Source organism: Macaca mulatta, chromosome 20 (assembly GCF_049350105.2).
Source record: "Macaca mulatta isolate MMU2019108-1 chromosome 20, T2T-MMU8v2.0, whole genome shotgun sequence".
NCBI classification, from domain to species: Eukaryota; Metazoa; Chordata; class Mammalia; order Primates; family Cercopithecidae; genus Macaca; species Macaca mulatta.
Genome location: NC_133425.1, coordinates 59,348,187 through 59,492,365, shown reverse-complemented (window position 1 = coordinate 59,492,365; position 144,179 = coordinate 59,348,187). Strand labels below are relative to the sequence as shown.

General features: G+C 36.0%; 1 long non-coding RNA gene across 1 annotated transcript; it reads right to left on the bottom strand.

The window, feature by feature from the left end:
* Positions 1 to 31,118: 31,118 nt before the first annotated feature.
* Positions 31,119 to 94,936, bottom strand: LOC144338420 (uncharacterized). Its single transcript, XR_013412503.1, has 3 exons — positions 94,892 to 94,936; positions 54,926 to 54,988; positions 31,119 to 31,153 (listed from the first exon to the last, which is right to left on the bottom strand). It is a non-coding gene; the product is annotated as an uncharacterized LOC144338420 (long non-coding RNA).
* Positions 94,937 to 144,179: the final 49,243 nt, after the last annotated feature.

The following is a 144,179-nucleotide window of genomic DNA, read 5'->3' as shown; positions in this document are numbered from 1 at the left end:
CACTGACGTATGTAATACATACAATATAATTGTAATTATGATATACAATATCATATACATCTTCATACACTATAAATTCAGAAAAATCTACATATTCTTATAATTAGGAACTTATTAAGTTCCTACTGTGTGCCAAATTGTAAGGACAGTTGATATCATTTAGTGGAACAAGCACTGTTGGGAGCCAGATGATCTGATTTTGTCTGTTTTACTGTTCACTATATTTTAGTTCTTGGAGAAGTTCCTTTAGGTGTTTGTACCACACTTTAGTTTCCCTCTCATGTGAAATGGGGCTAATAAGCCCTACCTCAAGGGTGTTTTCATAAGGATTAAATGAAATGGTATCTTGTTAACGTTTTGCAGAGTAAATGGCACATTGTAAGAACTCAACAAATGTAAGCTTACTCCACTCAAGAGTTACAGGGCAATCAATACTATATACAAGACATGGCTTCTGGCTCAAAGAAATATACTGACTACTGATAACAAAAGTCAAGGGAGAATCATAGAAGAAAATGAAAAGCCACTCAGAAGGGAAAAAAAAATCTTATGCCATTGTCAACTTAGGAGTAAAAGCTTCCTTCTGTATTAGGAATTAAGGGGAGGAAGAAATGGTTTTCTAGAATAGCTTGGGGTGGCTCACTGGTGGAAGAATTTAGTAAATGGGTAAGATTTGGGTAGGTAAAAATAAGCAACAACTGAAGTCACACATAGGAAAATTAGGCCTCCATTTTTGTTTATAGTCATAATTGTCTAGTAACTTTTACCTATTGAGAAGTAAAAGTTAAAAAATTTTTGCAAAATAAGTTGGAAGAAGCTGTTTCTTTTGAAAACGTAATACTGGAGAAGTCCTTGGCAAATATTACATTCATAGCCACATTCAATAAGGAAGAAAGAGAGCAAGTAGGAAAAAGTCAGTGGAGATTGTTTGCTGATAACATAATCTGTGGATAACTCCTGATTAGACCTGGTATCCTCCCTTAGCCACACGTTATCTAATGACAATGATAATGAGCTTTCTCCATCTGTAAGGTACAGATTCAGTCATCTGTAGAATGATGTGGTTGCAATTCAGAATATTTGAATCCCTTGCAGTTCCAGTACACTTTCAGAACAAGCCCAACTCTTATTGCCAGAAACTCTTGGCTATCCAGTGAGTTGTGGAAAGGAAACCTATTAGAAATTAGAACACAGGAGAGAGGGTGAGATAATTAGATGAGCAAGTATAACAGGGAAGAGTTAATAAGAAACGCTGTGCGTCAGAAAGCTGGAATTTAAAACCATGAAATCAGTTCCGAATTAGATAGATAGATAGCCTTTAAAACAGGAAGTAAAAAGATGTGTCTGTTTCTAAGTTTACCATTAAAATAAAGACTCACTACCTCTTTTCAGGATTCTTTTTTTCTTTTCTAGGACACTTTCTCTTAGTTAATAGATTGGCATGATTAGATTTGGCCTCTGGAGAATGACTTAGAGGTTGCTATCACTGCGAGGGAAAGGAGGACTCCCCCCATCTCTTCCCCATTTCTCACCCTCTTAGGAACAACCTTGAGACTATTTTCAAAACCACACAAACTACTAACATTCTAGGGAAGTCTACTTAATAACCACAGTTAACTATCCCCCATATAATAAGAATTTATGTTTTATGAGCTATTCAAATGCTTTCACTTAACTCTTCTCCTTCAACTGTCCTGTAAAACTTACAAATTGCATTTATCTTGGTCACACTGTAGATACAATTAAGTGAAAAGAAAAGGGTAAAACTCACTTAATGACGATTATTCTAAATAAGGTTTCAGTGGCAGCATGGTGGTTCTGAATGTCATTAGACAAGCTTATAGCTCAGGTCATTATATTCTCTTTTTAATATTCTTAGATTTTAATATTCATAAGTATTGATGTTTCATATCAAGACAAAGACAATGCTCCTATATATGGTTTTCGTCATGGTAGAAATGGTTTTACTGGTCTTTCATTTTGTTATCCCCCTCAATTTGGGAGGATTTAGTAGGAAAAAGTTTTGCGTTCAGATTCCATTAATTGGAAGATGTCTATTTGACATTTTGTTTTGGGTTTCAGTTAATGTGAAAATACTGAACTTACTATGCTTCATCTTCACGTGAGCTACTATAAAGGTTCTTGCTGGATTTGTTCTCCACTTGGTTTGTTTCGGAGTAGGGTGAGCCTCAAAACAGCAGCTTGAAGAACAAGGGGTTATTTATGTTTTTCTCACGTACTTGGACAGTTGAACAGGCCAGGTCAGTGGCTTAATTGCAATCCTCACAATCATTCAAGGACCCAGGCTCCTTTTAGTTATTGATAAACCACACATAGTTCCAATAGGATTATTGACGTATTTGAAGCAGAGTCATTACCATGTCCAATTTTCAGCAGCTGAGAAAAGGAAATCATGGGGAAAATGGTGCAGTGGTTCATGCCTATAATCACAGCAATTTGGAAGGCCAAGGCAGTAGGATTGCTTTGGCCCAGTAGTTCAAGACAAACCTGGGCAACACAGCAAGACCCATCTCTCCAAAAAATAAAAACCTTAGCCAGGCAGGGTGGTGCACAACTGTAGTCTCAGCTACTTAAGAGGCTAAGATGGAAGAATGGCTTGAGTCCAGGAGTTTGAGGCTGCAGTGAGCTGTGATTGTGCCACTGCACACTGTACTCCTGGGTGACAGAGTAAGACCCTGTCTCAACCAAAAAAAAAAAAGGAAGGAAAGAGAGAAATAAAGAAGGAAAGAGAGAAAGAAGGAAAGAGAGAAGGAAGGAAGGAAGGAAAAGAAAAAATGGAACGGAACAGAAAAAAGAAAAGAACAGAAAGGAGAAAGAAAGAGAAAGAAAAATCAAATCATGGGAAATTTAGTCTCATTGTCATAAAGTAGAAGTTTAAAACTGGCACACATTACTTCACACCAAATCCCATTGTGAAAGATCACCACCTGTGATCATATGAAGATCCCTGGACTGGGACTATTGAATGTTGAGAGACCACATGGACACAGGCAACAGAGAAAGTTGCTCTGACAATTGCAAATACCGACAGCCAGACCTATTACTAAGGTCAACTTGGATCTTGTGGCCACAGGAGAACCTCCAGAAAATTTCATCCACATCACTGATCTCAGATGATACCAGCAGACATCAACCTAAATTTCAGAAAGGAGATTGGGGAATAATGCTGATGGATCTAGCTAAAATTCTCTGTGAAAGATGTGGATTTTTATAGATGATTAATAGTCTCTACCTCACATTCCATAACCGGGTAAGTTGGTAGTAAAAGTGGTTCTGGCTTTAGGCTGCAAGGGAAGGGATTGGGGAATATTTTCTGATTTACTAAGCTGATGAGCTCTCTCTTGTAAATCCTAGTTTCCAGAGAATGTTACATTCCATTTGATCTACTAGACAAGACTTAGCATTGAATCTATGCATTAAAAAGCAAAGTAGGAAAAATTTGGCATAAATTGGCTAATATGACCACAGAGGGAATTTGTATGAAAATAGAAAGGATATACACAGAATTTAGTCTTTAGGAAACTAGTTGGCTCCTGCGTGGGATGATCATGGCCAAAAATTATCTGTCATAGGACTATGGGTCAGGGTTTGAGCATATCTGGTAGGAAAATGCAAAACACACAAGCAAAAGTGGGGCTGATACGTTCTTGGACAGAAACTCAAAATATGCATCACTTGTGAGTAAAGAGTGGAGATGACATATAAGAGAGGAGGGATTTAGGGTCAATAATGAGTGTTGAAATTGTCCTGTTGGGAACTTTGTGGATATTATTGGTCCGTGTTGGTACCAGAACACAACATCCTTGGCTAAAGTGTGGGTGTGTACATCTATGTATTATGTGAGTGGCCTGTGGATCTGTTGAAGTGTATGTATCCTTTCTTATGTGGACAGAGAGAAAGGAAAGGGCAAATGGACCTTCCATTTTTATTAACTACTACTCTGGCCTTAGCACCATGCTCAATTATTTTTATAGAAATCTCATTTAATTCATACAAATGAAAAAGTAGTATACATTTCTTTATTTCCCAAATGAAGTTATGTGGCCGAGGTCACTCAGAAGTCAATAATGGCCCTCTGATGCCAAAGCTTATGCTTCTTCAGTTCTAGGACACAGGCCCATGCTTGTATCGTTCAGTCCAATAATCTAGCCTGAAGAAGAGATGTCTAGAGATGCTAATATACAAATAGCATGGACACTAGAATTAAGGACAACAAAATAGAGTGCAGAGAACAAAAGCAGAAGAGCCATATTTGAAAACAAAAACGAAAAATATTACTAAGGATTTAAGAAAGCTGGCTGGATGCAGTGGCTCATGTCTGTAATTCCAACACTTTGGGAAGCTAAGGCAGGAGGATCACTTGAAACCAGGAGTTCAAGATGAGTCTGGACAACAAAGCAAGACCCCATTTCTACAAAAAAATTAGATTTTAATTTGAGCCCAGAGATCGAGGGCACCACTGCACTCCAGCATGGATGACGCAGAGAGACCTTGTCTCTACAAAAAATAAAAATAAAAATTAGCTGAGCATGGTAGCTTGTGCCTGTAGTCTCAGCTGCCCAGGAAGCTGATGGGGGAGGATTGCTTGAGCCCAGGATGTCTAGCTGCAGTAAATAATAATTGTGCCACTTCACTTCAGCTTGAGTGACAAAGTGAGACTGTCTCTTAAAAAAAAAAAAAAAAAAAAAAAAAAGAAAGCATCCTATTTGAGATAGCATTTTAACCAGTCTCTTACGATTGATATCTGCATTTGACGGATCTAACACCTTGTTCCATGTTCCATGTTCCTTGCCCAAGGCCATACTTGACTGAACACCGAGGCAAAGATTCAAGTACTAACACCCGAAGTAGCTGACTCAAAAACTTCATTGTTAGTAAGTCGTATGATCTAAATCGGATGAAAATATGCTTTATACTTCAAGCACAGGAGCCTCTTGAAAGAGTTAATTTACCGTAGTGCCAAGAAGGAAGCAGGGCTTCCAAGCCAACCTTTATAGGAGACATATGTGAGGTGAAGTCTGACCTGACTTTGGGGCAAGTTTAATTGATCTGGGCATTTGTCTTTTAATTGAGAAAATGGGGATGATAGCACCTTATATAAATGCCTGTGAGGATTGTCAAACATATATACGCTGGCTTTAAAAACTGCAAATATATAGAAGGCATGAAAAATAGTATAATTCATATCCATTTGATTAATGTTGCTATTTCAAGTACAAAATCAGCTCAACTTAGCGTTTTCTAGAATCTCTCTAATAGTCAGGAATAATGAGGAATGTGAACTCTTGATTCAAATTAGCTGACTTCAAATACTGACTCTTCCCTATCTCTCTGACATAGGGCAAGAAGACACTTTGTCTCCCATGCTTCACTTTACTAGGCATAAAATGGGGATAATCAATATTTATCATATCATGTGGCTATGAGAAGGGTAAAGTTCATAGCATCATGTTTATCACATAGTAAGATCTATAACATTGGTATACTATGCCATTTCTTTCCAGTGTTAGTTTAATTAAAGGTTCAAGGTCACCATCCAGGCTGCACATTTAATCATCTGGAATGTCTTCTTCTGATGCCCAGGTATCACTTCCAGAGCAGGGCTATCTAATAAAAATATAATGCAGGTCGCATATGTAACTAAACTTTCTAATAACTACCTTAGGAAAAAAGTAAAAAGAAACAGGTGATTAATAATACGTTTTATTTAATCCAGTATATTCCAAATATCATATAAAAATATTGATTTTTTAAAAATATTCTTTCATATTGTTAGAGAAATTCTTCACTGGAAACTTGTTAAAAAGAGAAAGATATTATTCAAAAATATTGCAATAAAGAAGGAAATGAGCTCAACTCTGAATACAACCTAGACAGCTGATGCGTTATAGCCAATGAGCAGAAATCGAGGGGTCAGTAGATAAAAAATGTTGAAGAGGCAAAGTCAAGTATAGAGGGATTCTTGCTAAACTGGTTCAACAGGATCCTTTCTAAAGACAGGCCAAAGACATTAAGGGTAGAAGGTGAGAAACTTGATCAGAAATCAAGGGTGATTAGCTACCGTCGTCGGAGAGATTCTTGCTAAATTAAATTAGTAGGATTTTTGTTAAAACTGGGCCTGGCAGATTGATTAAGGATAGGGCTCAAGAACAAGACCCAGTTGAAAAGATTGCTCAGAAGAGCCTGTGTAAAGGTTGGTGAAAGTCTTTATCAGTATAGAGTCTCTGTTAGTATATCGGTTGGTTTCAGAGTAAATATTTGAAATCTAATGTGAATTTTACACTTACAGTGCATCTTAATTCAGGCTAGTTACCTTTCACCTGTTCAGCAGTTGTCATGGGCTAGTGGCAACTGTATGGAACAATGCAGTCCCAGAGAATCCAATTCATGTTTATGTAAAGTAGGTCCCAGACATTCTTATTCATTTATTTTTTATTTATGTATATTTTTAAGTTATTGAAGTGATACATTATGCAGACATATTGAAGAAGAAGGATTTGCTCCAGGTTGCATTCTTCACTGTTGCTTTTATGAACTTTTGGGTTTTGCTAGACCCAAAACATCACCAAGAATTTCGTAACCCAGTTTGGCACTCCGTCCTGTTTAAAACCTTCCTGGCCTGTTTAATGACAGGTGAATTACATGGGAAAGTTCTATTATAAATGCAGTACACAGGTTATTTCAGGAAATCAGCATGTCCTGAACTTTTTGAGCTCTGGCAATGAATCCTGTTGATATTTAAAACCAAGCCTGTGTTCTCAGAAAATAAACTAAAACTGCAGCTTTGAGAAAGCTGATAACTTCGAGTAAATCCACTGTTATTTATCAAAGATGAAACTCATCACTACATTTTACATATCTAAAATACCCTTTTAAATGAATCTCGATAGTGTTAAATTGAGTTTAGCCTAAAGTTGCCTCTTTACATATTTTATGTTCAGCCTAAAGGTTTCTCTTTACCTAGTGTACTGTAACCAAACTGGATGTGTCAACAGATTGTAACCTACCCCTCTTTTTTTCTTTTTTTCCAGAGATAGAGTCTTCCTCTGTTGCCCAAGCTGCTGCAGAGCAGTGAGCAGGTCATAGTTAATTGCAGCCCCAACTCCCTGAGTGATCCTCACACCTCAAATTGTAACAAGTAGCTTAGTTTCAGCCAATCACAGCAGCCGATTTTTGGTTAATCACAGGGTTCCACTGTTCAAACCATATTCAAATAAGGCAAACTCCAAGCCGTAACCAATCCAGCCGTTTCTGCTCCTCACTTCCCTTTTCGGTGTGTAGCTTTCCTTTTCCTATCCATAAATGTTATTCAGTCATGTAGCGGCTCCTGAGTTGTTCTGAACCTATTCTGGTTCTGGGGGCTGCCTGATTCACGAATCATTCTTTGCTCAATTAAACTATTACATTTAATTTGTCTAAAAGTTTTTCTTCTAACAATAGAAACCTGAGTTGCAACCCAAGTCATGTGCTGCACGACCCATGAATGAGAGTTTCAGTATGTACTACTTTTCAGACTTTCTAAGTTTCTGTTAATTATTCTGGTGTAAATTGGGCTATGTCATAACCACCCCTGGAAAGCTCCCTTTTTCTCCCAGAGCTGGAGTTGCGTTTCTCAATCACAAGCCCAAAGGCTGTTTTATACACAGGCTACTCCTCAACTATTGTGTAACTGTACACAAAAGCCATTAGTATTCCAGAGGGAGGATTTGTGTTTTGTGTTCGAGGAAGCTCACATTAGACTCAAGGTCTTACTACTCGTTTGAGGCATCTGAGGCCCCCATGGTGACTCGTGAAAAGGCTTTTATTTCTTCAACATATGTAAATTGCAAAGGGTGAAGTCAATGTGATTTAAAGCTAACATCTCCTTAAGAGTTCAGAGGAGACAAAGGCTTTATGAAATGAAATAGTAGAGAAAATTGAAGTTCCAACATTTCAATATAATGTGATCATGAAGATGGAAAATATTTAGTGAAATTAAAAGTTCAAGCTCAGAATGCACATCGCTCTTAATCTACATCTGTTCCTTCCATTTAATTTATCTGACATGCTTCGATTCTTTCAAGAGAATTCTCAAACAAGATATATTGGATAAAGGGATATTAGTGAGATGACCTTGGGGGTCATATTGCAATTTATGCAACACTTTTTAAAGAATGTTTGTCAGGCTTAGATGAGAGCATATTTTAAAGGTTTATTAAATAAAGGTTTATTTAACACACTTAAACCTTGACCAAAGCTTTGCATTGTCATTTGGCGTAATATAATCATTTATAGTGATAATCCTCACTTTGTTATTTTAAATTTCCTCAAATAGAAGAATCGCTTTTCTTCTTAAAGATTTAGGTGGTAGATAGATAGATAGATAGATAGATAGATAGATAGATAGATGGATAAATATATCATAGCTGTGAACTACTCATTTGAGAAAGTAATTGTGCTTAACATTCAGTGAGAAAACAGCAAAATGTGTTTTCTTTAGGTTAAAATGTGTTTTCTTTAGGCTTAATGAGATGCTAGTGTTGATGTATCATCTGTACTTAGGCAGTGTGTCACAGGTCTGCATTGCACTGTATTCTTAAATAGAAATCCAAAACTAGCAGCAGTGTGTTTGCATTGCTGTGTTGTGTGTTAAAGAGGAATGCAAGCCCTTTCCTTTGTTCCGATTGTATAAAAACAAAGCAAACAAGGAAAAAAATGGATCTGCTTATATAGAAATGCCCTTCTCACTCAAATGGCCTACAAATAAAAAGACAAACTGTACAGAGCACCCTCGACATAACTAGCTCATCTTAGAAAAACACTCCATTTTATATTTCATAGGGCATTTTGCCAACAAGAATAAGACTTTCTGCATAATAAACAAAAAAGATTGCATCCAACCAGATAAGGCCACAAACAAGCACACTCTTATCACCAGTTCTCTGAGAGGACTCCGTGACTGTAAAAGAGCCAGGTCTTCAGCAGCTAAAAATGGTCATCTTAACTGACACCATCTTGTAGTCACTTGTGATAAGAGTGTGGCATCTGCCACCAAAGGCTCTGCCACTTCAAACACTCTTCCCTGAAGACCAACGGATCCCCTGGCCCAGACCAGGACTCCTTTTGTCTTCTTAGCTTCCCCTGGACTGGTTTATTAACCCTTTCTCCTATCTCCTTTTCTCTTGACTTTAAATGTTGCCTTGCTTATTGTGGAATGTCTATAATATTTATACATGAGTTAAGTATACTCTTACGTGTGGTTTGCAATATTGACTAACTTTTGGAGTGTCTTGGACGTTCCTGTGGCTCTGACTCCTGAATGAATGGGAAGTACTAAGGAGAATTTTGCCTTCTTGGAAATTCCATGTTGCTCATGGCTTTTGTGATTGGAGTAGCGTTAATAAGAGCCTGACGTGGCAAGTGGCAAACAGGCATACACCTGGTTATCTCTAACTTTGCACCTCTCATGACACAAACACTTCCAAAAAGTGGGGAGGGGTGCACAATAGAATCAGTGATGTGTTTAGAAAACTAGAAGTTTTATAAACATACCTGACTAAATTCAATACTGTAATTTTTAACCCACATTTACTACATATGAAGATGTTACACTGGTTCCAGTATGATTTATTTACTTATTCTTTCATTCTAAGAAATATTTCATGTATACCTACTATGGGTCAGACCCAGGACCAAGTTCCAGAGATTGAATTAAATGCCCACCAGAATAAAGAAAATGTGGCACCTAAACACCATGGAATACTATGCACCCATCAAAAAGAATGAGTCCATGTCCTTTGTAAGGATATGGATGCAGCTGGAAACCATCCTTCTCAGCAAACTAGCACAGGAACAGAAAACCAAACATCTCATGTTCTCGCTCATAAGTGGGAGTTGAACAGTGAGAACATATGGACACAGGGAAGGGAATATCTATCACACATTGAGTCCTGTTGGAGGGTTGGGGGAAAGGGGAGGAGGAGAGCATTAAGACATATACCTAATGCATGCAGGGCTTAAAGCCTAAACCTAAATGATGGGTTGATAGGTGCAGCAAACCACCATGGCACATGTATACCTATGTGACAAACCTGCACGTTCTGCACATGTATTCCATAACTTAAAGTAAAATTTAAATTGTAAGTCCACCGGACAAAATCCCTGTCTTCATGGAGCTTAAAGCCTAAAGCAGGAAAGAGCCATAAGAAATATGTAATTTAAAAAATAAATAAGACTGGGGTGGTGGCTCATGCCTGTAATCCCAGCACTTTGAGAGGCTGAGGTGGGCAGATCATCTGAGGTTGGGAGTTTGAGACCAGCCTTGTCAACATGGTAAAACCTTATCTCTACTAAAAATATAAAAATTATCTGGGTATGGTGGCATGCACCTGTAATCCCAGTAACTCTGGAGGCTGAGGCATGAGAATCGCTTGAACCTGGGAGGCAGAGGTTGCACTGAGCCAAGATTGCACCACTGCACTCCAGCCTGGGCAACAGAGTGAGACTCTGCCTCAAAAAAAGAAAAAATTAATAAATATAAGCACCTGAGACTACAGGTATAAAAGATATAGGCTACAAGTATAAAAGGGCTTAGCTTACCCTGGGGAAATCAGACAAGTCTTCCTTGAGGTAGTGTCTTCTAAAGTAAGTGCAAAAACTTGAGTAGGAGCTTTCAAACAGCTACTTATGAAGATATATTTTTCAAGGCCCAAGGTTCAAGGCTGATGTTAACAAAAAAAGCCAAACTGTAAAATATTTAGAGGTTTGTTCTGAGCCAATGAGTGACCATAACCCAGGGAATAATCTCCAGAGGTCCTGAGAAAGTGTCTCTTAGAGAGTCAGGTTCCAGTTAGGTTTAATACATTTCAGTGTGAGAGAAGATATAGGCAGACACATAAATCAATACATGTAAGATATGCATTGGTTTGACTTGAAAAGGTGGACATCTTGAAGAAGGGGCTTACAGGTCATAGAGGAATGCAAAGATTCTCTGGCAATTGTTGAAAGAGTTAAGCTTTGTCTAAAGAGTTAAGGTAAATGTTTGAATGAAGGTAAGGGGGTTTGTGGAAGCCAAGGTTCTTGTTATGTAGATGAAACCACCAGGTAGCAGTCTTAGAAAGAATATGGTAAATGTCTGTTTTCAGACCTTAAAGTGTCAAACTCTTCTTTAATCTCTCCTAGATCAATGAAAGACCTAGAAAGGGAAGAAGATTATAGATTCAAATTTATCATACAAAAGATGGCTTTGCAGGGTTATTTCAAATGTGTCAAGAAATATGCTTTGGGGTAAAATGTTTTTATTTCCTTTAGGGTTGGCTTTCTTTCCCGTGATGCCACACCAGAGTTAGATTGGAATTTGGTACCAAACTCATTGCTACAAAGAGGCTGTTTTTATCAATTTTATGACCCCTATGTCATAGTAATGCCTTAACATAGAGATCATAAGAGTGATGAAACAGACTCGCTTAGGTTACTTGGGCCTAAGCCCAAAAAGGGAGAGGGTATAGTGAGGTGTGTCCACCTCCCTTCCCATCATAGTTGGGAATTCAATTTTTCAGATTTTACTTGGCCCAGACTGGGTCCATTCAGTCAGTTCAGGGATCTTAACATTTTATTTTTGGTTTACACTAAGACCTGAAATCTACATAAGAAACATACATGTGCACAAATAATTACACTGCAATAAAAGGAATATTATAATTTAGGCATGAAACAAAATGCAATAAAGATGATGACTTTTTTATTTAAAGACTAAAAAAATTTTAGAAACCCAGCATTTCTTACTGCTTTAAACACATGATGTTGAAAATCTTCCCTAAAAATATACTTTCATAGCTGTGTTAATTTGGGTATTTCTATCAGAGCCATCTAGTTGACATTGTGTCCCTTGCCCAGATTTCCCTATAATGCAAAATTATTTAATTTGTCCCATTTACATAGACCTCTCTTCCTCTTTACAAAGTCATTAATAACTTAACCAACTAGGACAATATCTCAAAGCTTGTGGAGGAAATTAAATGGTTCATAGAGGCATAGATATTATTTTAATATTACACATGCTAAATTTTCTTGAAGAAATCTTTAATAAAATGCTACTGTTTATTAGGGAGTTTTCTAAAGGATTGTTTGCACATATTCAATAAACTGATACACTAAACTTAAGATCCCTGAACCAAGTCTGCTAGATATTAGGTTTTAAAATCTTTATATGAAAGACTCGTTCTTCAGCCTAAATGTGCAGTTCTAATAACATTGTCCATGATATGTCACTGCTATTAAGAAGGAAGATACAGAGTACTGTGAAAAGTGAACACATGGTTTATTAAAGTTTAAAGTAACTTCTCTTTGGAAAAAATTGACATTTTAAACGTTTACAGAAATAATTTCATGATTTTCATTGGTGAGACATGAAAAAGATATGAGCACCGAGAGCTGTATATTTATTCAAATTTTATTCAAACAAAATGAAATTTATTTTCAAATAATGTGTTCAATGATTTAAAATAGAAAATATTTTAGAGATCATCTGTTATAAAGTCTAACTTCCTCATTTTGTACACAAGCGCTTGGCACAGATAGGTTTATGGCAGGTTTGAGATTATTCAGCTGATGAATAGTGGAATCAGGAAGAGAATTCTCTTTTTCTGTCAGTTTGATGCTCTTTCCACCTCACAGCACAACTGTCTTCTCTTTATTACTTGGTCCATATTTCTAGGAGAATAACAATTGCTTAGAAAGAGGAAGGGTAAATTATTGATCTATTTGTGCATATTCAACACAGTAAAATCAAGCAATAGTGTCTCTAAATAAAACAGAAAGTAAATGTTCGTGTCGCATTAAAAAAGAAACTAAAGATTTGTGTACTTCTTTAAGAATCCTCTAAAATACTCAAAAGAATTGACAGTATTCTCTTCTTTTTAGTCTTTCGATCCTGTCAGGAAACTCAGACAATTTAGATAAACATTATGGTTCTAGAAGATTGCAAATCTGTATTGCAGGGCATTTTCGCAACAGGAGGTTTAGTGTTGCTCAGAATTTAACATGTAATTGGATGAATATGTTTAAACTGTCAAAGGCAGTCCTGTCTTCTTTACCAAAGAAGAGGATAAATGGAGCTATGTCAAGACTATGTTCAGGTAAAAGGCAGATCCAAACTAAAATCTCCTTCATTTGACCTAATCCTATATGACTCAGAGAAATAAGCATTTACTTTACTGACCATAACCCGGTGCCTCTCTAGCTCTCTTCCCTCCACTCCCATTCAGATGTTGTCTGGTATTTTTTTGTTTTTTGTTTTTTTCATTTTTTACATTTTTTACATTTATAACATAAATCTTCACTCTGACCTCCATGTCCCCCTCTACCTTCAAATATGCACACGTGTATCTCCATGAACTTTACAACTTGGTCTTTTGCAGGCAGCCCCTGCCTCCCTGTGCATGGACAAGTACTTCCAGAAGTTGGCTCTCTTAGTGCTGCCTAACTCTCGCTTTAATACCTTGTCCAGAGGACAGTCTAAGCCAGTGATGAAGTGTGAGATCTAGAGCTGGGCCATGCTGTTCTGAATGTCCACTCTACCTGCAGTGATGAGCTCCTCAGCAAGAGGGTTAAATAACAAAAAGCTAGGTTTACTCACCTGTGAAACGCACACTTGAAGTTCCGGGAATGGATGACAGGATGACCACTAATTGAATGAGATTACAGCAGCATAATACAATGACAGTAAATATCGGTTATTTGTTATAATCTTGATATAATCCCAATCATTTATCAACTCCTTTCTATGCATCACATTTTATAGAACTCAGATCTACCCAACCCTCTTCACACAAATCTAAATTTTGAATCTTGGACTTTATTATAAAGCTTCTTACTTAAGCACATATTTCACGCCCTCAGTTGAGACCTACAATAGACCATAGTCTTTCTTTTATAGGTCTATGTAAAATATTTTAATGATGTTGGCTTGGGGAAAAAAATGCTTGTTGTGATTCAGACTTTCTCAGGTTGTGGTCAGATCCTTAAGGTGTAGTACCATTGAAGAGGACACTGGTTGGTATAGAGAAGCAAACATATTATTTCTCATTCATCCTAGATGTATGGCTGAGGCCCCTCTGGCAAAAGACGTATTACCAAGAGAAAAGCATACACATTTATTTAGTATAGGTTTTGCATAGCACAGCAACCTTTGCCATGAAATGAATACTCAGAGAAATGGTAAACCTGTGTGTTTTTTTTACATTTGGTTTTGTGAAAAAGTAGGTAGTCCTGTGATCACATAAAATAGTGTAACGTAATGGTAATAAACTGGGGTGAGGAATTTGGCAAGGCTTGTTTGTTCAAATTCTTCTTTGTGTCGCTGTATCTTCAGATACATAAATGTGCTTTTCCTATGGGTATGGGGAGGGCACCATTCACATGAGGGTCTTACGATATCCTTCACAGGAAGGTAAGAAAATTGCTCCTAGGTTTCATGACTGCTTCATGAGACACACGTGGAAAAAGGCCAAAGAAGAACCCTCTGGCTGGCTTCAGCTGCTTTCTCAAATGTCAAGGTGTCACATTTTGGGGGTAGTAGTATTTTGGTGCATGAGTAATTGAGGTTTTGCCATTACTTTTAACTGCAATTACCAACCTAGTATGTTTTGAACCAACCTAATATGTTTTGGACCCCATCATTAGAGACCATCCTACGTCAGAAGTGATAACCTGATGTCACTTAAATGTAAAGAAAGGAGTGGATATGTGATTCCATAAAAGGAAGTTTTGTTTTGCCTTTTTAGAATACAAGGCCACCCCTGAGCACAATAAATAGGAGGGATCAATAGTGGAGTCAAGCCTCTGAACTCAAACAGGAGGGCCAGTGGTATAAAAATATAAAATCTAATTATAAGATTTCTCAACCAGATTAGCTGTATGCATAAAGTGCTGTTTCATTTTCTTTGTGTTTTGTTTTTAATTTGTTGTTGTTGTTAGTGGTGGTTTTTTGTTTTTTTTTTTTCTTTCTTTCTTTCTTTTTTTCTGGTTGCTAGCAACAGAAACTGACTGCGGCTAATTCAAAAGGGAACAAGAAAAGTAAACTAAAGAAAAGGAAAAGAGATGAAAGAAACAAACATAAAAAGAAAACAGTTCACCTAAGTTTATGGGAAAGTTCAGCAAGTCAAAGCAAAGCTAAAGAATCAGATCTGAGAAAGGACAGCAGTCAGGAGCTAGGACAGGTTGGGGATTTAGGGTGAGTACACCAGGGACAGCCTTCTTAGGGACCACCTGGGATGGAGCAGCTGCAACACACGTGGTCCTTAATACCACTGCTTAAGGTTTACATTTCTGGGAGAATGAATCAAATGTTCTAGTTATAAGTCACATTGCATAAGTTTGACCGAGGAAAGTCTAAGCATTTTGACTGCCTTTTTCACAAAGAAAGTCAAGCAAGTCAAGTCTTAAGCAAGTCAAGAAGAGAAGCAATTCTCCAATGGAGAATTGAGCTGCTGATATCAGAAGAGAATAAACATAACCTAAACCAGCCAAATCAACAAATTAATGCAATGACCTTTCACATAGGGATCTGTACATTCTGAGAAAATTCACATGAGATAATTCTGCTGGAAAAATCAGTGAAACATTACACTGGCAAAGCTGTAAAATTATTGTTGAAGGGTGGGACCACCATTAAAAATCACATTAAAGCAGATCAAACCATATAAAGACACTGTAGAAAACATTTATATCGCCTCATTATCTCAAAATTAATATGCTCCTTTAGGTTGTAGTTTTAACACACCCAATGAACACAAAACATCACGAACATCTCTTGAATATTTATGGGGTGCCAAACTTGTGATCTGCAGGGACTGTCACCACTGGCATGTCACAGTTATTGTCCAGGAGCCTGTACCAGCTACCTGCCTCTCTACACACACACACACACACACACACACACACACACACACACACACACACACACACATTCTCTTTCAGATTAATATACATAAGATTTTCCTACTTTGATCATTTAAGCAATTTGAACAAAATGATTCAATTGTTGCACTGTCCTAGTGCTTAGACACTTCTGATGATGAGACTAAATTCATAACATTAATCTTCAGTTTGACATGCTTAATCCTGAATCATAAAATCACCCATATGTTATTTTTATGTGTTATTAAGGTGTGTGGGGCTGGATTACACACCATCTACATTATTTTATTTTTATTTGTCAATTTTTTGTCATTTCCATTATTGAGTTTGTTTTATAATTTATGTATTTTATTATGGACTTTTATTTTCCTTGTATTCTCCAGAATAGTTACTGGAGTCTACAACGTGTGTAAAATTGGGGTGGAGGGAAATGTAATATTTGACAATTTTTTGTCATATTGCCATTACACTGGTAGAATAGTAAGAACCCACAAATAATTATGTAGGGACTCATAAGACTAGGAGATAGAATAGTGACTTTTGTTACACACATACACACACACACACACAGTCTATGTTATTCGGGCAGATAGAACTCTCAGTTTGCATTTTCAGACACAAACTAGATCTGATATTCTAGCTATGCAAATTTAAACTTTATGATTGAGATGTTATTTTTCCTATGTGTAACATAATCATAAGTAAACATTTTCTAGCTACATGAGCTAACAACCGAGGATTCAACAATCTCACAAAAAGGGACATGTTTTTGTAAAGTTCTGGTCACATATTAATTTTAGTACTACTGGACTTCTTTTGACATTTTGTAAATGAGTGCCAGACTAAGAAGATAGAATTTTACTTGAATACATTGTTCAGGTTTCAAATTCAAAGGTTTAATTTGTAAATGATTTTTCCCTATGTGCATAACACCTTTCCTTCCTCCAGTCTAATTCCTACTCAATTACTGAAGTTTCACTAAAATCCAACTTGTATACAGTCTTCTCTATTTCCTTCATGTTAAAGTGATGGCTCCATGAGCTTGCTTTGCACATATTGTTAGGGCTTTCAAGTGATAATTTTATGACAGGTAGTCTAAGGACTGAGGTAATCTGTGATTTCAATACTTTGAACAGACATAGAGCATGGAAAAATTCAGGACCCAACACAATGGAAATCTAAAAAAAATGATTTTATTTTGGAGACCGGACCAACTTCCATCATTCAGAGAGACATTGCCCAAAATTTAAATCTGGCTGGAGTATTATTGTTCAGGGAAATGTTGATGTCATGAGTTCTCATATAACAGCAGCCAGACAATCAGTATTTGCTTGGACAGTACCCATAGTTCCAGGAGACATGCCTTTATGGAAGGCAGATGGGTAGATTAGCAGAAACATGGATGCTAAATTGAGACACCACCAAGTTTAAATCCATTGACCATTCTTGAGAAGTTGTGGATGACTTGACCTCTCTTAGCATTATCAGTATTAGCTATAAAATTGGGATAATTCCTACTGAATATGCCTTAAAATTAATGGAATAATGTATAAATAGATAATACATTAAAAAATATTGATCCCATATCTTCTTTGTATACTACAAAGACATAGAGACCTGGGTGATATCGAAGGATGCATCTCCAGGCGTAGAAGATGAAATGGAGAGTGCACCTGAAGAACCAGTGCCCCATATTAAGTGGGCTTTTTCTAGGGCTACTGTCAAATTGTTCCTTTATTTAGCGTTGCAATAATTTATGTCTTGTCTTCTCATGTAAACTCTAACACACTCTAAAATGATCTTTCCCAGTAATCAACCTTCATTTTTTTATGAGTTGTTGTTTATATAGTAATTCTGTCTTCAGAATCTACCTACATTATGCCAACATTGTGTTCAATGTTACAGAAAATTTGAAGATAGTCTGTACTCTTTTATAAGCCACTTTTATTCTCACCGCAAAGTGAACAATGATGCATATCAACTAGCAGAAATATATTTAAATGTTAACTGTTTCTTTAATTTGGAAGAGATGAATTTTTAAATAAATTTTTAATATAAGCAAAGGTGGTATCCAAATAGGTAAACAAGTATCCTCAAGATGACAGGGTAAGTAGTTTGAGCTCTTGAAATATTGCGTGTAGATAAATATGTTCACTTAATATTATTTGGACAATTAATATACATATAAACCCTTTTGGAAAGCATTGTGAAGGTCTAAAACATGAAAGATTGAAACATATTTTATATATTTTGATCGACGATAGATGCAAAAGACATGTATGTTCTTATTTAACATATAAAATTGATTAAAGTTATATATCTTTCAATCATATATTCACTGCTCAGAATACTATGCAGCTGCTAAAATGGTAATTGCAGGTTTGAAGCAACTAGGAAATAATGTACGATAAAAATTTGCATATTTTTTTCTTGAACTTGATGTTCTATTTCTGCCTGTAATTAAATTGTGTGCTGTAGTAGTTTTTAAATAATTGCCAGACATTCTTTAGAAAACAATCAGAAAATAGATTTAAAAATTAAATAGATAGTGTCATTTTGTATCAAGGCTGTTTGTATTTAGCTTTATACTTAATATTATAAATGTGTTTTCTAGTTTATCTGCAGAGCACTTAAAGTATAGAGAGTTATATCAAGGATTATACAAATGATATTCTTTCATTAGCTCGGCATCAAATGGTAAAGAGATGAGCTTCTTCTAAGATGTGTTATAACTAAAATTCAGAGAGAAATTAAATAAGTCTTATAAGGTTCACAGCAGAGCCCAACTTTTTGCCTATAATCAAACGCTTTGAATGCAGACACATCAACCAAAATTTGCTCTTCAAATTGCAGTTTTTTCCTAAGTCCCAGAATGCAGAAATTTGTGGCAGAAAATGCGGGTTTTCATGTAAGATAAACCTTGCAAATCATGAAAGGCAGCAATGAAATCATTAGTCGATTTGCATTCTAAGGCATTAGACATTTTCCTATGAAGATAACTTACACAATGTTGTGATATAGGAGTTGAAGTGTTTATTAATAATGATGAAATGAATAATCCCTTACATTAATACAGCACTTTACAGATTACAAGGCACTCTCATATTTTGTCTTTCATTTAATTCTCTTAAACACCTTATAAAGGAGGCAGGATGAATTTTTATTATCCCTATTTCATCTGGGTGCAAATTCAGGGTCAGTGAGGTTAAGCTGATGCCAAAGCTTTCAGAGAAACTGGAGGGGTTGGCACTTACTCTTGACCTTTGAGTTTAAGAACAGTAACTCTTCTTCCTACTACAATAATATTTCTCAAACTGGGAATGTTTCTAAGAGCAAAAATAAAATAATGATCTATAATTGTTTCTATATTATTAAAATATATTCTCACATAAACTACTTTAAACATCTTAGGCTTTAGCCTAAATAAAATTATGTATAAAATACTAAAACAATTAAAAGATTCTCACACGTCCAATGTACCCCAAAGTATATATATATTAAAAAAAGGGTCATAATTTACTGGAATTAAATTATTACCTGGAATGCAAAACTAACACCAACTGCTAACAATAAAGTTTCTTTGAATTGCATAGTATGTATTATTATGGGTGTCACATAAAGATTTATTTCTTCCTGATATTGTCTCTTTGGAAATGTTGAGAAAACTTCTTTGGTTGAATTCATTCTGTTCTGGTTCTGGCTTGACTGCATATGATTGTAACACCTTTGCATTAAGTTTACTTCAGCTTTTTGTGCATTAACAAAATAGTACTATTTGATATAAATACTTTCACAAATCCAAATGCAAATTTACGCACTGAATTCTGAGGACAATATTCAGTTATATGGTGGGTGATTCATAGAATTAGGATATGTTTATATAGTTTATCTGATTACAATTAAAGTGAGTAAAACAAAATCAATTTACAGTGAATATTTATACTTTGAAAAACATTTGTGGAAATCTTCTGAAATTAATATATGTTTTTAGGAATGTTTTATATGCAGTATCTCCTTAGGGTAGAACAAATATTCACTAGCTACAGTGAATTTTCCCACCAGCTATCGTAACTTGTGTCTGAGTTCTCACACCCCTTAGTGGAATAAATATTATCTGAATCTTACCAGTAGATGGAATGAGATTGAGAAAAGATAAAGCACATGCTGAAACCAGGGTGTTAAGCTAGATTTATGTGTGCCCCAACTACTTTCCTTCATCCATGTGCCTCTAAGTCTGGGAATGATCTCTGTTTAATTGACCAAGAACAGTTTTGATTTTAGCCAACATCCAACAAAACATTCTTAACATACAGCAAAGAATATCAAATATTGATTCCTTACTATTAGATACTACTTCAGTAAATTATAGTGCATATAGACCTCAAGGCAACTTTCAGCATGAGATATAGTTTTTAAGTAAAGTCAAGGTCAGTACTTATTAATGCTTTGGGACTATGTTTCTTTGAAACACAAGTAATATGTCTTGATGTTGCTTGCTGAAATGTTCGTTTCTATATTGAAGGAGAATATGACGTTCTCAAAATGTTAAAAAGCGTGCCCTGTAGGTTTGCCAGAAATCTATGGATGTTAACAACATAAAACTTCCAAATTCAAGGTAATAAATATTCCAATACAGTAACACACAAGATAGGACAATGCCCCCATTGGGGACTTATAATTTTTGGTTAGAATTTTAAAATCACATGGGATGTCTATATTAAAAGGATACAAGATACTTACGAAAATATTTATATCTAATATTTATGCTAAATGAACATAAGAAACTTGGGCTACTAAAATCTAGCTTTTTTGTGCATAAATCGTCATTAAGTCAGTCTTTCAGATAATTTTCATTTAAAGTCCCTTTATTTAAAGCCCCTTCATTAGTATAAACTTCAATTATAAAATTATATATATATAATATCCTTTTATGTATATATACAATATATATTGCATATGTTGTATAATTATAAAATTGCATATATGTATGATTGTGTATATATATACATATATATATTTGCCTGTCTTCTTTATTTCACATACAGATTACAAGGCATTTGGTGTTTTTTTTTTTTTTCTTTTTGTTCTGGTCTAGTCCTATTTCCATATGGCTGATTTCTTACTGATTTTATAACTCATAACACTGATTCTTACTAAGCAGGTCTTGGCATGACCCTAGAGACACAGGAAAATGTGATACCCACTCTTACTATAGATTAAGAGAGTTTTTTTTTTATCCTTTCTCCAGCAATCAAATATTTTAGCCTTGCTTATCTCATTCCTGGATAACTTTTCATAAGCACATGCCGTTAACATTGTTTACATACATTTTAGCTTTTTCTCCTCAAAATTCATTTGATTTTTTCTCAAATCACATTGCCAGTGTGTTTACTCTAAATCTGTTATACTGTATACTCAGTTTTCCAGTTCTCAATTTCAACTTCTCTTTTGCTAATTATTCCAAGTAATTGGTGTGCCATTTTCTCTTAATAACATCAAAAGTCTATTCATACAAATGGGAATTTGGATTTGATGCTACTGAATATTGGAAAGTTATTTTTCTTATAGATAGGAAGATATTCAGTTGGACTGCAGATTTTACGTCCCACTGGTGCTGATTCGTTAATGGGCATTTTGTCTCACTTTATTGTGAAATTAACAGAAGCAGGTACTATGCCTATAGTGTTGGAGGCACAATATTGAGTCATACTCAGTATTCTGTAAAAACTATTTTTATATAAACAAATGACTGCTATTTATTAACCTATTCATTTGTTCAAGCTATTAATCAAAGCTTCATTTATGTTGTTAATGTCTTTCAATTGATAATTCAGTCTAGCTTAGGTTCTTCGTTTTGAAACTCTGTGAAGTTTGTTCTATTCTGGAGTAACTCTGGCAATAAGAGTCTTGTTTTTTCTTTGCCAAAATCTGGCATGCAGTTTCTGCTGATTAATAGTATTTCTAAAATTAAATAATATTTCTAACATCATATAATGTTGAAGACTTATTAGAGCTTAGAAATTTCTAAGGTGAAGAAATGTTCAATTTCCAACTTTTTTCCAGGGTGAAGATTTTTGGGATTTTGATTTCTAATTCATTTATAATTATCATAATTTTAATCTGATCAGGTTCTAAATTAATTACATATCTCTTGAAAAGTCCAAAAAGTAGCCTGCCTCTTCCAGCAAAAGTCTGTTTGATTGTCATATAGAAGACTGGACTCTCACCTCCAGCATTCTGGACATTATATTATTTTAATCTAATATTTGTTCTACTTTCTATTCTATAACAATAGTCATGTTTATCCCTTATAGGGTCATCAATTAATGTTCCTCAACCAGATGCACATACCAGTAATTTTGTAATTTTTAGTATATTATGTTAAAACTTAATACAGAAACTAATTCTTCCATTTACTCCATTATCCTCTATGACATGCTATCCCAGTCATACAGAAAATGAAGAATAGTTTAGAAATTAATCCTGAAATATTTTTGAAAACATTTTAAAAAATGATAAATTAAGTTGTCATAGACAACACCAAAGAAAAACATAGTTACCAGATAATGTCTAAGTATTAATTTATTTTTATTTTACCGTATGTGCTCCTATAGGATTCTTTAATTTTGATGTTTGCTTTCATTCATTCCATTTTGTATTCTGGTTAAATCTGGCTCTGCCTAAAACATGAAAATTGTGTTTTAAAGATAAAAATTATGGTATCATTTTACATTCTTTACTCAAATTGCAACTTTAGTACTTTCTAGTTATACATATATGTCTGATATTTTATCAAGCCTCAGTGTAACATTTCCAAATGACATTGGAGAATGTTATACATCAGACAGCATCAGAATCACATTGTGCCACAAATGGATCCTTCATATTTAATGTCCAACTATGAATCTAGAATATAAGGGATTTAATACCATTATTTAATGGTAATTCTTCCAATGTTCACTGAGTTACAAAGAAGAAAATCAGAATAGAGAAAATCAACGATGAGTCAGCATTTTACTGACATGGTTATGTCTATGTTGATATTTAGTGATATGTGTATTTACTTATCTATGTTCAAGAGGACAAAAAAAGAGCTGGAGTAAAATCTGGAGAGAGACATGTGTAGAGAGAGGGATTGAGATTTTTGTCCCATATACATTTTTCTCTTAAGTTTGACCTGTTGTAGAGTAGCAACATTACAGCCTTGGAGTCGGAGAAATTTGAGTGTTAGTCTCACCTTTGTGTGACTACTTCCCTTACAATTGCATGGCTTGTGTAGGCTTTATAAATAATTTATCCGAGATCCTCTCTGCCCATAATTAAATTTTAAAAAGAGGACGGTGAAGGCTAATACTGTGAGAAGTATTAATTATATATATTTCCTATCTACATATTTCATAATGTATCCTGAATATAGTGTCTGAAACGTAGATACTCTCTTTGCTTCATCAAGTGCTACTCTGTTTTGTGCACATCAGGCAGTGGTGTTTTTTCTGAATGTTCATCGCCTGTGATGTTTCCTGAGCCAAAGAGGATATGAAGTATGTGATATTTACATCATCTAATGTATTTAGACTTAAGTTAACTTCCTAATTCAGGTATAAAGTTAGCTCACTATGAATCAATGGAGAATTACATTCATGATCTCGGATGTCCCTTGGAAATCTCTTGAGGATTATCCTGTTTCCATACTTTCTCCTCCTCCTCTTCAGCATCAAGTAGAACTGGTTCACTGAACGTAGCTCTCACCTCAATTGATGATTCTAAAGTCTGAGTTGTAGAAACATTGAAACCACTATTGCAACATCAATCTATGACTTACAAATTTTGTCTCCCATAGACCCTCATATTATTTATATTTGTTTTGGTTGTGATCATACTGTAGACCATCTTATTACAGATGGAGTCACAAGTGGGATTTCTGGGTTTATATAGTTTGGTTCAATTGTCTTGACTCAATCTCTGGATCCTCTTAATATTGTAAATGGATATAGAAGGCATTCGTCTTTGTATTAATTTTCTCTCAATTCTGACTACATCTCAAGTTAGGTTTCATTGTGCTTTCCAAAATTATTTAGACCATGCCTCACATGCTAAGTGGAATGTGAGAATACAATGAAAAGCAGGTCCCTGCAGTCTTAGCAGTTAATATTCTAATGTATAAGTATACAAATCAGTCCATAGTCACTAAGATTAACATGGTGAAGTAAAAGCATTTTTCAGTGAGACTGTATAACAAAAGGATCTGATACAGATGGGGGCCTGAGGAAAGTTCTCTTGAGACAGCTATGTTTTATCTGTTGTTCAAAAGACGAGAAGGTAACTAGGCAAAGATGGGTGGTGCAATGGAAAGAAGCATATTAAAGGTAAGATATTGTATAAAGCTTCCAAGGCAGGTGAGTGATCCTATGCATGTTACAAGAAGTAAAAGAAAGGGATGTACGGGTGGGTAGAACTGATGTTCTAGGAATACTCAATGGGTAATGGGAGGATTAATTAAGCCATGTTAAAACGTTGAGATTTTATCTAAAGACCAATGGAAAGACATTGAATGATTTTGTGCATGGAAGTGGAATACAGGGATCTGCATGTTGAATAGATACTCGATAGGGAAAGGGAAATGTGGTCCAGAAATTGATATTCAGGGAGGCAAGTGAGATAGAGGATGTGTATATCTAGGAGATAATTAATCTTATTTTGGACTAAGATGATGACAAGAAAAATGGGAAAAACATCACAAGTAAATATACACTTTAAATCATTATATGTATTTTAAAGTATTGGGAACATCTCTTTGGAGTAATGATTCCACCCGTGAACAGAACACTAGTGATACCATACTCAAATTTTGCAGCCTGGTGACTACTACAAATAATATTTTTTTGTTTTTTTCTGGAATGGCCCTAGACCTTGAAAACCTCTAGAAAGCTTGAACAGCATCTCAGAATGTGCAGAATCTTGAAAATTTTGCACTGTGCACCTCATAAATAAGTTAAATACTGTCTGTAGTTGATGAATCAGGCATGCCACATGTTAGGTTCTGTCAACAGCAAAGACGACTATCACTTCCTCCCTCACTGCTTAAATAAGTTTAACTTGAATGGAATTTGAAAAGCACTAAGATGAGGTACATTGACTGGAAACTGTAATTGAATCATTCCCATAAATGATTAAGGCAATGGGAAACAAAAGGGAAAGGACTGAAGATTTTATAACCGTTTTTGGATGAAATAGAAGCAGCTACGCCTGCCCCCAACTGTCTGTGTTAGTCAGGGTTCTCTAGAGGGACGGAACTAATAGGATAGGTGTATATATGAAGGGGGGTTTATTAAAGACTATTGACTCACAATCACAAGGTGAAGTCCCACAATAGCCTGTCGGCAAGCTGAGAAGCAACTAAGCCAGTGTGAGCCCCAAAACCTCAAAATAAGGAAGACCACAGTGCAGCCTTCAATCTGTAGCCAAAGGCCCGAGAGTCCCTAGCAAATCACTGGTGTAAGTTCATAGTCCAAAAGCTGAAAAACTTGGAATCTAGTGTTTGAGGACAGGAAGCATCCAGCACAGGAGAAAGATGAAAGCCAGAAGACTCAGGATGTCTCTATTCAAATTATCCTGCCTGCTTTATTCTGGCTGCGCTGGCAGCTGATTAGATGGTACTCAATCAGATTGAGGGTGGATCTGCCTCTCCCAGTCCACGGACTCAAACATTAATCTCCTCTGGCAATGCCATCCTGACACAACTAGGAACAATACTTTGCATCCCTCAATCCATTAAAGCTGACACTCAGTATTAACCATCACACCCCTACAGATAGTACCTTATAGCCTCATCCCCAAATAATAATAATTGTTGACATAAAACAATTGTTTACTCTGTGTCAGGCACTGGGGTAATCTCTTTACATAGATGATCTTAATCTAATGCTCACAAAAATCCAGTGAAGTAATTTTTAAAGCTACTTTTTTTAGATGAAGAAAGAAGTCAAATGGCTTGCCTAAGGTCATAAAGTTTGTAAGCGATAGAGCCATGAAGGCTCATTTTTCACACTTAAGCAATACTGCTTTGCGTTATGTGGTTCAGGAGTTCTGATGTCTTGCCATGGAAGTGAGCAGTCTCCATGAGGGAATGTATAGTGTGTATTTGTGGCATCTGCTCATTCAACAGTAACTGAGTAAGCACCTACCATATGCCAAATACTGTGTTCATGTCTGCTCATGTAGTGAGCATGACAAGTGTAAAGTCTGCCATCCTACCACTTGTAGACAAGCAAGAAAGGCAGAAAATTGAATGAGGATTAATTTTTAAATATAATAAAGGCTATCAAAATGAAATAACAGAATATCCTAGAGATTTATAGCAGGACCGAGTATCCTACCCATTTGGAGAGAAATTTTGAAAAAGGAAATTGTAGACAGACACAGTCGGGCAAGAGACAAATAAGAGAGTATTTGTGAAAGTTTTCAGGTGAGCAAGAACAGGGCATGTTTTGGGAGTAAATGAGTACATTGTGGCTAGGGAAGAATCAGAGAGAGCATTAAGTGGTTTGATAGGTAAACCAATTCAAGACCATAGAAGAAAATGTAAGTTATATTAAGAAGGTTAAATTTTATCCTAAGGACAGAGGGAAGCCACTGAAGAAGAAATAATAGGCATAGAAGTTTAAGACTTTGGCTGGGTATATTGTGTCCAATGGATGAGACTGAGGGGAGCCTAGATAACCAGTTATTCGGGTATGCAGTAGTTACAGGATGAAGGTGGCAGATTACAGTTATCTTGGACAAGAAACTGCTAGTTAGGCTGGAAAGAAACAAAATTTGAAATCAGCAAGTCAGAATAATAGTTTTATGGTATAGAATGTGTGGGCTAAGGGAAAGGAAAGGCTCAAAAAAGACGTAAAGCTCTCTGTATTGGGTAAATTACTAGATGGTGGAGCTATGCTCTGAGATGAGAAACAAAAAGTATAGGGGAAGTGATGACTAATTTCTTTTTCGATCACCTTTGTTTAAAGTACCATGCCAAATGGGGGTATATCTCCAATGGGCATTAAATAATAAGTCTGGGCGTCAAGAATGAGGCTCTTTCTTACCAGAATTGAGAGATGCCTAATGGATCAGGTTGCAAGCTAAGATTGTGACTAGGACTATAGCTAAATGTTTTAGAACTAGGCACAGTTAGGGTTCTGATTTTCCATAAAGAAAACAGATGGTACAGATGTTAGCCTTTTGGAAAAGGTAGAGTACAGACTTCAGTTACATAAGGGAGTCTTAGAAGGTAGAAAGGGAAATAATAATAAATGTGGCAGAAATTAAGACCTATGGGTTGCTCCAACTGTGGAAAGAAAAAGGAAAAACACATTAGGGGATTAAATGGTTAATTTTTGGGAACGTAAGGTAGTTTGACCTCAAAGAAGGCTTGGGTAACAATTTGATAGGGATATGAATAATACTTACTCCCACTACATTTCAAATATAGGAGAGAACCATATTAACCCTTGGGTATGGAGCACACTAAGCCTTTGAATTTGAGTATTAGTATACATACTACTACTATGCATGAGTTGCAATTCTAGTTTTGAGTTTGGGCACTCAGTGAGCTTAGATTAGAGAAGGCTGGATATGGCAGAGGGAAGGTTGTTATCCGGGAATCTGGCTATATCTGGTCATTATGTACTAGTAACTATGATTGTCTCATGTAATATTCACACATAAGACAATTAGCCCTGAGAAATGAAGGAATTTGACCTAAGTTAAAGTGTTTATGAATGACAGAGCAAGATTTTGGCCTGGGTGGGGACTGGGAACCAAGACTGGCAATATTTAAAGCCTGATCTCTAGGACAGATCAGAAGCTGTTTTTCTTGGAAAGTTCTTCCTCACCCAAACAAGTGGGCTTCCTTGAAAACTTAGGTGATATTCCTTAAAGCTAACATCTCTCCATATTAAAGGCAAATTGCCAAAAACCTGATACATATATAAGTCATTTCTTTCCAAATCATGTTTTAAGCCTCATTCTATGGTGTTTTGTCAATGATTGCCCTCTGGCATCTTTTTTCTAGGTTGGAATATTAAAAATAATAAACAAGAGCCAAGTCATACCCTAGATAAAAAGGGTAGAACGTCTAACTAAAATCACCAATATTAATATTTATGGAGAGCTTTCTATCAAAACACTAGCTGATTGACAGGACTTATATTTTATTATGTGACAGATGAAGATACTGAAGTTCAGACACTTAATTGATTATATATATTTTTATAAGTAAAATAAAGTGGATTTTTCACCATTTGCACACATCATAGAAAAAGAAAAAAATTCAAACAATTTTACCCATTTAGAGATTATGTTTGGCATGTCTCACCCAATATGTGACAAACTGGCAGAGCCAAATTTCACTTTGGCAACTGTGGCTGGGGGAGATTTTGTAACTACTGGATGGGAATTTTATACTTACTTATAGCACGCCAGCTATCCCTGAGTATTTTCCAGCTTCCCATGCAGTTGGGTTAGAGCCATGCAACCAGCTCTGATTCATGCAATGTAACCAGAAATAATTCAAGTCACACTGGGACAAAGACTATTTAGAGAAAACTTGTCTTCTCCATCTCTTTTCCTCCTCTGTCTCAGTAACCTTGGAAGCTCTGCATTACAGAAAATACTAATTACAAGATGGAGTCAGCCTAGATAATTGAATACACAGTTTGAGGAGAGTGACAGAAAAGCATGTCTCTATTCTGAAAAAAATAAAAATAAAAAGATTAGTTGTTTAATTAAATGTTACACTCTTAAGCCACAGAGATTTGAGGATTCTTTGTGTTGCAGAGTAGGCTATCCTATGTTGATGCAAACTGTAGATACAAAGCAGCTTAACCTGAGAGACCTTAGGAAATCATAGCGAGTTTCAATGAAGAGAGCCATGCTGTGTATATTCAGACACCAATGGGCAGAGAACAATTATGCAAATGTTGCAAATAAGAGCCTTGTGTTCAAAGTCACAGAGTTACACGATAGTAATAGTAGATATTACACACTGAGTTCTTCAAGAAGTTGATTCTTAGATGGATATTTTAATGCAGTAAGTTTATTGAGTGTTTTCAGGATCAACATTGTTGAGGAAGTAATAAGGCATGATTGAACAAAGAGAAATGTAAACTGAAATGCAGTCATAGCATTTTCCTGAAATTTTTTACAGGGCTCTCGAGCTGAAATGGATTTCCAAAAATGTCTTGAATCAGGTTATGGGCACCAGGCCTTTAGACCCCACATAGACCAGTAAATTGTTGGAGGATGCTGTCAGAAAGAAGTCATGACTTTGTCAAGGCAGCTTAATTCAGCTGAGGTTGCATCCCCAAAAAAGGGGAATTAGCTGAGATTTGTCCACTGTCAACACTCGTCTCAGCAGCCCCAGGAGTCACTGTTGCAGTCTTGGAGGAGCACGTATGCAGGGAGGACCAGGGAATCCAATTCAGTAGGCATTGAAGTGAGGTCAGCAGGCTTCTTACGTGAGCATCCTATATAGCCAGGCAAGTTGAAATGCAAAGATGCCTAGTAAGTCTGTAGGGTTTTGTTTGTGTTTCTTTTGTAAATCTAGACAGAGTATTTCAATGCTGTAATGTGTCCACAACCTTGTAATGGCTCCATACTATGATTAGAGAATTCCTGGCCCAGTCAGCTCAGTCATTTGGAGACGATATTGACTTTTCATTTAATTCCACCACATAGTTAAACACAAGCCTGTGACTTTTTGGTGTACGAGAGAAAGGAGGCTCAGCATGTTTTCCTTAATGAACCATTCTCTTCAGTTCCTCATTCTAACCGTTGATGCAGATCACTGTCCCTCCCTTCTACCATCTCTTTAGGATAATAAATCTCTCTTTCTCTTTGAGAAAAGTATTAATATTTAATTGCAAAAACTCTTAAAATGTTGGGAAAATATTAAACTAAGCACTAAATAATGCCCAGGAGAGTAGGCAGCTTGATTTGTGCAGTGAAGTTTAGTTGTTCATTTGCATTTTTTTCTAATAACAGTGACCTACTAAGTGGATCTTTTTCATGTTCTTTTTCAGAAGTAAAGTTCTATTGAGTAAGAAAATAAGTAGCAAAAGGGAATGTCGGTTTACATTTCTGTTCCAAAGTGCCCTTTGAAACAGTGCTTATTTGAACACAATAAATTTGTTCCAAAAGTATTCGGGTCATGCATAATTAAATATGTAGCTTTTAGCAATTTTAGCTCTTCCAAAATATGTTGTATACTGCATAATTCGTACTTTTTACTAAGTATTACTGTTTCATCCTTCCAGATGTCTCTGTAATTTGCTATTCAAAGGTTAATTTTATGCAAGTAATGAAGGTCAAGATTTAGTGGAATTTTAAATGATAAAGTGTACGTGTTTCAACGCATACCATTGTAAAAAAGTTGGACACAAATATATTCAAGGGACGGCTCAAGATTAAAAAGGATTAGGGCCATTTTAACATACAAAATTTAATGTATTGTATTGATTATACTGAATTATTTATATCACCAAGGTTATGAGTGCAAAGAAAGAGCATAAGTTCTGGAGGTCACTCGATGTCCATGAACAGTAGATTTTTTTTCATATCCACACAAAGATTACTCCCACATTTCATCAGGAATTTTTGGTGTGTGGTGATGATTTATTTAACTTATACAAATCTCTGAATAGGATATGCAATACCAAAAAAATCTCCCTATAATAGTAATAATAATAACAACAACAATGATAATTGTGCCTACTATGTTCATGTAGTATTTCTAGTATATCCACATATTTGTCTTCCTTTGATTCTCACCAAAAATAACAGGTTTCCTTCTTATCCTAATTTTACAGATGAAAAGTCCCAGACAGAGAAAGGCTCCATAAGTAGCCTGAGGTTACATGTCTAATAAGAGGCATAGTAGGATTTTCTTTCCTCACTATTACAGACTAAAGATTGTGCTCTCTGCCCCAGATTCATATACTGAAATGCTAGCCTCCAATATAATGGTATTTGGAGGTTAGGCATTTAGGAGGAAATTAAGTCATGAGGGTAAATCCTTCATGAATCATTGATGGGATTAGTGTTCTTATAAATGAGACTCCAGAGACCCCCCCCCGACTTCTTCCATCATGTGAGGACCTAGCAAGAAGATGACAGTCTATACAACCCCAAAGCAAGCCCTTAGCAGATACTGAATCTGCTCGTGTCCTGATCTCAGACTTCTCAGTGTCCAGGACTGTGTGAAAAAAAGAAAACAAAAATGTTTGTTGTGTAAGCCATCCCCCAGTCTGTGGTACTTTTGTTCTAAGAGCCTGAGCAGATTATGACACTGACAAAGAATAACCTTAACTTTAGGACAACTCGCTGATTTGTATTTCCTTAACCCCTAAACCCAGAATAGCACTCACAATTTCTTTATTATTTTTCCTCTCCTTTACAGTCTTGATAGTCACTAGCAGCCCATAAGGGCGAGTGGAAGCACAGTAGATACTAGGAAGGAAGTGACACAATGTGAGGGACTCCAGAAAGATCATTCCATATAATATTGGTTATTTGCTACTTCAATTATTATGTTACCATAATAAAATTATTTTAAAAATTATCTCCCAAAACGAATAGAATCTTGATGTATGGTGTCACAATTAATGTTACTTTCTTGAAGTACTATGGTTAAAGGTTATTTTTTTAAAAATTTCTTTATATGGGACATCACAGAATGACACTGAGAGTTAATAAAGGAAAAAGACAAAGATGAGCCCAAGTCTGATCATATGGATTACGTTCATCTTTCTGCCACTGGCCTAATTATAAAGATCTACACCAATGTGGACTCCCATGAAATCAGGCGGTCGACGGCAGTGTAATTCATGATATTTTAAAATAAATATAATGCACAAGCACATATGTGCACATGCAAACACATGTATACACATTCTCCATATGTTCTTTGTAAAGTAGAAAATAATTCATTATTTTCAAAGTAGAAAATAATTTATTGCATGTATTTCTGATCAAATAGGAAAGATCCACAAGCTTCCTCCAACATTGGAAGCAATACTGTTTCTTTCCGAAGGCGAAAAAAATCACAACATCTGTATAATCAAAATATATTTTCACCCTGAGGGAAATATGGATTTATTATAACAGAGTTCAAATGAAATTCCCAATATCCAATTAAGGCAAACCATGCCTCATTAACTATTAACTTTCACCCATTGATTGAAAATCAAATTGATCAACGATTAGAGTGACCTGTGATTTGGAACTTCTGATCACCAGCATATCACTTGTCAAAAACATGTATATTCAGTACCCAGCCCTTTAGGGTTGCTTGGATTAAAGTTATTCAATGCAATCTGTGTTCTCTGTAGTTGCTGCTTAACATGTTTCATGTGGCTGAAACATGCATGTGTTCCATACTTTGAAAATGAGTTTATCTATCACAATTAGACATATAACAATAATTATTTGGATTTTAAATTTCTTCTTTTAAACAATTAAAACAACAAATTTTTCTTTACAATTCTAACACAAATTGAACAACATACTAGCATCCTGTCATAATTCAGAACATGATTTTTAAAAAATGTGCGAAGCTTGCTTGATCAGGAGGTAAATAGCTGAATGAGCACAACCTCTTTCTACCCTCCTTCCAGTTCTCTGCCTTTCCTCTGCCAGCCAAAAGACTCTAGAAACTCTTACATGTTTACATATATACACAAGTGGAAATGGGTCAAACAGCCAGTGACAGACAAAATTCCGGAAACAAGTTGATATGTATTTTCAGGAAGAGAACAGAAAAGAATACATTTAGGAAATGAGGAGTAGGGTAATGGAAATCAAGAGCCAACACACACTAGGTTTTTACAGAGGTGTGTGAAAATTTGGCCAAAGCAGGTAGAGATGGAAATGTGAATGGTGGTGGTAAAAAGATTAAGGACAGCATTGTCCATGAATTGGACTTGCAGAGAGGGAGAAGAATTTTTAAACCATTGGCTTTTCCCTGTAAAGGGAATTCCTTACTTGTTTTTCCTGAGGGATTACTTTGAATATTCAAACTCATTTTTAGCTTCTCTAAGATTGTCAGAAATGATGCATCAACTTGAGTTTATGAAGTTGCAAGTCAATCTTTATCTAATATTTACCTGGCTTATCATCTTTGGCCACTAGAGTCTTCAATGATATAGTCAGCTGGGATACATTAAATCTAGACATAACTTTTTAAATGTTTTTGTATCTATGCTCCTAAAAAGTATCCCAGAGGTTGTGTCTTCATTAATAAACATTATGTAGATAGAAAGGAGGAAGTATTAAGCTAAATAAAGTTAACTCCCAACAACTTTGCTTGATGTAAGGGTTCTCAGTAATTTTCATATGTCCTTGGACATTGCAAATCTCTAAAAAGCTAAGAAAATATGCCTCATTTCTCAATGATAATTATCAATTATTGCAGCACTGTGTGTGTGTGTTCATGTGCATGTACATGTGTGACACATGGCATTAACATATGAAATATAGTTGGGATTGTCTAAATCAGCAAGCACTATTTTTTTTTGTGAAAGACTCCAGTCGTATCCCAGACACTAACTATAATTGATTAATGAAATATAAGCTTGAACAGCTTATATATGTGTGCATGAACACATAAACACACATACACACAGGAACAATGCAAATACTATATCTAATACTGTTCTTGTATCAGTTTTCAACATCTAATAACTTGGTGAACTTCTTAGCATGCACCACTAATTGAAATATTTCTCCCATGGTCTGGATTACTTTCTTCGGTTCTTGCAATCAACACTATGCATCAATTTCTTGATGTGTTCCAAAGCCAATTTTGGAGGAACTGAACTTTGCTTAAACGTTTCTCTTCTTTTTTTCACCTGAATCAGTTTTTGTCTCCAAATATGGAATACTCTTAGTCTATCTTCCCATTTCAAACTTTCAGACTTAAAAAGCAAAGGTTGTGTCTATTGTTTCATTAATTTTGTTTGCTTTTGTTTGAATTTACAACAGTCTTTGCGATGGTACTCCCATCTAGTAAAAAGTGGAATATTTCTACTTTTTTTTCATCTAGAAACATCTCCCCTTTTCTGTTCTGTAAAACATAGGCTGCCGCTTTCATCTGAATGCTATAGGTTATAGTTAGTTTAACTCGAATTCAGATCATTTTAAAGGGTGGCATGTTTTTTCCAGATTTTGCCTGGAGTAACAGTAGTCTCCTGGCAAGAGAGCAGCCTGATAGAAACTACACTGGGCACTCACAGACTGCCTATCAGTGAGCATCATCTCTTTCCAGCTAATTCAGGCATTTCTTAAAACACACTTATGGGTTGACTCATTAAATATGTTCAATTAGACAATTATCAAATTTGGAGAATTCACATTTAATAGTTTCTAAAGTGGTGGTGGGTGGAAGCAGGGGTTATGATTGCAAAGCCTACATAAAATAAAGCATTAGTTTGAAGTACATTTAGGTACTTAAAATAAAATTGTGGTACAAATTAAAAGTTATCATAATTTAGGCACCAGAGATCAAATTTTAAAATTTGAAATCCAAAGAAACTAATCTCTTTTTCTCCCCCTCTTTTTTCCTCTCTCCCCCTCCCTTTTATTTTCTCTGTCCAAAGTCACATAAATTCTTATGCAGAAATCGTTATTTTATAAGGTTTTACTGTTAATTTACTCTTATTATAGAGAAAATTTGGTTATCAGATATTTGAAGTCAAGAGGAAATCCACAGATACACTTTTGAACAGAGTTAAATAAGAACTCAAAAGGCCTATTCTAAAAGAAGACATTATCTTCAGCACAGAAATTCTGAATAAAGGATTAATGCATGAATAAATGAATCACTTGGAGGAAAGTTTATATAAGGACATGGTTCGGGAAAATATCAATAAGCTTAAATATGGAATAAATTAAAAATGGAAGATTAGAGAAATTTAAGGCATATACAACCTAACAAGGAAAAACTTCAGTAGTTTAAGCAGTTTATGAATCACTGATTCTTCATTGAGAAAATAACTAATTTGTGTGTGAGAAATCTGCACCTCTGAAGTGGCCAAGTAAGCTCCTACCAAACCACCATTCCTACATTTAGAGACTATAAACTCTGAATGAAAATAGAAAAAACAACTCAAACTACTGGAGAGCTAGATATTACTGACACATTGCAGAGAGCACTGAACACCTGAAACAGGAAATAATTGGGAGGAGTTTCGTCTTTTAAATAAGATTTAGCCTGGGGACAGGTCAAAATCAGTGCTGCTTGGAGGGGCTAAAATAGAACACCAAGTATCTTTCTGTTCTGGAAAACAAAAACAAAAACAAACGAGAATAGAGTTCTGGGTAACCATAACTACCGACCTACTGACAGCGAGGGAAGGGAATCCCAGGAAAGAGCAAGCCAGAGGCAAGGAACAAATTCTGATCTCTGAAACCTGCATTTGTGAGGTAGATTCCAAACAGCACAGTTAAGGATTAAAAAACTGACCTAATATTCAAATGATGTCCAAAAGGGTTTGCAGTTCTAATCCAACCAAATTAATTGCCTATTAATACAAATAAGCAGAACAAAACACACATTTTTTGGGGGGAGGGGGGTTATAACAGTATCCAAAGTTTCTATAACACAACATTCATAAATACAACCCTACACTGATCAATTTTTCATCAAGTGATTTTTATGCAAAAATTACCTCAAAAGTAATCAAGAATTTAAATGTATGAGTTAAAAGTATATGATATTTGATATGGTTTGGCTATATCCCCACCCAAATCTCAACTTGAATTATGTCTCCCAGAATTCTCACATGTGTGGGAGGGACCCTAGGGGAGGTAATTGAATCATGGGAGCTGGTCTTTCCCATGCTATTCTCATGATAGTGAATAAGTCTCACAAGATCTGATGGGTTTATCAGGGAATTCTGCTTTGCTTCTCTCTCTTTTTCCTCTTGCTGTCATCATGTAAGAAGTGTCTTTTGCCTCCTGCCATGATTCTGAGGCCTCCCCAGCCATGTGAACTGCAAGTTCAGTTAAATCTCTCTTTCTTCCCAGTGTTGAGTATGTCTGAATCAGCAGCATGAAAATGGACCAATACAATTATTTAAATACATTAAAAAACTTTGGGAAAAAAACACCTGTTCATGAAGAAATAAGCAAAACCCTGAGCAAGTATAAGATGGAAGTGAACTTTCTTGATCTGTTACAAGGACATATACAATAACAGGTGACTGAAGTTACTTAATAGTGAAATATGCAATGCTTTTCTGGCCAAATTTTAAAAAATGCGTGCTTACTACCCCACTTCTATTCAGATTTGTATAAGTTGGTCTTAATTATTAAAAAATAAGAGAATAAACTTAATGTCCTAAAGATGTGAAAAGAAAAAGTAATATCATCTCCATTTGCAACTGACATGATTACTTGTGTAGAACATGTTAAGAAATTCACAAAATCTTATGACTCACAATGAAATGTGTCACAGTCCTAAGTTACAAGTTAATGTATATAATTATTACATTTTTGTATTCTGGCAGCAGTCAGAAAATAAGATAAAAATTAAACATTTCTACCTAAAGTATCATAAATAATTCAGAAATAAATTTATCAAATATATGAATATCTTTAGACTCAAAAAACAAAATAAGTGAAAATGAATACCAAAGTGAACAAAGAGATATACCATGGTCATGGATTGAAAAACTTAATATTGTCAATATGTCGATTAAATGCCAGCAGCCTTTTTCTTTAAATCAATTTAAAAGCTTATTTTAAAATGTATTGCAAGCACTAAGGGCATAAATTTTTTTTTTTAAAAAGAGAAGAGCAAAGTTAGAGAAATTATACAATTTCAAGATTTAATATGAAGAAAATATAATTTCAGAACCACAATATTAGCATAAGAAAAAATAAATAATTGAGATATAATAAAAATGCATCCCCCCAAATAGTCACTTTGTGTTACTATTTAAATTTTCACCAAGAGCACCAAAGTAATTCAAGGCGTAAAGATAGAGCCTTTCAACAAATCATGCTGGATGAAATAGATGTTCACAGGAAAAAAAATAAATAAATAATAGTCTTAATCTCACCCTCACATGATACATAAACTTAATTTAAAACAGAAGATAGATCTCAACATAACAGTTGCAATCATAAAGATTTTGAATAAAACATAGGCCAATGTATCCATGTTTTTGGGATACTCGAAAGTTCCTTGAAAGGACACGGAAAGTAATCACCATAAAAGAAAAAAGAAATAATTTAAGTGTCATAAAAACACTTCTGTCCATTAAAGCATAACATTGAGAACATAGGTAAGTCACAGGTTGTGAGAAATATTCACAGTCTATATTTTTGGAGAGAGACAAAGGACTGGTATTCAATCTATATAAAGAACTACAATTCCATAATAAAGACAATTGAATAACAAAAGAGCAGAGATTTGAACAGATACTTCAAAAACAGTTATGCAAATGGCCAATAGGCATATTTTAAACAGCATAATAGCATTTGTTATCAGGTAAGTACAAATTAAAATCATAATGAGATAGCACTATTTATCCACTTAAATAGGTGAAATTAAAAAGCCTGAGTTGCTACTCAAAGTCGGCAGGAATATAGTATGACTAGAACTCTCATAAATTGTTGGTGGAATATACAATGATGCAACCACTTTGCAAGACTGGAAATTTCTTTTCAATATTATGCACACATTTCTCTATGTAATAGCCATTCTTCTAGATATTCACCCAAGAGAAGGCAAAAAAAAAAAAATCATTGGCTTAGAATTATAAAAAGGTGTATAATGCTTTATGCATATTAGCCTTAAATGAAAAATTGCCCAGGTAGTCATCAATAAAAATAATTGACTAAAAAAACACATATTCATACAATAAAAAACTATCAGCAACACAAGGGAATATATTACTGATACACACAATGATATGAATAAATATTGTGGTAACTGAAAGCTGACTTACACATTAAGCACATAAAGTATGATTCTTTTTATATAAAATTCTCTATCAAATAGAAATCATGTTAGAAAAATTCAGAATGGTGGCTGTTGCTGAATCTTTAGGGCATGTGTTAAGAGAATTTTCTTGAGTGATGGTAATATTCTATAATTTGATATCCACGTATGCATTTGTCAATGCTGAGTAAATACTGACTTAAGTTTTAGTTTCATAAATTTATCTAAAAAGTAAAAATACTGTAAATAAATATCTTACACTGGGTAAAGATGTGAATCCTAAAGTATTTAGTGTACTAATGTAACAATTTACACTGAAATATGTCCAAAAAAAAAAAAAAAACCCAAAGCAGATGGATTCATAGATAGTTAAAGAAATTCATAAGTTGATTAATATGGTGTTAATAAAAGTTATAGTAAAATTGTAATTGTCGAATCTGGCTGGTGGATATATATGTATTCACTATAAATTTATTTCAACTTTTTATGTATTTGAAAATGTATAATAAAAAATTGTGTGTATTTTAATGATACATTTTGGTTTTAAAAGGCATGTCAGCAGGAGTAATTTATTATATATCATTCATTTACACTGGAATTTTAAAACGTCTATCTTTTAGGGGAAAAGTAAAAAATCTGCATTAATTTCTGCTATCAGTTGCTACAGAAAACCAACTTTGTGAGAGACTACACATAAACCCAGCACACTATTCTCAACCTTCAGTTTGGGAAGAATCAACAAACTCTGGTTTTCAAGTCCTGAAACAAAATGCATCAAGTATCCTATCCTAAGTATCAAGTGTGAATCTTGCTTTTCCTGATGCCGTTTGAATGAAACTTCTCTAACAAACAAAATAGCATCAGAAAAGTACAGAATTTTATAAACAGAAATAACAGTAGAAATAGAAATGTATACCATTAAAATCAGATTCTCTTGTTGACTTGTGTTAAGGTTTGGGTAGGGACCCTCCATCTGGGCCCCTAACTCCTTCCCCCACTGTGGCTTCTAATGAAATCACAGTAATTATCAAGAGTTCTCTACATCACACATAGAAATTACAGATCCAGTTTTATTCCCTTGTATTAAACAGAACACCAAGGCTCAGAGAAGTAAAGTGACTCACCAAGTTCACAAAATGTAGTTCTCTAATTGCCAGTTGAACTTTCAATTAAAATAATAATTCACACTAATATGGTAACATAGAACAGTTGCTTGTGGGATTCAATTTTCACTTCTTTCTTGCAATTATTGGTAGACTAGAAAACATACAGTAGCTTTTCTTCTTCTATTTCCTGAATAACTTAATAATTTTGAATAAGTTTAGAATAAATTAAGAATAAAAGGTACTCTTTCCTTGTGTTGTACCTGTGAAACAGTTTCAGTGAATTTGCTTAGATGATGCCAATTCCTCCGTATTGCTTTTAATCATCTCTTTTTTTTTTTTTTGAGATGGAGTCCTGCTCTATCACAATCACACAGGCTGGAGTGCAGTGGCACAACCTTGGCTTACTGCAACCTCTTCCTCCTAGGTTCAAACGATTCCCCTGCCTCAGCCTTCAGAGTAGCTGGGATTACAGGCGCTCACCATCACACCCAGCTAATTTTTGTATTTTTAGTAGACACAGGTTTCACCATGTTGGCCAGGCTGGTCTCGAGTTCCTGACCTCAAGTAATCTGGCCACCTCAGTCTTCCAAAGTGCTGGGATTTCAGGTGTGAGCCACCACATCTGGCCTAATAATATTTTCAAATACGTTATTTCTTCATGCCTAATTAAGTCCTCATATATGTTATTCCCTCAAAAGTTGTTATCGTAAAAAGAAAATGGTCTCAAATATCTAAGGCTCAGCTCAGCTCTCGTCTTCTCAAACTGAATAACTGCTAACATATTAAAGGGCTACCTTTACTTCATCTAGTTGCTTCTTAATCATTATCAGTTACTTAATATGATAGGACAAGAGTACTGCCATCTTCACAACACCCCACCGTCTTAAGCTTTACGTTTCTATTTGGCCACCTGGCCAAAATGGGAAATGTTAGCCCTTTCCATAGCTTCAACAGAGCATAAGGGCCCTAATCCTCATAGAACAGCCAGCACTTTCCTAACCCCTGTCTAATAGAATCTTGCTTCAAAGCACACTTCTCCACTGGGCCCTTTAAAAAAACATCAGGCTGTAAGAGAAGCTTGCTCCTGACCTTGCTGGCCAGAAGCCCTTCTCAGGTTTACTCGCAATTAGCCTGTCTCAACTGTAGAGCCACCTTCTCGTCTCTTCTTCCCTCTTCTTCCCTCTTCTTGTCTATCTCAACATAATATGCATAAAGACTTGAAATTTCAGCTATCAAATAGAAATGTAGGAACATAAGGGTTAATTTGAAAACCTTGAGAACACACTGTACAGATACCAACACATTTCTACCTAAGCAACCGAGCTATCTGCCTTTATCTTTCTGTTAGGGAAAATGCTGGCAATTATATATGATGGAACAGCCTTTTGGTATTTCTACTCTTCTATTATAATTATTGAAGCTTCACCTTTGAAATCTGACGGGAATGGTCTTAATTTCAAGCTTAGAAAAACACAGAACCAAGTCTTTGCTATTGTGAATAGTGCCGCAATAAACATACGTGTGCATGTGTCTTTATAGCAGCATGATTTATAATCCTTTGGGTATATACCCAGTAATGGGATGGCTGGGTCATATGGTACATCTAGTTCTAGATCCTTGAGGAATCGCCATACTGTTTTCCATAATGGTTGAACTAGTTTACAATCCCACCAACAGTGTAGAATTGTTCCTATTTCTCCACATCCTCTCCAGCACCTGTTGTTTCCTGACTTATTAATGATCACCATTCTAACTGGTGTGAGATGGTATCTCATTGTGGTTTTGATTTGCATTTCTCTGATGGCCAGTGATGCTGAGCATTTTTTCATGTGTCTGTTGGCTGTATGAATGTCTTCTTTTGAGAAATGTCTGTTCATATCCTTTGCCCCAAATGTCCATCAGTGACAGACTGGATTAAGAAAATGTGGCACATATACACCATGGAATACTATGCAGCCATAAAAAAGGATGAGTTCGTGTCCTTTGTAGGGACATGGATGCAGCTGGAAACCATCATTCTTAGCAAAGTATCACAAGAACAGAAAACCAAACACTGCATGTTCTCACTCATAGGTGGGAACTGAACAATGAGATCACTTGGACTCGGGAAGGGGAACATCACACACCGGGGCCTATCATGGGGAGGGGGGAGGGGGGAGGGATTGCATTGGGAGTTATACCTGATGTAAATGATGAGTTGATGCGTGCTGATGACTTGATGGGTGCAGCACAGCAACATGGCACAAGTATACATATGTAACAAACCTGTACGTTATGCACATGTACCCTAGAACTCTTAAAGTATAATAATAATAAAAAATTAAATAAATAAATAAATAAAAAGAAAAACATAGAACCTCACTTTAGCATATATTCACCCTATTTTGAGAAATTGCCCAATAGATTCAAAAAGAGAATGAGTGTTTTTTTTGTTGTTGTTGTTTTGGTTTTTTGTTTTGTGTTGTTTTGTTTTTTTTTTGAGATAGAGTCTCACTCTGTCACCAGGCTGGAGTTCAGTGGTGTGATCTCGGCTCACATCAACCTCCAATTCCCTGGTTCAAGTGGTTCTCCTGCCTCAGCCTCCCGAGTAGCTGGGATTATAGGCCTGTGCCACCACGCCCAGCAAATTTTTGTATTTTTTAGTAGAGACGGGGTTTCACTGTGTTTCCCAGGATGGTCTTGATCTCCTGACCTTCTGACCTTGTGATCCTCTCACCTTGGCCTCCCAAAGTGCTGAGATTACAGGCGTGAGCCACCACACCTGGCCATGAGTATTCTAATGTACATGTTTCTATACAAGTATTCTGAAACTTTAGGTTCTATCTAAAACACCCAGAGGGTTTGATAAATCACAAATTCCTGGGTCCCAACCTTAGAACTTATTCGATAGTGCTGACTAAGAATTTAAGAGCAGGAATTTGCATTTCTACCAAGTTCCTCTGGGGAGGTCCCTGTGATCAATACACTTGAGAACTATTGCTTCACACTAATCACTCTGTGAGACAGATTTGAGTCATTAGATTCTCTTAAAGAGAATTCCAGAAGATTTAATGAAGTTCAAGGTTATAGAATTTTTTTTCTCTATTATGCTCCATGCTCAAGTTACACGAATAGAAAAAAAATAGAGCAAAATGTGTAGAATATATGAATTAAATGTCCATTTATAGAGATTCTATTTGATATTTGAATCCCAAAACATTTGATAACCCTGAGATCTAATTATTTTCACTGATTTTTTTCCAATTTTTAAAACATTTTAAACAACGTACAATTTGGGTGTTTTTGGTTTTTATTTTCTTCCCCCTTTCCTTCCTATAAAATAATTAAATACATAGGTTTTTTTTTAATTTTTGTGTTTTGTTTTAATATTCAGACCAAAGCTGAATCCCATTTACAGGGGTGTAGCACAGGAATATAGCTTGTAGGTGCTGGAAGTTGGATATTATTACAATGTACATTCATATCCTCACTTGTGAGATTTAACACCTTCACAATGCCAATGGGAAAGCACTGAACAACTAATGAGTTACATACATATGGAAACATGCCACAGTACTAGTTGCCCTGAAATGGAATAAACACCATAAATGGGGCTTCAAATTAGATGTTTTGAAAAGCGTAATCTTATATAAAACCCTCCATGTCATTTCACTTTGCTTGTGACTTGGAAACAGGCGAGCACAGAAATGTGAGGAGGTGGGAAATGTAGAGATGAATTTCTCCCATCATCTTCCACCCCACACTGTAAGTCTATTTTAGTAAGTTTGCTTCCTTTGGAAATGTAAACGAAGAGCTGGTGAGGCTTGGCAAACAGTATAATTTTCCTTTGTTTCTTTCTTGCTAAAAGTTCACAAGAATAAATATATAGTTTAAGTCTTTTTTTCTTTTATGAGACGGAGTCTCACTCTGTTGCCCAAAGCTAGAGTGCAGTGGTATGATCTTGGCTCACTGCAACCTCCGCCTGCCAGGTTCAAGCAATTCTCCTGCCTCAGCCTCCCACACAGCTGAGATTACAGGCACCTGCCACCACGTCCAGTTAATTTTTGTATATTTAGTAGAGACAGGGTTTCACCATGTTGGACAGGATGGTCTTGAACTCCTGACCTCAGGTGATCCACCCACCTCGGCCTCCCAAAGTGCTGGGATTATAGGCGTGAGCCACCACACCTGGCCACTTAAGTCTTTTTTCAAAAGAGCTGGGATAAAATATAAATAAATATATGTGCGTGTGTGTGTGTGCATGATGTACATGCATTATATAATGTGTGTATATGTGTATATAAAATAATACCATCTTTGCAGTAACAAATGTTTTCTTGTTGACCCTGGATATCAGTTTTCTCATCTGTGAAAAGGATATAGGAGTGGATTAAATAATTTCTATCTCTTGCATAAAATATTTTAAATTTTTTTAATACTTTCCTCTTAAAGCATGGCAAATAATGGTAAATAAGATACTGGGAACCCATTTAGTCAGTTTGTTGAGGACGGTACTGAACCCATCTGCACATATTTATATCAGGTACAGAGCAGTAGCTCCTCACATGTGTGGTTGTTATGCACCTTATTTCCATGATGGCTGTCTAGCAAATAAAGGCTTGTGATTTTTTTTTTCTTCCCCAGATGTGACTTACATATACATTTTTCCACTACATGTTTCTGGAAAAAAAAAAAAGTGCTATTCTTCACAATAATGTACAAGTGCCTGAAACAATGGAGAATGCTTCTCTATTCTGACACAGTGTGCTCTCATCTTTTGGCAAAAATCCTACATTCTTGGTACTACTCAATTCATTTTAGCCACGGCTGTACTGCTTTTATTTTTTTACTGATGATCCACAACCTTAAAAAAATGTAGAAGAATTGGAACTAAAATACTTGGCATGTTATGTGAAAACAACTGATGAATGTGACTTTGGTATTCAGTTAGAATTCTAAATTTTAATATATGTTCCTGAAATTTATTAGTTATATCCATAGCAGGATCAGATTCTTGCATGTTGTGGCATTATTTTACTTATTAATTTTTGCTCTTGGAAAATAAAGAATCACGTTTTTCAGCGTCCAACTTTACAAATCCCTGATGAGGTCAGTGCTTTCTAAAGTAGAAGGCAATTTTATACACTCTAAATGAACAATTAGCATAAATTCATCTTTCTTGCATAGGATGAATTCTCCATTTAGAGCACCATGGTTTATTTTAACATCTTCTGCACACTTCAATAGCTTGAAGAATTCTGCATGCTATTATCCCAAAATGATTTTTGGTTTTCAAATTGCTAAACTTAATAAGATGGGCTTTCTTCATCTCCTGTATTACCATATCACACCTAATGAAATAAGATTCAACCAATCAAATTCTTGTAGTACTGACCTTTATTAACTGTAATTCAGAAACATGATTTCAGAAAGCTCTATCTTATAATGAAAAAAACAAATTACACAAGTAAGATTGCCTCTCATTGGCCAAGGAAATAAAAGGTCCTCTGGAGACCAGTCAAAATTAAGCTTCAAAATATGACAGAATGATAGAGAAACAATGTGTATCCTTCCATAAGATGACATTAATTCAGCTACTTTAATTATATGGCTTTATGTCTATTGTGTGTTCTTTATTATCCTTGGGTAATGTCAATGTATGCTTGAAAATCGTGATAAAGTGTTTATTATATTGACTCTATTCAGTCTTTTGCAAGGAAATACACTTTCTTCTAAAGATATTTCTTTCAAGACACAATACACGATGTCACCATTCTTTCATCAAGCATGTTTGAATTGTATTGTGTATAAGTTACTATATGGGTGTATAGGGAATGCATTCAAAGCTCTTTACCAGTCACCTTCTTTTTGTGAAGGACTAATATGAGTACTGGAGGTACAGAGAACCAGTCTGTACTCTCAAGAATATACAGTCCAGGTTGAGAAAGAAATTGCCATGTTGTGCTTTAAATGGTAAGACAGAAGAAATCATTGTTTGTAAGCGGGCACATTCTCAGGTTGCAGTGTACTTTCTTCTCTTGTTCTGGGCCACCGTGACACTGCTGTACACCCTATTCTTCTTCCCCACTTGCATTCTGAGTGAGTAGTTTTTTTGTTTGTTTGTTTGGTTTTGCTTTTAAGCCAAAGATTCCCTAACATTAGCTAGTTAAAAATCGCAGACCTTTTTGGTTAGTTTTAGGGATTTTATTATAAATTGCTACACAGATAAAGATCAAACACAAAAATTTTAAATATGGAATATTGCTAATGTTTTGTGACTTTTAAATTATGTATAATCCTAGGTATTTATCAACGAATAGGAATGCAAATCTGGCACATATCCTGTCCCAAAAGTAAATTTTTAGGTGAGACAAAGTGTCAATATAAATAAATTAGGTGTATCAGTTAGGGATCTAGCAAGAAATGGATGATACACTCAGACTGAGTAATTGAAAAACAGTTTGTAAAAAGTTATTTATTTAAATAGGTGTACAGGGATGTCCCCTTCTAAGAAGATAGACTAGACATACATTTCCTTATTCTTTTCTCTAAGATAACTAATAACCTTGGGCATTAAACCTAAAACAAGCATAAGAAGCCTCGAGAAGGCAAAAAGAAGGCGGCTCCCAAACTACAGAACTTGGGACTAAAGGAACAGCACAGTGGTGAGTTCCTTTGGTTTTCTCCTTGCCTCATATATTCCCATACTTAGAGGAGAAGAAGCCAGCAAATCAGAAATGCCAATCAGCACAGAAGAAAAAATACTATAATAAAAGCCTGCTCTTCTAGCCAAAGGACCAAGAAAAGAGTAGCTTAGCAAAACAATATTTACATAATAACTGGTTTACTTTAGCCAAACACCAAAGGAAAAGCTGTGGCCCCACCCTTGTTCACACCAGAAAAGGCCCAGCGGAGAAACTAGACATCTGTCTTGTTAGGCTGTAGTGAGGTTTCATAGCCCTACTGCTGGAGTGGGCATCAGAAAAGCCATGTAGACAGCAGAGACTCCCATCCCCATCTGACTGATGTTGAAACCCATAGCCACACACCATGTGGGTATATCAGAGGAAGCCTAGTGATGAATGTGTGTGGGTTTCCTAAATACCAGTTGGGGGTGAAAGTCCTGGCTGCTTACATGCCTTTCTGACACTATCCTCGGTAGCAGAGTTAGATGCCTGTTTCAGTTTGGCATGGATAAAAGTCTAGGTTCCTGAGAACTTTCACTACTGCACAGTGCTAACAAGGCAGTGCTCTCCCACCTTACCACTGGTGTCAGTAGAGATTACATGGGTACGAGTAAATAAAGTACTTTTACCTTTTTCCAGCCAAAAAGTATCAATGGGAATCCAGATGGCATACCCCAACCCAATGGTAATGAGGAACAGCCTCTACAGTATCAATAGAGGCTGACTGGGAAACCTGGAATTCTACCCCACCTGATTGTATATGAGGAGACAACCACCCTTTCTTTGCTAGAGCTGTGTCAGGAGAAGCCAGTTAAAGTTTAAATAAAATCCAGAATCTCATAAGACCCCAAATTTTTAGATTTCAATTAAGCACCACGCTTCATACCAGGAATCAGAAGGCCTTTGAGAAAGAAAATCAATAGATGCCAACACTAAAGTAATAGAAATGTTAGAACTACCTAATAAAGATTTTAAAGTGGCATACTTAAAAGCAAAGTGCTTCAAAAAGCAAGTGGCAAAGTACCTGAAAATTTTTTTTTAAAAAAAGGTAATTGCAGCAAGCAAATGAAAGGTTTTGGCAAAGAAATAGAAATTATAAAAAAAAAAAAAGGAAATTTTAAAACTGATTAATATGGTAACCAAAACAAAATAGTGAATGGGCACAGCATAAGAATGGAGAGGGCAAAAGAAGGAATCAATAAACTGAAAGAACAAAGAAATTAAACAATCTCAACAATAGAGAGACTAAAGACAACAAAAAAGACTAGAGCATTAAAGATCTGTGAGACTAATATGTAACATTTGTGTCAACAGAGTATTTAGATAGAAGACAAGAGTCTTTAGATAGGAGAAAGAGCTGAAAAGTACTACAAATTATAATATCTGGTACCTTTCTAAATTTGGTAGAAGACATAAACCTATAAATTCTGAAAACTGAGCAAATCCCAGTTATGATAAACTCAAATGTACTCCAAGGCACAACAGAATCAATCTCTGAAAATCAAAAGACAAAGAAAAACAAAAGAAAAGAGAAATAACACCTTATAGGGCAAAAATAATTAAATGGCAGAGGATTTATTACTAGCAATAATAAAGGCACAACAAGATAAAAGTGGCAAAATGATTTTCAAATGCTGAAAGAAGACTATAATCCAGAATCCCATATCCGGTAAAAAATATCCTTCAGGAATGAAGAGAGAAAACAAGATATTTTCAAATCTAGAAAAACCAGGAGAATTTATTACCAGCAAATCTATTCTATAACAATGGGTAAGTTCAGTTTTATAAAGAGAAGAAAATGACTGTATTAGCCTGTTCTCACACTGCTAATAAAGACATACCTGAGACTGAGTAATTTATAAAGGAAAGAGTTTTAATTAATTCACAGTTCCACATGACTGGGGAGGCCTCACAATCATGGCGGAAGGCAAATGAGGAGCAAAGTCACATCTTACATAGCAGCAGGCAAGAGCACTTGTGCAGGGAATTCCCATTTATAAAACCATCAGATCTTGTGAGACTGATTCACTACCATGAGAACAGTGTGGGGGAAATCACGTCCATATTCAATTATCTCCACCTGGCCCCACCCTTGACACATGGGGATTAATACAGTTCAAGGCGAGATTTTGGTGGGCACACAGCCAAACTATATCAATGACAAAAGGAGTAATTCTGAATATCAAGAAAGAATTAAGATCTTGATAAGCAAAATATGGACAATGCATTAATGCATTAGACTATTTTTCCTTAAAATTTCTATGTCTGATAATTGAACCAAATATTACAGTACTTTTGATGTGGTTTTAAAGGTATGCATAGAAAATACTTAAGGCAATTACATTATAAATGATGGAGAATAAAGGCACATAAATGTAGGTAATTTTTCTGTGTCAAGTGTCAAGATACAAAATCAAGGTACAAAAATCAGTAGCATTCCTATACACCAATGGTGTCCAAGCTCACAGCCAAATCAAGAATGCAATCTTATTTTCAAAAGCTACAAAAAGGATAAAATACCTAGGAATACAGTTTACCAAGGAAGTGAAAGATCTCTACAATGAGAATTACAAGAAACTGTTGAATCAGAGATGACACAAACAAATGGAAAAACATTCCATGCTGATGGATAGGAATCAGTATTGTTAAAATGGCCATACTGCCCAAAGCAACTTACAGATTCAGTGCTATTCCTATGAAACTACTATTGTCATTTTACACATAATTAGAAAAAAAACTATTCTAACATTCATATGGAACCAAAAAAGAGCCCAAATTGTCAAAGCAATCCTAAGCCTAAAGAACAAGGCTGGGGGCATCAAAATACCCAACTTCAAACTACTATTAATACCAGGCTACAGTGACCAAACAGCATGGTAGTGTTACAAAAAGAGACACACAGACAAACAGAACAGGATAGAGAACCCAGAAGTAAATCCATGTACCTACAAGCACCTGATCTTCAACAATAACAAGCAATAGGGTAAGAACTCCCTTTTCAATAAATGGTGCTGGAATAACTGGCTAGCCATATGCAGAAGAGTGAAACTGGATCCCTTCCTTTCACTATATACAAAAATTAACTCAAGATGGATTGAAGAACTGCATATAAGACCTATAACAATAAAAACCCTAGAAGAAAACCTAGTAAATAATAATCTAGACATTGGCTTTGGCAAGGAATTTATGACTAAGTCCCCAAAGGCAATTGTGACAAAAAACAAAAATTGACAAGTGGGACCCAGTCAAACTGGTGTCATGTTGGCAGTCAAAAAGTTTCAGATTCTGGAGCATTTCACATTTCAGATTTTCAAATTAGAAATGTTTAACCTGTACTGAATAATCTATGGCTCAAATAGAAAGTCTCAAAAAATTTTTAAAATACATGAAACAATAAAAATGAATGTGATATATCAAAATTTGTGGGACTGTATAAAGCAGTGCTGAGAGGAAAATGTGTAGACAAAATGTATACATTACAAATAAAAGTTTTAAATAATCTAAACTCCCACATCAAGAACCTAGAAGAAAATAAACCCTAGCAAACAGAAAGAATGAAATTAATAAAGAACAAAGACAATAAAATGGACAGCAAGAATGATAGAGAAAAATCAATGAAACAAACAGCTAGATCTTTAAAAGCTTAATAAAATTGAAAAATTTCTAACAAGAGTGATTTAAAAAAGAGTAGACACAGATAACTAGGAATGAAACAGAACACATTATTACAGACTTTGCAGACATTAAAAGAAGGAAACTACTATGAGTTTCATGACAGAGGTAAACTTGGCAATTTGAATAAGATGGGCTAATTTCTCAAACAAAACAAACAAAATATCATAAGCTACCACAATTCACTCAACGTGAAACAAATATTCTGAATAGTCCCCTATTAAAGAGATGTAATTCATAATTTTAAAACTTGATAAAAAACATTAAATAGTACAGCTAATATTTTTTTCAGTGGTGACATTCTTAATGCTTTCCCACTAAAATTAGAAACAATGCAAGGATGTTTGCTATTGCTGTTTTAATTCAGCCCAGAGCTAAAAGCTATAAACAGGCCAATAAGGCAAGAAATAAAAGACATACAGAAATGAAATAAGGAAATCTGTCTCTATCGCAGATCACATAGTTGTCTACATAGGTAGTTCCAAGAATTTAGGACTAATAAATGCACTCAGTAAGAGGCAATTTAAAAATAAAACTCCCAGAACTAATAAATGGGCTCAGCAAGGTCACAGGATATAAGAAAGCAAAAATCAATTGTATTCATATATACTAGTAATTAACATGGAAACACATATTTAAAAATATAGCATGATTCACATTATTTCAAAAAATAGGTATAAATTTAACAAGACATGTTCAGGACTTGTATGCTTCAAACAATAAAGCATAAAACTTTGGTGAAAGAAGTTTAAAGGTCTAAACAAATTAAAAAGTGTACAATATTTATGGATTGTAAGTCGCCATAATAGAGATGTCAGTTGTTCCCAAACTGATGTGTAGATTTATGCAAATTCTCCTAAAATGCCAGCAAATTTGTTTGTTTATATAGGCAGGATTATTCTAAAATTATACAGAATTTGAAGGAACTAGAATAGGTTAAAAAAGCTGTGAAAAATAATAAAAAGGGATAAATTGTTCTACTAAATTTCAGACTTCTTATATAGCAACAGTAATCAAGACCATTTGATTTTCATGGGGGAATAATAAATATGTATATCAGTGGAAGCCAGAAATAGACACACACAAAAGTGCCCATGTGATTGCAAAAGCAATAGAATGAAAAAATAGTCTTTGTAACCAATGGTGCTAGGCACACACATATACACACACACAATTCTCAACCTAACTCTCATACCTAATACATATATTAACTCAAAATAGATTATAGATTTAATGTAAAATATAAAACTGTAAAACTTTTGGAACACAAAAAATTGTGGAAGCAATCCATATGCCTAGCAATACGTGAATATTTAAACAAACTCCGGTTTATCCCATGGACTACTACTGGGTAATAAAAAGGAACAAGCTATTGATACATATAACAACATGGATGAATCTCCAGATAATTATGATGAATAAAAAAGTCAATCCTGACAGATTAGGTACCATAAGTTTCCATTTATATAACATTCTTAAATCACTAAAATATACAGATGGGAACATAATATTAGTTGCCAGGGATTAAGGAAGGCATGAGGCAGGAAGGAAGTGATTGCGGCTTTAAAAAGACAACATGAGGAATTCTTGCGGTGATGGAAATGTTCTTTGACTCGAATGTATCATTGTCAACAACCTGGTTATAATATTGTACTATAGAAAGATGTTATCGTTGGGTGAAGGCAAATCTTTGTACTATATTCTAAAACTACATGTGTATTTACAGTTCTCTCAAAATGAAAATGTCTAATAGAAAATTAATTTATGATGAAAAAACAGAAAAAAACAAAATAAAAAATAATATCCTAGTGAATAACCCAAAACTAGTGAGAACAGAGAGCTTGCTATGTGTCCATTCTATGCCCCTAGGCTCAAAACAAAGAAGGAGTTATTCAAACCAAGGAAAGAACTGTATTAAAAAGTCTACACCATAATTAGTATGGCTCAATGAAAGAATATTTCAGGGAGGGAAATGGGAAAATACAGATTCCAGCTTCCCTTTGCTCCCATCCAGTGATATGTGGACAGAATATCCTAGTGGGTGCAACAAATTGAAATATAAAAGGAAAATGAGTCTATTGTACTAGACTGGGACAGAGAAGCAGGGGGTGTGTAAGCTCAAATAGACTTTGGAAAATCTTGATGCTTTCATTCCAGGAAAAATTTGTTCCGAGATAGGCTTTTTGAAATTGTTGTCCACAGGTCTTGGATATACTCATTATAATGTGTAGCTTTTAGGTGCACATAGCAAAACTCAATTCTTTACCTGAAAATGGGAAATATTCATTTCAGTCTCCAACATTGTAATGGATATTAGATGAGAAAAGAAAAACTTTTAAAATATCACCTGGAGCAACAAAAATTACCTAATTTTTTTCTTTTATAACCTGTTCCCTTGAGTCTCTTCTCATCCTTTGTCTCTTGCTTACACATAAGTTAAGATAGTGAAAATTAATGTATTTTATTCTACCTTCATGTTTATTTTTGCATAGTCTCTTCTAGACCTTGTTTAAAGGCATCTACGGTGGTACATAGTGACGGGTATATTGTTTTCAGAGACTGGTGCCCATATAAATAACAACAGATATTCTGAAGAGAAGAGAGATTGACTGTTCAGACAGACTCTTGGTGGGTAGCAACTCAAGCATTATGGAGTTCAAGGCCTGGATTTAATTGTGCAAGGAAAACAAAATTCCACCCTACTGGTTACCCACTAAAGTGGAACCTCATATAAATGTAACAAGCAGAGAGTGAAAAAAATGGTCTATACATGAGAGGCAGAGGCCCCAAGACACTAAAGTGTCAAGAAATGAAAGGAAGAGTAATATTCAAGACGGAAAGCATAATTAACTGTCTGAGATTCAAAGGTTGGAGACCAAGAAAATGACCATTGAATGCACTGAAAAAAATATTGATGGCCTGGCTGGGTGTGGTGGCTCATGCCTGTAATCCCAGCACTTTGGGAGGCGAAGCGGCGGGGATCAGAAGGTCAGGAGATCAAGACCATCGTGGCTAACACAGTGAAACCTCGTCTTTACTAAAAAATACAAAAAATTAACCGGGTGTGGTGGCGGGCGCCTGTAGTCCCAGCTACTTGGGAGGCTGAGGCAGGAGAATGGCTTGAAGTCGAGAAGTGGAGCTTGCAGTGAGCGGAGATTGCGCCACTACACTCCGGCCTGGGCACAGAGCAAGACTCCGTCTCAAAAAAAAAAAAAAGAAAAAAAAAAAATATATATATACACACACGCACACACACATATACATATATATTGATGGCCTGCCAGGAGGTAATTGAGTTAGAGGTTACATGAGATTATATAAGAATCAATGAGATTTATATCTCTAAAGAAATAAACAGCTTAATGTGTATATTTGCTGTATCATTATTGATCATGATGATCATAATGACAATAATAATGATGATGTTTTATATATGAAAGTAAGTGTAGTACCGTTTGTTCATTCTTAGAGCCCATAACTTATCCTCTGATTTTTGGTTTATATTGTCACTTGTTACTATGATAACTTAGGGAATACCAGTGTTTAAGAACACACCCTGAGAATTGGGATTCTCCACACATAAATATGAAATTTTTCCAGTTTTTAAATATTTTCTCTTAAAAGCATTTCTTTCAATATTTCTGTCATGCTATATAAGCAAATTACAATTAGAGCTGTTCTCTAGACTCTTATTAGTCCAGTTCCACTTTGAGGAATTGTATTTATAGTTGGTGGAGGGGTTGGATATTTTCAAGAACTTTTAAAGCATGTATGTGAACATTTGGTGTACAAAGTTCTTTAATAAATTAAGCCTAAGAAAAAAATCAAATGCAGTCACAATTATGTGGAAGTCTAGTGGATTTGGGATAAATGATCCATCTTACTACTTTTATACTTTTTATACATTTGTATATGGTACCAATGTATTCATTAACTTATTCAACTATTCACTAAATTGTCATCACTATGGGCAAGCGCTCCCTTGGGATTTAGGGGGAAGCTACTTAATTGAGCTTATACTTCTGAGAGAGAGAACATTACACATTTCTAATGTAGCGATAAATGCTATGAAGATGAAGTAAGGGAAAGGTCTACATAGAATAGTGCAAGCAATTTAAAGAGACTATTTTAGATTGGCTGCTGAGGAAGAGCCCCTTACAGGAACTGGCATTTCTCTGTATATATGAATGAATGGAGGGAGCATATAAAGCTATCTGAAGAGGGAAATATTCTAGGCAGAGGAAGTAGTGAGTACAAAGCCTCTGATAAAGACATGTGGTATTTCCAGAAGTAGAAATACAATGAGTATGGCTAGAGCTGAATAGGAGAGCAGGAGAGTTTCAAGTGATACAGTCGCAGTGATACAGTTAGAGGATTTATTATATTTGACTTAGTCAGCCACATAGGGAATTTTAGTCTTATTCTGAATGTGATGAGAAGACACTGGAGTTTTTTGAAAAGGTAAGAAACATTGGATTCACATTTAATGGATTCACCCTGGCTGCTGAATGGAGAATACACTGTAGAATAGCAAGAGAAGAACCAGAGAAACCAATTAGGCTATTGAATAGTTCAGGTAGGAGGCTATAGTGGATTAGACCAGGATTCAGACTTGAAGGCTATGCGTAGATACTCTCTTCTGTACATGGTTTGAAGTATGAATCCACATAATTTTCTGACTGATTAGATGGTTGTACAAAGAAAAGAGACAAATCATAATAGGGTTTTTGGCCTGAACAATGGAAGGAAAGGCAATGCCAGTATTTAGCTATTACTTGAAATACATGGTTTTTGTTTTAGCATCACAGTGGGTGATAATCATCTCTGAAAATCAAAATCATGTTTTGATTCTGAAAGACTGGAATGTATATGCCAAAATTTCTACATTATACATATGGGCAAAAATCCATACATTATGAGAAATGAATTCAGTTTATCAATGTGGAGTTTCACTTTTTGTTAACTTTTGAGTTTGGGTTGATGCCTAAAGTCATATGCTTAAAAGATCCTATTTTAGATTCAATAGTGCAAGAGTTCATGATAGTATTTTAAGATCTTTAAAAAAATAAAAAAAGAAATTCCAAAATCTATTATCTTTTTATACTGCTTAATAATTATGACTATGACTCACTCAAATCAACCTTTCAAGTAACTTGTCATAAAATAAAGGACAAGTCACAGGTACATTAATAAGAAGTTAGTAAAGAGAATAAATGCATTATCCTGTAGCTTTCACTTAAGTTTAGAACCCTCCAAACTAATCATTAAAGTTAATTTCTGATAACATGTCCTAAAATTGCTCTTTCAAATTAATTTTCACCTTATACTTCATATTAAATTCTAAAAATCCTTTTATGATGTGTATTAAATGGTTATAGCAATTCCATTCCAGGTTTTCATTCAAAAATCGGAAAGATGAGATGTGGTAATTTACATATGGCCATATAATTATCCTGGCACAGAGATTCAGAAAAGACAGATTCCAACTCAGTGTACAATGACACAGAAATGGAAAGAAATGACACACCACGTAGCTTTAATAATCACTTCATTATCAATTAGTGTCATGAATAAATTACCTTCTTAAGTGAGAAATTATAGACAGCCTTACATAGCCGAACAAATCTGGCAGTGGATGTCTTCTGCAAATAAAGTGGAAATACTGTATTTAGTTAGCTTCAATTTTAGGAGCTGTTATGAAAATAGGATTAAAAAAAAAAAGACAGTTGAGTATAAAAACATGTATCTGGCATGTATAACGACACACCTACCAAGGCACCTGGTGTTAGCCCCAGGGAAATACCTTAAACATTCCTTGATTACATTCCAAAGTCTTTCCAGAAAGCTTAATTTGAAGATTAAACTTGTTTGCCTGAAATGGTTGAACAGAAGGATGGAAGACTGGAAAATATAGAGCATGTTTATCAGGCTCAGGTTGTATCTTGATGGCCCATTCTGATGATATATGAGTTTAAAAAAAAAACTACAAAATGAAAATAATCACAGAAAGTAGCTACAACTTTATTGTAAGGCATCTCTGAGTTAATACATATCACACATTTAGATATTAATTTTCCTAATTATAATGCCTTTATGCTGCATTCATAAACAAGCACAGTTTTGAATACCATAGCAGTGTATATCACTCAGCACAATTAATAGCTTAGAGTCCTCTGTAATGTTCCTGTTTTAGTTCATGCCTCTTTCTTCTAGGGCATATTCCGAGGTTGCTCTAGGAAGTAATGATCTTTACTCCTTCAGGACTAGTCCTTAATATGCAGAGCCATATAGTCTCCATGTCAAAAAGTGTTTTAATGGTTACACTGCATGGCCTCCCTTTAGTAATTTCCCCTCTGTGATGCCTCTGCAAGTAATCACCGGGTCTCTACCCTTCTAGAGCAAGAGAACAGGTTCCATCTGATGTGGTGGTGGAAAAAGAGCACTAATCTAGCAAGCAGAAGTGGCTCTTCTCTTACCAAGTGATATGGTTTGGCTGTGTCCCCACCCAAATCTCATCTTGAATTGTAGCTCCCAGAATTCCCACATGTCACGGGAGGGACTAATTGGGAGGTAATTGAATCATGGGGGTGGGTTTTTTTCCCATGTTGTTCTTATGATAGTGAATAAGTCTCATGAGATCTGATGGTTTTATCAAGGGGAGTTCCCCTGAGCAAGCTCTCCCTTGCCTGGTACAGCGTAAGGTGTTTCTTGCTCTTCTGCCATGATTGTGAGGCCTCCTCGGCCATGTGGAACTGTGAGTCAATTAAACCTCTTTCCTTTGTAAATTACCCCATCTCAGGTATGTCTTTATTAGCAGTGTGAGAACAGACTAATACACTAAGGTTCCTAAGGTAGATCTCTTTATTACTGTAAACCTCTTCTTCATAACATTTGAGGAGACTTCAAAAAGTTCACAGAAAAATGGAAATAAATGATAAAAATGAATAGTATAAACTTGATTTCTCAATGTAAGCTCCACCAAGGTCATGACACCTTTGTAAGCCACAACGTCAGCCATTAATTTAACCCTAAAGAACTGAGAGTTCTGGGAGTTTAACCATACCAATGAAGTCTTTTATAAATTATTAACTGAAAAAAAAATGGGTTATCTTTACATTGAAAAAAATATTTTACCTTTTATTTTGGATTCAGGGGTTATGTATTAGGTTTGTTACATGGGCATATTGTGTGATGCTGAGGTTTCTGGTACAGTTGGTCCCTTCACAAAGGTAGTGAGCAAGTACACAGTAAATAGTTTTTCAGCCCATGCCCTTTTCCCCTCTCCCCCCAGTAGTCCCCAGGGTCTATTGTTCCCATCTTTATGTCCATGTGAGCTCAATGTTTACTTCTATTTATAAGTGAAAACACGTGGTATTTGGTTTTCTGTTCCTGCATTAGATTGCTTAGGATAATGGCTTCCAACTGCATCCACGTTGCTGCAAAAACACATTTCATTCTTTTTTATAGCTGCATAGTGTTCCGTGGTATATATGTACCACACCTTCTTTATTCAATCCATAATTGATCGGCACCTAGGTCAATACCATGTCTTTGCTATTGTGAATAGCATTGTAATGAACATACAAGTTCACGTATGTTTTTGGTAGAATGATTTATTTTCCTTTGGGTATATACCCAGTAATGGGATTCCTGAGTTGAATGGTAGTGCTATTTTAAGTTTTCTGAGAAAACTCCAAACCCATTTCCGCAGTAGTTGAACTAATTTGCGCTTCCACCAACAGTGTATAAGTGTTCCCTATTCTCCACAGGCTTACTATCATCCATTATTTTTTGATTTTTTAACAAATGGTGCTGGGATAACTGACTAGCCAGATGTAGAATATTGAAACTGGACCCTACCTTTCACCATATACAAAAATTCGCTCCAAAATAATCAAAAATTTAAATGCGAGACCTCCAACTGTAAGAATCCTAGAAGAAAGCCTAGGAAATAACCTCGTCATCATCAGCTTTGGCAAAGAATTTATTCTTAAGTTCCCAAAAGCAATTGCAACAAAACAAAAATTGACAAGTAGGACCTAATTAAACTAAAGAGCTTCTGCACAACAAAATAAATAATCAACACAGTAAAGAGACAGTCTAAAGAAAGGGGAGAAAATATTTGCACACTATGCATCCAACAAGTCTGATATCCAGAATCTACAAGAAACTGAAACAAATTAACAAACAAAAAATAAATAATGCAATTAATAATAGACAAAAGGCAGGAATGGACACTTTAAGAGACACAGTAGTGGCCAAGAAACATGAAAAAATGTTCAACATCACTAATCATTACAGAAATGCAAATGAAAACCACAATGAGATACCATCTTGCAGCAGTCAGACTGGCAGTTATCAAAACGTCAAAAAATAACAGATGCCTTTAAAGACTTGTTAAGCTTAGGAAGCAAGAAGTAGCCAGAAAGAGCCAAATCGAAATTGTAAGATGGATGCCTAATGATTCCTCATCAAAACTGTAAAAACATCACCTTTGTTTGATGAGAGGAATGAACAGGAGCATTGTTGTCGTAGTGAAGGACTCTCTGATGGAGCATTCCTGGGCACTTTTTTCTGGTAAATTTTTGCCTACATTTCTCAAAACACTCCCATTATAAGCAGATGCTTTCATTATTTGGCCCTCCAGAAAGTCATCAAGAAAAATGCCTTGAGCATCCCCAAATTCATTGCCATAACCTTTGCTGTTGACCGGTCCACTTTTGCTTTGACTGAACCACTTCCATCTCTTGATAGTCATTGCTTTGATTATGCTTTAACTTCAGGATTGTAGTGGTAAAGCCATGGTTTATCTCCTGTTCTAATTCTTCCAGGAAATGCTTCAGGATCTTGACCCCACTTGTTTGAAATTTCTATTGAAAGCTCTGCTCTTATCTGTAGCTGATCTGGGCACAAGAGTTTTGGTACCCATCCAGTGAAAAGTTTGCTCTACTCTAATTTTTTGATTAGAATTGTGTAAGCTGAAACAATTGAGATGTCTATGCTGTTGGCCATTGTTTGTACTGTTACTAGTCTTCTTCAATTAAGGCATGAACAAGATGAATTCTTGTCTTCCAAATTGATGTAGATGGTCTGCTGCTGCAGGCTTCATCTTCAGTGTCATCTAATCCTTCTTAAAATGAGTTATCCATTTTAAACTGCTGATTTTTTGTGTCATTGTCCCCATAAACTTATGAAGCATCATTCCATTCACCATTTTCCACCCAGGCTTCCCCATAAATGTAAGTTCTCCAATTTTTTATTTTATTTTATTTTTATTTTATTTTATTTTATTTTTGAGACTGAATCTCGCTCTGTAACCCAGGCTGGAGTGCAGTGGCACTATCTCGGCTCACTGCAAACTCTGCCTCCCGGGTTCATGCCATTCTTCTGCCTCAGCCTCTAGAGTAGCTGGGACTACAGGTGCCTGCCACCACACCTGGCTAATTTTTTTTTTTTTTTTTTTTTTTTTTGTATTTTTAGTAGAGATGGGATTTCACCACGTTAGCCAGGATGGTCTCGATCTCCTGACCTTGTGATCCACCCACCTCAGCCTCTCAAAGTGCTGGCATTACAGGCGTGAGCCACCGCGCCCAGCCCTGTTCTCCAATTTGAGTAAAATTTATGTTTCTCTGAAAGAGGCTCTTTTCAAACTAATATCTTATCCTTATTAGTGCCTCAAACTAGGCCCTGTTCAGACATGTTATAACAAGTGTATACAACTTTATTTTGGTGCAAAAAATTTTGAAACTTATTCATAGTTTTATTATAATATGCGTTTTCCATGAACATTTTGAAGAACCCTTATATGCTTGTCTGTAGAAATGACCTCAAAATATTCCTTGAGCGCTATGATTCTGTTATCTTGAAGTATCTCATTTCATGTTTTATCCTCTGTTGTGTAGAGTTCTTTAAACATACACAATCAATAGTGGAAGAAATGACTTACTTTGATACAGCATTAGTGAGCTATTGTGCAATCAACAAAATGACCATACAAATACACATAACAATTTCAGAATAAAACGTTGAATTAGATTTTCAATGATATGTTACAAATATTTTTAAAAGACTTGTTATAGAAAAGATTATAAAAGATCATGCAAATATGAACATGCTTATAGAGTGAACAATTATAAGAACTTTCCAAATTTTAAATGTATTTATATAACTTACATATAGCCCTTAATAATGTAGTACAAGGAAATAGACATATTTTTATATTGAGCCAAAATAACCGCCCTGCCACTTTCAATAGACTCCTCTTTTCCCTCTCATCCCCCCGAGAGAATCTAGTCTCTGTAACATCACCTTTCCAGTAATTTAAAGGTAAATTGCATACTGGTCTATGTTTTTTTTTTTTTTTTTTTTTTCCCAAATGAAATCTCTGACTTCTTTGGTTATTTCTCTTAGGGCATTATGTTTAAACCAGCACCATTTTGTTTTATTTAATGTCCTTTTAAAAGTGAACAACAGTCTTCCTGTGGTCATCTGACAAACCCAGGGCTGTCATTATCCTAGTTCTAATGAGTATGCAATTTCTATCACTATAGCTGAAAATTAATTAGCATTTGAAGTAACCACATCACATGGTTGACTAGATTTACTGTCATCCTTAGTCCTACATTTTAAAACATGCATTGCTTCTCTGCTTTTTTCCCATCTCATATTTTACTTTATCGAAGTAATTATTTTGTATATATTTTGTACATATTTTTTCTATTTCTTCTTCCCAGTGGAGTCAACAACTTGACTAACTTTATATCCCCTACAAATGCAATGCAAATGGAAAATAAAAAAATGTTAAGCCACCGAAGCAGAGGTTATCAAAATTTTGAATGAAAATGCATCAAATAAGTAATCTTTTATGCAGATTTTTAGGCTCAAGTTTAAGAGATTCTTATCAGTCTGATACATGTGGAGCCCTAGGAATTGCTTTTGAAGGCATTGCCAGGATGTTTTGAAGCAGGTGACTTAGGGATCCACTATCGAAAACTGTTATCGAAAACAACTATTTTCTGAGCTGTTCTCCGGCACTAATTATACTAGTTATTTAAATAGTTTTTAGATTTCACCAAAGATCCTGCTAAATAGATATTGCAGAAGAGCCTCCAAGTCCTGGAATTTTAGGATGAAACTTGCTCACTTAGTTTCTACTGCATACCTGAGCACAGAGAGGTCTGAAATATTTGATTGCATCAAATACTAAGGCTTTTGGTACCTATCTCTGAGGATATATACATCTATCAGTATATCCATTTGTTCATTTGTCTAACATTTATTCATTGAGTGTGTATTATGTGCCAGGTACTATGCAAGTCTATGACATAAGATGAACTCTTCTTATTCATAAACAAAACTAAACAAACAAGCATACAAAGCCACAGCTAGTCACCAGCCATTCTTAGACTTTATCACATTAAAGGCATAGAAATGTCCACTCTCGTTGTTCTTTGGGTATTATTATACGTTCTAAGCTTATTTCTGCTCTCCCAGTTCTGTCCTATATATTGTTTCCTTGTTGGCTCTTTCATTTTCAACAATCTCTTTAATTCAATACTGCCTTCTCAGGGCTCTCTGTGTCATTTTTTAGGGTTCTTCATGTATTCAAACAATGATCTATTTGGTCAGATACACCATGAATATCCGCATGCTACAGATCAGGACACATGGGTGAAGAGGAGGTAGATACCTTGACCAATGTAGCAAAGATACTAAGTAGAAGAAAAGTATTAGAACGATGCTCTTACTTTCAACCCAGTCTATTTCCATTTCCTCATGCTGCTTTCAAAACTGCATGGTGCCTGGCACATTTTCACTTGACAGATGCTCGTGAGAAAAAATGATGCAATTTGGTATGCCCCTGACAATACTAGGCAGTTTAGTGCTAAGACTTATTCCAAGTGAATATTGATGGCTCGATTCAATGTATAAGGCATTGCATTTTGAAGTCCACACAATAAGATGCAGGTGATAAGAATCCAGAGAACTTGGAGTGAATGAGACAGAAATAAATAAGCATATAATATCCCTACAGGACTTTTGCCTTACTCTCAATTGAGCCTAACCTTTCATGCTCATTAAGCTATAGCCACACTAGCTTCCCTTGTAGTCTAAGAACTTTGGCTATGCTCTTTTTCACCTCAACACTTGGAGGTACATTTGTTTCTACCTAAAATACTCTCAGCCCTCTTCATCGGATGGCTTCTTCTTGTCATTCAGGCCCCCAAACAAATTTCACCTTCTAATTGGCATCCTCTTTTGCCTACTATTGATTCCCTCTGTTGTTTCCTTTGTAGCACTTTAGAATGTCTGAAATACGCTTTATTTATTTGGTTATTATCTATCTCCCTCACTAGAATATGGATTAAGAAGTAGAAATTTTTGATTTATTTGCAAGTATAACTCTTTAAAAACAAAATCTGCTGAGCAATAAGCACTCAAATATATAGGTGAATGAATTAATGAATATGAAGCTGTTATGTGCAAATAACTATGTGTGCTCAGAGACAGAATAAGGTGAAATGGAAGATCACTATATCCATTATCAGAAGTTGTATGTATGTTTCATTGAGATTGTTCTGAGTTATCGTAGGATGAGTAAGACTTGCATAGTAATTATTAAATCCCATAATGGCTATTTACTTAATCTTTGATTAGAAAAATAAAATATACTTAAGGATACACTGTATTTCAAGAATATTCCTCCAAATAAGTAACTACTACATATTTCACATATATTACAATTTTTCATTGTTCAATCTGAAAACACTTTTATTCTCACCTCTAAAAAATATGTCCCTGAATGGCATTATCTGTCACTATTATTCCTTCTAACAGATCTTTGTCATTGTTTTTTCCAGTGGTTTCAACCACCAGGAGCAACTAGAAATGATGAATGGTAGAAGAAAATCTGGCTGCATTCTCTTTAATTTCCTGAGTAGTAAAGTAAGGCACAATACTTTGTTTCTTTCTTCAACAAAATTGTTTCTTGCTTCTTTTTCAGTCCCTTTTCTTTTCTTTTCTTCTTTCTTTTCTCTTTTCTCTTCCTCCCTTGCTTTTTCCCTTTTTCCACTTTATATTGACTTAGGATACTTTAAGCTTTGGAATGAGATGCATTTACAGAGTACAATATTAAAAATTTGCTCATGATATTATGGCTTGCTTATTCAATAGGTTATTTATTTGTTTATACATCATCCTCGGGAAATACCTCTCTTGGAAACACTCACCTTCCAATAGTGAGAAACACCATTCCATTTGGCTTTTTCTGCATATGGTTCGATAGAAATCCCTTTCAAATTTAGAAAGTCAATGCATTATTTTTTGGGAAATTCTCTTTGGAACTCGGGGGATTTGTTAAAATTGATTGGATTAAGTGCCAAGAAAAGAGAATATGATTTTCTACACATATGGTTCCTTCCTGCTTAAAAATACAGAACGGAGTGGGGACAATACATGTCACATTCTACAATCCTGCTTTCAGCTTTGAACGTAATTACCCATTTGGTCACGATCTTGGGTTGTTTATTACTCTCTCTCAGCCACGGTTTCTCCACCTTATACTAGTGAAAACACCTCAAGCCTGCTATTGAAAGGATTAAAGGGAATAAATAAGCATTACATGTACTAAAAGCTTTTGTTTTTCCTTTTCGGAAAGGATCACATGGTTTGGAAATCATTAAAACACACACACACACACACAAACACACATACACAGACACACACACACATAAGAACACCCCCCACAGGCCGGGTGCAGTGGCTCACGCCTATAATCCCAGCACTTTGGGAGGCCGAGGCTGGCAGATCACAAGGTCAGGAGATTGAGACCATCCTGGCTAACACAGTGAAACCCTGTCTCTACTAAAAATACAAAAACAATTAGCTGGGTGTGGTGGCGGGTGCCTGTGGTCCCGACTACTCAGGAGGCTGAGGCAGGAGAATAGCGTGAACCCAGGAGGTGGAGCTTGCAGCGAGCCAACATCATGCCACTGCACTCCTGCCTGGGCGTCAGAGTGAGACTCCGTCTCAAAAAAAAACAAAAAACAAAACACCTGCCACATACATACATGCACATAAATATACACACAAGAAATGCAATTTGTTTAACAGTAACTCTTTGAAAAAAAGTCTTCCAATTGGTTCCAATTTTATTGATTACGATTGTCTCAGTCTTCTTACATTAAAGGATCAGGTGCTTCTATTTTTCAAGGAGATGTGGTTAGTATTACAGTATTATTTTATTCTCAGAGTAAAACATTTAAGTTGTATGTGGAAACTTATGAGAAGATACTGAATACCACTCTAAGTAGAGATAAGCCTTCTTCTGAAAGACCTCAGATGGAAGGAGACCCAGAAGTGGGTGTTTTAATTGAGGATTTTTAAGATGAAGAATGCCTCTTCAATGATTCAGAGAAACACAAGATGAATATAGTAATTTTATGACTTACGGGTCTTGGGGGTTACACAGCATGTTTGGAGGCCACATACATACTTGGTTCCAGGGCATTATCCAAACAGGTTTTCTGTGGGAAGGTTTAATAGATGGGTTTAAAGCAAGAAGGCATGAGTTTTAGGTGTTCACACTTTAACAGTCAGGTGGTCACAGATGTCTGTCTACACAGTCCATGTGGTCCGAGAGGGGCCAGTCAAGTAGGTTATATCTAGTTGTTTCATAGGGAAGTGACCACCAGGAGGAGGTTGTATTAGGCAGATACCTAGATTGACAACTCTGAGGAACTGGGAGGAAGTGTAGAACTAGCCACAGTGCAAAGGATGACTGACCCCTGCTTCTGGTCTGAGAAAGTTGAACTTACCTTTCCTTTTTTTTTGTTTTTTTGTTTTTTTGTTTTTTTGAGATGGAGTCTTGCTGTGTTGCCCAGGCTGGAGTTCAGTGGCGCGATCTCCGCTCACTGCAAGCTCCGCCTCCCGGGTTCACGCCATTCTCCTGCCTCACCCTCACCAGTAGCTGGGACTACAGGCGCCCGCCACCACACCTGGTTAATTTTTTTTGGTATTTTTTTTAGTAGAGACGGGGTTTCACCATGTTAGCCAGGATGGTCTCGATCTCCTGATCTCGTGATCTGCCCGTCTCAGTCTCCCAGAGTGCTGGGATTACTGGCGTGAGCCACCGCGACCGGCCTGAACTTATCTTTAAAATGGATGTTGATGAGATGGGTGCAGCTACCAAAGCTAAGCAGATCAGGGAGCAACTTTAGTCAGAAGATGAGGGGGGGTGAAGAGGATATCACAGCAATCTAAAATTATAAGAATTCCCTACAGTGAATTTCAAGTGGAAAGTTTCAAAGTCAAAGAAGAGTTGTTTGCTACCGGGTGCGGTGGCTCATGCCTGTAATCCTAGCACCGTGGAAGGCTGAGGCGGGTGGATCATGAGGTCAGGAGTTCGAGACCAGCCTGACCAATATGCTGAAACCCCATGTCTACTAAAAACAAACAAACAAAAAAGTTAGCCGTGCGTGGTGGCATGCACCTGTAATTCTAGCTACTCAGGAAGCTGTGGCAGGAGAATCACTTTAACCTGGGAGGTGGAGGTAACGGTGAGATCAAGCCACTGCACTCCAGCCTGGGTGACAGAGGGAGACCCTGTCTTAAAAAAAAAGAAAAAAGAATTGTTTGCTCTAGTGAAAGACTATTGTTGCAAATAGAGACTAGAATAATCAAAGGCACATATATTTGACAGTTGTTTTGTTTATTATTATTATTATTAATTTAAATGAAGATAGGGTCTTGCCATAGGTTGCCCAGGCTGGTTCTGATTGCTGGCCTCAAGTAATTCTCCCACCTCAGCCTCTCAGAGTGCTGGTATTGCAGGCGTCAGCTACCACGCCTGGCCACATGTATTTGAATTTAAAAGAAAAAACAATGAAATTTAAATATCCTAAATAAAACAAATATTTGAATCAATACTTCTAGTCTGAGACTTGAGATGTCAGAGTCATGCAGAGTGAAACTCGTCAGCAGATGAAATTGTTTCAAATAGGTATTTCATAGTAATTGACATAGTTCTCTGAATGTAATAAAAGTGAATGTCAACAAATAGATTCCCATGACAGTGGCCTGCCGGCATACGGATGCTGTCTTGTGAGGGAAAGTTTGAGTGGAGAGGAACATATTGTGATTCCATTTGGGAGCCAGCAGGAGACAGAGATCCTTTGAAATGCTAAGAATAAAATAGACATTCTCATTAGGAGAAAAGCGAGCTTTGACTTGGAAGTTTTCACTGTTCTCACCCAATTCAAGGAAGAGAGACAAGGATATAGAAGAAGAAAAATGTTTCGTTTGACTGAACTCAGATTGATAAAATCATAATGGAAAGTAACAAGTGACTTTGGGCTCCAGCTTCCTGAGGTATAAAGTTTAGCTCTTACACTAACCAGTTCCACAGATCTCTACATATATTTTCATTGGATTTCACACATCATTATAAATCTATTGTAATATAGCATAAGGTTTGTTATTTAAATAACATGTAATAGCCAGGCACAGTGGCTCATGCCTGTAATTCCAGCATTTTGGGAGGCCTAGGTAGGTAGATCCCTTGAGCTCAGGAGTTCAAAACCAGCCTGAGCAACATGGCAAAACCCTGTCTCTACCAAAAATACAAAAAGTTAGCTGGGCACGGTGGTGTGCACCTGTGGTTCCTGGTACTCAGGAGGCTGAGGTGGAAGGATCGTTTGAGTCTGGGAGGTGGAGGTTGTGGTGAGCTGAAATTGCACTGCTGTACACCAGCCTGGGCGACGGAGCCAGACCTCATCTCCAAAATAAAATAAGTAAATAACATATAATAAAATACACATTGATTTTATTTACCAGTAAATATTTTTATATAAATATTCCAATATTTAAAAAAAAATTGGTAGCATTTCTAGGCTCACACGTCATACTAAGGTGCTCAAAATTTGCAATATTAATCAAACAGGTGGAAAAGTAATGTTACGTAGCTGTAGAAAAGTCTTCATTGTAAAAGGTGATACTGACTTACAAGTTTCCCATTTGAGGAAGTCATCATGCAGACAGAATTCAAGCATTCTATGAGAAATTGACTTGGCCTTTTGGATCTTTCTCATGTCTAATACTTTGTGCATGTGAAATTACAAACATTTTGTTAAGAAATCGTAATCACATGTAATTATGGGGTACAGAGTGATGTTACGATGTATGTACACAGTGTGTAATGATTGAATCAAGCTAATTAACATATCCATTACCTTAAATACTAATATGTTCCTCCTGTCTAACTGCAATTGTGTACCCTTTGATCAAAATCTCCACATTCTCCCCACCTCTCAGTTGCTGATAACTACCACTCTACTTTTAGTCTGTATCTATGATTTCTACTGTGTTATTTTCCACACATAAGTGAGATCATGTGTATTTGTCTTTCTGTGCGTAGTTTATTTCACTTGGCCTAATATCCACTAGGTTCATCCATGTTGTCTTTTGTGTATTTTTTATTTAACTTTTATTTAAAGTTCAAGGGTACATGCCTGGGTTTCTTTTTTTTTTTTTTTTTTTTTTTTTGAGACGGAGTCTCGCTCTGTCACCCAGCCTGGAGTGCAGTGGCCGGATCTCAGCTCACTGCAAGCTCCGCCTCCCGGGTTTACGCCATTCTCCTGCCTCAGCCTCCCGAGTAGCTGGGACTACAGGTGCCCGCCACCTCGCCCGGCTAGTTTTTTTTTATTTTTTAGTAGAGATGGGGTTTCACCGTGTTAGCCAGGATGGTCTCGATCTCCTGACCTCGTGATCCGCCCGTCTCGGCCTCCCAAAGTGCTGGGATTACAGGCTTGAGCCACCATGCCCGGCCCATGCCTGGGTTTCTTATACAGGTAAACTCATGTCACGGGGTGTATGGTGTACATCTTACTTCATTACCCAGGTATTCAGCACAGTACCTGAGAGGTATTTTTTTTCTGATCCTCTCCCTCCTCCTATTCTCCACCACCAAGTAGGTCCTAGTGTCCATTTTTTTCTTGTTTGTATCCATATGTTCTTACTGTTCATCTCTCACTTGTAAATGAGAACATGGGATGTTTGGTTTTCTGTTCCTGCGTTAGTTTGCTGAGAATAATGGCCTTTAGCTCCATTCATGTTGCTGCAGAGGACATAATCTAATACTTTTTTATGGCTGCAAAGTATTCCCTGGTGTATATGCACTACATTTTCTTTATCAGGTCAACCATTGATGGGCATTTAGATTGACTCCGTGTCTTTGCTATTATGAATAGCACTGCAATGAATGGACATGTGCATGTATCTTTACGGTAGATTCCTGTGGATATATACCCAACAATGGGATTTCTTAGTCAAAAGGCAATTCTGTTTTAAGTTCTTTGAGGAACTGCCACACTGCTTTCCACAATGACTGAACTAATTTATACTTCCATCAGCAGTGTATATAAGATGTCCTGGTAGTCTTGATTCTACTTTCATTCATTCAATATATATTGTTGTAATCCATACCCTCATGAAGTTTATAATCTAGAAGAGAATATGGTTAAAAGTACATTAAAAAATATCATTAACTAATTTCAACTTTGGCAAGTGCAAAAGAGTACAAGTGATGTTATAACATAACTCAGGCAGGCAATTTTGTTTAACCTAGGAAGGGCATACAAGATTAACTCTAAAGTATAAATAGGTATTGGTCTAGAACCATGTGTGCAAGGAAGGATAGAGGAAAATAAGTTTAGTCATGAAGGACAGATGTTTAAAAATTTTAAACTGAGAAAAATAAAACTTTCTGCAGCAAGGTAAAAGATAACTACCTGTTGCACAGAAAATAAAAAGACAGAAAATATCTCTAAAGGTCTCCTAAGTCATAGTGAGGGGTTTGGAATTTATTTTAAGTTCAGTGGAAAGCAATTAAGTAATATTAAGAAAGAGAATGATATAACCAGGACTGAATTCAATACATTCTATTAATGATTAATTGACAGTCATTTCTCCTCTCTTTTTCCATTTCCTCACCTGTAAAATGAGAACATATGGTCATTTTTAATAGTTGCATTTTTTATAGTCTATTATGCCGTAGATTCTTTTCTGGACACACACACAATAAATCAACCTATCCAGACACTGGGCATTTTATGAGTCATGGAAGAGATGTGACATTTAAATTTCATTCAGACCTGCCCATTAGCAAATGTAGTAAGAGGGAATAGTAGCTTCCCACTCACTGGCTATATGGGGGCCTGGGAAGTTTCTCAACTGCTCAATGTGCAATTGCCCTATTTTTATATTTTTGTTTCATTTGTTAAGTGGAAGGATAGTAATATTTTACTGGTAAATTTCTGCATACACCAAGTGATTTTTTTAATGGCTTATCTCGTTCCCTTCTCTGAGACATTTGAAAAATGTGATTCAGTCTCAATTGGAATTATTTCCCCCTTTCATCCTGCCTCCTGCCAATGTCTACCATTTATTTTTTGTCAAACCAAAGACACTTCCAAGCCTTCTAAGAATAAAAATGGTGTCACATACTCACATGAAGCCTAGATGTTTAAAAATCTTAAGCTGAGAAAAATAAAACTGTCTATAGCAGGATAAATAAAAAAGAATTTGACTACCTGTTGCACAGAAAAAGCAGAAAAGAATCTCAAAAGGTGTCCTGATTCATGGTGAGGAGTTTTGCCTGTGAATATGATGGAATTTGGTGTCATTCATACTTTTGGTGAAGTAAAGCATAGGGGAATTCCAAATATTTATTTAGGTTTTAAAAATGCAAAATGAAAAAAAAAAGAAAGGTGAAGTTAGTCATTGCCTAACTTAATAGTCTCAACCTTGAACTGTGCCAAGGCACTACTATTTTTTACTATACCAGTGCTTGTGTGTGGAGCCTGAGGATATCTGCACATTTCTGTGCAGTTTGACACTGATTCTCTCTGATCTGAGCTACCATGAAACCCACAGGGCCATCTATGTGTCCTGTTGACATGCTGGAATAAAAGCCTCGGCCCAGGTTAGGCACCAGCTCTTTTTACTCCTGTTCAAATAGGTTTACAATGGCGATTCCTGGTCTTTTACCATTGCCATTTGTTTTCATAAAAAGTCAGAGGCTAAAAGAGATTTCTTCCACAGCTGACATGATGTAATTATTTTCCCCTAGTGTTTCATGGTGAGAGTTTGTCTTCCATTTACTGACTTACAGCTCTGGTGGTTTGTCTGGTTTCACTGAAAGATGCACCTCAGTTTTGTTTTCAGGGTAAAGAATAAAATACCAGACACAGTGAAACATTAATCACTTGCCCCAAGGGGAAATGCGAAGGACATTTTGGGATCATAACACTAAATAATGTTTGTTATATTTTTTGTGTGTGATAGTAATAAAGCTCGTGATACATACATAAAAATTTAAATAATTCATTTTCTTCTCAAACATCCTCAGAGAGAAAGAACATCAAAAGCTGACATCTCCTGAACCATAGCATATTTATAAAATGTACTAATAATTAATAAACATCACTGAGATATGTTTTCAACAGTTAGGAGGTCAGCCCTTTATGTTTGTGCATGGCTTTGTGCCTGTATACATTCCCTAGGAAGGCTAAAAATATTATTTGCAAAAACTGCTTCCCCTCTTCCTGATATATTATTTTCGAGAGAGAGTCAGATAAAGTAGACTTTAGAATGGGTTAAGAAAAGAAAGACATAAATTTAAGGGTTAAGAATGAAAATATATACATTTGAGGGCCAGATGTGTTGTAAACCCTTTGGAAAGACAGTCTCTTGCTCAATCTGGCCCTCACTGGTGTCATTGGTGACTGTAGAGGATTCAGCACATGCTCTAAAAGATCCTTTCTCAATTTGAATATTTACTATTTTTTTTTCTTGTTTAATCTGTGAAAACCTCAAAAAAAAAAAAACACAACCAGAGTAAAATACAAGAAACTTAATTTACAAGAACGTTCTGATGAATTTTATTTGTAATTTGTTCTAGACCAGTGTTAATTTTGAAGCATTTAAATGTTTAACTCTCATAATGTTTTACAGAAAAGTATTAAGGTTGCTGAAACAACCATTGTCAGAAATAGTAAGTTTTCCATGATTTCATCATGTTTTCTAAGAAGCTTATTGAGATTTGAGAAGAAAGATACCTCAGCCCACAAAATATATAGAATAAAATATAAACCTCATTCTACAGTATTATGTATTCTATGGGCTAGTATTAAAAATCCAATAAAAATAAAAGGTGAAATAGAAAATAAGTCATGAATAAATTCAAAGGGCATCAATGTGTTTACTTGTGAACTACCACAATAGTCTCTGAAGATGCTGGCCCTTAAAAAAATATATATATATATGTGTGTGTATATATATATATACACACACACACATATATGTACATATATAGAGAGAGAGCATATATATCTATATATCTATATCTAGAGAGAGTATATAATATATAATATGCTGATAATGATATGGACAGTGAAATTCAGGCTTATACAGGAACCTGTTGGGGAACTGAAGTAAAGGTGACTCTTGTTAACATTGTAGCAAAGAGACTGGCTGCATTTTGCCCCATTCTAGAGGTTTGTGGAACTCTGAACTTCAGAGAGATGATTTAGTGTATCTGGGGGAAGAGATTCGTAAGCAGCAAAGCATTCAATAAGTGACTTAGGTGCTATTAAAGGCATTCAGTTTTATATGGAAAGCAGAGCATAAAAGTTTGGAAAATTTGCAGTCTTACAATGTGATAAAAAGGAAAATCCCATTTTCTGAGGAGAAATTCAAGCCAACTGCAGAAATATGCATAACTAATGCGGAGCTGAATGTTAATCCCCAAGACAATGGGGAAAATGTCTCTGGGGCATGTCAGAGACCTTCACAGCAGCCTCTGCCATCATAGGCCCAGAGGCCTAGGAGGAAAAAGTGGTTTTGAGGGCTGGGCCCAGGGTCCCCATGCTGTGTGCAGCCTAGGGAGTTGGTGCCCTGCATTGCAGCTGCTCTAGCCATGGCCGAAAGGGGCCAATGTAGAGCTCAGGCCATGGCTTAAGAGGGTGCAAGCCCCAATCCTTGGCAGCTTGCATGTGGTGTTGAGCCTGCAAGTGCACAGAAGTTGAGAATTGGGGTTTGAGAACCTTTGCCTAGATTTCAGAGGATGTATGGAAATGCTTGGATGCCCAGGCAGAAGTTTGCTGCAGGGGTGGGGCCCTTATGGAGAACTTTTGCTAGGGCAATGCAGAAGGAAAATATGGGGCTGAAGGTCCCACACAAAGTCCCTACTTTGGGCACTGCCTAGTGGAGTTGTGAGAAGAGGGCTACCATCCTCCAGACCCCAGAATGGTAGATCCACTGACAGCTTGCAGCTTGCTACTGGAAAAGCTGCAGACATTCAATGCCAGCCCATAAAGGCAGCCTGGAGGGAGGCTGTACCCTGCAGAGCCACAGGACAGAGTTTCCCAAGACCATGGGAACCCACCTCTTGCATCAGCATGACTGGATATGAGACATGAAATAAAAGGAGATCATTTTGGAACCTAAAGATTTGACTGCCCCACTGGATTTCAGACTTGCATGGGGATTGTAGCCCCTTTGTTTTGGCCAGTTTCTCCCATAGGGAATGGTTCTATTTACCCAATGCATGTACTCCTACTGTATCTAGGAAGTAACTAAGTTGCTTTTGGTTTTACAGGCTCATAGGTGGAAGGCGCTTGTCTCAGATGAGACTTTGGACTGTGGGCTTTTGAGTTAATGCTGGAATGAGTTAAGACTTTTGGGGACTGTTTGGAAGGCATGATTGCTTTTGAAATGTGAGGACATGAGATTTGGCAGGGGCCGGGGCAGAATGATATGGTTTGGCTCTGTGTCTGCATCCAAATCTCATCTTGAATTCCTATGTGTTGTGGGAGGGACCCAGTGGGAGGTAATTGAATCATGGGGGCAAGTCTTTCCCATGCTGTTCTCATGAAAGTGAATAAGTCTCACGAGATCTGATGATTTTATGAAGAGGCGTTCCCCTGCACAAACTCTCTCTCTTTGCCTGTTGCCATCCACGTAAGACATGATTTGCCCTCCCTTGCCTTCCAACATGATTGTGAGACTTCCCTAGCCCTGTGGAACTGAAATTTCATGAAACCTCTTTCTTTTGTAAATTGCTGAGTCTCAGGCATGTCTATCAGCAGGATGAAAATGGACTAATACAGCTTTTCTTTTTAAACCTCCCTTATAAAATAGGGGTAATTACTCTCTTCTCATGCTTTCACCTTCAAGTTATTTTATTTTGGCTTATCATTGTATGTTTAAATGTATTTGTTTCTACACCAGCTCCATATTTTGTCTGTGTTACATGTTAAGTTAAATTTTAATGTATTTAAAACTTAAAATAGGTGAGATGAGAACCTAAGAGTTGTTCATATTTACTTAACCCTTACTGTGAACTGCAGACTATGTTGGACACTATCCACTATTAACCCATGACATATGGAGTGACCCAAATTTGTGTCCTATGTTATTAGGAACACAATGATTAAACACACACACACACACACACACACACACACACACGAGGAAAAGAACATTTTTGTTATTGTTTACTTAGCCTTTCCTCTGATAACTAAGCTATCTTTATGAGATGTATATCCAATTATAGGGGCTGGAGTTAGTGAAAGTTTTTAGGGCATCCAAATAAATGAATAACAACAACTTAAAATTATTAAAATAAAAGGATTGAAAACCTCACATAGAATATAACATAAATTACATTCATATAAATTTTACATCGTCCCACAAATACACCTAAATGCTAATGGTAACACTTACTTTACTTTGTGTGTAAATGTCATGGGATCAGGAATTATATTTTCTCTACTCTTCTAAAATTTTTAGCATAGTTATATTACTTTTACTATTGAAAAGTAATTATTTTAAAATAACTTAAAAATCCCACATGGTTAAATGATTTCCTTGGTTCAGGAAAAATGTTTCTATTTATCAGTGTGGTTAGCAATTTTTCTAACTGTGTTTATCCATTCAATTTTAGGTCTGTAGCTGTTCTTTTTTTCAAACTAAACTCTTTCTCAAGAATGGCCCCAGTTTAGGTCAAATCAAACCATCTGAGAAAAAGGTTTACACTACATTATAGTAGGCCAGTTACAAAACTCCCTGGGTTTTTCCTTGTGGCTTCTATTGTAGTTTACTCCCTATGGTAAACCAATCACTCCACACAGCCCAGCACATCAAAGAGACCTACACAATCTTCTTCTGCACAGTCAGGCTTCTCAGGTAGAAGAACATGCCTGTTGGCCGGGCGTGGTGGCTCACGTAATTCCAGCACTTTGTGAGGCCGAGGCAGGCGGATCATGAGGTCAGGAGATCGAGACCATCCTGGCTAACACGGTGAAACCACATCTCTACTAAAAATACAAAAAAATTAGCCGGGTGTGTGTTGGGCGCCTGTAATCCCAGCTGCTCGGGAGGCTGAGGCAGGAGCATGGCATGAACCTGGGACGGGGAGCTTGCAGTGAGCTGAGATCGTGCCACTGCACTCCAGCCTGGGCGACAGAGCAAGACTCCGTCTCAAAAAAAATAAAAAATAAAAAAGAACATGCCTGTTGAGCAATAACCTCTGCAGATATTCCAGAATGTCATAGAGACCTTCCCCATCTCTTGCTGCAAGAGGCAGATTAGAAAACCTACCTGTGAACATTGTCAAATTCAATTGTTTTTAATAAGCACGTGTGTGCTTTCATGTTAACACCTTATTTTTTTTAAAAAAGTGTTATTGGTGGAAACCAATTTAAAATTAAAGTCACAATTATGGGAAAATTCCACCTGCCTGAAAATACATAAACACTCCACCAGGCTATCTGCATTTTCCATGTACAGACAACAGCATGCAGAGTTGACAAACCATGGACTTTGGAATTAGAAGAAGCTAGATTTGAGAGACATGGCATCATTTAGCAACTGGTTATCTTACGTTAAAGGTGCCTCAAAAACAAGACTCTGGAATCAGTATGAGAAAGAATAGGTAAATTTATTTGGAAATGACTAACAGGACACATCAGATGGGAGTTGAAAAATGACAAACAAGAGGAAGAAAATAAGTTCAGGAGCACAGAGAGGCACAGATGAGTATTAAAGGCAACTGGGGCTCTATTCCATTGGAAAATTCAGGGAAGCATTAGAGAATATGTTTTTAGAGCTACCCCTTCAAAAAAGCAAGAAAGTGCATTACACTTATTCCTATCACTAATTGGTGAAGATAAATAGGGAAGCTATTGAGAAGGTGCTTAGTGCATGTGAATGCTTCCTGGCATATAGTTTGTGATATGCAGAGGCAGGTGTTTTTTTTGTTTGTTTGTGTTTCTTCCATTTCAAGGTGTTGATTCTGGACATTGTTCAGAGAAATATCTCCTTTCCCTTATCTTAACTGCTCATCTTTGTCTAATTTCTAACTGAAAATCTTTGAAACTGATTGAAGAAGGCATGTCAAGTGTTTCCTAAGTAGTACATACATCGAGTGTGAGTTCAGGACAAGCCAAAGCTGCTCATGAATGGCAAAGATTGCTCAAAACCAGTTTGGTGGGTCAGAGTCAGTCATGGCCAATCAAAATCAGTCAGAGCCAGTCAAGGCTGGTCATAACAAGTCATAACTGATCTAGACTGGTCAAAGTTGGTCATAACCAGTCAAGACTAGTCAAAGCCAGTCATAACAGGTCTGGATTTCTCAGAAACACTCATAACCATTGAAAGCAAGTCGTAACTGGTATAGATCAGTCAAAGATTATCATAACCAGTTGTCAATTAACTGGACCAACCAGAGTCAGACATAATAGGTCAAAGCTGATCATCAACAACCTAGACTGATCAAAGTCATTCGTAACTGGTCATTACCAGTCAGAGATGGCCATAGCTATTTATAACTGGTGTAGAGCAGTCAAAACCAATTATATTTATGTGTAGCTGGTCTAGACCAGCCAGAGTCAACCATAACTGAGCAAAACCAGTCATAATCAGTCTAGACTAATCAGTCTGTCATAAATCATTCATGGCCTGTCAAAGCCAATCATGTCCTGTCTAGACCCATCAGAGATGGTCCCAGCTGGTCAAGTTCAATCAAAGCCAGGCATAACTGGTCAAGACTGGTCTGCCCTGTTCAAAGTCAGCCAAGATGGATCATAACCTCTCATAGTCATTCAGATCCCTAAGATATAATAATCCAGAAATCTGTTATTTTCTGTGTTATTTTCAATCTGTGAATATTAAAATTTGACAAATACTTTGCATAAATAAAGTTTTATGTGAAGTGGAACTGTATAAGGTCAATAAAATAGAGATTGTCTACTTTAGGCAGGGGTGCAGCGGTGCAGAGACATAAATCAACACACACATGTTCCCCATTACCCTACACATGGACCCTTCAGGTACATTTGAGAAACTCTGGAACCCTGGAAATTCATTAAAGTAGGCCTAATCAGCTGGGCTAGTCCATGGCTTCCTGAAGGTGAGGGCAGGGATGGAAGCAGGCATATGCATTTCTGAATGGCATTCTTCCTGGTACACAGTGCAGTACATCTAATTATGGCTGACACAACTCTCCGGTGAAGGAGGTCCTATAAATCTCCTTGTGGGCTTTCATAACACAAATCATTTTGGGTTAAAATTGTTCCAGTAGGATTTAGAGGCAAGAAAAAAGCACATTTCCGACATGACTGTGAAGATGAATTGTTCCAAGCAGAGGGATGTGGTCTCAGATATGCAAAATCATAGTATACAGCCTCCAAACAGTATACTACAAAGACAGACCACCAAAAAGCAAACAGAATAGGGGGAAGAATTGTTTTATCTGGAAAGCAGAGAATGTGAGGCTAAATAAATAAATAAATAATGTGAAATATGGTAAAAGGAGAAGAGGCCATTACTATATTATGGTAACTATTATCAATGCCAAAGTTGTAAAAAGGGAAGAAACCAGTATTTCAGGTAACACAACTGCTACTTCTGAATTCAACATTTATAGAGTTCTAGATTGTACTCTATAACTCAGAAAAGGCAGTACAACAAATTTTTTGTGCCCTGAAGTTTTTGAAAGGGGATTTATATAACAGATAAAATGGCACCATAAAGACAGTATAAAGTAGTTCTGCATTATTTTTTCTTCCAAATGGCAACATCACCTATATTTTAATAAAAACCCAACATTCAGTGTTTTCTCAACAAAAGCCCAATCACTTTTGAGTCTGATATAGGTTCTCAAGATTCAATACTTTATTGTTGTCAGTGGGTTGATACCTTTCAATTTCTCATTAGTTTTGTGAAATTTAGTTCTGCGTAATTACACAAAAAACATAAAGTTTTGATTTTTCACATTTTGAAATCTAAAGGTCTGTATTAATTACCAATGGCCAATACACCTCAGCGTTACCAATAGTTTTGAAATCTGTTTAAAGTTTCAAACTAACTTGTTTGCCTTCATTTGACATATTTATCATTGATTTGTATGATTTGCATGTAGAGAAATGATTGTTCAGATTATCATGTATTAAATTTCTTTCTTGTATCAATTATCCAACTTACTCATTTAATTACTTATTCCATTATTTAAATATGTGTTTTCCTAATAAATACTTATTGAGCCTCAATTACATGTCAGGCACTGAAATACAGCGGTAACTAAGGTAGGAAAGATAGTTATATTAATGGACATCACATTTAATTGATTCAAGATTTAATTTTGGTTTGTGGGTGTTATTACTAATTTTGTTTCATAGGGAGACTGAATTGTGTCTAATTATCTTGACATCCTTGCAAGGTGGCATTTTCATATCTATTTTATTGGACTGGAAACCATAGGCTAAGATAAGTTCAATGATGTATATACAGTAAAACTGCCAACTTAGTGACTAAGCAATATATGGAACCAAAGTCTTTTTGGATGGCTGAAAAAAAAATGCACTATCATATCACACTAATCTTAGAATTTTCCAAGGGTGAAAAATGATGACTGAAAGTCTCACAGACTGTAGTATGTAATTATAGCTTAGCTTGGGAACAGAAATACTTGTAGTTCGCTATTGTAGTTTAAAGCTATGACATGGTATTAATAAAGTAATCACTCCATGTTTTATTTAATAAATGATAGCTTTACAAAGTAAAAAAACCTGACTTTTGTGGACACCTCTGAGATTTGTTTTGTCTTTTCCTTCATTCACATGTGAATGTGATGTAACTTTACCACCCCATAATACGTTTGATTTTATTGGTCTAGAATTGAACTCCTGGCCACAGGCCTTTTAAAACTTTCTTTTTTAACACGAGAGCTGAGAAAACTTTGCTTGAATTGTCCTCTCATAGTTGAAAGTATACAACAGAAAACTTAAAAAATTTTCAGTGATCATACTTCCTAGTATGTGACGCAGTATCTGCAGAGAAAAAAATGTGACTTTAAGAGACAGAAATTAATTTAGTGCCATTCAAGACCTTTATTCCAGCTGTTTTTTGGATGACATTTTCTTGGATTTTGTGAAACCTATATGTAGCGTATGTTTTTGATACATCTTATGTGACTTAGCTTTACTTTCACTTGAATCTAAGACAATTCTCACTAATAATAAAGCTGTGTATTAACACACCGAAGTATTATTCTCAGACCTGTCACTTTCTATTTGAGTGAGATTATCCAAGTGATGTCATACTCTCGGTATCTCTTTTTCAATCTGCAAAATCCTTTGTTATAGCTACTACATAGTGATATGATAATTCAATTGGATATTGTACATAAAAGCACTTGATAACCATCCATCATTTGCTTAGGCACATGTAGATAATAGTAAGAAATTAAGCAGTCAAGTATGTGAACACCTTGAATGGCCTCCTATGGTATCATTCATGAGGTGCTTTGAGAGAGTGCATTGCCTTGCCTCTTCAGTTTTTTCTCCTCCCAATCTGTACTTCAGTCATAATAAATTTCTCATAATTCCCTAAACACTTCCTTTTGCCTTTGCACATACTTTTTATTCTTCCCGAAATGTCACTACCTCTCAATCCCGTGCTGATTTCAAGATAAAATTTGTGCCCTCTCTGTAAAGCCTTGTGTGGCTTCCTTCCTAAAACCAAGAAGAGATAGTACATTTTCCATACTCTTTGGAAATTACTGTTTTATAGAACACTTTTGTAGAACATAATGCTAATCAATAGTTTACTTCCAACTTTTGTGCCCTTGGTTGGGATCTTTGGAGGTAGGCACCATCTCTTCTCAATCTTTAATTATAAACACACACACACACACACACACACACACACACGAAGTGAGAAAGAGGCATTAAATGTAGATTCAAAGTGGATTTTGTTTCTTGAATCTTCCTTTTTTTCTTCCCCCAGAACACTCCCTATAATGTTGTGATACTACTGTATTTGTTTTAATTTCCTGGAATATGTTCTTCAGCAAGCGCATTAATATCTCATGAGAATCTATAGCTTTGTTTAACTTTAAAATAACTACGTTCCTGGTGTGGACTGAATCATAATGGGACACTAAAGGACACGCATGCCTCTACTTATCTTTAGGAGATAATTGCTTTCATTTAACTTTGTTACATTTTAGGAATCTCAATTCAGTTTGGTTTATGTACCATGTGAGATCAAAAGGGATTTGTTCCACATTTTTCTCAATAAATGATTATTACTTCTCAGTGAGTAAATAAACTAATCATCATCTGAAATAACTGTGACCACACCCTAATACTACTCACTTTTCCAATAGAAAGGCTTTACTATATCTAGAATCCATGCTAAATAATTTATGAAACAGGAAGATACTGGTATATAATTAATTCCGTAATTTATTGTATTTCATCCTCATACTGTGAGAATTGTATTAGCATCTCATCTAACAGATTAATAATTAGAGCCTTTGTCATGATTGAAATCACATGGCTTTTTCCTTCAAGAAAAAATGAGTGCTGGGTTGGAACATTGGCATTAATTTTCAACAATTCAAAAGAAGAAAAATCCTTTCACTATTCATTAGTTTTTATAGACTCTTAATATCCTCATGTGTCCCTTTCTGACTTACTAGCTTCTACCTGTCTCATGGGTCTAGCGTAACTTCCTTGGCCATTGGTCTAGGTGTGGTACTCTTTGATTCAGCTCCTATGTCCACTTATCTTATAAAAAATAAAACAAAAATTATGCTATAAATATTTTATATGATGGTCTGATTCTAGTCTGTTGAGCTACTACAAACTAGGAATGAATCCTTACATACTTTGTATTCTTACTACTTGGTACAACACATAACATGTTGATTGCATTCAATAAATATTTTTCAGTGAATGAAATAATGTATCTTTAATTTCCAAAGTTACATTCTCAGCCTTGCAATACTTAATCCTACTGCCTTACATGATCCTGTTACAAGGTGTGACCAGAAACATCTCCAGATAAAAAATGGTTGATTATCTATTTGCTTTACCTAATATCTAGTACCTAGTATCTAGTACCTCATTTCTAGTATCTAATCCTTCAGAGTGGCCCCTATTCTTTCATTCTAATGCCTGGGCCAAAACCAGGGCCATTTAAACACACATGAACTATTTTTCCCCATTAAATCTATCCCAAGTTATTAGCTTTCCTGGTCAGAGCTTATCTAAAGAAGATAGAAATAATCTAACTTCATATTTGTTGAGTTATATGAAAATAAACCAAGACATTACTGTCTTGTCCCTTGTATTTAAAATTCCAATGAGTGTATCTCATCACATTCTGTAACCAAAAACAAATGGAGAAGCATCAAAAAGTATGTCCCTTTTTCAGACCAGCATGGGATGGTTAAGATATAGGGTTTATATAAAAATTACTAGGATTGTTTAAACCTCTGCTATGTGGCAGGTGTTCTGTGCCTTACCATAGAGAATTCTTATAATAGACACATGAGGTAGACAGTATTATCCCACGTTAAATATAAAACCAAAATGGGAATCACTGAAGATAAGTATGTACTCCAAAAGACAAAAAATAACTCTAGAATTTAATCTCTGTTCTTTGTCCCCAAAGCTCAAATCTAGACACTTTGACTAGATTTTATCCACATGGCAACAGCCAAGATAGTTGAATAAAACTGACCAGGGTGATTATTCAAATTACAGGTTCCTGGGTTCCAACTTACTGAATCAATGCCTGAGAGGCCTTAGGAATGTATATTTCTAAGAATTCTTTTCTTGATGATTTTATTGTGTATGCAGGTTTGGTGAATTGAACTGTATTACCGATGTTCTCTAAAATAAAATTACCTTTAGGTTGTCCAAGTCAATGTAATTAATTTAAATTGTTCAACAGGCATTAATGGATAGCAAATATGTGCCATGAATTTGCTCAAGACGTAACAACAAAGTGACTAAAACACAAAAGCCTCTCAAGTTTTCTGTTTCTACTGCTGCTCCCGAGTTTGACCTCTCACAGTGTTCTTTTTCACGTCACTGGCAATTATGCAGTCTTCTTTTTCTTTTCTTAAATACTCTAGAGTCAACCCAACATAGATAGTAATTATAAAAGAACATATGTTTTTCCCTACTTTCTTGAGGTATAACTGACAATTATAAGTTGTACATAGTTAAGACGTATAAATTCACACATCTGTCGTCAACTGATTGTTGACAAGAGTGCTAAAAACACTCAACGAAGAAAGGATGGTCACCTCAATAAATGGTGATAGAAAAACGAGATACCCACATGCAGAATAATAAAATTGGAACTTATATCATATGTTTAAAAATCAACTCAAAGACTTAAATGTGAGACCTGAAATCATGTTTACTAGAAAAAAAAAACATAGAAAAATAAAAGCTTCTTGAAATTAGTCTTGAAAATGATCTTTGGATAGGACATTAAAAATATAGGAACATACGTTTTGGAGTCTAATGAGCTCAGCCATAGTTGTCTCCTGTTTTGTCCCAGTGTTTTGAGATGGAGAAGTAGCTTCACCACTTATATCCTCAGTTTTTTCTTCTATAAAATGGGAATCATAATACCTAATTATCAAAGATCTGTCTGGATTCATAATGACATACCCCAAATGCCTAGCAGAGTGCCTCATAAAGCAAGTGTTTCTTAAATAATAAATATTCCTACGAATGGCATCTTCTGTTCTTTTGAGGTAGAGCTGCTGCCTAAACAAGTATACATGCATTGATCTTAATACTTCCAATATGAATTTAAAGATTTGTCTCATTTTGGGAAGAGAGGATTGCAGGCTGTACTGCAGCTCTACAGACCAAGCCTAGGACCCTTGCTTTTGAGGATACAGAGTGGCTTTGTCAGTGTCGTCACTGAAGAGAAAAGAAAATGAACATGCTAGAAATATAAGAACTATCAAAAACAACACATTTTGGAAACTTTCTAGAGCAAGACAGGGCAAAGTATTCTATTTAGTCCTGTATATTAATTATTATGAAAATATCTTAATATAACCCATTGATTAATACCACTGAGACTTAAAACTCTGGGAAATAGTATTTTTCCTGTCTGATTTTAACTTACTCTTCTATAATCCTTATATGAAATTGGGTGAATTACAGCAGCTGAAAAGATAAAGTGGCTGTAAGTTTCTGTAAGGAAAATTGATGACAAAAATTGCCCTGGACGAAAATACCAGTTATAATTACCAACCAACTGGTAAGGAGGAGGAAGTGCTATTCATCTCTAATTCCAACTGTTAATTACCTAAAAATATATGTATTTCTTACTTATATTTTTGGCATATTTATGATTTAATCAAAACATGGCCTGTCATGAGTTTAAGAAAAGCACATTCAATTCATGGGGTATTTTTAATAGTGTAATACTTCTGATGGCTAAGTAGCAGGAGACATACAAGAATAATAGAGGAACAGACGATATTTAGTATTGTAAAAATACTAATATCCCAAATTAGGTGCCAGATGACAGAATGCTATACTTACTTCTAACTTATTTTACAATTTACATGATAAAATCTGAGCTGCCTCTTGGCGGGGTAACAAAAGCATTCTGTATGGTTGGGCAGAGTAATTAGAGGTGTGTGGAAGTAATATCTAGCATCCTCAGGTAGAAAATAAACTCTGTGCAGGATTGGTCACAAAGGATAGATGTAGGTAAAAAATACTTACAGTGTTGTCTCTACTAAAAAATACAAAAACGTAGCCGGACATGGTGGCGGGCACCTGTAGTCCCAGCTACTCAGGAGGCTGAGGCAGGAGAATGGCGTGAACCTAGGAGGCGGAGCTTGCAGTGAGCAGAGATGGGGCCACTGCATTCCAACCTGGGCAACAGAGAAAGACTCCGTCTCAAAAAAAAAATATATATATATATATATGTAAATATATATACACACACATATATATTTATATATATATATATATTTTTACACAGTGTTAAGACATCTATTACAGCACCCATCCATTGTTATGTGTATAATGTTGGGAGAGATGGCTTTCATCTCTATGTCTCATTTCCTTGTCTGTGAAATGGAGTAATACAAATATGATAATACATTTCAAATAATATTCTCACAGTGTATTATTTATTACTGAGAGTGTATATTGTGTATACTTATTTCATACATAAATCACTGAGTATTCTCAAATTATATTTATCTGTAGAAGAGGATACAAAAATACAGAGATTAAGGGGCTTGTTCAACCTCATGTAGCCCTCAGTGGTAAAATCTGAATGTGAACCCAGGAAAACAGATACTGATTCCTGCCTTCTTAACTATTACTTCATAGAATCTCATATAGAGTGAATACAAGTAAGAGCAAGTGGCAATTGTAACTACAGTGATTATTACCTAGGAAAGAGGATGAATATTGTTACTGGAGTTAGTAACTGTCTATCATACAAATACAGATTTCACTAAGACATGTAAAACCCATAAACACACAAACACGCACACACTCACATATATATGTATGTGTAATATACACATATACTTCTTTCAGTTAGAAGAGGCATTTGAGTTGAACCATGAATAATATGCACAATTGGAAGTGAAAAAAAAAAGTGTGGTTGTTGGAGGAGAAAAGTAGGTGGGAAAGACAGTTTCCAATCAGTGGGAACATTTGTCAGAAAAAGGTACAGAGTCAGAAAAAGACAGATGAAACTAAAAGAAGGTTGTAAAACGTAGTCTGGCAGATTCTGAAACATTATTATGTTAGGAAGTGTAAGAGATTAGACTTTGCCAGTATTTGACACTGGATACTAAAGTACCAATCAAAACCACTGGAGCTTTATCATTCTATAATTCAACAGTCAACCAAATTTTTAAGTAGTAAAATCATGATGTGATTTAAAATGAAATTTTAAGAAAATAATGATGTAAAAATATAAATAATTTTTTTATTTAGCATTACTTGTCTTTCATAATGCTGAATGTCAACTGGAAGGCAAAAAATCCTTTAGTAAGGGAAATCAACTGGTGATTTGATTTCTTCCATTTGTCTCTTATCAAATCATAGAGCTTCATTTTCCATCAGTGACTATCTCTATTGCTCTTAAGTTTTCTCAGTGACAGCACTTCTTCTAGATTTTCCCAGCTTTTTACAGTTTTGAAAAAACATTCCGAATACTGAGTTCTGTGCTCATTGTAACTGTTGAAAATGATCCTATTTTGACCTAATGTGTGGGCAGCTATAAAAAGACAACTTTAAATCTAGCATAGGAAGATGTTCTAGTCGAATGAGTTGTACAGTACTGGGGCTTGGTGTTCTGGAGTCAGTCACTCCCTGTGAGCATAGGCAAGGTCAGATGGGAGCACTTAGATTTCAAACTCCAGTGTGCATTAAGGATCACTTCGGGAAACCTTCTTAAAATTCTTCTGATTCCTTATCCAGTTCCAGAAATGTAGTAAGTGTGCACGAATCCTATAAATATTTAAATTGAACAGGACTCTTAGATGCTTCTGATTCAGATCAGCTTCTACCCTATTGTTAAGAAACAACATCTTTGTTATTCTCTTTATTCTTTTAACACTTAAACTCAGTCACCAAAATGAGCCCTTTGGATCCTGGGCCACATATTCAGAACAAAATGCCACTAGGGTGGGGGAACTGTGTAGTATGATGTGATGGTGGTGGTATCTAATTTGAACTACACTGTGCTTTCTTCCTTGCATAGAATTATTTTAAGGTTTAGTCTAATAAGTGTGACCCAGGGCCCCATTATGAAATTTTAAAGGGGCTCTTTCTCCCCAAAACAAGAACTCCTTAAAAAGAATCACTTATGTTAACATGACTCTGAGAGCATGAAAAATTGATTAGACTTTTAGGAAGTTGATCTTTGCTTTACACTCAGAATATATGAAAGATGACAGAGATCTCAGTGGTGCAGTTGAGTGTTGACCAAAAAAAAAAAAAAAAAAAAAAAAGGCCCCAGTCTTGTGCCAGGTTCCCATCCTGCCTCTAGGAGGTTTGTGGAATCAATAATATTCTTCAGTATTGTTCCTTTCAAATTAACAGAAAAGATTATGACAAAGATTATAGGCACTCTGACAGGGATGTTGGCAAGCATTTTGGAAATAATAACAGGACAATGATAAACATTGCTGGTGAAGTGGGCAACAGTTTATTTAAAGTGATTGAAACCAGACAACCTTAGAATCACTATATACCTACCTTTGTCTATTGACACTTACTCTTCATTTGCCTTTGAAAGTGTGCCATTACTTGCCAGTGTAGTATGGTTCTTTTAGTTTTCAAACCCAATCTGGCTAACAGTCACACCTAGAAAGCCTTCTCTGCATCAGCCAGAGTAAGACAGTAGAAATTATGTGTTATTTTCTAGCAAGTAGAAGTGTGTTTGGATTTCAGTTGAGTCACAGTGACGTATAATATGGAACATGATATTGTGAGAATTACCTCAATCCTCTAATATTCAGATTCTTTGTCTGTAAATTAGGAGTAATGAAACTATTCTTGTAATATAAGCTTATTTTGTTAAAATATCATCCAATATTTGGGAACCTGATTTTTTTTTTCTTTTCCTTCTTTTTTTCTGTGTGTGTGTGTGTGTGTGTGTGTGTGTGTGTGTGTGTGTTTTTCAGAGATGGGATCCTGTTCTGTTGCCTAGGCTGGAGTGCAGTTGTGCAGTTATAGCTCATTGTAATCTTAAAGTCCTGGGCCCAACAGACTCTCCCACCTCAACTTTCCAAGTTGCTGGGACTACAGGCATGCACTACCATGCCCAGCTAACCTTTCTTTTTTCTTTTTTTGTAGAGATAGGATCTTGCTATGTTGACCAGGCTGGGGAAACAAGTTTTTAAAAATACATCTTCTGTAAGTGCAACCATACAAGAAGTTGTATAAATAAAACATACTATTTCTCCTCTAATACTTAATTGATACCTAACATTCATTCTTTAGTCAGTTTAATAAACATTTATTGAGTACTTTTTATATTTCAGGCATACTGCTAGACTGAGATTCACTTTTAAAGAAACGCATAATATCTTTCCTCTCTCAGAAACATACTTTTAGTAGAAGACAGTGACAACAAACGGGAAAACACCTGAGTAAGATGTTGGAGGAATCTATTATTGTTACCTGTTGATTCACTGGCTTCTGAGAGTAATGCCAGCAAGATGGTGGTGGAACAGGACTTTCCAGAACTTGTCCCTTCACAGACACATCAGTTTGAAAAACTGTTCATGCACATAATACATTCGCGAGAGCAAAGGAATCTGTATGAGACATTACAGCAGCTGGGTTTAACACAGAACTAAGAGAAGACCTAATAAAGTAAGTACAAAGGAGTGTTTTAAATTACCGACATCACCCCTTCTCAAATGTGGGCAGCACAACCTAGAGAAAAATATCCTCTGTTTGGGGGAAAGAGAAGAAAGTGAGCATTAAAGTTTGCTGAGAATTCCAGCATCAGGCCTGCCCCCGTGAAACTTGATGCCATTTCAGTGTCCATGGCCCCAAGCTACAGTTTGGTCCCTACAGACTCAGGCTCCAGGCTGGCTACAATTCCAGGTCAGTCCTGTAACCCAGGACTCCATGCTGGCACCCATAAATCTAACCTCCAGCCTGCCCCTAGCAGGCCCCCACAGACTCAGGACCCAGGACCCAGGACCTTCCACGGCTCTAGACCAGCTCCAGTGCCAGGTTAGCCCCAGCAACCCCAGGCTTCAAGTCTGCCCCAGTGCCAGGACAGCCCCCTTCAGTACTAAGCTCTAGACCTGGGTTCCAAATTCACAAATCTCCAGGCTGGCCCTAGTGGCCCCAGCTGCCCCTGGCTGCAGAATGGTCACCTGCGTCAGACTCCAGGCTGGCCCTCAGGGATCCAGCCTCTAAGTTGGTAACACTGTCAGACCAGCTTTAGTAACCCTAGGCTCCAGGTCTGCCCTAAGCCCAGATCATCCCAGAACTTCCAGCATATCTGGGATCCAGGTCAGTTCCAGTAGAGATACTGGCACTAGCCTGGCCCCAAAAGACCCAGTCTCCAGGCCAGTCACTGTGGACGCTGAACAAAGATCCACACCCATGGATCCAGCCTCTTGACCCCAAAACACCGACTTATACCCATGAATCCAGCCACTGGGGCTTCAGAACACAGACCTATACTCTTGTATCCAGACGCCCTGTGGCTCCACGGTCCAAGCCAGAGTGCAGGACCTAGTGTCTAGTCCAGAACCCACTGATCCAGCCTTCAGACCAGTTTCCAAAGACAAAGGTTTCAGTAGAATCAGGATCCAAAGCCACTCTAGTTTCCAGGTAAGTCCCTGCAGCCCCAAGCTCCAGGCCAACCCCTGTGGGCCTGGGCCCCATACCAGCTCCTGTGGACCCAGTCAACAGGCTGACCCAAGTAGATCCCAGTGCCAGGCCAGCCCCCAATGGACCCAAACACAAGGCTAGCCACTGTGGTCACAGGTGCCAAGCCCGCCCACCTGCACCCACCAGGTACCAGATCAGCCAGCCTGAAGACTATCAGTAAGCCTACAGGCAATCTCTCTGATGGTCCATCTATAATCCCTAGATAGGCTGAATGATGATGGGCTTTTCCTGCCAACGCCAGTCTGTAAAGACTGATATAAATGCCTACTTCTCCAAATGTATAGATGCAAATGCATATTCAGAAGGATCATGAATAACCAGAAAACAGAACATCACCAAAGGAACAAAAGAAAGCAGTAGTAATCCTAAAGAAATTAAACTACAGACTGCCTGACAAATAATTTAAAATAACCATTTTAAAGAAACTCAGTAAGCTACAAGAGAATACAGATAGACAACTAAACAATATCAGAAAATAATACATGAACAAAAATTAGAAGTTCAACTAAGAGATAGATGTCATAAAAAGAACCAGATAGAAATTCTGCAGCTGAAGAACATAATTATTGCACTAAAAATTACCTAATCACCCGTCTCTACTAAAAATACAAAAAAAAAAAAAGCCCGACTTGGTGGTGGGTGCCTGTAATCCCAGCTACTCGGGAGGCTGAGGCATGAGAATGGCGTGAACCCAGGAGGCAGAGCTTGCAGTGAGCTGAGATCGCGCCACTGCACTCCAGCCTGGGCGACAGAGTGAGACGCCGTCTCAAAAAAAAAAAAAAAAAAAAAAAAAATGAAAACAGTGAAGAAAGCCTAGATGACTTATGGGAAACCATCAAGCAAACCAAAATATGCATTATAGAAATATCCGAAATAGCAGAGAAAAAAAAGAAATAAAATATCAAAAGATAATTTTTAAAAAATGAAAGAAACTGCAAATCCGGAGAGGAAAATGAACATCCAAATCTAGGAAGCACAAACAACTCCAAAGATATTTAATTAAAAATATACAAATAAAACTAAAGATTATCTGGTTTCTTTTTTTAAAAATTTAGGCCAGGCACAGTGGCTCACGCCTGTAGTTCCAACACTTTGGGAGGTTGTGGCAGGCGAATCACAAGGTCAGGAAATTGAGACCATCCTAGCCAACATGGCGAAACCCAGTCTTTACTAAAAATACAAAAATTAACCAGGTGTGGTGGCATGTGCCTGTAATCCAAGCTACTCAGGAGGCTGAGCAGGAGAATCACTTGAACCAGGGAGTTGGAGATTGCAGTGAGCCGAGATCAAGCCACTGCACTCCAGCCTAAACAATAGAGCAAGACTCTGTCTCAAAACAAAAAAACAAAACAAAAATAAACACAAAACAGAAAAGACCAGGCACGGTGGCTCACGCCTGTAATCCCAGCACTTTGGGAGGCCAAGGTGGGTGGATCACAAGGTCAGGAGTTTGAGACCAGCCTGGCCAACATGGTGTAACCCCGTCTCTACTAAAAATACAAAAAATTAGCCAGGCATCATGGTGCATGCCTGTAATCCCAGCTACTCGGGAGGCTGAGGCAGGAGAATCGCTTGAACCCAGGAGGTGGAGGTTGCAGTGAGCAGAGCCGAGATTGCACTACTGCCTACTGCACTCTGGCCTGGGTGACAGAGCAAGACTCCGTTTCAAAAATAAATAAATAAATAAATTAAAAGGACTGTGTTGAAGTAAAAATACTGTTTTAGCTGTATGCTTGTGATCCTCTCATCCACACCTATTCACTTTGCAAACAAAATCCCAAGATGGACTCTGGTCCTGCTATTTAAGGGCTTTAAAGATTCTCCTCGGTCTTTTGTAAGTAACAGACCACTTCTTTGGAATAGCTGACTAGCTATTGATAGAGAAAGGAGATACCATACCAAATCATGAGTTAGGAGACAATCATATTCTTGTTTTAACAGATAGCTGCTGTGCAGTTCCAAAGAACTTAAAGGCACATGCACACACACATTTGTATATGTATATTGATATATGTATATTCATATTCACAATTATGTTTCTATGATTACAAACCAAAGCACTGTTTAATCAAGGATTATCTTCAAAAATGACCTTTAAGAATGAAGTATAGAGAAGAGACTGTAACAACTACTTCTGAAACAGGCCGCCTCTCTTCTAGCCACACTTAGCTCAATATATATAATGGTCTCATGTCGATTATCTCCTGTTTGCCTTTCGTGTGCAATTTTTTCATTCTCTATACTGCTCTCTGTAACAAAGGCTTGACCTGTATAAAGTCCATCAATGAGCTTTCATGTTTCTGTGTTAGGGCCATGTTAGGACAATAGGAAGCCCTGGCAGGAGATTGGGAAGAGAAAAGAAACAGAAGTTGATGTATTTGGGTCTCTAATTTCCTTCTTGCTTTTCATTATGGGCTTGCTGTGCTCTCCACCAAAGGCTATTATTGTTTTTCTCTTTTTTCAAAGTGTATTTTTTTTAACATAACACTATTTAAATTACCATTTGCTACCCTTTTGTAACACAGGACAAGAAGTAGTAACAGCCCTTTTAGCATTAGCCCAATGTTTATGCATCATTCACAATGCAATGCAATGCAATAGTAAATTACCCTACTATTCACTCTTCAAAACATTGTCCCTGTTTAAGTAAACTTTCCTCAAAGTATCCTAATGTGAGTATATTTCGGATCCATTAAGTGAGGCAGAATGTGTGTAAGAGAAAGTGTGTTGAAATTAGAAATTTAGGATTTGAATCATGGCTTTTAGTGTGTGTGAACTAAGGCAAAGTACCTGGACTCTGAGTTTTAAATCTCCTATGCAAAACAAGGATATTAATATTTCAACTGCAGCATCAAAATATGAGCCAAAGTTATTGTATGTGCAAACAACTTACGTGGGGCCTGAAAACCAGTCAACATACACAGTAGTGTTAGTATGTATAGCAATATTTGTAGTCCTTATATGGCATATATCCCTGATTTCACACATTTTATAACATTGAACCAGTGACTGTTCTCAATTTACCTTTTACCCTTGTAATTCTAATGTGGGGTATGTTGACAATTCTATAAATAAGGGGGTATGTAAACACCTAACACCCTAGAGCAACTGATTATGAAGATCTACTATTTATCAGAAACATTTTTACAGCTTTGTTTCAAAATGTAAATTAATTAACACTTCAAACATATTTAAATGCCTCTTAAGCTGAAAAAGAAATACTAAAGTCTTCAATTGAAGACTGACTAATTGCCCTGGGAAGACAACTGTCACCAGTAGGGAAGCATCTGTCTATCTTGTAAAATATTAAAAAGCCAAGACTTCCTGTTAAAAATGTAATTAGTTTCAATATTGCAAGCTTTAAACTTTGTTAATACAAAACGTTGAAGTTTTTTCTTACAGATAATGTATTGATAAATCAGAGTAACACAATTATTCGGGTATGGCAATTCTGTGGCCTAGTTTACCAGCACGAGCAGTTTCTAATTATATCAAAAGGAAGGAGCCCAGTAAAGGAATTTGTTCAACTCCCAAAGAAATTCAGACCAATGTTCTCATTCTTCTCCAACTAGTAGATCCATATATAATAAGATTATATTTTTTCTAAATTTAGGTGATTTTAGGTCGTTTTGTGTCATGAAAATGTGGATATAAATTGTTGCAAAATCATTTAGAGTGCAACTATTGATAAAAATGGTACTTCTTGAGTGCCTCCTCTGTGTCTGGAGCTAGAATGAGCTGCTTTACATGAATGACCTAATTGAACACTTGAAACTGTTTGAGAGAGTATTAATTCTAAATAAGAATTCTAACTCAAGCATCAATTCTAAATGAGGATTCTAACTCAGGCAATTTTACACCAGACCAGTGGTCTTAACCATAAAGCTAGAAAGGTATACCTACTTTTGTTAATTATATTCCCATCTTGTGCCAAGATAAGATAGTTGACTTTCTATTTTCAAATGAATTGTATGACCTGGTTTCATTTTGTTTTTCACACTTAGCTTCCAGAAATATCAGCTATCTGTATTTTTCAACATCCAATGAAATACTTCCTCAATCTGATGCCCCTCACTATTAAGGCTCCCTATCACTTCGGTTGCATTGCGTGATGTTCTTAATGCTTGCCTGGTTCTGGCTAAATGAAGATGCTTATGGCATTCAGTCCTGATTGTTTTTGTGATTACCTTCTATCTTTCTGCATAAAATGCATCCATTCAATACTGATTTTTGGACAACTATCTGCCTACCACTCCTTCAACATTTGAGCTGTGTTATATATACTGCCCAGAATGCTTTTGGCTAACACGGTCAGTCTCAGAGAGTATTAGTCACTGCTTCCGTGGCCACCATCCTCATTGCCCAACACCTTACAGTCTTCCATGCAATTCCCCACTCTTCCCATCTTTGTCAGTGCTTGTTATTTTGTCCAGGACTCCCACCATTCATGGAAATGCCACAAACCCAACCCATTCCCTTTCTCTGGAACGTCATCTCTTATCCAGGTTGAGCAACTCTCACTTTAAATGAAAAGTCAGAATTTATTAATATATTTTCAGTGGAGAAACATCCGTTTAAATTATTTTCTGAGCTAGCCTTGAATTATAAAGCCCTTGGGGTGTCCTCTTTAAGCTGATTCCTGAAATGCAAGAAAGTCGCTAAGTCTCCAAGGGTGGGGTGGTCTGTATAATAAAGAGAGCTCAGATCTCAAATCACAGAAGTAGTAGAGGAAAAATAAAAGGGGAGAGTGGCGAAGAAAGTAGGGTAGGATTGATGTGGAGTTTAAACACTAATTCTTTAAATAATGTATGGCTTTGAAAGGATGATTTATTCCTTCCCCTAACAATTGATTCACTCTCCTGAGTGAAAAAGGCATGAATTTGTAGCTGACTTTAATCAAGTCTTGATATAACTGAGAGATTTTACATCAGAGACGTGCAAACAACTTACATTTGAATATTAGGGCTCTAATTCAAAAAAACTCAATTACTTATTCCACTATACTGCTTAAGTCTTCTCTTTCTCTGTCTCTCTATCAATAATTTCTATCACATCTTATGTCCTCCTTTTGCTTTGTAGTAAAAATTACCTTCACGCTCCCTATTCATCTCTGTTTACCTTTGTATACACAGACATTGATTATTGTGCTTTATTAAAAAACAGAAACTTTATTGTAGGTCTACCAAATGAAGACACAAATCTAGGTACAGAACATTTAGAAACAGCTTGATAATTGCATACGTCTTCTTCCTCCTTTCTTGGCTGGTGTCTCATAATGAGAAAAAAAATTTCATCATTATAATGAATTATATTATTTAGGCTTTATAATATAAAAATAAGAAATTTTAAATTTAAGTTTCTTTTCCAACTACCCTTAACACCATTTTCATATAACTACAGGTTAGATATTGTTATCCAAATATTACAAACATGAAAAAGAGAGATTGATTTGCTCAAATCTTACATCTAATAATGTTCAGAAGCTGGGGTTGGAACCCAGACAGTTCCATTTCTATCTATTTTTACTATATGACATGTTTCCAATCCACAAAAATAATATTCAACATGAACGATGCAGAAAAAAGTAATTTTCAGAAGCATCTTAAAACTGGTAAATATTGGTATTAGTTTCTAGCATGTCATGCAGAATGAAGTTGGAAATGGTCAGAGGTAATTTGCGCACAGATATTACTCTTTCCCTAACTGCATTAGAGTTTCTGAATCATGATCAGAAAATATTTTAGAAGTTCTTGAACTTTGGAATGATACTAGTATTCAAATTATGTCTCAAATTGTATGAGGTTTATAATTTTGAGCAAATAACTTCTTAGAGAGCTCCAGTTTCTCCCTCTAATAGATACAGATAACACCTGTCCTATAGTACTTTTAAATTTAATTTTTTTTAGCTGAAACCTATTCATTCTGCCATGAGGAAACCACAGTAGTTCTTCAACAACCTTCTTCATATCCCCCACCTCTCCTCTAAACATCCCCCACTTTTTTTTTTTTTTTTTTTTTTTTTTGACTCTTGCCTTTAGTCCTCGCCCACAGTCCTCGCCCACATCCTTCATACTACTGGACAAAGAGATGAGGGAGTCTTCTCAGTACCCTTTACAACTGCTTCCTAGCAATTATCCTGCCTTCTCTCTCAAAGCTCCCAGAATTAAATGCTATATTATTATGCCAAGATGCACTCTAACGCTTTTGTGGTAGCCGAGTTCAGATTATCAGACATTCCTCTTTATTGCTTAATGGCATTAATGACTTACTTTCTCTCTCTCAAACACAGCTACTTTCAAAACTCTTAATGATTGTAACGTCTATGTAGATAATCCCTTCAAGACTCTAGCCTCTCAGTTTCTCTAATTCTCTTCCATTAATCTTGTCTTCTGCCTTACGTCAGTCCCTCTACACTCCTAGCTCAGGTTTGATATTATTAAACGTTGCATCCTCTCCTTAACAGAAATGTTAAGCAGTTCAACCTCCTACCATTCTAGTTCACTTCTCAAATATGCCAACTTTAAATATTCTTCAAACCACCTAGACTTTTAATACTTTGGCACTATTACCCTTTAGTTATTTCTCATTACCCCTCGTATTCCCTCTTCACTTCTTTCTGACCTTAGATTCCATGGCCAAACATTATACCATCAACTCCTTTATTTCTTTCTCCCCTTTTAATATTCCTCTGCCAAGCTCCAATATTGGGTAACATCATCTTTATTCTTGCTGCTTAATAAAAATATAGGGAGTGAGGAGGCATACAAAACTGCCTAGTGGTCTCACTTTAAAATTTACCATGCTAACGACAAGACAGACGTCAGTTTCACCAGACAATCCTATTCTATTTTCTAGTTCATTGTTTTCTTCTATTTCCTACTAGACGCCCATTTTGCCTTTCTTGAACTTGAGTATGTCCTATCTCATCTTACTCTAAGCTCATGCTCTTGTCTTCTAGTTCACTAAGAAAAAAGGAAGCAGTCAGGAAATGATGTCTATAAGCTTCAATTACTTTATCTCTCTAGAAACCACGTCTATACCACTATACTCAATCTTCCCTGCTATCACTTTGGATGAATTATCTGGACTCTTAGCTAATGCCATTTTCTCTACCTTTGTACTGCTCTCCATAACCTGCAGCCTACTCAACGCATCTCTTTAGGAATGTCTCATCTCTTTACCCTGTTATAAAATTTTCCCTACAAAACTTTATAGCTGTCAGCATAGAAACATGGTGTTATTTCTTGCATCTAAATCCATATTAAATATATCACCCACCAATTATCACTTTATCCCTATATTCTACTTTATAGCAGCAATATGCTCTGGAACTCGCTTCATTAAAACTCTTGTATTCACCTTCATCTCAATCCATCAACACTGCTTTTGGCAAAGTCTCCAACAGTCTCAGAATGGCCTAACACAATGATCAACTCTTAATTCTCATTTTGCTCGACCTATCAGATTTATTTGACATAGTTCATCAGATCTTCTCCAATTATCCTCTAGGACATGGGCTCTCTCAGGTCTCCTCTTCCCTCACTGGCTTCTCCCTTCACCATCTCCTCTGCTGTTTCTTTCATCTAATCAAAGTAGAAATAACAGCTTTTATTCTCTCCTTACACACACTCCACAGGGCCTAGGGTCCGATCTCATCAACTATGTTAGCTTTAAATACTATCTGCATTGAGTATCTGTCTAGTTCCCTGTTTGAATGTGGTCCCTGATCATAAAATATATATAGATATATATATACACACACACACAACTGCTTACCTCTGTGGAAAGCTGAATATCTGACTTCTCATCCTCTCAAATCCCATTCCTTCCTAGATCTATTTCAGTAAATAACAATTTCACTCTCAATTTCTTTGCCATAAATGGTGACCACATTTTCTCATAATACACTCTGTCTTCTAAATGTTTTTCCGTTCTCCTGTTTTTGCTCAGTATTACCCAGTCTATTTTTACCCTAAAGCAAGAATTATCTTTTAGAAACATAAATCAGTTAATTTCTCTGCACAAAGTCTTCCAATGGCTTCCTGTCTTACTTAGGTTGGATGATTGGTTATGATTGCCTGCAAGAGTCTAATCTCCCCCTACATTTTGACCTTATTTTCTAGAACTCTCTTCTTTGTTCATTTACTCTAGTCACACTGGATTCTTGCTATTTCCCCAAAACAGAAGCATTTAATCCTACGGGGTATTCTCTAGATTTATTTGTTTATTCGAATATAATCTATGTCCCTGTTTATAACTAGACTATAAGCTTTACAGGGGGTAAGGTAAAAACTGCGATGTTCTCTGCTGCATCTCTAGAACCTTAGAAAAATGTCTACTTCATTGGTCCAATGAGGAAAAATGTGAATAAATTATTCAATTCTAAAATTAAATATAATATACATGCAATTTTCAGTAAACCTCCTTTTTTTTTTTTTTTTTTTTTTGGCTTCCAAGGAAAAGTATCCAGCTACCTTCTGGACATAGAAAACCTGAGAATGCTAGCTTAAATAATTCTTCAGAAAAGTTATATTCACTTTCTCTAGTTCATATTAACAGTATTTCTTTCTATATATATGTATATATACATATATTTAAAATTTTTACACACAGACACTTCTACCATGTAATGTATCTCTCCATATATATAACTTATAAAAACACAGATTATCTATCTATCTATGCAGAATATAATTTTCTAGACCTCTCAAAAAATTAAACAGATATTTGAAATGTGTTAAACTAGTTGTTCTCATAAATTTGTTTTGTGGGAAATTGTGCTATGCCCTTGGTCCAATTCAGAACTTTTTAGGTTATCTGACAAGGATATCTCATTGTTTCTTAATTTAACCCATTCATTTTTACTTCTCATCGAATTCTTCTAAGTTCTTTCCACACTCACTTTCTAGGCTATCCCAACCAACTTATAGAAATCAGCAGTTATCTGTCATCTTATTGACATATGAAGGACATTTCTACACCTACTTTCTAGTTATTGCTGCTCTGCAAAGGCAAGGGTGGATGTAGGTCTTGCCATGGGGAGGTGAAATGACAAATTGTTTTCCTATAGAGAGTGGTAGGAGTGGAAATGTCATATGTGAAGGGGAAGATGTGTTCTAGAGGAGCTTCCACTCTAGGCTGCAGCTATTTATTTTCTAGAATACATAAAATTGTATTTTGCCAAAATAAGAAATAAATTTTCACAAACCTCTAGTTAGTTTATACGAGAAATTCATGTAGCTTCTAATGGCACTAAATTTCATAGAAAGCAGTCGTTTTTAACCCTGCCCTTATTACACTAAGAGAAGCATCCTTGTCCTCCACATCCTTTGCCCCCTGAAATTACTGCACAAAGTGTTTTTCATTAACTGGTCATAAATGGTATCCTGTCTAGATGATTTCTTTGGGGACTCGAGAGAAAACAGAAGTCCTCCCAGATATTATCATCATTCTTCTCTTCACACAATTATTAAGAAAATATTTATCCTTTGCTTTCTTTTGCTATCAGAGTATATTAAGTAAATTATTTTAGATCCAAGGAAATAACTCACAGTGGTAAAACAATATGAAATGTTGTTCATAAGACTGCTGCCTGCCTAACAATTTCAACATCTCTGAGATAGAAGGAATGAATGTACATTTGTCAAGAAAACATTGAGACCAAGTTAAAAAGACAAGAAAGGCTTTATTCGAGGCTTCTGCAAAAGGAAAGAGACACGGAAATCTGCAGAAACAAAAGGCAGGAGTGTTCTTAAGCAGTGGGTGATACAATGGAAAAGTGCCGGAAGACTGTCAGAGGGGAGCTTGGTCAGTGTCACTAGGCCATGATCCGTGTTTGCTAATTGGCACTTACGGAAGTTGGACTTCTACCCTGTCACAGAGCCTGGGAGATAGGAGTGCTATCTTCCACAGTGATTACATTTTTAAAACATGGCTTCCAAATTCTTGAGAAAGATATTTCTGGGTTGTAAAATGGACAAAAGACTAGAATAAAATTTACACCTCAAAGGAACAGATAAAGACTACAATAGTGCTTTTTTAGAGTAAAGTCTCCAGGAAAAATAATATCATAAGCCAATGGCTAGGATGAAAAATATCTAAAGTTTGGTCAAACTGAGGAAAACGTTATAACCATCACATAAAACTACATTCCTGGAAAGCAGGGAATATAATACACACACATACATGTGTCATATATGTATATATAATTATACATACTACATATAATACTATATATATTATGTTATATATGTATATGTATAATATACATACTACAGTCCTAAAAAGTAGAGAATATAATATATATTCCCTATTTTATTTTATATATTACTGGTTATATTATATAATATATATCTCTATTATATATTCTTTATTATATTTTATATAGATATATTTCTACTTATTGGATTACATATATTACTTATATATTACATATTATATATTCTCTACCTACATATCATATTAATATGTATATCCCCTACTTTCCTGGAATATAGTATGCATATTATATATGCATATACATATATAAAATATAATGTATAATTATGTGTGGTACATATATATAAGGGTTAAAAACACTCCAAGTGTAAAGTGGCCAGCCTAATAGAGAAAACTGGTGAGAGAAAGTTTCTCTCAATTGGCGTAAGGGAGCATGGTCTCCCTAGTCATCCTGGCCCATGTAATCTTCTCTCAGAATTGCATAAAGTGCCTGCGGAAGCCACACGGAACTCCTAGAATTGCCTTCTCAGTTAGCGAGACCGCAACATCCACAGCACTTTCTGCTGAACAAAAATGTTTTCCAACTCTCCCCAGTTCCACCCCACTCACCCCAGGCCTCTTTTCCCTAAGGTCGGGCCCACCCTGAACTTACTTCCCATTTGGGAAAGATGGAGGCTCTCCTTCCAGCTCCAGGTGGCCTGCGTCATGCGTTCTTCTTAAATAGCAGCTCACTTCAGACCTGGCTGAGTGCTTTTTAAGTGACTATCAAGGAAATCACTCTGGGGAAAATGTTTTAGGGGCAGGAAAAAGAAAACAAAGCTACCTGTGACAAGACCTTTTGGCTGGTGGAAGTAAGATCAGGAAAGACAAAACTCAGTTCTTTAAGGAAATATATTTCTCCCACAACCACCTCTAATTCTAGCTCCACCAGATTTTTAGTCTTGAATACTGGGAAAAGTCCACGTTAGGAAGATTTCCTCTACCCTCAAAATTATTTTACAATGTAACCATAATAGGCTTATTGCCCAAAATACACAGCAAGTCAGTATGACAAGACATCAGGCTACAACAGAGAAAGGTTTAATCATAGGGTCACCCAGTGAGGAAATGGGAGGAAACCTCGATTCCATCTCCCCAAAGAATTTGGAATTAGAGAGTTTCAGAGTGGGCTGAAGTATGATGATTATTGATTGGTTGAAGAGTGCAAGGTGAAGTCATGGGACAGGGAGAGGAAGAAGTTATATTTGCCTGCTGATCTCATTCTTCTGTGAGGGTCTTCAAACTGGTTGCTGGAATTTGGGGTCTGAAAATCATCTTAAGTGATTCTTAAACAAAAGCCTTATGATTTTAATGTCAGAAATCCTATCTGTAGAGACAACGGGGATGCAAGTCATCAATATCTAATGCTACCTGACATTTAACAACAAGGAAGTGGGCCAGAATGCAGGTCTATTGATGCTTAGTTATAGCCATATTTCTGTCCAGAACCTGGCACGCAATTCTTGTGAATCCTGTTGGGACAGTTTCAATAATTTCTATTTCCAAACGAATGCTAGAATAAATTACTTTATTGGTTAATTAATACCCTTGTTATAATAAGCCGTGGTTGTTTGCTAAGTCAAAGATGTAATTGAATATATGTATATACACACATAATATATATATGAAATATATAAAATATATTATACACATATATGTACTGCCTGAGGTTGTAGAGTGGGAAGTAAGCCAATCTGTGGTGAATCTGACTGCACAGCATATGATTCCATGTGATTTAGGTCACAGCCCTGTGTTTATTTCTTAAGAAGACATATTTCAACCTGGACATGACATATAATTGTGATTGCATAGGATTGTATAAACTTGGCTTTTCTGAGAGTTAACAGAAGAATTCAACGAATATTTATCGAACGCCTATTTCTTTACCTCTCCAATCCTTCCTCCATATTCTCAACTAGAGTAATCTTTTTAAATAAAAAACAGATGGTGTCACTCTTATGAAGTCCCAATGGCAGGGTGTTTTTTAGCTGTTTCTTTGACTAGACACAGATACTAGATATATAAAGTGGTCTTCCACGGTATGCAATAGCATAGGATGAGCACGGAATTGACTCTCCTAAATAGTAGGACACTATATAACATTCATAATAAAGCTAACTAATAATGGTTAAATGCAACATTCGCACAGATGTTTGAACGGAAGTACCATATTTTAAAAAACAAAAGAGCTTATTGCTGGCTGTTGAGGCTGTATCTGAAGTCCTCTGAGGAATGCATTCTAGCTATTGTCTATCAAGAATATTTAAATGGAAAAATTTGAGAACCATTGCCTTGGGTGAAATCCAAATTCTTCAGAAATTCACACTAGTCTCTGCATTATTTAATATTGGCTATTTTGGCACTATCACCGTTTTACATTTCTGCATCCTGTTTTATTCTCTACCAGTTCCCAACAACTTCCAGTAGCCAGAGTACAAGAGTTTGCTTTTGTGCAAACTGTGTTACTCACCTACCATGACTCCCCTGGTCCTTGCTCTTCCAACATATTTCTATGTGTGCATCCAAACCTTGCTCAGAACTCTGCTTCTCTCTTGAGCCTTGTCTATAAACCCGAAATGTAATGAATTCACTATCACCACTTTGAAAACGCAGTTACTACCATATAGTCTACATATTTTCCTTATTGCCATTTTATATTCTTGCACAAGTTTTATACTTTTGATTCTCAAGAACCTGAAGTGTAGCAAGGAGAGAAAGACCGCTTTCTCTCTCAGTAATCCTCATTTCCTCTAATGCTTTCAAGGTAAGCATCAAATTCTTGACCAGCTCCCAAGGCCCTAGCCATCTCTCTGCTCTCACCTGGAAATTCTCTCTCCATTCCTCTCTGTGTTCAAACCCTAGAGGCTTTCACTCACTTTCTTAACTAGACCGTCTTCCTTTGCCTCATGGATTTTATACATGACGGTTCCTGGATCTCCACCTGGATGCCTAGAACACTGGCCAAATTCCACCCACGCCCAGTACACTTTCCAGTTAACTTATACGTAGCTTTTGAATCCCAGTGCTGCTATTGTTTCCTTGAAGTAGTTCTTCCTAATATCTGCAGTTATATGCTGCCAATACTTTTTACATTACTGATTCATAGTTACCTATTGATATGAATATTTCAATAATGTGCATTTTCTTTTCTGTAATCCACCACTGGGAAAAGAGAGACCATACTTATTTTGCTCAGCACTGAATAATAAGGCATTCAATAGGCAGGACTTGTGGATACCTGGGATATGAGGTGTGAAGGGGGGAGCAGATTAAAAGAAAGTTATGTTATTGGCAAAATCAGTGATTTTGATCACTTCTGTTGGGTGGAAGAGATTGGGAGAAAATAGATTCCGAATGGGTTGGAGAATTATGGGTAATAACCGTTTGTACATGCTGTCTTCTTTTATCTACACATTTAAAGAGGTCAAATTATAAATGGGATATATAACTCTGTATTAAATAAGTGAGTGACTTCTTGAAAACTTAGACAAAAGCTAAATAGATAAATTGATGTTAAAGTTAAATTCATATAAATAGAATTCTACAAATGTCATACATTTTAAGTATCTCTCAGTATTAGGCCATTCCAGTTCTCTCCCAATCACAGTTAAAGCACAGTTATTTTAACTAGCAACACCAATATAGAGATTGAATTTATAGTTGCTTTGCTCTTAATTATTTTTTCTTCTGATCCCCTGTCTTTATTTATGTGTGTTTCATGCCAAAATAAGAAAGTCCCAGTTTCCAGGAGAATCACAAGAAGCAACCCTGGCATGGACCCTTATGCAGTATGGTTGTGGTAACTGGAAAAAGCTTAACCTCATCTTTAACCTTGTCTTTCTCCTGTGAATTGTAGGTATGTTTGGGTGTGGACACTGGTAATGAGCTTGGAAGCTCTTGTTTGATAAGAATGTTTGTGGAATTTTGGCACTGTTGTACTTCCCAGTGCACAGCATGAGTCATCTACACTGAGGTTGCCAAGATTACACAGAACCTAGATAACAATTGGCTGCAAAATGAAGTTGCAAATTTAACTATATCCTAATTACAAGGATGATTATACAATATCTTTGTGATAACAGAAGGGCCTGCAAGATGGTACAAAGCACAAAGCAGCTTTAAGTATGAACTGAGGAAATGCTGAGAAAAAATAAAGAAGCATCATGCTTGGGAGAACACTGCAGAGAGAAAACCACAACACATTTACCACAATCACCTCAAAAGAACAGTAACAAAAACAGTAATAGAAAAAAGAATACTAGCAGAGAGACAGGCTGAAGACATTAATTGGAAAAGTTACTGCTTTTGGTCAATGTCTGGGAGGTAAGGTTTCCTCCAGTTTCTTTATTATCCATTTTTAAATTTTATTTTTAAGATTTCTGAGCAAATTTTAATTCTTTCCTCATATCCATCATTTTTCTTTCATAAAGCCACTTCTCTCTTTAGTAGAACCTTATGTCTTCTATATTTGAATCAAACAAAATTCCTGCATTTGCACTCTAAACTTCAGACAAGAATGAAATAGTTCACAAGATAATGATTTACAAAACAAAGTAGGCATCAAATCATTGTGATGTAGTAGCAATCCTTCAGTCATTAGCATTTCTTGTAAACATATAACACGTATTTATCATAGGATGTACCTGCTGTTACCAGGTACTCTAACTTTTTTCGTGCCATGCATGTAGTATAGCAATGAAAATAAAAATTACCCAAATAATAGTATAATTGATTTTATAAATAGGGATATACGGGGTGTTATAGAAGCTTGATCTTTGGCATAAATAGTCATGACATTGGGTCTTTGAATGTAAAAGTCCAGATGATTTCTTACTGTCGGAGTTAATGGTTACCTCAAATAGAAAAAATTTTGAAAAAGAAGAGGAAAGTTGAAGCACTGACATTTCCTTATTTTAAAACTTACTACAAAGCTACAGTAATCTAAACAGTATGGTACTAGCATAAAGTCAGGCATATAGATTAGTGGAGTAAAATAAAGTTTCCAGAAATAAATCCTTGCTATAAAATCCAGTGATTATTGACAAGAAGAATAAGATCATTCAATAGGAAAAAGACAGTCTTTTCAGCAAAAGTTGAACATAATCAAAGAAATACAGAACTATGTCACGAGGCTTTACCCATTAGACAATTAAACCCAGAAGGACAGTTTGCCTGGAATTAAATGTAGCATGGTAAAGAAATGCAGGTTCTAACATAATTTAGGATATTGGTGTAGAATTGTGTCTTTCTTTTTTTGGCATTGGTGTCATTTTTGCCATCTTTCTTGATACCCTTATAACGATAATTTGAGAGCTTTCAGAGAATTCCTGGGTAAGCTCTTTAGAAATTTTGTGAAGGTGTTATTTATCTTAGTTTCCTAGATCCTATTGGGAATTGAGCAAGTATTTTTTAAGGAGCCACCAAGAAATTATCAAGTTTTAAAGAACTAACCTTGCAGTGAACACAGATGACATAGAGAACAGGATATTGAAATCCACCTTTTTTTTTTTTTTTTTTTTTTTTTTTGAGACGGAGTCTTGCTCTGCCGCCCAGGCTAGAGTGCAGTGGTGGGATCTCCGCTTAGTGCAAGCTCAGCCTCCCAGGTTCACACCATTCTCCTGCCTCAGCCTCCCGAGTAGCTGGGACTACAGGCACCTGCCACCACGCCCGGCTAATTTTTTTGTATTTTTAGTAGAGACAGGGTTTCACCATGTTAGCCAACATGGTCTCCATCTCCTGACGTCGTGATCCACCCACCTCGGCCTCCCAAAGTGTTGGGATTTCAGGTGTGAGCCACCACGCCTGGCCAAGATATTTAAATCCTTAATGGTATACCTAGGCCTAGCGTGGCATCTACATACCTATATCTATCTCTTTATATCGAAAATGGTATTATTCATGCCAATAGGATTTTAAAAGAATGAGTGGTCATATTTATTATACTCTCTGAATCTTAGTTTATTTTCCTGTAAAAGAGGGAAATATCAAAAACATCCCAATAGGTTATCATATATAACCTATTGGGCATATTATTCATATCCACATAACAAATAGCAGCCCCTATTATTATCGTATGATCATGTTTCTACATTTCTGTCTCCTTTATTTGGGGACTCTTGGAATCAGAAACATTGTTTTGTTCAACTCTCTGTTTCCTATGTCTATCATAATCCCTGATGGCCTTTAAATATGCCTTGTACATGACATTTCTAACAAATGTAAGGAAAAATCTTAAGGTGTGTTTCTTATAAAGTTTCTTTATTGATTCAAGTGGCTTGACAGATGATTGGCATATGGCAAGTGCTCAATAAATATGATTTAAAATTATTATCTTCTATTCTTTCCCTCTAGCAGGTCAATTTTCTTATATCATTAAAATGGAGAGTTGGTAGTGGATGCTTATTTGATTGTCCATTCTCACCACTAAAAGGGTTTGAGGACAGGTCTGTAGTTTGAGTGAATGACAGTGTCCCAGTAAACCTGTCACATATGCTTAAAACACCCAGAGGAAAGTTATTTTAGAAAAAGGAAAACAAAGAGTTTTAACTACAGCTGGGAGCATAGATGCATTGAAATGCAATTATCCTGGCATTGGCTTTTAGCCAGATAACTTGGAACTAATGATAAAGTGAGTTTATGTAAACCTCTCCTTTATCTCTCTCCTCCTACTCTTGTTCTCTACTTTTCTGGTCAGCCTCTCTCAGAGGAGATCTTAGAGGGATTGGGTTGGAAAGGAAGAAATTTATATCTAGACTGGGTACAAGACACTTCACATACATGATTTCATTTAAATGTCAAAGTACTTTATGTCTTATTCACTTAATTCCTATACTTAATAGTGCAGGAATGCAGTAGTTGAGGTTCAAAGAAACTAAGTAATTGGCCCAGACTAGAGTGGCCTGATCATGATTGGAACCTTGGTCTTTCTGTTTTTGAAGTCCTTGCTCTCTCTACGTTACCACTCTTCCCCTGAGTTTGCCATCTGTCTCCATAACATCTGCCCAGGTACTGCTAAGTGACAATTGCCCACACAATGCAAAGAATATGAGGACAAGAGGTCCTGAATTACTTTGTTAATTATGTTTCCCATGTCTCCTGTGTATCCAGCCAAAGGCCATTACACATCCAGGTGGTGACCTCGGAGAAGCATAGTCTTTAGTTTTCCAGCTTCTGAGGAATGTGGATGACTCAGGAGAAGCCAGTGGCTTCACCAGGTTCTGCCATGGGGACTGGTGGACTATATCACTTAGTCTGAAACTTATAATAAAATGAGCTAATTACAGCATTTCATTTAGCTATTGTGTACATTACATATTTCTTGCTTGTGTTCTTTATTATAAAATGGAAGGAAAAAATCATGTCATCCTTTTCTTTATTTGCCAAGACATATTTTGGCAAAAACAAATTCTGAAAGAGATAATATGAATGTATTTGTTAAGACTTTGGCTGTAAAATAGATAATAAAAGCAGGAGCTTACATGAAAAGGGATGGTTCTTGAGCAGGACACTGAAATAATATCACAAAATCACCAAGCCACCTGAGGGAGGGTGGGCTCAGCCACCAGGGCAGCAGTTACAGAGGCACAAGCCTTTTTGGAGCTCTCAGTTTTGTGCTGTGGTGTCTAAGTTCAGGGCATTTGCATAAATCTTACCTTCCATGCAAGACAGTTTTTTTTTGTGTGTGTATTTTTTTGGTGGTGGTGTTAACATGATGGAAAACACAGTCCCTGACAATTCTGAGTAGTATAAATTCAGCTTTTGTTTTTTCCATCTCCAGTCAGCCCAGGGAAGAAATGATTGGCCCAGACAATGCCCAGGTCTATAGCAAGGTGGTCAGTGGGAGTCAGAATACTATGGTTGGCCCAGTTTGGGTCAAGTGATCATCTGTACATCAGTGAACTAAAGAGCAGGGTCAGATAAGTTCCTCACTCATCTCCTAACAGTTATACAACAAGGCACGGTGCGATGACTAAAGTGGTGTCTGACGGTAGGAGCAAGGGAGCCATGGCAGTGTGGAGTCCACTGGAATATAAGGACGAGATGCCCTGGACCTCAGTCATTTGTCTTCTGCACATCTTGTTTTTCCCTAACAAGGATTCTGGCTCATTCAGCAAGATGGCTAACTTTTAGGACTCTGGCTGCTTAGCTTTCTTCAGCAGGGTTTTTCAAGCTGCTGGTGGGCAAGTAAGATGCAGTGATGAGCTCAAACGCGTGGGGTATCACAGCCCAAGCGTGCATTCTGTGTTCTTTTATCCACACCAGAGATTACAAGCAGGGGATAATTTGAAGGACTCTAGGAAATTGCCTGTGTCTAGAGATGTCCTTCTCGGGATCCTGAAATTTTATCAGAGAATTACAAAACTGTTGGATATCAGGGTGGAAAGGAAAATAACCATTTCAGATCTTCTTCCTCAGCTGGCTTTTAACATTTCACATAACCTAATAAAGATCACAAACTTGCTGGTTGTGGGCCACCAAACCCAAATATAGTCTTGTAGTATCCTAAAATTATTGTTTATGCATAAACAATTTGTAAGTGCCTACCTAATACGATATAAAAGTGAACCCTTTATACCATGTATATTCTCCACAATCGGTCAGTCATCACTAATTTGAATTCATATTTGTGAACTTCATGAACTGTCTAGACCCTGACCATTTGAATTCGAACACCCAAGAAACCTTTCTTTTTTTTTTTTTTTTTTTTCTGAGATGGAGTCTCACTCTATCGCCCAGGCTGGAGTACAGTGGCGCGATCTCGGCTCACTGCAACCTCCACCTCCTGGGTTCAAGTGACTCTCCTGCCTCAGCCTCCTGAGTAGCTGGGATTACAGGCATGTGCCACCACACCCAGCTGATTTTTTCATATTTTTAGTAGAGACAAGGTTTCTCCATGTTGGTCAGGCTGTTCTTGAACTCCTGACTTCAGGTGATCTGCCTGCCTCAGCCTCCCAAAGTGTTGGGATTACGGACGTGAGCCACCATGCCTGGCCCAGGAAAACATTTCGAAGAATTCTTCTTTAAATGTGAGTGTGAAGGCTTCCAGTGACAAGGAACTCTCACTGTCTAAAGTCAGACTTTTTCATTATCAGCCTGTTTTGATCATTAGGAAATTTCTCCTTACAGTGATATGGGTTATTCCACCCTTTAACTTTCTCATAAGGATAATTGTTCTTTTCTCCCATGGCAATCATGCAAGATCTTTTCCTTTGTAACACATGGAACAGCTTAGAATAGTTGAAGCTATTATTGCTCATATGAGTGGCAATATTTCCACACACTTTTGAATTTTGTAGAACTTTCAAGCTTTGTGACGTTTTTTTCTTCTAGTATAAACTTTACCTGCACCCATGTTTTTTCTCCATGTCATCATACCCTTCAGTAACTAACATTCCCTCTCATCATAATTTGTATCTGCTTTGCCCACTAAACTATCTATGGCAGGTAAGGATAGGGTCTCCTTCTCCTTTTCATGACTGTTACTGAATGACTTCTACGGTGCCTGATATAATGTAGTTGCTCATTGAATGTTTTGATAATCAAATGAATGAAGAGGTAGCTCATCAGAAGCACTGAGAATGACTTTCACTTATCATGTAAATGGGAAAACATCAAATTAATTATTAAATTGAAAAAATGCTAACTTTGTTGAGAGATTTTTTAAGTCTATGTCTACAAATTGAACTAAACTTTGTAAAATATACTATCAGTTATCCAGGGATGCACTTTTGTATTTTTCTACTCTGAGGGAGTAAACTGAGTTGGGTTCCTTTCAATATTCCACAGTCTTTTCATGAACTTTATGCTGTCAATTTTGGCAGAAGTGCAGTAAATCCTTTCTTATCATTTGCTCCTCATATATAATCTATTGCATTTCCATCAGAGTTCATTAAAATTGTTCTTGCCTCTTCATCCCTCTGCTGCTAATGTCCAAAGTTCAGCTAAGATGAAGATGGCTTGAAATATCTTCAGTTTTGATGATTCAACTTCATCATCTGTGGTTTAAAAAATGTATTTAAAGTTATTTATTTTTAAATTGAAAAATAAAAATCGCATATACTTACGATGTACAACATGGTGTTTTGATTTATGTATACATCGGGGATGGCTAAATCAAGCTAATTAACATATACATTACCTCCTATAGTTTTTTTGGTAGTGAGAACACTTAAAATCTATTCTCTTGCAAAAACAATAAATCCATTCTCTTCAGAAGAAATAATCTTAAAAATTGAGATTTTTCTCATAACTCTCCTAAGTTTATAATTTTTTGATAACTCCCTGATAAGAAAGACTAATGCCTTGGATATCACATGAAAATTGTCTTCATGACCCCTACTAAAATAACATTAATTACATATTTCTTTGGGTGCTTATTCTGAAGTGTCTACCTACTCCACTAGAGAATTTCTCATTCTCCAAGAAGGCAAGGACCATCTCTCTTTAAATCTCACTGTATTACCAGCAACTTGTAGAGAAGCAGCTTAAGAAAAATGTGTTGAATAAATGAGTCAGTTGAGATTCCAATTCAGGAATTTGTCCAAAAATGTCATTCTGTAGTTTCCTATCTAGCACTTTTCACACACCATCTATTGAGTATGTTTTGCTCTAGTCATTTACCTTATTCTTGGGGGAAAACCGAAACAAAAATAAAACTAAACAAACAAACAAACACCGCTGTCTTTACTAGTTGATTTTCTCCCTGAAAATTCCTATTTCTAGTTCATATTTTCTAAGTCTCTAACTCCAGCTCATTTTTAAATGTTCAAACTTTGTCCATTTGTATGATGTTGTCCTGAAGACTCTTACAGCTGTGTTTTTATTAGCCAGCGATATCCCTATGATGGAACCTAACATGCTGAGTGCAATCACTCAGTTATACGCCTATTTCCCCACTCCATCTCCCATGATGAAAGCATTAAGAACAGAGAGCCCTTTCTTATTCCATATTCTAACCACTTAGCAACTTGCTGAGTGCTTAAATGAATGCTAGGTGGTACAATTGCTAAGTGAATACCTCAGAGGGCCTTTTTATTTTTTCATATCACCTGTCTTTAGATGATGATTTCAGGAAATGATGACATAAACTAGTCTAACAGCCCTCAAGATACTTAGAGTCCTTCTGTCTTTAAGTTCTAATATTATTTAGAGTACTAGTAAAAATGGCTGCCTAATTTTACAAGAACCATTTAATTCACAGAACGTTTATGTTTTCCTATTTATTTATAAATGTTTCAATAATATTTTTTTCTATCCTTTAAAAGAAAAAAAAAGGCAACAGAAATTTTCATATTCAATATGTGCCATCTTCTGACAAATGCACCAGAACATATGTCTTCACAGAGGAAGGGTGAAGGTAGGGAGGGTGCAGCCTTCACAGGAAGCAGCCCATCAGGCATCCTTAGCCATTTCTGGTAATGAGACTCTCTGTGCAGAGAAGACCCAAAGGCTACAAATTGACACATTTCCGTATGTAAGTGCTACCCAAATGCATTGGAATACACCCTTCAAGATGCTGCAGAGCAGTTTTCTAGCCAAAGAGGCTGCACTATGTTTTTGTGTTCTTTGGATTTACGTTTGTGTGTGCATGAGAGAGGGGGAGAGAGAGAGAGAAATGGCAGTTTTAATTTTTTATGACACCTTGGTGTTGACAAACAACTTGAATTTGTGGAATGATATGTAATCAGAACTATATTCGGTTTGCCTGATGATCTTGTTCAATATTCTGGTCATTTTAAGATACCCACCAACAGCAAGTTGCTGAAAGAGGCTCAATATTTTCTCATTTTCTAATACTCCGTGTTTAGTTAATGTGTCTGGCTTAAGATTTGTTCTTTGTTTTCAGACTAAAAAGTCACATATTTAAATTGAAATATGAACAAATATAGAGTCAAAGATACTTGAAAGTAAGTAATCTTGGAATAAGTTAATAAATAAACATGGGAAATAACATTGCTCTCACTATTGGAAAACTTCTTAGTCCATATTTATAGTCTGACTTCAAAGACCAAGGGCAATTGAAGAATACTATTATATTTATAGTTAGCAGTCCTAACTTTAAATCAGAAATCTACCTATGTGTATGATGTGGCAAAAAATCGATTAACTCTCTGGAAAGGCTTTCTGATGGGGCCAAAGATGCCTGTCCCTTTTCCATATTCAAGTGGTGCAGAAGAGCAACTGAGACAACGTAAATGAGTTTTCTATATAAGGAAATACGATGGAAACATAGGCTACAGTAACATCTCACTGAGAAGCAGTAACCTAGGACACAGCTGGGGATCAGCCTCACCAGACTATCCCCTCTGACTCTTTGTCCTGCCTTCCTGTGTGCTAAAAGCTTGAGAGGAACAAAATTCTACTCTTATTTGTTTCACTACACCCATTCTAATCACATCTGAAAACTTTTTGCTTCTTGAGTATTCCACATTTTCAGGCATCAATGTCTTTTGTTGTTTAATTTTCATTTCTGTTCGTTCTCTGAACTTCTGCTAATCTTCCAAAACTCAGTCCACCTCTTCAAATCTTTCAGTGGTTTTCTTTGAATCCCTCTCCTACCCAGGCAGAATTATGACAACTGCTCCCTTCTTTATGCTTGGCCAGTATGTTGCTTATGCCTCCTGATACGATTTGGCTGTGTCCCCACCCAAGTCTCACCTTGAATTGTAGCTCCCATAATCCCCACATGTTGTGAGAGGAACCCAGTGGGAGGTAATTGAATCATGGGGGTGGGTTTTTCCCATAGTTCTCCTGATAGTGAATAAGTCTAACGAGATCTGATGGTTTTATAAAGAGCAGTTCCCTAGCACATGCTCTTTTGCATTCTGCTATGTAAAACGCGCCTTTGCTTCTCCTTTGTCTTCTGCCATGATTGTGAGGCCTCCCCAGCCATGTAGAATTGTGAGTCCATTAAACCTCCTTTTCTTTATAAATAACCCAGTTTGAGATGTTTCTTTATAGTAGTATGAAAATGGACTAATATACCTCCATTACAGCAGTAATCAATTATTTTTATTATTTATTAATAATGATAAACTTTATTAGTTATAATAATAGATCAACTATTATATCTGGATTTTAATGGAATGGGACAGGTCTTAACAGCCATAATGAATTAAATACCTAATCTGTGTTTGGCAAAATATCTACACAATTATATTTTTAGAAGCAACTCAGCTCCTGGCTGTGGGTCCTTCATTAATCAAGCAGGAAGTGATTTAAAAATGACTCCATGATGTTGCAATTGGCACTTAGACACTATTTTCTGAGAACTCAATAGGAGGAGCTTTTCTCTGTAACATGGGAGGACCAGTGAACTCCAAGTTCCTTGTGGGCAAGCATCACACTTGACACTCGTCTCCTTCATACCTCTTAGCATACTGCATGTGGCAGATGCTCAAAGAGTCATGATAGATTGTGATGATCCCCATCACTTTTTGTTCCTCTTTTGCAGTATTTAAGATTTGAGGTCAAGTCATTATATTGAAATGTCCTGCTGCTTTACTACATTGTACATTTCCCAGGGTGTAGATGCCCAGTGCCTTGTCTGTTAGAGCACTGCCAACATAACAGATGTGACAACAGTTCACAGCTCTTTTTTTTGTCCCCAGGCCACTCTGCTTATGTGTGGTTTATCATGATTAGTTTGATAAATGACTTTAGTTCTTAGGGAGCCAATCGCTTCATCTTCTCTCAAACACAGTACCATTATAATGTTATACAAAGAAATGAGAATGTTTGTCTGAAGCTTAAAATAATCTGCATGTCCTTAGAAAAAAACTTTTAATTTGAGAATCTAAGGAAATATAGTGATGTTCAGGATTCAAGTAGCTCTGTAACTTTAAACTGAATCTTGAATACTAATATTTGTTGAGGTACACTTTTCCTTTTCTTTGAGAACAGGAGCTAAATTTGTTAGATTCCAAAAGATCCATTCATTTGAAAAAGATAAAGGAGCAAATATTTATAGCAATGTTACTCATGTTAACTTTAAGCTGAAAATACACTACCCATCAATGTGCAAATGGACAAGCAAAATGAGATTCATCCATGAATGGAATGCTACTCTACAACTAAAACAAAACAAAATTACAGAAAAATGTAACAACATGGATAAACCTCAAAAACATACTAAATAAAAGTCAGACACAAATGAGTAAATATTGCATAGTTCTATTTATATTCAACTTCAGAAGAGGCAAAAAGTAAGACAGAAAGTACATCAATGGTTGCTTGAGATTGGGATGGAAGTAAGAATTCACATGCCAATAGACATGAGAAAACATTTTTTGTGGTGATGAAAATATTCTCAAACTGAATCATGATAATGTATAAGCTTACTGTATATAAATATCCTAAGAATCATCAAAATGTTCACCTATGGTGGGTGAATTTAAGTTTTATAGTTAAGAAAAAAGTTAAGAACGAGAACTTTGGAATATATTGCTTCACTTGTAATAATTAGTTTACAAAGCCACAAAACACAGGTTCACCAATACTAATATTTTTAGCAAATAAAGTTTAGAAATTAATATATCCATCAATGAGACAGTAAGGTTAAATTATCCTTTAAAGAATACAGGAACTATAAATCGTTGATTATTCAGCTCATATATATAAGTGAGAACATGCAGTGTTTGGTTTTCTATTCCCGTGTTAGTTTGCTGAGGATACTGGCTTCTGCAGATGAGACTGTTTCATTTCCTTTTATGGCCACAAAGTATTCCATGGTATATATGGGCCGCATTTTCTCTATCCAGTCTATCATTGGTGAGCATTTAGGTTGATTCCGTGTCTTTGTTATTATGAATAGTGCTGCAATGAACATATGCATGCGTGTATCTTTGTAATAGAATGATTTATATTCCTTTTGGTATATACCCAGTAAAGGGATTGCTGGGTCAAATGGTATTTCTGCCTCTAGGTCTTTGATTAAAAAGTGGGCAAAGTACATGAATACACACTTCCCAAAAGAAGACATACATGCGGCCAAGAAACATTAAAAAAAAGCTCAACATCACTGATTATTACAGAAATGCAAATGAAAACCACAATGCAATACTATTTCATGCCAATCAGAATGGCTATTCTTAAAAGGCAAAATGCAACAGATGCTGGTAAGGGGGCGGAGAAAAAAAATGCTTTTACACTGCTAGTGGGAATATAAATTAGTTTGACCACTGTGGAAGAAAGTGTGGCAATTCCTCAAAGCCCTATACTAAGTACTTTAAGCACATTATCCCACTCAGTCCTTACAATAACACTATGATTTAGTACTTCTCACATGTTATGTTTTCAGATATACGGAGTTTCAAAAGGGTAAAATTAACTGGTTACAATTTGAACCTCTTTGACTCCAAAGTTCCTGCACACAGCTTCATTTCCTTATGCTACCCATTTTCTTATTGCCTTTCATAATAAATTATATATTATATATGTGTATACATACGCATTATGTATATACAATCTATAGATACAGAGACACACCACCAGGTTGGCAGAAGGGGAAGTTGGATCTGGAATAAAGAGGCAACAGAATCATTATCCAGTTCCAAATTCACATATCGGAGGCACTCATTGCTAATATCAGCTACCACTATGAAGCTTTTCCTGAGGTGTTACCACTCCTGCTTTAACACATGGGTCCCAAAATAGACCAATCTCCCACCCACTTTCTGTTTAGAAAAGCTGAGATCTTTCAAAAAGACTAGTTAACTCAGATTCCTCCTTCAAGAAACCAGGGCTAAGAGGGTGAGCCAGGCATCCTTGTTTGTGGGGGTGGGGGTGGCATGGTTGTCAGTGGGTGCTGAATTTCATTTCAGTTCCAACAAGGTCTCTCATACCCACCCACAGGACAGAGGAGAGTTTCCTTCACACGTATTCTTTTTGCTGTTCAGGAGTATCTCAGTTTCTGGGAGAAGCAGAACCACTGATCTCAGCTGAACAGGGCAAAGGATTAAATGTTAGAGCCTATAAACTGAACAGACTCACTACCAGAATAAAACATCAACATCAGCTAACTCAAAAAAAAATTAAAAAGATACGAATGAGCCAGGTAAATAATCTAAGGAAATACTTAACAGTTTCTATTTCTCCATTTGGTTAACGAAATCCCTTCTCCTTCAGGCTGAAAGTTGTCTCATTAAGAAGGCATGGAAATATCAATAGTTATAAACAATATTAGTTGTGTTTGTCAGTGATCCATGCTGGCCCAATTACCATTACTCTAAAAAGATTTCAGTTGCCAGTTGAGCTTTATAGAAAGAGAAGATCAAAACAAGCTTGCAATTAGACGTGTAATTTTAGAGTGTTTTTTTATATTAACACGTTATTTGTGCCCCCTGATGCATTTCCCTTTTGGACTTGTGTAGCAGAGAAGCTGTCCTCATTAATAACTTTCTTTTTAACATTATTTAATGTCCAGAATGAGATGATCATGTTTCAAAGAAATTACAGACCTTTATTTTGCACTGCAGTTAAGCCGAAGATAAGATGATGGAGGGAGAAATGCTATTATTTGAGCTGCAATTAGGGTACTTTTTAAAGTTGTGACAGCTTAAGGTAAATGTAATCACAGAACAATTAGCAGGTAATTATGCTGTTACTGGTTAAATTCATGTCTGGAGTGAGCAAAGATCCTGAATTTCATTCTGTGACAAGTTAGGTGAATTATTTATTTTCATTGAATAACGATCAAGGAAAGCAAATGAGGCAAGAACAGAATATCATCCATTCAGCTGACAAAGCTAAGTGTAATAGTCAGACTATCTACTAAATAAGTGGAAGTCCATTTGGAAACGATTATTTACATAACTCTTCCCTTGGAAAACAATTACATGGTAAGATATCTTTTTCCAAAATAATGTTTTAAATTATAGCTTGGCAGTTTTACTATAAAAAACTAAGTTTTTGTGGCCAATATACCATTTATCTTGAACCCTTTTAGTTCTTACCACATTGTTTTCAAACCCTATAACAGTTCTGTCTATGAGGTGCGCATATAACTCTTGATTTCCCCAGAGCCTGAAAGATTGCCTAACACATACTGCTTGGTAAATGTTTGTTGAGCAATTGGACTGCATATTCTCCAGATCTCTCAGTTACATCTTTAGTATTGGCTTCTCTGTTGCATGATTTGCTGTTGGGAAACCTCCATATTCTCACTTTCACAGGGTTTCCAGCCTGGTTGGGTCAAGCGATTCATAGATAGTAAACACGTAGATCTATCTCTCAGGTGTGAATTTGATCTCAATGTATTAAACCCCTCCTGTGTTACAGGTACTAGAATGGCTACTTTCTCATATCACATGTAATTCTTATAAATGTCTTCCAGGGAGGATTTTTTTTGTTTTTTGGTTTGTTGGTTGCTTTGTTTTTTCCTGAACAGAGAGTTTTAGAGAGGCTACACTGAGCAGTGAAAGCACAAGGCCTTTGGCTCTGTCTGACCTAGGTTCTAATTCTTACTCAGTACTTGGCCTAGGCTGTTATTTACAGCTTATTTACAGTTATAATTGTGGGTTTTAACCAATTACAATATGGAGGCATTGGGGAAGTTGGTATTAGGTTCATGAATCATGTTTTCTGTGAGGCAAGCCCAGCACAGAGCTTGCCTCATGGTAGGCACACAATCAGTGGAGAATATTTTATATTATTGTTCTCTTGTGGTAATAATACAGTTGTTAATCATGATGACTGGTGAGTTGGCTGGCCACACACATGGTGCAAGGTGTGAATTAAAATAATGTCTCTTACACTTATTTGCAGAATCAAAGGCCAGATCTGTTTTTACTTTACGTAATCACTTGCTTTTGAGATTCATGGAGGACACACACACAAATGTGCCCACATAGGCATGCAGAAAAATAGAAATCATCTAAAACTGGCAAAGTAATTGAAGAAAAAACACATCATATATTTCCTAATCAATATGTTCAGAAAATATACACATCTGACCCATTCAGGAGTTGCTAATATATATTACGATGTTAAAGTTACTGATAGATAATGATTTTAAAGAGCACATACTTTGTTTCTGTCATGTTACAGATATATATATGTAAATATCAGATATATTATTGCAAGAAACTAATAGCAGATATTAATAACATAAATTAACAGATTTATGCACAATTTTAATGACAGCAACAATCACTACAGCCACCACTACCAAAACAACTACCACTGCAACGACAACAACTATGTATCTACAGTGATTGCATGCTGTAAGAAGAGTATAAAGTATTAAACAGGTGGATGCAACCCAGAGAGGGAGGTAAGGGAAGGCTTCTCTGAGGATCTGACATTCAACTTTAGATCTGAGGTAAACGGGAGGAAACTTACTGAATAGAAGGAAGCAAAATCTATGAAGAGAAAATGCATTTCAAATGTCATTGTTCTGTAGTTGTGTGGAGTTTATAATACATAGAAAGAGAAATGGTGGTTTTCGTAACAGAAAGAGAGCTTTCCTTCTCGAATAGAAGAAAGAGACAAACAAAATGGTGGTTGATTTGCATCTCCTATTAAGTTCTACTGTCAAAACAGTGTGCTCTATAATTTTTGAAGGTGTAAGAAATATGAAATGTTCATTTTTGTCCAGGATTAATTTTTGAATTTAAAATTAAATTTGTAATTAAAATCTTAAATTTTAAAACCAGGTCGGGCGTGGTGGCTCAGGCCTGTAACCCCAGCACTTTGGGAGACCGAGGCGGGCGGATCACGAGGTCAGGAGATTGAGACCATCCTGGCTAACACGGTGAAACCCCGTCTCTACTAAAAATACAAAAAACTAGCCGGGCGTGGTGGCGGGCGCCTGTAGTCCCAGCTACTCGGGAGGCTGAGGCAGGAGAATGGCGTGAACCCGAGAGGTGGAGCTTGCAGTGAGCCGAGATCGCGCCACTGAACTCCAGCCTGGGCCACAGAGCGAGACTTCATCTCAAAAAAAAAAAAAAAAAAAATTGTCTATAGATTCTTTTTTTTTTAAATTTTGTGTGTGTGTGTGTGTGTGTGTGTGTGTGTGTATATATTTTTTTTTTTTGGCGTGAGCCACCGGGTGCCCGACCAAAAACAAAAACAAAAACAAAAATTTACAACGAAATCTTAAATTTTCTTTGCATCTCATGGCTCTTCTCGTCTTTGACGATTCCTCAACATTTTCTTTTTTTGTTTAGTATTTTCAAATATATTTCATCTTGGATTTTTGACTTCTTATTCTTCTTTGAATGAGGCTGGGGGAAAGGGGCATTTTACTCATTTTATTAACTGTTTATGTCTAAGGTTTGGTGCTACAATTTTCCCATGAATCCTCATTATTTTACAGTCATCTACCATAGGATAATAAGACCTAGACATAGGGTCAGAGAGTAACTATTCAAGTCTCATTTGTTTTATTTCTTTGTTTTTAATTTGGAAATCTACTGAGTGTTTTGTTGTTGTTGTTGTTGTTGTTTTTATTGTTGTTTTCTTTTTAAAGCCTAGTCAACGAAAGCAAAATATCTCTTGTCCTTCCCTTTAACTGGCAGGGATAATCTCAAGGTTAGTAATGTGGTGTAGGGGAAGAAATACCAGTTCAATAGAGAGTAGAGTGTTGAACAAAACTTCTAAATAAGAATAATATCAAGCATGAACATACTTCCAAATTTTATTGATTTAAAACTTACTGCTATGTTTGCAGGAGGTGAGTGTTATATATGTTTATTGGCTCATTGCCTATTTTTTAAAAATCTGCTTTGTGTGTTTATGTTTCTTGATTTGATAATAGTATCTTTTTTACAAATGAATGTATTAAATATTGATAGAATCTAATTATATATCAGGAATGTTTTTGGTTTTCTGTCATTGCAAAGGTTTTTCACCAAAAGTAAGATTTTGAAATATATCTATCAAACACATTTTCTTATTCATTTAAGATTAATGTTCTTAAAATATTGTGTTTATCTGGAATTTATTTTACCATAGTCTTTTCTCTAAAATCCTAACCAGTCGTTTCAACTGCACTTATTAAAAAAGACGTCTTCTCTTATTGATTTTATATGTTGGCAATATAGTCTGAATTTAGTTTATCATTGGAATTGGGATCTCAGATATATTGTTAACAGCTAATTCCATCTCTATACCAGGACCAAGGGATGTGTGTGCATAACTGTGTGCGTATCACTATGCGTGCATGCACGTGTGTGTTTTGTAATTTTACCCTATACGCAGTCTATTCTTGTACTGCATAATGACATTTCGGTTAAAGATGGACCACATGTGTGATTGTGGTCCCATAAGATTATAATACCCTATATTTACTCATCTTTTCAATGTTTGGGTATGTTTATTTTTTATTTTATTTGAGATGCAATTTCGCTCTTTTCGCCCACGCTAGAGTGCAATGACGCCATCTCGGCTCACTGCAACTGCCTTCCCCTGGATTCAAGCAGTTCTCCTGCCTCAGCCTCCTGAGTAGCTGGGATTACTGGCCCCCAGCACCAAGCCCAGCTAATTTTTGTACTCTTAGACATGGGGTTTCACCATGTTGGTCAGGCTGGTCTTGAACTCCTGACCTCAAGTGATCCACCTGCCTCAGCCTCCCAAAGTGCTGGGATTACACGTGTGAGCCACCACGCCCGACCTTAGATATGGTTAGATACACAAATGCTTATCATTGTGTTGCAATTGCCTACAGTACTCAGTTCAGTAATATGCTATACGGGGCTGTAGCCTAGGAACAATAGGCTATACCATATAGTGTAGGCGTGTAGTTATGCCATCTAGGTTTGTGTAAGTATGTGCCATGATATTTACACAACAACAAAATTGCCTAAGGATTAATTTCTCAGAATGTGCCCCCTTCAGTAAGCGACACATGGCTGTATATGGTACAGCTCTCCCCTCCACATTCTTCTTTTTGTTCTGCCTCCCTAAAGCCTGTTTGTATGTTTCATTTTCACCAAATGGACTTCTTAATTTGATTGGAGAGTATCTTTAGGGTATTTTTATTGTGAATCTTTTGGATTCATTTGTTAAACTAGATATGCTTTATGTCTTTTTAATAGTGTGGCTTTATATCCACTGCTTCAAACCTCCCTCCGTTACTCTTTTAGAAAAATAAGTGGGAGTGACATGTTGACATGTTAAGACCATGGCAAATAACCAGGCAAAAGAAAAAAAAAAAAATAGAAGGTCTGAACCTGGAAAATGGCAAATTGTAGAGAAAAAATAAAGGATTAGATTAACAGCATGTTTTTCAAGTAGACATAATGAACCCCTGGTGTAATAGGTTAAATTTGGGGTTTTAAGAAACACTAATAAACTAATAAGATTCATTTTATGTAAAGAGCAATTGTTTTACTCTAAGGTTAATGATATGGAAATAGTAGTAAAAAACAGGGATCTGTGACTTGTTTGGCTATTTGACATATTTTCCTTACTCATCCCTCCGTCTCACAGAGCCTACACAGCAGATGGAGAAGTGTAAGAGTGGGTACAGAGAAAGCGAGTGAACTTTATTAAATAAATAATTGTCTATTTAGTTTGCAGAAAGAAAGTTTTGTGTGGCTGTGAGTCTAGGAAGCTTTAAGCTTAATTGTCCTACACACATATAGTACGAGAGCTTCTAATAGAAATTTATATTTGTGGAAAATGCACATAAATGGTTTCATCTTGGTGAACACTTAATAATTTATATATCTATTATATAACATTTGATATAAACACAATATCTGCAACACATTTAACTATTATAAAGCATAATAATAAATTGAAAACACCCCAACTTAAGAACATATGCATTATCTATATCTTTTGCAGATATTTTTGTGTATTGAACTCTATTTGACCACAGGGGAGGAATATGTGTAAAATTATACATTATCATTTTCTCTTTCAAATCTGTTTCTCTACTGTCTGTATTTGTCTAAATAGCATGCCGTCCACCTAATCACGTACAAGATCATATTTAGCTGCTTCTCTTTCAACAATTACCTACTGAAATAATGAATGAAATACAAAATTTGCTTTTTACTTCTGTCATCTGCAAAAATTGCATCCTCAAAGAAATTTTTTTTCCAAGCAAAGTATATATTTCAAAAATCAACAGAGTGGCATTTTAAAGGCAATCCCTACATTTATTGCTGAAGTCAAGAAACAAAGTTATAAAGACAATTTTAAGGAAAGATAAAAGCACGAGTGAAGTCAATGAGATAAAGGCAAAACAAGTGAATGAAGCATGAAGATTACATAAAGGAAATGAAATAGAAACAGAGAGAGAAATGACAGATGAAAAGAATGAAGAAACTAAGAAAGACCTATCCATGACAACAAGCATGTTTTGATACAAATGTTAAAAGCAGTTGATAATGCGCTGAATGCTGTCTACATGAGGGGTGAATGCTGAATGTGAGGTGGATGTTGCAAGCCCATGTAGAATGATTGGAAGGCAGTTTGAAACCAGACTGGGATGTAAAAAATGGATCAAGATGATAAGATACGGGTTTTAGAATCCATTGCATACAAATAAGTGTGTAAACTTTGAACATGAATTTCAGATGGTTATAAAATGTAGACCGAAATAAAGAAAAATGGAAGTGACAGTTAGGAAGCAGCCTTATGTAAATAATGAAAGAAAGAGTAACAGCTATAGGATAAATACATTTGTCAGATCTATAGAACATGTGTAAGAAAGAGCAGATTTGAAAATGTAGAAAGAAAACATTACAAGAAACAAAGACAACCATATAGAAATTATGAGAATTGAGAGGACATTATTATAAAGAATCGTTAGGTTCTCTTTCACATTTGAATAAATGGATTCCACTGGGATATGAGGTTAGTTAATTGTGGGAGGCGAGAATGTAAAAGTGGCCAGTGGAGATTAAGGTCTTATAATAAACCTGTTTTCATTTCAAGAGTGACATCCCAGCATTCCCAGTATAATTATCTCTTAACAATATGACTGAATTTTCTAGATTTTAGGAATTTTTATTTTAAAAGAAATAACAATGGTCAAGTGGGTTGTCTCATATTATCACAATCTATAGAATGTATCATTAACTGCACACCATGTGTCATACTGATTTTAGTATTAAGACCACTAATTTTTTTTAAATAAACTTTTAATTTTGGAAAAGTTTTAAAGAAAAATTGCCAAGGCAGTACAGAGAATTCCCACAAATTCCCATCCAATATCCCTTCTCATTAACATCTTAAATTACTCTGGCATAGTTGTCACAATTAATGAGCCAGTATTGATATTATTATTAACTAAAGTCCATACTTTATTTAGATATTCTTAGTTTTTACCTGGTATCCTTTTTCAGTCCTAGGATACTACCTAGAATATCACTTCACATTTAGCCACATTACCTGTAGACTCCCCTTAGCTTTTACATTTTCATAGAGTTTTCCTATTTTGATGAACTTAAAACTTTGGAAGTTACCAGTTAGGTATTTTTTTAGACTACCCCACATTTTGGATTTTCCAAAGTTTTTTCTTATGATTAGACAGGGGTTATGGGTTTGAGGGAGGAAAAACATGGGGATAAATTGCCATGTTAATGATATTATATCAAAATACCTATTACCAACATTACTTATTACTATTCATGTTAATCATGATCACCTAGTGGAGGTACTGTATGAGGCTTCTCCAACATAGTTTGTTTTTTCCCCTTCCCTACTATAGTCTTTAGAAGGAAGTCAATACATGCAGTCAACACTTGAGGAGGGTGGAGTTCTGCCTCACCTGCTTGAAAGCAGAGTATCTACCTAAATTATATGAAGTTCTTCTGTACATGATATTTGTCTCTTCTCTCCCATTTATTTATCTCATGATTTATTTATGCCAGTATGAATTAATTGATTTTTGTATTATACTTTGGGTTATAATCCAAACCAACCTTACTTATATTATTGCTCAAATTATTCCAGCTTTGACCATTGGGGACTGTTTCATTTGGCTCCTGTGTCCCTTTGAAATACTCCCATTATTTGGTTCCATATGAAATTTAAAGGAGTTTTTTCCAATTCTGTGAAGAAAGTCAGCGGTAGCTTGATAAAAGAGCCTGCATAGCCAAGACAATCCTAAGCAAAAAGAACAAAGCTGGAGGCATCATGCTATCTGATTTCAAACTATACTACTAGGCTACAGTAACCAAAACAACATGGTACTGGTACCAAAATAGATACATAGATCAATGGAACAGAACAGAGACCTCAGAAATAACACCACACATCTACAACCCTCTGATCTTTGACACACCTGACAAAAACAAGCAGTGGAGAAAGGATTCCCTATTTAATAAATGGTGCTAGGAAAACTGGCTAGCCATAAGTAGAAAGCTGAAACTGGATCCCTTTCTTATACTTTATACAAAAATTAACTCTAGATGGATTAAAGACTTAAACATAAGACCTAAAATCATAAAAACCCTAGAAGAAAACCTAGACAGTACCATGTAGGACATAGGCATGGGCAAGGACTTCATGACTAAAACACTGAAAGTAATGGCAACAAAAGCCAACATAGACAAATGGGATCTAATTAAACTGAAGAGCTTCTGCACAGAAAAAGAAACTATCATCAGAGTGAACAGGCAACCTACAGAATAGGAGACAATTTTTGCAATCTATCCATCTGACAAAGGGTTAATATCCAGAAGCTACAAAGAACTTAAACAAACTTACAAGAAAAAGAAAACCCCATCAAACGGTGGGCAAAGGATATGAAAAGACAATTCTCAAAAGAAGACATTTATGCAGCCAACAGACATATGAAAAAATGCTGATCATCACTGGTCATCAAAGAAATGCAAATCAAAACCACAATGAGATACCATCTCACGCCAGTTAGAATAGTGATCATTAAAAATTCAGGAAACAACAGATGCTGGAGAGGATGTGGAGAAAAAGGAATGCTTTTACACTGTTGGTGCAAGTGTAAATTAGTTCTACCATTGTGGAAGACAGTGTGGCGATTCCTCAGGGATCTAGAACTAGAAATACCATTTGACCCAACAGTCCCATTACTGGGTATATACCTAAAGGATTATAAATCATGCTGCTATAAAGACACATGCCCATGTATGTTTATTGCAGCTCTATTCACAATAGCAAAGACTTGGAACCAACCCAAATGTCCATCAGTAATAGACTGGATAAAGAAAATGTGGCATATATGCACCATTGAATACTATGCAGCCAAAAGAAGGATGAGTTCATATCCTTTGCAGGGACATGGATGAGGCTGGAAACCATCATTCTCAGCAAAATATGGCAAGGACAGAAAACCAAATACCACATGTTCTCACTCATAGGTGGGAGTTGAACAATGAGAACACATGGACAAAGGGAGGGGAATATAACACACCAGGGCCTGTTAGGGGGTGGGGACCTGGGGGAGGGATAGCATTAGGAGAAATACCTAACATAAATGATGAGTTGATGGGTGCAGCAAACCAGCATGGCAAGTGTATACCTATGTAACAAACCTGCACATTGTGCACATGTACCCTAGAACTTAAAGTATAAGCTATAAAAAAAGAAATACCTTCATTATTAAGGGCTTCTTTTTCCCTAGCGCTTTCTTACTTTTTGGTACTATGAAATACTCTGGACTCACTTTGCATAATTTCTGTCCAGTCATAAAATCAGCAACTCCTCCAAAGAGTTCTTGTTCCCTTTACCAGAATTGTACTATAAAAGGAGATCTCTGTGTTAGATATGCTCATTGCTACTGTGGTATTGATGTGTCTATACCTCTCAGATATCAGAGCATAGACATATATGTTTGTATACTAATCTCTATATATGCACATATCCATAAATTTTTCTGTATAATCATATATAGTCCTATGAAGCCTAATATAACTTCATACAGATATTTCCAACCCCAATCCATAACCACATGGATTACTGCAGGCTCTTCTATTTGTTAACTGGCAACCTCCCATTCCAACAGTAAGAAATCTGGCTTCCACCACTGGCCATGTATTTATATAATTGTTTATTTTGAGTATATATATAAAAAGAAATAATACCACAATTGTTAGTCCATACTTTCATGATAAACAGTTTTATCAACTACAGTCTAGTGTTTATGTGAAGTTTCTTTTGCCTTTAGTCTATTCTAAAATGTATTTTTATTATAGTTAGAACACAACACGCGATCCACCCTCTTAACAGATTTTGAAATGTACAGTAAAAAGTATTATTACCTATAAGGATGCTGCTATACAGCAGAGCTCCAGAACTTATGCATCTTGCATAACTGAAATTTTATACCTGTTGTCTCTACTTATTTCCAAAGTTACTTACGTCCATATCCTTTCACCCAAAATTTATCAGTGAAGTTGCTTCGTGTATTTGTACTATATTTAGATTGTTTTGTTATGTATTCCATCCAAGTATTCCATGACCTTCTCAATGATTTTTAAATTTGCATACATTAAAGTTCAGTTCTTGTCATAAGTTCCATGGGTTTTCACAAATGCACAGCATCATACATCAACCATTAGTATATCACACAGACGCGTTTCACCTAACATGTCTTTTGTGCTTCACCTATTTAATCTCATCTCCTGCCCTCAAACCCATGTGAACCACTAATATTTTTAACCATTATTGTATTTTTTCTTCTTCCAGAATGCCATGCAATTGAGATCACAAAAATGCACCCTTTTTAGATTGGCTTTATTCATGTTTTTGTGCAGGTTTTTATATATGTGTGTTTTAAAATAAGTTGGATAAATACCTGGCAACATAATTGCTAGATCATAAGTTAAGATCATGTTTTGCTTTATAAAAAAATTGTCAAACTATTTTGCAAAGTGACTTTAGCCTTTTGCAGTTCCACCAACAAAGATATGCGCTTCTGTTGTTCCCCATCCTCTGCAGTAGTAGGTAATGTCAGGATTATTTGGATTTTAGCCACTCTAGTAAGTGTGAAGTGGTGTCTCATTGTTGCTGTTTTAATTTTTAATGTGTGTGGGCACATAGTAGGTGGATATGTGGGGTACATGAGCTGTTTTGATACAGGTATGCAATGTATAATAATCACGTCAGGGTAAATTGGGTATTCATCTTACCTCAAGTGTTTATCCTTTGTGTTACAAGCAATCTAATTATACTTTTTGTTGTTTCTTTTGCAATATACGATTAAATTATTATTGACAGTAGTCACCCTATTTTGCTGTCAAATACTAGGTTCTTATTCTATTTTTGTGTGTGTACTCATTAACCATTTCCACCTCTCCCCGACCCTCATACCTTTCCCAGCCTCTGGTAACCTTCTCTCTATCTCCATGAGTCCAGCCGCTTTGATTTTTAGACCCACAAATAATGAGACTCATTAACTTGCAGTTCTTTAATGAGAAATCATGCTTATTTTCCATCTGCACATCTTCTTTGATGAGGTGTCTGTTCAGAGCTTTTGCCCATTTTAATTTGTTTCTTCTTGTTGATTGTTAATAGTTCTTTGCATGTTTTGGATATATGTCCTTTATCAAATATGGTTTTGCAAGTAATTTGTTCTAGTCTGTGGTTTGTCTTTTCAGTCTCTCAACAGTGTCTTTCACAGAGCTAAATTTTCCAATTTTAATAAAGTTTATCTTACTACTTTCTGTTTGTATGGATTATGCTTTTGGGTATTGTATGTAAGACTCAACACCAAATCGAGATTCTCTGGACCTTCTCCTATGTTTACTACTAGAAGATTTATAATTTTGCATTTTGCATTTAGATCTATGGTCCGTTTTTATTTCTTTTATGTGAAAGGTATAGTCTGCATCTAGGTTCCATGTTTTCCAATGGTTACCCAATTGTTCCATCGTAATTTGTTGAAACAATTATTTTTATATTGGATTGTGTTTGTTCCTTAGTCAAACATTAGTTGATTATATTCGTGTGGGTCTATTTCTGGGTTTTCCATTCTATTTCATTGATAAAAGTTTATTATTTTCCCAATTTCCCAACACTACAGCATTTTGATTACTATAGTTTTATGGTAAGCCTTGAAATAGGATAGTGTAAGTCTTCCAACTTTCTTCTTTTTCTTCTCCCTTTTCTTCATCTCTTTATCTCCTTTTTTCTTTCTTTCTTTCTTTTTTTTTTTTTTTTTTTTTTGACAGAATATTGCTCTGTCACCCAGGCTGGAGTGCAATGGCACAATCTCGGCTCACTGCAACTTCCGCCTCTTGGGTTCAAGCAATTCTCCTGCCTCAGTCTTCCAAGTAGCTGGAACTACAGGTGCACACCACCATGCCTGGCTAATTTTCAAATTTTTAGTAGAGATGAGGTTTTGCCATGTTTCCCAGGCTGGTCTCAAACTCCTGACCTCAAGTGATCCACCCACCTTGGCTTCCCAAAGTGTTGGGATTACAGGTGTGAGCCACCATGCCCAGCCTGCATCTCCTTTTTCGTATCCCTTTTCTTCTCTTTCCTCCCTTTTTTTGAACAGAATTCTTTATATAAATAAACATTGTAAGGCCTCTGCCTTCCAAAATGTTCTTAAAACGGCATAGGAAAATAGGAAAGACACTGTTCATGGAAGAGCAGGAACAAAGTTCAAAAAATAATAACAATAGAGATTCATGCAAGGGCATTGCAGATATAAAGATAAATCAATGATCAAAGGAAGGGGAATGTAATCATGTGCATTAGTATATTCACAAATTGATTGACATGGTTCTCCAAAATATTTGCTTCTTTTCTATTTAGACTACATAGGAATTCATCTTAAATGAGATGTACCATGTGCTAAGAACTATTAGTTATCTGTGTTATCTCGTGTAATAGTTAAACCAACCCTACTATGTATATATTAATATTCCTCACTTGAAGATAATGCACTGGGGATCATAGGGGTTAAGAAACTTACCCAGTATTCTACAAAGTGCACAAAACCAATATTCAAAGTTTTGTTTGGCTAACTCCTTTCACGGTATATTTGGGTAATGTTTTCATTTTAACATTGAATGTAGGGAATCCATGACCCAGAGCTGTTTGAGTATGCTTGGCAATGAGTAACTAAATGACTTTGGCCAATTACTGTGGGTACAGAGTGACTGTCTGTAGGTGGCTACAGGAAACAAATAGACCACCCAAGTTAGTATAATTTGAGGAAAGTTTAATCAAGGGACTATTTATAAAGGTATGCATGGAGAGCAGGGAACCACCCCCCCCCCAAAATAAAAACAGAAACCCAGAATTAATGAAAACAGTGATTATCTACTGCTAGACCTAAAGAATTGAGGGAGGGAGTGGTTTCTAACACCTGGAAGGTGAGATGTGAAGATAAGGTTGCCTTAAGAGGAACAGTGACCTTTATATGAGGGACTCTGTGCACTTACTGACTTTCCTCCCTCTACTCCTGCCAGTACCCCTTATTAGCTAAACCAAAACCAAAGCAACATATCAAAGGAAGTTGCTGATATGGTCCATTTACTCAGCCTCTCAGGGCATAGAGCAGGAAAGAGAAGGGAAGGGACTAGACATGGAACAGCAGATGGAGATCCAGCAGAGCAACCTCTTCTATTCTAAAAACCAAGCCTAGGCCAGGTGTGGTGATTCAAGCCTACCATCCTAGCACTTTGGGAGGCTGAGTTGGGAGAATTGCTTGAGCCCAGGAATTCAAGAGCAGCCTGGGAAAAATGGCGAAACCCATCTCTGCAAAAAAATACAAAAAAAATAGACTGGCATGGTGGCACATGCCAGTATTCTTAGCTACTGGGGAGACTGGGGTGGGAAGAGCACCTGAGCCCAGAAGGCCGAGGCAGCAGTGAGCCATGATTTTGCCATTGCACTACGTGAACTCAGTCCTAGGCAATAGAGTGATACCTTGTGTCACACACACACACACACACCCCCCCCAAGCCTAAAGCATTATGTTACCTAATTAATCTTCATATCATTCTGAAATGTATTACACACACACACACACGCACACACACACCTTGGTGCTCCCCCAAGTGAAGTTAACATTCCATTTTAAAAGCTGAAGATTTATATAAAGGGTAAATATACTCCCTAGAGAGATCTCAATTTTCACTTTTAAATAGATCACACTTAGTGTTCATTTATGTGTTGAAGAACTCATGTAAAAACAAAGCAAAACATTGCCAAAGATTTATATATATTATAAATACATACATATACTTTGTGTGTGTGTGCAAAATTTTAATTATTTTCCTTTTACAATTTCTAGGTGTCCATTTTCTTAAATATATTATAAACATCAAACAACAATTGAACAAGCTGACCATTAAATTCTACCTGACAGATGCTAGGTAATTTTTAGGTACCATTTAACATTTTAATTCACTCAACAAATGTATACTAAAAGTTCAACATGTGCCAGACATTATGCTATGTATTGATTTATTTCGTCAAACTAAGTCACTTGGATGGATTCTCTGGAGTTATTTTCCAGGTTTAATGGCAGGGAGAGAGGGAAGGCACTATATTAGTTTAGATGTCGAAAAGAAGGATTTGATTGACAAATCCAGTTATAATGTGAATGTGTGTAGATGTCAGGAAATAAAAATAAACAACCATTTTCATATTAAAGATAACAAACCCTGATTTAGTCAAGACTTGTTTGTGGACTTTTTCTAAGGCAATTCAATAGTTCTGATCCTTGCGTAAATTATAACTCCTTTAGAGAATCTTCTTCTCAGTTATAAATAAAAGAACATATTGAAGTTAGTGAGCTAGCATTATGTGAAATTACAATTTATTTCCACATGAGTTAGTCAAGAAAACATGAACTACAAAGTAAAAGTAGAAAATATATGTGGAAGTATTTGAATTTATGTTAGTGGCAGAGTACCTTAACTCAGAACATCACTATCTCTAGAAATAACATCTATCAAATACTAAGTTAAAAAATAAATTAAAAACCGAAACAAAAGCAGAATTTGAAAAAAAAAATATTTTCCATGCAAATGTTGTGGGGGGAAAAAGCCTAAAATCAGAAAAGTATGTAAAATATAGGAGCATCAAGACTACATATATTCTAAAGTACTCATCACAAATGTTTTGCAGTTCCCTGGTCCCTCTGAGCCACAGCCAGGATTAAGGACCCAAGCTTGAACAGGGGTGAGGTTGTAGTATCACCTCCCAATATTGATCCGGGGTCTTAATGTCTGTGTTCTCAGGGTGAGAGGAAGCCGAATCTATAATTTCTTCCTCCTCTCCTTTGGCAATAATATCTCTATTCTGAGAATTCATAGCCTTGATGATCAAGGGACTCTCAAACTTTGAACAAGATTGGATGTAGTACCGTTAAAAGTGACCCTACATGCCCCTAGGTGCTTAGCAGGAACAAATACACAGCCTCTTTATAGAACAACGTATCAATCTGAGTTTCCAGGGACACACACACAAATAATTTTGAGGGCAATGGCAAGCAAGCAACAACTGCTAGGCTTGTAGGGAAAAAGACAAAGAACGTATGATAAAACTAACCAAATCCAGCCTGTCTATACTGTTAACAAAAATAAAATGAAAAAGGAAGTTAAGGCAAAATTCATTACTAGACATAAAGGAACCTATTATTGATAGTGATAAATTGTGAATTAAAATCACAATTTAAATAACTTTTCTCATCTAGTAATATGGCCTCAAAATATACCAACAAAAGCTGACAGAACTGCAAGAAGAAATATGCAAATCTTAATGGGCATATTATAAAACGTTGAAAAATCAGTAGAAAACCTTGATAAAATGTTACAAATATTATAACATAAATACCATTACTTAAACATTTAAAAAATTGAGTTTTATAGAACATTGCATCCAATAACCACTAAATCAACTTGTTTTTCAAGCATTCACAGAACATTTTTAAAAAGTTGATCATGTGTTTGGTGATTAATCAAAGTTTGCCCTCCATCAATAGTGCAGTCAGAATTCAAATATAAAGATAAAACTAGCATTGTGTTATGTTTGGCAATTAAGAAATTCATTGCTCAATAATTCATGGATGAAAAGAGAAAATGAATACAAATAGTTTATGTTTTGACTTGAGTAACAAAAGAAAACATTCCAAAACCAATTTTTATCAAAAGCAATACTTAGAGAAAAATTTAAAGCCTTTTATTTATGTTATGAAAAAGGAAAGGGAAGAAAAGCTTCAGGACCTTGGCATTGGAAACAGAAATTTGAGAAAGAATATAGCAAAATAAGTTCATAGAATGTATAAGGGAAGAAATATCAAAGGTGAGAGCAAGAGTAGGAGGAAGAAAAAGCAAAATATAGAGTGCATCAATAAGACCCAAATTTGGTGGCTTGCTTAGTTAGTTTTTTGAAGGACTAATAATATTGACAATTCTATAATGAATCTTATCAAGAAATTAAAATAAGATGGTCATGAGAAGAAGGCATGGCTACAGATGATACAGTTAGTAAAAACTTAATACAATAATAATTTTAAGTAGATAAATTTGAAAATACAGATGAAATGGACACATTCTATGCATATAGTTCCAAGAAAAAATAGAAATGCCTATACAGTGATACAAAAATTAAGCAACTATAAAAAGATTTTAAGTGTTGATACAAAGAAAACTCCAGTCCTACATTTCTTCAATGAAGAATTCTACCAAATATTTAAAAAATAATTTCAACCTTGGATATATTCTTTCATGTAGTAATAGAAAGAAGTATTTCTCAACTTAATGAAAACATTGATCCCCAAAACAAATAAAGATGAGTAATCATGTTCAGTATTATTGATACAAATATATTAAGCAAAATATTAGCAAAGTTACTCCTGTAAATTATAAAATATGTTAATATATCATGACCTAATTAGTTTTACCCCAAGAAAGAAAGACTTGCTTAATGTTAGAAAATCAGTCAATGTAATTAATCACATTAAAAGATTAGAATTATTCATTGCCTAATTAATTTCAAAGATGCATACAAAGAAGATTTATAAAACAATTTAATGTTTCTTCCATTTTTGAAAAATAGATTGTATAGCAACTTGGAAGATAAGGGTTTTTAAAATTCTAATAAAGAGAGTATCTACAATAAATCTTAAACATATTTTGTAGAACATGGAAAACTTTCTCTTTGAAAAAGGAGAAATTTCTCTACTATTACCTCTTAAAATAAACTTTGCATTAGAAATCCCTGCCTGTGCAATAAGGAAACAATAAGAAACAAAATGTATGAGAATTAAAAAAAAAAAAAACACACACAGCAAATGAAGTTTTCTTATTCATATGTGGTATCATGGTGTTCATAGAAAAACTATGGTTCCTAAAAAGGAATCAAACTTTAAAACAGATTTTTGATGGAGAAATCAGTACAAAATAAAACAAAATTTAAAAGGAACGTTTTAATATCATTAAAGATCAAGAAAAAGTTGTAAATCTAATAAAACATCTTTGCAAAACACTTTTCAGGAGACATTTGAGATGACTTAAATAAATAGAAAGATGGTCTATGTTTATAGATTAGAACATTCACTATTATCAATATATCACTTCTGCCTATATTGATTTAGAGATTCTATCAAGGCCAAACAGAGCCCTAATCTTACTGTATTGTTTTGTCCTGCTTATTTTCAATTTCAAGACATCATTGTATCAAAACACTGTTGTATAGAACATTGTATCAAAACACTGTTGTATAGTTGTATAGAACAGATCTTATAACTACAAAACTATAAAATTGTGAAAGTGCAATGATAGAACCGGAATAAACAAATAAAAATAGGCCTTCCCATTTGATTTCTGAAAAATATAGGAAGTATTAGATACAATCTGGGTTTTGAATGAATGAATAGATCTAGAATAATTCGGTATTTTTATGTTTAAAAATGCTTCCCTATTTTACATCAAACCACAAAATCAATCAAAAACAGATTAATGACAAATATCAAAGGGAAAAAGTATAAAGCATTGATAAAGGATTGTGATTATGATCTTATTAATAGATAATGTTTGATCAAATATATACATGCAATACCATATCCTCTTATTATCTATCTAGATAGCTGCCAAATAATATATATGAATATGTTTCCATATTTAAATATGTATATATATTAATGTATTCATATATATGAATAGCTCTTAAATATTCATATATATCATATATGTACATAGCCTCAATATATGCACATACTTTTATTTATACATATATGCATATGCATGTGTACATATGCGTATACTTTTATTAATATTAATAAACTTGAAAATATCAAAGAAAATCAGATTTAGAGTTATTTTTAAAATACATATCTGTATTCTTCAGAAACATCAAGATTATGTAAGGCAAAGAAGGACTGAGAAAAGTTCCATTTTACAACAGACCAGACTTTTTCTTTCTTTTGCAATGAAGACAGTAGTGGGGCAATTGAAAAAAAAATTAGATAGAAAAAAAATTAGATCAGTCCTGTGTTTTAGGTGATGATAATTTAAGAATATTAATTTCCTGATTTTAAGAATACTGTGATTATGTAAGATAATTTCCTTGTTATTAAAAATAAACTGTGAATTTCCTGGGGATAAAGGGGAATATGTATGCAACATCTTTCCAAATGATTCAGAAACAAAGTGTATATATGTACCTATTATCCATTTGTGTGTGTTTGGAAAAATGTGTATTCAGGTACTTTGTCCATTTTTAAACCAAATTATTTATCATATATATATATATATATATATATATATATATATATGTTGCTATGTAATCGTGTGAGTTATTTATATATTTTCAATATTAACTCCTTTTTAGAATCATGGTTTGCAATTGTTTTTGCATTTCATAAGTTGACTTCTCATTTTTATTTTTATTTTTTCAGTACAAAAGATTTTTAGTTTGATGTAGTTTCACCATTTTACTTTTTTTCAACTGTGTTTTTGGTGTCCTATCCAAAAAATTATTGCCGAAAGCCAATTCTCAAGAACTTTTCCCTATATTTTCTTCTAGAATATTTACAGTTTAAAGTCTGACATTTGGGTTCTAAATCCATTTTTAGTTCTTTTTTTTTTTTTTTTTTTTTTTTTTGTTAGCGGTTTAAGGTAGGATTCTAATACTGTTCTTCTGCATATGGATATGCAGTATTACTAACACCATTAATTGAAGAGATTATTCTTTCCTCATTGCCAATTCTTGGCTTTTTCCAATGATTTGTTGACCTTAAATATATAGATTTATTCCTGGGCTCCCTATTCTGTTCCACGAGTCTACTTTGTTTTTGTTTTCATGTCTGTACTATACTGTGCTGATTACAATTGTGTTGTAACATAGTTAAACTTGTTTGGGTTGATGGTGTCTCAAAGTTCCATAGACTTTCTTCACTCTGTTTCAGACTTTTTTCTTTTTCCCTTTCTGACTTGACAATTTCTTATTACTCGTCTTTGAACTCATTTTTTTTTCTTCTTCATCACTGAGTCTGCTGTTGAAATAATCTGTTAAATTTTTGAGCTCATAAAATTCATGAGAATAAAATTAATTATTCAGCTGTAGGTTTCCAAAAATTGTTTGTTGAACTCCTCCTTTTGCTTATGTATTGTTTTTCTAAAGTTGATTAGTTAATTATAATTCACTGACAGTATCTAAGAAGATTATTTTGATTTCTTTTTCAGTCATATCATAGATCTCTATTTCTTTAGGGCAGATTATTAGAACTGTATTAGTTTTCTTTGGTGATGTTCTGTTTTTCCAATTCCTTCTGATCCCTGTATTCTTCATTTGTGTCCAGGCATTTGAGAAAGTGATCACTTTTTAAAAAACTTCAGAGCCTCTCCTTGTTAAGAAACAATCTTCAACATTCAGTGCAGCCTGGGGTTCTAGACAAGCAAGCATGTAATGTCCGCGGGTATGTGGGACTTGCTGCCAAGACTCTAGTCAGGCAGAGCCACTGTACACACTCTTGAGGTCAGGTAAGCCTGCAGGCTGGCCTCTCCAGTCACTCAGCATAAGTTGAACTTCATAATTGGGCATAGTCTCAGGCTGGGCTCTGAATCTTTCATATTTGAGTGGGGCTACAGGGTAAGTGGTATTTCTGTCTATACTCTGTGCTCAGGTAGTACTGCAGGCTGTATGCTGCAGTCAGGTTGGCAGGCAGAGACATTATCTATGCCCTTTAGTAGCATGGATTTGCTTGCCAGGCTTCTTAGTCAGCTGGGCATAAAGGCTGTGTTCCACAATTGGTTGGGTTATAGGCTGGGCTCCACAGCCAAGAGACGCCACAGGCTATACTCCACAGTTGAGCTGAGTTGCAGGCTTGCTAACTCCCTAGTCAGAGCTACCTGTTGGGCTCAATTCCCAGGCTAGACCACTGGCTGACTAACTTAGATAGGACTGCTGAACATTCTCCCTTGCCAGATGGGGCCACCTGGCTAGGTTCCATGTGTGGGCAAAATATCTGGCTGGGCTTTCTGGTTGATTAAGGCAACCAACAGTGATACACACGAGCTAACTAAGAGTTAACTCTGTACCCCTTCTTTGTTCCTAGCTGATCCCAGGTGTTCTAGCCTTACCAATTTCACCAGTGTTCCTTGCAGGGTGAGACAAAAATAGGTATCCTGGGAAGTTCCCAATAATGCTATGGAAGTTAGATTTCTGTCTCAGGTTCTCTTTTTCCCATGGAAAACCTGTAGCCTCGAGGGATCCTCCTCAGCGTGGTGCTGTGAAGCCTGGTGAATGAGTGGCACCTTTTCTTGGTTTTTGAGCTCCAAGGGGGTACTTCAGCCTTATCCCTAGATTCTGGGATTTTCACAGAGGTGTTCTTGTTTGTGGATAGCTAGTCAGTAATTTTGTGAAGGGAACTAGAGCTACAGATCCTCCAGTTCCATCATTTTGCTTACAACCACAAGATATTTAATTATAAATAGTGACAGTAATTAGGTCAACTATAATTTACATACAGCAATATGGGAATCAATGAAGTCTTTGAAAATATTTTTTAAATGTTTCAGAAATAGCATAGCTAGGAATTGCTTATATGTGATAATTACAGTTGTCAAAATTTCTTAGGTATCTGTATACTCAGTGTTATTTTGAAATTCAATAGATTTTTCTTGCCTGTTTAGAAGTCTTATGTACATGGTTTACTTGTTTACTGATGTCACATTAAAACACTTCTATTTATGGCTTCCATGCAAAAGTTGAGATCTGGCTACTGCGAGCTCTCATTTCTCCATCTCAAAAATTGGTTGGTACATATATTCTCCAGTTAACCAAGGCTCCTGCCTCACTTGTGTGTGTGACTGTTTCCTTCATGCAGTTCACATGCATTCTTGCCACTTGTAGGAATCTTAGTTTATGATTTCTGCTCAAACCTTTCCATTGCAATTTCATACAGAGAAAGAAAGAAAAATGTTTTGTAGATGTTTTGTAGATGAGGAAATCAAGTGCTGAAAGCTGATTTGCCTTGGTCAAGGTTTCACAGCTGTTAATAACAGATTTAGGGTTTGAGACCAGAATGGTGTGACTGTGAAGTCTCAGGTTAGCTGCTTCCAAATAAAACAGGTATATACAGGAAATGTTTTTTCTGTACACTATGAAGTGATTTTAGAAGGATGTAGTAGCCTAAAGAATTGCAAATAAAGAACATTATTATTTCAACCATTCTCATGTATTCAATAAATGTTTCTTCAGTGTCTTCGTCATGTTCAAAATCCCGAAAAATACAAAATAAACTAACTTTTCTTCTTTGTGTGAACATACAGATTATTATATGTATTTTAAAGCTAGAGATAACTTCTAGTGTAGCAGATAAGGTGGTGGGAAATTTTGGAAAAGTATGTAGATAATTATAGGCAAAAGTTCAGCATAATGTCATAGTAAATTTTATCTAGTAAGCTTCATGGAAGTACAAAATAAAAATCTGAATTAAGCCTGAAGTCTCAATAGTAACCCTCTCTTTCCTTTCCTTCCTCCTGCACCCCTTCCGCATGTAGATTATCCCATGTCTTCTCTTTAACAATGATTTATACATTTTTCTCTAGAACTTGCTATGTTTGACCCATGTGCCAAAGTCTCTGTGATAAAATTACATAAATAATCCTTAAAGATAAATAGAATACTTAACAGAGATATTAGCTACTGACAATTGATTTGATTTTATAAAATATAAGAACTATGTAAAATTTATAAGAAAAAATAATCAAAGGAAATTTGGATAAAGGAATAGGTAATTCACAGAAGAGAAAAATTCCAGTTGCAAAATCAACACATGAATAAGTACTTAATCAGGACACACACACACACACACACACACACACACACACAGACATACACAAATTAGATTGGTAAACAAAAAGGCTGTAAATATTGATTGGATTAATATACGGTGGTATGAATATTTTTATAATACTGGAAAGAGTGTAAACACTGAATACTGCTTCTGACATGTTGGGTAAAAATTTGTCACTGTCTGATAAATTTAATATGTGTATCCCTACTAAGAAAGTCTACTTTTGAGCATATATGTGTATATACTTTACTGCAGCATTGTTTTGCGATAAATAACTAAAAGTCAAAGTGAGAACAATATAAATGTCATTGTATAGGTGAAAATTTAATGACATGTAGTATATTGGGAAAATAAATTTTTTAAAATGGTCCTGATTGCTGGCAGCTGGTTGCTGACAGCAAGATGGCAGGTCAGCAGTATTACCGACTGAACATAAAGAGCATTCACAGAATATGAGCAGTACTACAATAAACACTGTGTAACCATGACGAAACAAGAGGGAGATATGAAATCACCAGGGAAACAAGACAGAACAGACACTATGCAACAACCAAAACAAACCAACAAAAAAGAGAGACAGAAAAAGAAAGAAACACACACACATAAATGCAAAACAAAAACAGTGAACATCATGGTTTTTGATTAACTGGCTTATTGTTTCTTGGAAATAAATTGTATGAACTCTAGATAGATGAAATATAATGAAAGCTCTAGCTGCACATTAATAATCCTTCCTCCTATATAAAAAGGTATCCAATCACTGGCTTGTCACTATGTTTTTTAATCACACCCAATTAAAAACTAGCCATTACTTTTCTAAATCTTTCCCAAAGACCCTTGGCACAAGACAGGCTAAGGATCCTTCTAATTATGATTGTAGCTTTACATATTTACTTTAGTCATGACACTTATTACACAATTTTTATTACATTGTTGTGTTTCTATGCCTACTTTTTCTCAAGAACTTGAGTCTCTGAGGAAACAGATCTTGCATTAGTTTGGCACCTTGTGCCCAGCACAAGAACTGAAATGTATATGCTCAAGAAACATTTTATTGGCTCAGTGAACAAAATAATGGATTCATTAATGCATTATTAACCAAATCAATACAGTCACCAGAGAACAATCTGCATTTTATTCCATGCATACAATATTGCATATAAAGGAGATATAGATGACTTAAAGACTAAGTAAAAGTAATCTGGTTTTGTTTTGACATTTCCTTCTTTAATCTCACATCTCACCTCTCTATAATCCCACAAAAGGAAAGTTGTGGAGATGAAATATAAGAAGATGAGAGATATTGCAGTTTATCGATTTTCAACCATGCAGCCTCTATTTACAACTTCTGAAGCCCAATTTTGAAAGTTGTATGCACAGCAGTGTATTCATTATGAGGATTATGAAACCCTGTAGCTTGATGTGTTGAAATAGAAGAGGGTTTTAATTTTAGGAGAACTCTCTCTAGATTTTCATGTAAAATAAAAGTTCTTGCATCGACCGTGCACTAATGAAGATCAGAATGTTCTCTTAGTGTGATCAGAGCTACTCCCATGTTGATTACCTCTTAGTGAGTTGAGAGGAAATGGAAAAGCAAAAGCATTGATTTTGAAGAAATTTCTCATCTTGCAAACCACATATTACCCAAATAGATTTAGTCTTAATCTTTTAATAAACTGAAACAGTTAGTGATTTCTGCAAATGGTGTCTCAGCTTAATCTCACAGAAGACTCTACAGCTCTGCAGTGGATTAGAAAAGTCTCCCATCTTTCAATATTTGTCTTTGTTCCTTTCAGTAGCTGAATTTAATTCTTATTATCCTCAATGACAAGGCAATTTCACATGATGAAATTTCTCATGTGAAACCTACACCTTTCAAATAATAATTTGCAACTTCAAATTGGATGTGTGAGTGTGTGTGTGTGTGTGTGTGTGTGTGAGCATGCATGCATACACAGCTACCTGAAAGATGACAGTCTGATTTGTGAACATATGATTCATTTTATAGATCAAAATATCTTTAGACGTAAGAAATGAAACACCATTGTTTGCAAGAAAAGAATAAACTGACATTATTCTCAGTTTCATAATAAAAGATGAAGTTTCAGAAGTGAAAAATAAATAAATAAATAAATAAGCAAGTAAATAAATAAATAAAAACTTCACATTCTAATCAATGTGGGTGAGCCAGTAATGTTAGGTGGGAATGAAAGGCTAGTGCTCCTTTTTTTCTGATTCTTCTTGTACCTCACCAGTTCAGATGAGCATTATTTTTTGCTTAGATCACTATATATATAATCTTCCTAATTGATTTCCCTATGAAATCTCACCAATCTGTCTAATCATCACATCTTTTCTATTAAGTGGTCTTTCTAAAACCACATTTAAAAAAGGCTAAAACAAAGATAAAATTTTTCTGGCTATTATCTAAAATGTTAAAGCTCTTAACCATGTACAGGCATTGTTATGGATATCACCATCTATTTTGATTTTAACTGTCACGGCTTCTACATAGATACGACTCTCCCCTTTAACAAAGGAGGAATCAAGAGATTCACAAAATTTGAGAGGTTTAGAATACAGGCTAGAACAAGGTTTCTCAACAGCACCATTATTGGCGTTTTAGGTTGGACAGTTCTTTGTTTTGGATACTGTCCTGTGTACCACAGAATCCTTAGCAATTTCATGCCCTTACCCTTTGACATGAAAACCAAAAATGTATCCAGACATTGCAAAATATTCCCTTGCCAAATTCCAAAAATTTCCCCCAGTTGTGAACTACTGGGGGTTTAGACACACTGTTTCTTTTATAATAAATTAATTCACAGTTAAAATAGACACTCCCAAAGAGTCATTAATTCATTCTTTGATTCAGGGTTGGAACATGTTTAAGAACTTGGACTCAGTGCTAGTCTGCCTTAGTTTGTACCCCAGCTCTGTCATCTACTGGTTTTATGATCTCTGTTAATTCTCAACTCCTCTCTGCTTTAGGTGGCTCATCTGGATTTGGGAATGACAAACACACTTAACCCACAGGTATGTTCTGAGTACAAAATTAGGTTTTCTACATAAAGATTTTAGAAATAGTGTCATTCTGGATTGGTATTCATGATGATCAGGATAGAATATCTCAAAGTTTTCCATTAAACCGCTTTTTTATCCACTCTTACCCCGGGTTAACCATGTCAAAGAGCAGAGAACCCATCCAGTGAAGTAACCCCGTTGAGATGTCAGAAGGTATCAGTAAGTGCCTTCTCTATCACCCTCACCAGAACTCCTGCCAAAAACATATCATCACTACAATGTCTGGTTACCATATAACCTGCCGTAATTACTCCTTTCTCATGACACTCTTCAGCACGCTCTTATCGCTGGAAGGGTCACCAGAGTTGTTACATTTCTAGCAAATAGGAAACAGGGATCTGCTGTCATATCTTTTCTTGAGACTCTTGGATAATGTCTTATTCTGCATTGTGAACCATTTTCCACTTGCTTATTTTGTGTGAACACATATGCTAATTCTTTCAGTTTGGGCAGGCTTTTTAATCTTTCTAGAACTAATGATTTTCTCTTTACATCTTTATTAAACCTTTCTTACATATTTGGAGTGGCAGTGCACATTCATCTGTAGATTAAATACAGAAATGTCTTAACAGAAAAACAGAAGGCCCATATGTATTTATAGTTAAGGGCCATGGAAACCTTGTATGATGTTTGCATTTAAACCTAAATGGAAGAGTCAGTATTAGCCAAAAACAAAGGAATGAGCCAGTGAGAGAATACCCTGGCAAGAGAAAGCCAACAAAATACTAATACATGAGTCCACAGGTGAAAAAGCATGCATACTCAAAACACTGAAGCAAAATCAATGTACATATATCTGTGAAATAAATGAATGCTTTGGCATTTGATATATTGGAAGATCCTAGTTGAAAACGTCTGATTTATGCACTGATTCACATGAAATAGTCCACTTCCACCTTTCCCACCTCCATTCTTTGTTCTTTCTGTCACCAGCTCTATTTCATCTTTCAGAGGTCAGCTCAAACTGACCTCCCCAGAGAGTTCTTCTCTTACTACTCTGCCCTGGTATGACAGTTTCTAGTAAGTGTTATGGAGAAAATATAAACTATAAATAAAATCTCCCAACAAGAATTCTTTGTCTGGGCCTGGTGGCTCAGACCGATAATCCCAGCACTTTGGGAGGCCAAGGTGGGTGGATACTTGAGATCAGGAGTTGGAGACCAGCCTGGCTGACATGGTGAAACCCCATCTCTACTAAAAACACAAAAATTAGCCAGATGTGGTGGCACACACCTGTAGTTCCAGCTGCTTGGGAGGCTGAGTTACAAGAGTCCCTTGAACCCCAGAAGCGAAGGTTGTAGTGAGCTGAGATTGTGCAACTGCACTCTAGCCTGGGTGACAGAGCAAGACTCTGTCTCAAGAAAAATAATAATAATAATTTGCCTAACTTTTTATTGATTGTTTTCTAGCCAATACACACAAATGTCCTGAGAGCAAGTGTCTTCTGTGTTTTGTTATCTTTTGCATCTCCAGTGCTTAGAACACTGTCTGGCACACAGTTGGCACTCAAAAAGTATTTGTTAAATGAATGAATGAGTGAATGAATGAATGGGTAAAAGTAGCCTTCTGCAATCCCACCCACCACTTACCTTCAAGCAACCTGAGGCTTTTCCAACAAATCAGTATCCTGTGATGCTAAGGACATCACTATGTTCAGAAAGGAGGGAAAAAGAAAACTTCCTTTCAATAAACCTTTCCCCCACACGCCTTTATACTGGCTTAGTCAAGAATCTAGCTTTTCCATTCTTATCTAATGCCAAGAATAGGTGTGTGCCAGGCCAAGATATCGTACATAGGCTTAATTTGGAGTTACCTTCCATTTCTGGAGGCTAAAACAGGAGAACTACGCAAATTCATTGACAGCAGGAGATGAGGCACAAATATATATTTTTAACAACAGAAATTGTTTATACACTAGATTTACATTAAAATACACACAAAATTTTTCTAAAGCTCAGTTACCATTTTGGAGGTTCAGGGCTGTGTGCTTTAATTTTTTAAGTAGCTAACATAGGCAAAATACATATGGAGGGAAGCTCTGTTTTAAATGTGGGTGGGAAGCAAAATTAAGTCCTATACTATGAACCACATTTTAGCAATACTAATTTGCTCAGTTTCATGGGCCTCATTTTTTTTCTAATTGTCATTAGGAGTATAAAATGAGTGCATGTGAAGTACGTTTCTTCATGAGTTCAGATTTCTAAGCATCTCATATAGTAATATATACAATTTAAAATGTATTTCCAGTTATAATAGTTTCAAAACTCTATGAATGCAGTACAATAATGGATTTTTTTTTCAAGCAAAAACCAGCTAAAGTCTAGTTTATATATTTGTCATTTTCATTTCTGACCCCTTTCTGCAGATGTGGGTCCACGAAGTCATGATTCTGTTGAATTCATTTTCTATTACGCTTCCTAAACAGTGTTTTGACCACGTCTGATTATATAGCTCAATTGGAGTGGAGGAAATTACCCGATAATTTAGAAAAGAATTCCCTTTCAAAGCCTGCAGGAATCTGCTCTTCAATTTAGAAAGAAATTTACAGAATCAGGTTGTTTGTGTGAGTTGTAAGTATTGTTTAGTGTTTTGACCCAGGGTTGCTTGATATGTCATTCAACCAAATACGATTTTATATCTGTCTCTTTCCTCCTCTCTGTGATATGAATTCAAATGAACTCAGAATATCTTCTCTGCCATCAAGTCTTGCACAGTCTTTCTCTCTATAGTGTAGTTATACATTTCCAGTAAATGTGTTCAAACCATAACTATAATAAAAAAGATTCCCACTTATAACTTTGCTTAAAGTAAGAGACGAGAGCATTTTCTATCTTCATAAGACTGCTTTTTAAGGTATTTCCATTTTTAGAAAAAGAAAGAAAAAAAATCACAAATGTGTATGTTAACAACCTGTGTTGATTGGAAATGCCCAAAGGTGTTTGTGAAATGGAGCCTTCATGAGATCAGTCTTACTTCCTTTTATGTCTTAAACTTCATCTTCATTGCAAATTGCCTAGCCCTTGTGGAAGATTGCCATTGGGCACACATACGAAGAGGTTAATTACTACCTTATCTCCCACACATTTCTCTATTTCACAGCATCTAGGCTTTTTCTGTTACTCAGTGGGTATGCGTTACATTTTGTCCTTCAATTGCTGAAAAGGATTCTGGCTCTATACAGAACTTAGAATAGACCTTCCACACAACATCATCACACTTTCTGCTTTTGCCATGCTCCCAAGATCAAATGCTAGGCACTCTATGTTCACCAATAACTGCAATATGCATTCTGTCTAGTGAGATCAGGTTGGTACACAGGCAAAATAAAATATCAAAATGCAGTATCAGGAATGGACACTGGACACAGCAGACAGGGAACAGTGTGGAAAAGGAGATGATTGACTCTTCCTGAAAAGCTTAGGATACATGAGACCGGACTTTGAAAGGAGGCAAAGGGAGGAAGGACATTTTGCAAGGAGGGCATAAAATATGTAAAGCCATGATAACCTCGGAAATATAAGATTTACTTGGAAATATAAAAACATATATTTTAGCATCTCAGGGCTTAGGTGGGGGAATGAGAGTATCAAATTTGAGAGCAAGGATCAAAACATAGGGATATGTCATAAAATTTTCAGGTCTTATCAATCCATATTCACAGAGTAGACCCAAACAAAATTCTAGTATCTATTTCTGTAGTAGAAAGAACACAGGGCTTGAAATCAGAAGTCCTGTGTTCTCACCTGCCCACTGAGTTATTTTGGGCAAACTGTCTTCTCTTTGGCCTTAATTTCCTCAACTGAACAATCAGGACAACATAATCATTAACATTCTAAGTCATTTCGTAAATTGTATGCATGTTGAAAGAGTTTTGAAATTTGAAAAATTCCATTCAAATAAATGTCCTTTCATATATTTATTCATCTACTTTTGAATATTTGATGGCTTACCGTGTATAAGGCATGGAGCTACGCATGGCCAATTTATCAGTAAGCAAGACAAACAGATAGGACCCCTTGTTTTCTGAGGCTCAGGATCCTCTTTACTGTCACCTGTAATCTGAGACCTGTAAAAGACAGAGGGAGAAAGTGTTTCAGGCAGAAGAATCAGAACATATAAAGACCCCAAAGCAGAAATAATATTGGTATAACACACACACACACACGTACGCATCCGCACAAACATGGACAGAAGATGAGAGTGCCCTTCAACTGTTGAGTCCCTTGGGAAAGGACTGGAGCAGTGGAAATTTTGTATCCAACTCTTATAATTGCAGCTATAGGACATATGGGCCATGAGGCCAGCAGTGTAGGTGCCATGGCTTTAACCTTGGACACCCTCTCACTAAAACAGAAGGAAAAATTTGTGTTACTAGGATACCTCCGCATTCTAGATTCTGCAATGCCTTGAGCCTTTGACTCTTGACTTTTATGTCTTTTTTCTGTGAAAGTTCTCAGATGAAAGGAGGGTGTCAGGAAGCCATGCATTGCCATCTTGCTTTGCAAGTTACAGATTGACTTCTCTTATTGCTTCTCTCACTTACGCGTTCTCCTTTCCTTTCTTCTACTTGGTTGCAGAAGTTCTTTATGCAAATGTCATGTTGGGTGAACAATGGCAAATGTGTGCTAACTTAAGTGCCGTTTCTGCCCCATTGTGGCAGCTGCCTAGAAAACTATGTGAAGAAACATTCTAAGCTAAGGTAAAGGGCACATCAGGCAGTGGGAGAGAAAACTAGTCATCTTTATTGAATTAGGTCAGTAACAAAGTGGCAAAATTGGGCTAGATCTTTCTAAAGGAAATCTGCTTTATTACTCTTTGTAAGATTAAAATCACAATCAGATTGCTATTTTATTGGACATATTTCATTTTCCGTATATTTGTTTAGGTGCCAGATAAAAGAAAACTTATCCTAGTTGCCTTACATTACAAACATTACTGCCAAGAGTGTGGCCTAAAAGACTACAGGTATTAATATTATTGCTTATGGTAGTTTTTTCCCTGAATAATAATTTCACATAGACCACCACTGATGTTCTCAGCTTCTTGGACATTATGCAAATGACTTAATATTTCCTAGCCTGCATTCTTAGCTGTATTATGGAAGTCATAATAGAGCTTACCTCCTACATATGTGAAAATTCAATGAGAAAATTCCCTTAATGTACCTGCAATAAGACTAACACTTAAAAATTCCTTAATTTATTAATAAAATTTAAATATAGTGATGCTAATCGTATCTCCGATGCTTGTGAAAATCGTTCTCCCCAATTTCAACCCCAAAAAGGAGGAGCTAGCCAATTCCTAAACCTAATCTCATCAAATAGGATCATCACATATTTGAGACTTGTTTATTTACTCCAAAAACCCACTGAACTGCTCCACCCAGCTGTCATTAGAAGAAGTTAATTAACGAGACATGCATGATTTCTGCCACTCTCTGTCCCTGTTTTCTTTCAATCCAAGTTCAGCTTCCATTACATTTCCTTCATATTTTGTATATGTGCTACTTTTTCTCAGCTGTAGTAGATGAAG